Genomic DNA, 108,099 nt, shown 5'->3' with positions numbered 1-108,099 from the left:
GCGTCGAATTGTACAACTAAATACTGAATTGTTATTCAGATAACTAGAAAGCATAGTAATTTTTACTGCCAAGTTTGTCTTTGAAGCCATAGTAAAATTAACGCATTTTGTGTTCGTTATAAACACGGTTTGTAGTCTGCACAAATTTAGTGGCGTGTTTTCAATTTAACCCTACAATATAGTAATTTTAACTGTAAAGCTACTCTCAGTGTTGAATGAAATCCTGTCGGACAAGCCGATGGATGAGCGGATAGAGAACATTCACACACAGTTGGAAAAAGTTAAAACGAGACAAAATTGTATTGAAAGTGTGACCATCTCCAACACCGGCTTGCACAATGAAAAATATATTTTATAGGGTTACAGCGGTGCGGATTTAGGGATGAATATAAAATTAATGACCAGTTAATTCCGTCTAAATATATAATAAATCGTTATAGTTGTTCACTAGTCTGCAAGATAGATATAAAGATAAATGCGATACTGACTGATATGATGTAATAAATAGGGAACTGCACCTGGATTTAACTCATGGCTCCGATGTTCATCTCATCAAAAACAAACAAATTAATGGTTGAATGGTTGGTTGCTTGAGTGGTTGACTGGTTGGTTTACTGGTTGATTGATTGGTTGTGGTTATTTAGTTGATTGGTTGATTAGTTGGTCGGCTGGTTAGGTAGTTGATAAGTTGTTTTGCTGATTGCTTGGTTAATTAGTTGGTTGGTTGCTTGATTGGTTGATTAGTTGGTTGGTTGCTTGATTGCTTGGTAGATTGGTAGCTTGTTTGACTGGTTGGTTACTTGATTGGTTGGTTGATTATTTGGTTGGCTGCTGCTTGATTTGTTAGTTGGTAGTATGGTATGATTGATTGGTTGGCTGCTTGACAGGTTAATTGATTGGTTAGTCGGCTGGTTAGTTGATTATTTGTTTTGTTGGTTGCTTGGTTGATTAGTTAATAAGTTGATTGGTAGCTTGCTTGGTTGGTTGGTTGCAGCTTGATTTGTTAATTGGAAGAATGGTTGATTGGTTGGTTGCTTAATTGTTGGTTGGTTGCCAATCCAACAAACCAATCAGGTTATATGATTGATTGGTTGCTTGACTGGTTGATTGATTGGTTGGTCGGCTGGTTAGTTGATACTGTTTTGTTCAACCGTCTAAGACGAGTTTAGGACTCTCCATTTAATTCCACCAATTATTTTGATATCTTTTCAGATACGTATTTCGACCACAACTGTGTGGTCGTATTCAGTGTCTCGCACTCGACTGTTTTGTTGCTTGCTTAATTAGTTCGTTGGTTGAATAATTGATTGGTTGATTGGTAGATTGCTTGATTGGATGGTTGATTGATTAGTTGGTTGTTTGGTTGATCGGTTGATTGATTGCTGCTTGATTTGTTAGGTGGTAGAATGGTTGGTTGGTTGGTTGCTTGATTGTTGATTGGTTCTCAATCATACCAACTAATAAGGTTATTTGGTTGATTGGTTACTTGACTGGTTGATTGATTAGTTGCTTGATTGGTTGGTCGGCTGGTTAGTTCATATGTTGTTTTGTTGGTTGCTTGGTTGATTATTAGTTGGTTGGTTGCTTGATTGTTTGGTTGTTTGGTAGCTTGCCTGAATGGCTGATTGCTGGATTAGTTGATTGTTTGCTTTACTGGTTGATTGAATGGTTGGTCGGCTGGCTAGTTGAGTAGTTGTTTTGTTGGTTGCTTGAATGGTTGATTGGTTGGTTGCTTATTTGGTTGATTATCTTGTTGGTTGATTGGTTGATTAGTTAGTTGTTTGATTGGTAGCTTGCTTGATTGGTTGGTTGCTGGATTAGTTGATTGATTGATGGTTGGTTACTTATTTGGTTGATTGGTTTGCTTTACTTGATTGCTTGGTTGTGGTTATTTAGTTGATTGGTTGCTTGATTGGTTGGTCGTCTCGTTAATTGACAAGTTGATTAGTTGATTGGTTGCTTGATTGGTTGGTTGGTTGCTTGATTGTTTGGTTGGTTGCTTGATTAGTTGGTTGGTTGCTTGATTGCTTGGTTGATTATTTGGTTGATTGCTGCTTGCTTGATTTGTTAGTTGGTAGTATGGTTGATTGGTTGGTTGCTTGACAGGTTGATTGATTAGTTAGTAGGCTGGTTAGTTGATTAGTTGTTTTGTTGGCTGCTTGGTTGATTGGTTAATAAGTTGATTGCTGGATTGGTTGGTTATTTAGTTGATTGGTTGTTTGATTGGTTATTGGTTGGTTGCTTGATTGGATGATTAGCTGGTTGGTTGTTTGATTGCTTGGTTGATTGGTAGCTTGCTTGAATTGTTGGTTGCTTGAATGTTGGTTGGTTGCTTGACTGGTTAATTGATTGGTTGCTTGATTGGTTAGTCGGCTAGTTAGTTGTTTAGTTGTTTTGTTGGTTGCTTGGTTAATTGGTTAATAAGTTGATTGGTAGCTTGCTTGAATGGTTGGTTGTTTGATTGGTTAGTTGATTGATTCGTTGGTTATTTGGTTAGTTGGTTGCTGCATGATTTGTTAGTTGGAAGAATGGTTGATTGGTTGGTTGCTTTTTTTTATTGATTCCTTGATTGGTTGGTAATTTGTTTGATTGGTTGCTTGACTGGTTGATTGATTGGTTGGTCGGCTCGTTAGTTCATATGTTGTTTTGTTGGTTGCTTGACTGGTTGATTAGTTGGTTGGTTGAATGATTGCTTGGTTGATTGGTAGCTTGCTTTAAATGTTGGTTATTTGATTGATTGATGCTTGATTTGTTAGTTGGTAGAATGGTTGATTGGTTGGTTGATTGCTTGATTGGTTGGTAATTTGGTTGATTGGTTGCTTTACTGGTTGATTGGCTGGTCGGCTGGTTAGTTGACTATGAATCACGAGTTAAAGCAAAATTTGCACAATAAACATCCGGTGCCTGCCGACTTGCATGTTGATTACGGAGGCGGATGAATTGGGTTTGCACAAGTACCCTCAGCAGTCAGAGCACAATTGTTATTAATAAAGGTGGAGTTTGGAAGCATTTGATCGGTATGGTCACAGTGGAAACGGAAGACCCCATTCGAGAAGCAAGCAAACAACCGCGTCCTGAAAAATAAAAGAAAACAAGCGATACGTTCTGGTGAACAAAACCGATAACAATATGAGCACTCCCTTGCCAAATAAACAGAAGGATGATTCACAATTAAAGCCAGAGGAATCAAAACGCCATTAACTCAGAAAATAAGAAAATGGTAAATAATTTGAAATTAATGATTTATTGGTTTATTATTAATAAAAACTGTTTTCAGGTCAAGGAAGGAATTGTGGCCGTACGTGAAAACAGCTGGACAGGCGGTCTCCAGGCGCGCACGTTCCTTATCCACATGAGTTGCGCGTGGCCCATTTCCTCCGGAACTTGAACTTTCTTGTGCCTCAACACGGAACCAAAACCAAAGTCACTACCGAAAAGTTGTTGCACTCAGGATGTTGCACTCACTCATAACCTGCCAATCCAGCTAGTTGACGTAGATGTGGATCAGTAATCCCAGTTGAGTAACCGCGAATCGAATCCGAAATCTGCTGCGTGATCTGGTCAAGCTTCTCAAGATCATCGGGTCCGATCCAAGATACTACCAACAAGGACGACTATCACCGTAATTCAAGCCCAATCAGGAATCGCAGCACTCGAGAACCCGGTTGGAGATCAAGAGATGCGATTAATGCTATGGAGCAGCTACATTAACGTCCGCTGGCAATGCTGTCTTTAGGGCAAACGCCAGCGTTGAAGCCTCGTCATCACCAGCAATTATTGACCTGGAATATAGGATATCGTCAGTAGAAGATTATTACCCAGAATAATATTTAATTCTCGATTTAATTAATAATAAACATGACAGTTTAGTATAGCGTACTTCACTTGGTTCGAATATGTAATGCATTTAACACACATTTAAATATGAAAGAAAACCATCATTTTGAGAAATTCAGTACACATTTAGTTCTGAGAGTAAAATGTTATTTTGAAAGGGTAAATACACATTTAGTTTTTAGAGGAAATCGTTATTTTGAAAAGTCGGCTCTTGTCAAAGTTCATTTTGAAGTGACATATTTAGAATTGTAAATTCAACAATCTTATACTTTCTACTGAAAATCACTAACTGATTTTCTTAATTTTACCAACGTTTCTTTCAATTTCACCAACGATTTTTTATTTGTGTGAAGTTAAAGTAATTTTTCATTTGACTTTTGATATTATCCCAAATGAATTAAAATAACAAAAACCTCATTTTTATTTTAAATGCGTCGAATTGTACAACTAAATACTGAATTGTTATTCAGATAACTAGAAAGCATAGTAATTTTTACTGCCAAGTTTGTCTTTGAAGCCATAGTAAAATTAACGCATTTTGTGTTCGTTATAAACACGGTTTGTAGTCTGCACAAATTTAGTGGCGTGTTTTCAATTTAACCCTACAATATAGTAATTTTAACTGTAAAGCTACTCTCAGTGTTGAATGAAATCCTGTCGGACAAGCCGATGGATGAGCGGATAGAGAACATTCACACACAGTTGGAAAAAGTTAAAAACGAGACAAAATTGTATTGAAAGTGTGACCATCTCCAACACCGGCTTGCACAATGAAAAATATATTTTATAGGGTTACAGCGGTGCGGATTTAGGGATGAATATAAAATTAATGACCAGTTAATTCCGTCTAAATATATAATAAATCGTTATAGTTGTTCACTAGTCTGCAAGATAGATATAAAGATAAATGCGATACTGACTGATATGATGTAATAAATAGGGGAACTGCACCTGGATTTAACTCATGGCTCCGATGTTCATCTCATCAAAAACAAACAAATTAATGGTTGAATGGTTGGTTGCTTGAGTGGTTGACTGGTTGGTTTACTGGTTGATTGATTGGTTGTGGTTATTTAGTTGATTGGTTGATTAGTTGGTCGGCTGGTTAGGTAGTTGATAAGTTGTTTTGCTGATTGCTTGGTTAATTAGTTGGTTGGTTGCTTGATTGGTTGATTAGTTGGTTGGTTGCTTGATTGCTTGGTAGATTGGTAGCTTGTTTGACTGGTTGGTTACTTGATTGGTTGGTTGATTATTTGGTTGGCTGCTGCTTGATTTGTTAGTTGGTAGTATGGTATGATTGATTGGTTGGCTGCTTGACAGGTTAATTGATTGGTTAGTCGGCTGGTTAGTTGATTATTTGTTTTGTTGGTTGCTTGGTTGATTAGTTAATAAGTTGATTGGTAGCTTGCTTGGTTGGTTGGTTGCAGCTTGATTTGTTAATTGGAAGAATGGTTGATTGGTTGGTTGCTTAATTGTTGGTTGGTTGCCAATCCAACAAACCAATCAGGTTATATGATTGATTGGTTGCTTGACTGGTTGATTGATTGGTTGGTCGGCTGGTTAGTTGATACTGTTTTGTTCAACCGTCTAAGACGAGTTTAGGACTCTCCATTTAATTCCACCAATTATTTTGATATCTTTTCAGATACGTATTTCGACCACAACTGTGTGGTCGTATTCAGTGTCTCGCACTCGACTGTTTTGTTGCTTGCTTAATTAGTTCGTTGGTTGAATAATTGATTGGTTGATTGGTAGATTGCTTGATTGGATGGTTGATTGATTAGTTGGTTGTTTGGTTGATCGGTTGATTGATTGCTGCTTGATTTGTTAGGTGGTAGAATGGTTGGTTGGTTGGTTGCTTGATTGTTGATTGGTTCTCAATCATACCAACTAATAAGGTTATTTGGTTGATTGGTTACTTGACTGGTTGATTGATTAGTTGCTTGATTGGTTGGTCGGCTGGTTAGTTCATATGTTGTTTTGTTGGTTGCTTGGTTGATTATTAGTTGGTTGGTTGCTTGATTGTTTGGTTGTTTGGTAGCTTGCCTGAATGGCTGATTGCTGGATTAGTTGATTGTTTGCTTTACTGGTTGATTGAATGGTTGGTCGGCTGGCTAGTTGAGTAGTTGTTTTGTTGGTTGCTTGAATGGTTGATTGGTTGGTTGCTTATTTGGTTGATTATCTTGTTGGTTGATTGGTTGATTAGTTAGTTGTTTGATTGGTAGCTTGCTTGATTGGTTGGTTGCTGGATTAGTTGATTGATTGATGGTTGGTTACTTATTTGGTTGATTGGTTGCTTTACTTGATTGCTTGGTTGTGGTTATTTAGTTGATTGGTTGCTTGATTGGTTGGTCGTCTCGTTAATTGACAAGTTGATTAGTTGATTGGTTGCTTGATTGGTTGGTTGGTTGCTTGATTGTTTGGTTGGTTGCTTGATTAGTTGGTTGGTTGCTTGATTGCTTGGTTGATTATTTGGTTGATTGCTGCTTGATTTGTTAGTTGGTAGTATGGTTGATTGGTTGGTTGCTTGACAGGTTGATTGATTAGTTAGTAGGCTGGTTAGTTGATTAGTTGTTTTGTTGGCTGCTTGGTTGATTGGTTAATAAGTTGATTGCTGGATTGGTTGGTTATTTAGTTGATTGGTTGTTTGATTGGTTATTGGTTGGTTGCTTGATTGGATGATTAGCTGGTTGGTTGTTTGATTGCTTGGTTGATTGGTAGCTTGCTTGAATTGTTGGTTGCTTGAATGTTGGTTGGTTGCTTGACTGGTTAATTGATTGGTTGCTTGATTGGTTAGTCGGCTAGTTAGTTGTTTAGTTGTTTTGTTGGTTGCTTGGTTAATTGGTTAATAAGTTGATTGGTAGCTTGCTTGAATGGTTGGTTGTTTGATTGGTTAGTTGATTGATTCGTTGGTTATTTGGTTAGTTGGTTTGCTGCATGATTTGTTAGTTGGAAGAATGGTTGATTGGTTGGTTGCTTTTTTATTGATTCCTTGATTGGTTGGTAATTTGTTTGATTGGTTGCTTGACTGGTTGATTGATTGGTTGGTCGGCTCGTTAGTTCATATGTTGTTTTGTTGGTTGCTTGACTGGTTGATTAGTTGGTTGGTTGAATGATTGCTTGGTTGATTGGTAGCTTGCTTTAAATGTTGGTTATTTGATTGATTGATGCTTGATTTGTTAGTTGGTAGAATGGTTGATTGGTTGGTTGATTGCTTGATTGGTTGGTAATTTGGTTGATTGGTTGCTTTACTGGTTGATTGGCTGGTCGGCTGGTTAGTTGATATGTTGTTTTGTTGGTTGCTTCAATGGTTGCTTGGTTGGTTAATTAGTTGATTTGTTGCCTGATTGATTGGTAGCTTGCTTGAATGGCTGATAGCTGGATTAGTTGGTTGGTAGCTTAATTGGTTGGTTATTTGGTTGATGGGTTGCTTTCAGAGCATACAATATTCACTTTCATGAAGCACATTCACTCCGACTTTTGACATTCGTGTTTTTATTATTCAAAACATAGAATGACTTACTCAGTTTACTTCTTCATAAATTCATTCAATTGATTACCACTGAGTATGGTAATTGCGCGCGAAAAAACAAAATTAGCCTTGATTTTATTGACATTTGACGCTAAAAATGCCCTCAATTGAACGTCGGGATTAGATCTATGCGTGTAGTTAAATATTTAAATCATCAAAAATGTGTTCAGTTTTACGATTATTTAATAATTTGTGATATTCAAATAAATACTCACTGACCCATATTCATCATGAAAATTGACGGTGCAGAGCCGAATATGAATATGTTTAGAAGTGAAGTGACAAAGAAGGCCGATGGGCTTCATAAAAATAATCGAATATTTAAAGCTCTGGTTGCTTTACCGTTTGATTGAATTGTTGGTCGGCTGATTGGTTGATTAGTTGGTTTTTGGTTTCTTGATTGGTTGATTAGTTGATTGATTGATTGATTGGTTGGTTGCTGCTTGATTTGTTAGTTGGAATAATGGTTGATTGATTGGTTTCTTTTTGTTTATTGATTACTTGATTGGTTCATAATTTGGTTGATTGGTTGCTTGAATGGTTGATTAGTTGGTTGGTTGAATGATTGCTTGGTTGATTGGTAGCTTGCTTGAATGGTGGGTTGCTTGATTGATTGGTAGTTTGCTTGAATGGTTGGTTATTTGATTGATTGCTGCTTGATTTGTTAGATAGTAGAATAATTGATTGGTTGGTTGATTGCTTGCTTGATTGGTTGGTCGGCTGGTTAGTTGACATGTTGTTTTGTTGGTTGCTTGGTTGGTTGATTAGTTGATTCGTTGCTTGATTGATTGGTGGCTTACTTGAATGGCTGATTGCTGGATTAGTTGGTTGGTTATTTGGTTGATGGGTTGCTTTACCGTTTGATTGAATGGTTGGTCGGCTGGTTGGTTGATTAGTTGTTTTGTTGGTTTCTTGATTGGTTGATTAGTCGATTGATTGGTTTGTTATGCTTGATTAGTTAGTTGGTAGAACTGTTGATTAGTTGATTCCTTGATAGTTGGCTGGTTGCTTAATTGGTTGGTTGGTTTGCTTCATTGTTTATTGGTTGCTTGGTTGGTTATTTAATTGATTGGTTTGCTTGATTGGCTAATCCAGCAATCAGCCATTCAAGCAAACTACCAATCAATCAAGCATCGAATCAACTAATCAACCAACCAAGCAACCATTGAAGCAACGAACAAATCAACTAATCAACTAACCAGCCGACCAGCCAATCAAGCAACCAAACAATCAACCAGTCAAACAACCAATCAACCAAATTACCAACCAATAAATCAATCAACGAACAATGAAGCAACCATCCAATCAACCATTCTACCAACTAACAAATCAAGCAGCAATCAACCAACCCATCAACCAAACAACTAACCAATCAAGAAACCTAGCAATCAACATATTAACCAATCAACCAAGAAACCAACAAAACAACTAATCAACTAACCAGCCGACCAACAATCAATCAACCAGTTAAGCAACCAACCAACAATGAAGCAACCAATTAAGCAACCAACCAACTATAAACCATTCAACAGTTCTACCAACTAACAAATCAAGCAGCAACCAACCAATCAATCATTCTACCAACTAACAAATCAAGCAACCAACCAATAATCAGGCAACCAACCAACTAATCTACCAATCAAGTAATCAACAAAACAACTAATCAACCCATCAAGCAACCGACCAACAATCAACCAACCAACTAATCAATCAACCAATCAGGCAACCAATCAACTGAATAATTAACTAGTCAACGATTCCAGCAACCAACCAATCAAGCAATCAACTAATCAGCCATTCAAGCAACCAACAAAACAACTAATCAACTAACCAGCCGACCAACCAACCAATCAACCAGTCAAACAACCAATCAACCAAATAACCAACCAATCAAGCAACCAACCATTCAACAGTTCTACCAACTAACAAACCAAGCAGCAACCAACCAATTAATCATTCTACCAACCAACAATCAACCAACCAACCAATCATGCAACCAATGAACTAAATAACCAATCAATCAACCAACAAACAATGAAGCAACCAACCAACTATCAAGGAACTAACTAACCAACAATTCTACCTACTAACAAATCAAGCAACAACCAACCAATTAACTAATCAATCAATCAATCAACTAATCAACCAATCAAGAAACCAACAAAACAACTAATCAACCAACCAGCCGACCAATCATTCAATCAAACGGTAAAGCAACCCATCAAGCAAATAACCAACCAACTAATCCAACAATCAGCCGTTTAAGTAAGCAACCAATCAATCAAGCAACGAATCAACTAATCAACCAACCAAGCAACCAACAAAACAACATGTCAACTAACCAGCCGACCAACCAATCAAGCAAGCAAGCAACCAACCAATCAATTATTCTATCATCTAACAAATCAAGCAGCAATCAATCAAATAACCAACCATTCAAGCAAACTACCAATCAACCAAGCAATCAAGCAACCCACCATTCAAGCAAGCTACCAATCAACCAAGCAATCATTCAACCAACCAACTAATCAACCATTCATGCAACCAATCAACCAAATTACCAACCAATCAAGTAATCAATAAACAAAAAAGAAACCAACCAATCAACCATTATTCCAACTAACAAATCAAGCAACAACCAACTAAACAAATAACCAACGAATCAATCAACTAACTAATCAAACAACCAACCATTCAAGCAAGCTACCAATCAACTTATTAACCAATCAGCCAAGCAACCAACAAAACAATTAATCAACTAACCAGCTGACTAAACAATCAAGCAACCAACCAATCAACCAGTTAAGCAACCAACCAACAATTACCATTCTACAAACTAACAAATCAAGCAGCAACCCATAAACCAAATTACTAATCAATCAAACGACTATCCATTCAAGCATGCTACCAATCAACCAACCTACCAACTAATCGATCAATCAAGCAACCAACCAATTAGCCATCCAAGCAACCAACAAAACAACTAATCAACTAACCAGCCGACCAACTAATCAAGTAACCAATTAACCAACCAGTCAAGCAACCTATCAATCAAATAACCAACCAATCAACCAAATAACAAAACAACTAATCAACTAACCAGCCGACAAGCAACCAATCAACTATTAACCATTCAACAGTTCTACCAACTAACAAATCAAGCAGCAACCAACCAATCAATCAATCATTCTACCAACTAACAAATCAAGCAATCAACTAATCTACCTATCAAGCAATCAACAAATCAACTAATCAACCCATCAAGCAACCGACCAACAATCAACCAACCAACTAATCAAGCAATCAACCAACCAATCAAGCAATCAATCAACTGAATAATTAACTAATTAACCATTCCAGCAACCAATCAAGCAACCAAACAATCAGCCATTCGAGCAACCAACAAAACAACTAATCAACTAACCAGCCGACCAACCAATCAATCAAATTACCAACCAATCAAGTAATCAATAAACAAAAAAGAAACCAACCAATCAATCATTATTCCAACTAACAAATCAAGCAGCAACCAACTAAACAAATAACCAACTAATCAATCAACTAACTAATCAAACAACCAACCATTCAAGCAAGCTACCAATCAACTTATTAACCAATCAATCAACCAACAAACAATTAAACAGCCAACAAACAATGAGCAAACAACCAACCAACTATTAAACTGATCCAAAATTATTTATCAGATCGCTCACTGCAGGTAAACTATCAGAATTCTAAATCTGATAGATTACCTGTTAGAGCTGGTGTTCCCCAAGGTAGCATACTGGGGCCCATATTGTATAACATTTTTACTTCTGACTAACCTGATTTACCACCAGGGTGTCAAAAATCTTTGTTTGCAGATGACACAGGTCTCTCAGCCAAAGGGCGAAGCCTTCGTGTCATTTGTAGTATGTAGATTGAAAAAAGTTTGGATATTTTCTCCACTTACTTGCAAAATGGAAAATTTTCCTGAATGCTTCAAAAACTCAGTTTATAATTTTCCCACATAAGCCGAGAGTTTCTTATTTGAAACCTTCTAGCAGACATATTGTCACTATGAATGGGGTTCCAATTAATTGGTCTAGCGAAGCTAAATATTTAGAACTTCTGCAATCTTCTATTGCAACGATTAGCTCCTTGTACCCTTAGTAAAAATTAGGTTAAGTTTAGTTTAAGTAGAAAACTTTGTAATTCCTACATGGTTTAATTCAACCAGAGGAAATATCCTAACTGCCAGAGGCAATTGAAATGTATTAATAATAACTAAAAGCGTAACATAGCAAATAAAGGATGATAGTGTTAAGAAAACACGGAACACCTAGTCCAAGAGATAAATGCATGTATTAGATAATTAGCAAATAAAATTAGTAAAAAAAACTAATTTGCAGCTGCCAAAGAAACCTTATTTTCTTTTTTTTTTGCTGTTTATACAAAAATATGTATTTACTTTTTCCGATGCCTATGATCTTGGAACCCGGGAGGACAACTTTCTTCTGACGATTATCATGAGGCTAAACGATGATACTTTTATGCCCAGGGAAGTCGAGGCAATTTCCAATCCGAAAATTGTCTAGACCGGCACCGGGAATCGAACCCAGCCACCCTCAGCATGGTCTTGCTTTGTAGCCGCGCGTCTTACCGCACGGCTAAGGAGGGCCCCGATATGCCTATTCGTTGTAAATAAAAGCATCTTATATCAAATGACAAAACAATAAACTGCCGTAGATAAACGCTGCAGCAACGAAAAAAGTATTTGATAACAAAAATTAAAATTAACCTTTTTTCTAATTATTCTACAGTTCGTTATTCATCATCTTACCTTATGTGTTATCTGCGCCCTCATCCGCAACTCAGGCGGTTCCTCCTCGGACTACCACGATTACCAGATGGTCTTCCTTCAGTCCCTCCTCGGTGAGGTTGTGACATGTTCGTTTCAACAATTCTGTCGAAAAATCGCATGGCGGGAATGAGTAGAGCACACCGGTTGCTTCCGTTTCCTTATTGAGTAAGGATATAACGCCGGCCGCTTCTTTCTGCTTCAGGTAGGACACGAGATTACGCAGTGGACGCGTCTGAGCGCTGGCATCATCCGACGATGCTACCGATGACGTCGATCCCGGCAGGCCGAGGAAGATTGCGTGCGACGATGACGTCGATATGCGCTTCTGCACATCTTCCAACTGATGATGATTTGTTGAGCTTTTCAGCGCTTTTCGGAACGATTTCCTTAGGTGGCCCATATTGCCCCGATCACTCCTATATCAAATGGCAAAACAATAAACTACCGTAGATAGACGCTGCAGCAACGAAAAAGTCTTTGATAACAAAAATAAAAATTAAACCTTTAAAGAAAAATTTTTAATAACGAAGTATATAACAAAAGTAAAAAAAACGAGGTTTATAATACAACGTGACAAACACACGCGGATTAATATAATTCGCATCGATTTTACTGATTTCAGATCTTATAATTCTTTAATTCGATCTTTTTTCGAATCGACGTATGTAAAGATTTCTATTTTTGAAGTCTCACTGTTACATACGTCGCTTTAACATATGGGAACTGAGAGCGACCTATGTAACAAAAAAGCAAAACAAAACAAAACTGCAGTTGCGTCAATCGTGCAACTATGGAAAACCGACCAATGTACATCGACGTACGTGTAGCATACCGGTGTATGAATAATTTTATCGTTTTTCACAGTGAATTTGAATGAACTGAGCTTTGCTGTGAAGCACGCTTATTACGTGTCATGTAATGATGCATGCCAGCGGAAATAGGATTGAAAAAAGATTTAGTTTTAAAATAGTTTTAGAAAAAGTTTTGCCAACTTTCTGCAAAGGAATTCTCGAATCCTCATAATTGTTACATACGTCGTTATGAAAAATTATGCTTGCTATTTTCTAATTATTCTACAGTTCGTTAATCATCATCTTACCTTATGTGTTATCTGCGCCCTCATCCGCAACTCAGGCGATTCCTCCTCGGACCACCACGATTATCAGATGGTCTTCCTTCAGTCCCTCCTCGGTGAGGTTTTGACATGTTCGTTTCAACAATTCTGTCGAAACATCGCTTGGCGGGAATGAGTAGAGCACACCGGTTGCTTCCGTTTCCTTATTGAGTAAGGATATAACGCCGGCCGCTTCTTTCTGCTTCAAGTAGGACACGAGATTACGCAGTGGACGCGTCTGAACGCTGGCATCATCCGACGATGCTACCGATGACGTCGATCCCGGCAGGCCGAGGAAGATTGCGTGCGACGATGACGTCGATATGCGCTACTGCACATCTTCCAACTTGGGTTGATCGAGGCGTAGTCGCTGAGTAATACGAAGGTGGTGTTTACCTTCCTCGTCCTTCATCAGGCTGTCCACTATTTCGTTGTTTCCGTCCGTTAGGTGCAACTTGGTGGGGAATAGTGAACTCTTCAAAATCAGCGCCCCTTGCCAGAATGTGGTAGATTTCCGTGCGACTTCTGGTAACGTTCTTGCATTCGATAACATGCCATTCCTATGAGAAGACGAATCAGAATCCGAATCAGCCGGACTGCGTTGCCTCGGTGAACGGGAGCGAGATCTATCGATTCCTGGTTCACGTGATCCAGAACGACGGCGTGAATCATATTCGCCATCGGCTCCTGATCGACGCCATTCATCATTGTCCCCGTGGTGCGGTGGGCCATCACTATGAAAACTGCCACGGAAACCACCACGCCCGCGGAATCCTCCTCTGCCGCGGAACGGTCTTCCACCATAGCCGTACAATGAATTTTCCTCGTATGATGCACCACCTTCCGGATATTCGTAGTCGGGGGCGCGACGATACTCACCGCCTTCCTCAAAACATCCACTGCGCTTTGAGAACGATGGTGTTGTTCCGTTGTCAGCAAAATCGATACGAATACGACGATCCGGTGCCCCTAACAGGAATCCACGCATTTCCTTCACAGCAGCCGTAGCAGCATCAATAGAATCGTACAGAATGTAGGCCTGGGTGTCCCCTTTGTTATATTCGATCTTTTTGATGGCACCAAAACGGTCGAACTCACGCTTCAACTGAGTAACGAAACGAACAAACAACAAACGAACCGAAACGACGTCACAAGGTGAGGGAGAAAAACAAACAAACTGTCAAAACGTCAAGAGGGGTAAGTCAGCGCTCGTAAAATATTTATGTAATTCGTCACCCACGAGGGGTATTTTCTTCAAAATGAAGAAGAAGACATGGTGCCCGATTTTCTGATGGCTTTGTACCGGACATTTAGGTCTATGTATTCGTCAATGATTAAAGGTTGCATGAAGAAGAAGAAGTCGAAGGATGATATTACAAAAATATTGCACGGGGAAGCATACGGAAATTTTTTTAAAACTCTTCCAAAAATTCTAGAAACGATTTAATTAAAAACGGAAAGCGGTACGGGGTTGGACTTTTCTTATACTGTGTATCAAGTATGATATCATAAAATAAAATTTGAAATCGAAAAATTGCGTTTATTATGCAGTAGAAGGAAAGTCCAACCCCTTACTGCTAACCGTTTTTAATTAAATTGCTCCTAGAATTTTTGAGAAGAGTTTTAAAAAACTTCCCGTATGCTTCCCCGTGCAATATTTTTCAAATATCATCCTTCGACTTCTTCTTCTTCATGCAACCTTTAATCGTCAATCGCTCCAACAGCAGCACCAGCACCATTTATCGGGAAGTGAGGTTGCCGGTACACGCACCGGCGGTGCTAGTGCTCCTATCACAACGATCACCACGACCAGCGCCACCAGCTCCACCGCCGCAGTTCTACTTGCCGACCTGAGTTCAATTCGCATAAAAGGCGACGAATTGTCGCGGTCTGCTTCATCTCCTTTGGTAAGTGTTAACATTTCCTGAATCAAAATTTACCTTTGTTTTGTACTTAAATGCCAGTATTTACAGTGAATTGATCTATCTTCTCATACAGATGAGCAGCCGATCGAAGGAAATACCCGGCCTGGACAGCCAACGGTCTAGCCACTGTTCGGTGGTACGGGAGGGTCCCGCGCTGGGTTGCAATTTCTGCTGGAACACAAGGAGGATACTGCGACGGAAAACCAAGTACCACTGTCCCGAGTGCCAGACGAACTTGTGCATTGCGCCCTGCTTCCAGGAGTATCACGAACGCCAATCGGCGGAGAACCCTGCCCCCACCAGCAACGACAGCGGAAGCGGCTGTGTGTATGGTGTAGGTGGATTGTACGCAAAAGTGGATCTCCGATTTGTTGAGAATCTTTACTTTTGCGGAATTGTGTCATTTTTTTTTTTATGGGTAAGAATAGAACACTCATTCAGACTATTGCTAGGAAGAAACACGTTTTGTAACGCTGCCTCCGGCTTGGATCGCTCCCCCGATCACGCTCGTCTACTCAGATTTACCTGAACCGTTTTATTGTATTCGGATTTTCTTTGAAATAATCAACCAAGAGGCGGAACAAGTATACAATTATTAACGAAGATGTTTTACAAATCAAATTCGGTAGAAAACACACAAATCTGATAGAAGGCGACGATGATCGTAATCCCTTTGTCGGCGGAGTGACCGCTTGGGGGTTCAGGTCATATTTGTGAAAGTTTTCCCGTACAATATAAAATATTTGGACCGGCACCGGAAGTCGAACCCAGCCACCCTCAGCATGGTCTTGCTTTGTAGCCGCGAGTCTTACCGCACGGCTAAGGAGGGCCCTTAATTATTACGAATACATATCTTAGGATCACTTAAAAATGAACTTTTAATAGGATATCCGGAAATCCACATAATACATCAATTGACTCAGCTCGATAAATTAATTGATTGGTTTGTTGCCTAATTGATTACTAAGTTGCTTGATTGCTTTATTAGTTGGTTGGTTGCTTGATTGATCGTAGCTTGCTTGAATGGTAGAATGGTGAGTTCCTTGATTGGTTGACTGGTTGGTTGCTTGATTTGTTAGTTAATTAATGGGTTGGCTGCTTGATTAATTGGTTGCTTAATTGGTGGGTTATTTGGTTGGTCGGCTTGTTAGTTGATTAGTTGTTTTGTTGGTTGCTTGAATGGTTGATTGGTTAATTGGTTGGTTGATTGATTGATTTGTTAGTTGGTGAAATGATTATTTGCTTGATAAGTTAGTTGGTTGATTGATAGCTTGTTTGATTCGTTAGTTGCTTGATTGGTTAATGGTTGCTTGATTGATTGGAAGTGGTCTTGAATGATTGTTTGCTTGATTGGTTAGTTGTTTGATTGGTTGGTTGCCTAATTGGTTGGTTAGTTGCTTGATTGGTTAGTTGTTTGATTGGTTGGTTGCCTAATTGGTTGATTAGTTGCTTGATAGGTTAATTGGTTGCTTGATTAATTTTTAATTGATTGGTAGCTTGCTTGAATGGTTGAATGATTGGTTGCTTGGTTGATTCGTAAGATGCTTGATAGGATGGTTGTTTAATAGGATGGTTGCCTAATTTAGTTTATTGGTAGCTTGCTTGAATGGTTGATTGATTGTTTTGTTGGTTGCTTGAATGGTTTTTATGTTGGTTGCTTGAAAAGTTGATTGGGTTACTTGATTGATTAGTTTGTTGTTTCATTGGTTGGTTGACAGGCTGGTGGATTGGTAGGTTGTTTGAATGGTTGGTTGGTTGATTGGTAGCTTGCTTGAATGGTTGAATAATTGGGTGGTTGGTTGGTTGATTTGTTAGTTGGTTGAATGGTTGGTTGGTAGCTCGCTTCAATGCCTAATTGTTTTATTGGTTGGTTAGTTAATTGGTAGCTTGCTTAAATAGTTGATTTATTGGTTGCTTGATTTTTTGGTCTGATGGTTAGTTGATTATTTGTTTTTTTGGTTGCTTGATTGGTTGATTAGTTGGTTGGTTGATTGATTGATTAGTTGATTTGTTAGTTGGTTAAATGTTTAATTGCTTGATTGGTTGGAAGTTGATTGGTAGCTTGCTTGAATGGTTGATTGGTTGATTGGTAGATTGGTTAATGGTTGCATGATTAATTGGAAGTGGGTTAGAATGATTGTTTGTTTGATTGATTAGTTGGTTACTTGATTCGTTTGTTGTTTGGTTGAACGGTTTGTTACTTGATTGATTTGTTGGTTGCTTAGTTGGGGGGTTGGTAGATTGATTAGTTGCTTGATTGGTTAATTGTTTGCTTGATTGATTGGAAGTGGGCTTGAATGATTGGTTGCTCGATTGTTTAGTTGATAACTTCATTCTTTACTTATAAAGTTGATTGGTTAATTGGTTGCTCGATTGATTGGTTGCTTGATTTGTTCTTCTTTTTATTAGCATTACATCCCCACACTGGGGCAGAGCCGCCTCGCAGCTTAGTGTTCATTAAGCACATCCACAGTTATTAACTGTGAGGTTTCTAAGCCAGGTTACCATTTTCACATTCGTATATAATGAGGCTAACACGATAATACTTTTATGCCCAGGGAAGTCGAGACAATTCCCAATCCGAAAATTGCCTAGACTGGCACTGAATTGAACCCAGCCACCCTCAGCATGGTCTTGCTTTGTAGCCGCGCCTCCTACCGCACGGCTAAGGAGGGCCCCTGCTTGATTTGTTAGTTGGCTGAATGGTTGGTTACTTGATTGGTAGTTGCTTGGTAGGTTGGTTGCCTAATTGGTTTATTGGTTGGTTAGTTCTTTGGTAGCTTGCCTAAATGATTGATTGGTTGGTTGATTGGTTTGTTGCTTGATTGATTGGATGGTTGCTTAATTGATGGGTTGGTTGATTGATTTGTTGCTTCATTGGTTAATTGGTTGCTTGAGTGATTGGAAGTGGTCTTGAATGGTTGGTTGCTCGATAGGTTAGTTGCTTATTTGGTTGCTTGTGTAGTTGATTAGTAGTTTTATTGATTGCTTGAATGGTGAATTGATTGATTCTTTGATTGGTTGATTAGTTGGTTGGTTCATTGATTGCTTGGTTGATTGGTAGCTAGCTCACTAATAACTGTGGAAGTGCTTAATGAACACTAAGCTGCGAGGCGGCTCTGTCCTAGTGTGGGGTGTAATGCCAATAAGAAGAAGAAGGTATTGATTACCAAAGTTTCATGGTTTGCTAAGAACGGAATTTCAGTTCAATGTCTGAAAGCAGTTACGGTTTTACCTAGTCATTCGATAATAAATAGAAACCGGAAGCAGCTGTTGATCGTCGCAAACCTAAAAATATGGTGGCATACTCCGACGGCCTTGTGTTGGAACCAATAAAGGGGTTCAGGAATACAACATTTGCTTTACTACGACTACCGATGCAGAAGATTATGAGAACGCCGGCGCTCAGATCCTCCAAAGAAGCAAAATGGGAATATTATCTCGCCAAATTCGGAAACTCGTCGAGAGCAGAAAATTAGTGAAACAGCTAATGGAAACAATATTCGCCAGATGCGCTCAATTTTTCATTTTTCATTGATTATATTTACGGAGATACATTTGCATGACTTGGTGACTCGCATTGCTGCCCACACTACCGTAATATGTAATAAATTACCGTAATGATTACGAATACATACCTATTTTAAGATCACTTCAAAACGAACTTTTGTTGAGAGGCCCGAAGATCCATATTGTTACACATCAATCGACTCAGCTAAGTTGCTTGGTTGATTGATTGGTATGGTAGCTTGCTTGATTGGTTGGTTGCTGGATTAGTTGATTGATTGATGGTTGGTTACTTATTTGGTTGATTGGTTGTGGTTATTTAGTTGATTGGTTGCTTGATTGGTTGGTCGTCTCGTTAATTGATAAGTTGTTTAGTCGATTGGTTAATTAGTTGGTTAGTTGCTTGATTGGTTGGTTGCTTGCTTGATTGGTTGGTTGGTTGCTTGATTGCTTGGTTGATTGCAGCTTGATTTGTTATTTGGTAGTATGGTTGATTGGTTGGTTGCTTGGCAGGTTGATTGATTGGTTAGTAGGCTGGTTAGTTGATTAGTTGTTTTGTTGGCTGCTTGGTTGATTGGTTAATAAGTTGATTGCTGGATTGGTTGGTTATTTAGTTGATTGGTTGTTTGATTGGTTATTGGTTGGTTGCTTGATTGGTTGATTGGCTGGTTGGTTGCTTGATTGCTTGGTTGATTGGTAGCTTGCTTGAATTGTTGGTTGCTTAATTGTTGGTTGGTTGCTTGACTGGTTGATTGGTTGGTTGCTTGTTGGTTAGTAGGCTGGTTAGTTGATTAGTTGTTTTGTTGATTGTTTGATTGGTTAGTTGATTGATTGGTTAGTTATTTGGTTGATGGGTTGGTTGGTTGCTGCTTGATTTGTTAGTTGGTAGAATGGTTGATTGGTTGGTTGCTTCATTGTTGGTTGATTTATTAATTGGTTGGTAATTTGGTTGATTAATTGCTTGACTGGTTGATTTGCTGGTTGGCTGGTTAGTTGATATGTTGTTTTGTTGGTTGCTTGGTTGGTTGATTAGTTGATTCGTTGCTTGATTGATTGGTAGCTTGCTTGAATGGCTGATTGCTGGATTAGTTGGTTGGTAGCTTAATTGGTTGGTTATTTAGTCGATGGGTAGCTTTACCGGTTGGTTGAATGGTTGGTCGGCTGATTGGTTGATTAGTTGTTTTTTTGGTTTCTTGATTGGTTGATTGGTTGTTTGTTGCTTGATTTGTTAGTTGGTAGAACTGTTGATTAGTTGGTTCCTTGATAGTTGGCTGGTTGCTTAATTGGTTGCTTCATTGTTTGTTGGTTGCTTGGTTGGTTATTTAGTTGATTGGTTGCTTGATTGGCTAATCCAGCAATCAGCCATTCAAGCAAGCTACCAATCAATCAAGCAACGAATCAACTAATCAACCAACCAAGCAACCAATAAAACAACATATCAACTAACCAGCCGTTCAGCCAATCAAGCAACCAAACAATCAACCAGTCAAGCAACCAATTAACCAAATTACCAATCAATTAATCAATCAACCAACAATGAAGCAACCAACCAATCAACCATTCTACCAACTAACAAATCAAGCAGCAACCAACCAACCCATCAACCAAATAACTAACCAATCAAGCAACAGACCAGATGGGCAGACCAGGTGCAGAACGACTTGGCGAGCGTGGGGCGTATTCGAGGATGGAGAGATGCGGCCTCGAACCGTGTATTGTGGCGTCAAATTGTTGATTCAGTGTTATCTGTATAGATGTAGACTAAATAAATGAAAAAAATCAAGCAACCTAGCAATCAACTTATTAACCAATCAACCAAGCAATCAACAAAACAACTAATCAACTAACCAGCCTACTAACCAACAAGCAACCAACCAATCAACCAGTCAACCAACCAACCAACAATGAAGTAACCAACCAACAATCAAGCAACCAATCAATCAACCATACTTCCAACTGACAAATCAAGCAGCAACCAACCAATCAAGTAAGCTACCAATCAAGCAACCAACCAACTAATTAACCAATTAACTAAACAACTTACCAATTAACGAAACGACCAACCAATCAACTAAATAACCACAACCAATCAATCAAGTAAAGCAACCAATCAACCAAATAAGTAACCAACCACCAATCAATCAACTAATCCAGCAACCAACCAATTAAGCAAGCTACCAATCAACCAACTAACTAATCAACCAACAAGCTAATCAACCAAATAAGCAACCAACCAATCAACCATTCAAGCAACCAACAAAACAACTAATCAACTAACCAGCCGACCAACCATTCAATCAACCAGTAAAGCAAACAATCAACCAAATAACCAACCAATTAAGCAACCAACCAACTAATCCAGCAATCAGCCATTCAGGCAAGCTACCAATCAACCAAGCAATCAAGCAACCAACCAACTAATCATCAACCAAGCAACCATTGAAGCAACCAACAAAACAACATATGAACTAACCAGCCGACCAACCAATCAAGCAACTAATCAATCAACCAGTCAATCAATCAACCAAATAACCTGATTAGTTGGTAAGATTAAGAACCAATCAACAATCAAGCAACCAACCAACCAATCAACCATTCTACCAACTAACAAATCAAGCAGCAACCAATCAACCGATCAACCAAATAACCAACCAATCAATCAACCAACCAATCAAGCAATTTACCAATCAATTAAACAATTATCCAACCTACGAACTAATCAAGCAAGCAACAAAACAGTCGAGTCGAGTACGAGACACTGAATACGACCACACAGTTGTGGTCGAAATACGTATCTGCAAAGATGTCAAAATAATTGGTGGAATTAAATGGAGAGTCCTAAACTCGACCAACCAATCAATCAACCAGGCAAGCAACCAATCAATCAAATAACCTGATTGGTTGGTTGTATTGGCAACCAACCAACAACAATTGGTTGATTAGTTGTTTTTTTTTTGGTTTTCTGATTGGTTGATTGATTGATTGGATACACACCAAAATCATAAAAAGTTTTTCAGCAAAATGCTTTACTGAAAAATTATCAGCAATTTTGAAACTTACTGAAAATCAGTATACCGATTTTTCTAGAGTACTGATCGTGCAGGGTTTTTTTCGGCGGGCACTGCTGTCGAGCTTTGGGAAGAGTTAGCCGTTTTAGCTTGGTGGTTTCTTTTCACAATTATTGTTTTTGTAATATTTGTCATTTTAATCCATGATGAAAACGGTAAGTAGAAATGATTTGAGGTTTTGTTCTATTATTGGCAGGGGGTTTTGTGGACCAAATTTATGAAATTTGGCCACAATATTTTTTGATATGCAAAAAATGTTTAGGCCAAATTTGAACCTAGTCAGTCATAAAAAAACCCCTGCCAATAATAGAACAAAACCTGTCAAAGCCGTCATTCCCCCTATTTAAAGCTTCATAATTAAAAAAAATGTTTTTTTCATTCTGCAACGATGTCCATAACGAATCCCTGGATCTTGATCAAAATAGTTGAACAAAGTGACTTTTTACAAGAAAAAGTGACTTTAGTGACTTAAGCTCTAAAAAAGAGACTTTTAGTGACTGACCCGAAAAAAGTAACCAAGTCACTAAAAAGTGACCCGCTACCAGGCCTGCCAAGGGGTGCGGTCAAATCATCCAGAGTGGACTATATTGGTAATAGAGTATATTTGATAATTTGCTGATTGAAGTAGAATCACATTTTATTTCCAAAAACATGTCAATGATATACGAATTAGACCTGTGCGCCGATCTACTTTGAACCGGCGGCGGCGTGAATGCATTTTATAACGGCGGCGGCGGCTTAGCCGGCGCCACGCCGCGGTTGTTTTCGGCGGCGGCGGCGCCGGCTCGATCGGCGTGGTTCAAATTTTTTCTTCAAACAGTTCAAGCAATTTAAATGTCTGCATTTCTCGTGCAATAAAAGCATAAAATATATAAAGTACGCTGCTAATTTTAACACTGTATACTAGCGAGAAAGTGTACAAAAACTTTTGCTGTTCGTTCTAATTAATATAGAGGTGACATGGTGTTCGGAATAAGCCTCTTTTGTAAATCCCATAAAATTCCACAGATATCCTACATGAGAAAAATCTTTGAAACTTCCAAAGAATTCTTCTGAAACTTCCAGAATATTCAAGTAAAGCATTTTTTCGTAAGTCACCCAAGAATCCCTCCAGGAACTTCTTCAAGAATTCCTTATAATCTTCTCCAGGATTTCCTTCAGAAATACCATCAGCAGATTTTCCTAAGATTCCTTTGAAAAATAACACTATCCAACAAAATTGAACTTTTTTTCGCTCCCTTCAACCATTTTTAATGTACTCAATAGATTTTTTTACGCTGAATTCAGGTACGTATTCAGATTTTCTGTAACACGTCCAGTTTTTTAGAAAAACGCATTTTAATTCACGAAAGTACGAATTTTCATAGAAATTTGGTTTCTCTCCCCTGCAAAGCTAAATTTTGGCTCCTCACTTTTAGAATAAAGTTTGTATTTTGTAGAATGGGCCTTGTAGAATGCATGTGGCTTGTGGGATTTCATTTGGCACGTTCATTTGTTGTGAAAAACGGAATTTAATTCACAAAAGTACGTCTTATCATAGAAATTTGGTTTCTCTCCTCTGCAAAGCTGAATTTCGACTCCTCACTTTTAGAATAAAGTTTGAATTTTGTAGAATGGGCCTTGTAGAATGCATGTGGGTTATTGGATTTCATTTGGCACGTACATTTATTGTGAAAAATGGAAATTTATTCACAAAAGTACGCCTTTTCATAGAAATTTGGTTTCTCTCCTCTGCAAAGCTGAATTTCGACTCCTCACTTTTAGAATAAAGTTTGAATTTTGTAGATTGGGCCTTGAATAATGCATGTGGGTTGTTGGATTTCATTTGGCACGTACATTAGTTGTGAAAAACGGAATTCCATTCACAAAAGTACGTCTTTTCATAGAAATTTGGTTTCTCTCCTCTGCAAAGCTGAATTTCGACTCCTCACTTTTAGAATAAAGTTTGAATTTTGTAGAATGGGCCTTGTAGAATGCATGTGGGTTATTGGATTTCATTTGGCACGTACATTTATTGTGAAAAACGGAAATTCATTCACAAAAGTACGTCTTTTCATAGAAATTTGCTTTCTCTCCTCTGCAAAGCTGAATTTCGACTCCTCACTTTTAGAATAAAGTTTGAATTTTGTAGATTGGGCCTTGAATAATGCATGTGGGTTGTTGGATTTCATTTGGCACGTACATTAGTTGTGAAAAACGGAATTTAATTCACAAATGTACGTCTTATCATAGAAATTTGGTTTCTCTCCTCTGCAAAGCTGAATTTCGACTCCTCACTTTTAGAATAAAGTTTGAATTTTGTAGAATGGGCCTTGAAGAATGTATGTGGGTTGTTGGATTTCATTTGGCACGTACATTTATTGTGAAAAATGGAAATTTATTCACAAAAGTACGTCTTTTCATAGAAATTTGGTTTCTCTCCTCCGCAAAGCTGAATTTCGACTCCTCACTTTTAGAATAAAGTTTGAATTTTGTAGATTGGGCCTTGAATAATGCATGTGGGTTGTTGGATTTCATTTGGCACGTACATTTATTGTGAAAAATGGAAATTTATTCACAAAAGTACGTCTTTTCATAGAAATTTGGTTTCTCTCCTCCGCAAAGCTGAATTTCGACTCCTCACTTTTAGAATAAAGTTTGAATTTTGTAGAATGGGCCTTGAAGAATGTATGTGGCTGGTTGGATTTCATTTGGCACGTACATTTGTTGTGAAAAACGGAAATTCATTCACAAAAGTACGTCTTTTCATAGAAATTTGGATTCTGGGCTCTGCAAAGCTGAATTAGTACGTTTTTCACTACACATGATCGTGCCAAATGAAATCCAACAACCCACATGCATTTTTCAAGGTCCTTTCGACAAAATTCAAACTTTATTCTAAAAGTGAGGAGCCGAAATTATGCTTTGCAGAGGAGAGAAATCAAATTTCTATGAAAAGACGTACTTTTGTGAATGAAATTCCGTTTTTCACAACAAATGAACGTGCCAAATGAAATCCAACAACCCACATGCATTCTACAAGGCCTATTCTACAAAATTCAAACTTTATTCTCAAGTGAGGAACCGAAATTCAGCTTTGCAGAGGAGAGAAACCAAATTTCTATGAAAATACGTACTTTTGTGAATGAAATTCCGTTTTTCACAACAAATGTACGTGCCAAATGAAATCCAACAACCCACATGCATTCTTCCAGGCCCATTCTACAAAATTCAAACTTTATTCTGAAAGCGAGGAGTCGAAATTCAGCTTTGCAGAGGAGAGAAACCAATTTCTATGAAAATACGTACTTTTGAGAATTAAATTTCGTTTTTCACAACAAATGAACGTGCCAAATGAAATCCAACAATCCACATGCATTATACAAGGCCCATTCTACAAAATTCAAACTTTATTCTAAAAGTGAGGAGCCGAAATTCAGCGTTGCAGAGGAGATAAACAAATTTCCATGAAAAGACGTACTTTTGTGAATTCAATTCCGTTTTTCACAATTGAACGTGCCAAATGAAATCCAACAACCCACATGCATTCTACAAGGCCTATTCTACAAAATTCAAACTTTTTTCTCAAGTGAGGAACCGAAATTCAGCTTTGCAGAGGAGAGAAACCAAATTTCTATGAAAATACGTACTTTTGTGAATGAAATTCCGTTTTTCACAACAAATGTACGTGCCAAATGAAATCCAACAACCCACATGCATTCTTCCAGGCCCATTCTACAAAATTCAAACTTTATTCTGAAAGCGAGGAGTCGATATTCAGCTTTGCAGAGGAGAGAAACCAATTTCTATGAAAATACGTACTTTTGTGAATTAAATTTCGTTTTTCACAACAAATGAACGTGCCAAATGAAATCCAACAAGCCACATGCATTATACAAGGCCTATTCTACAAAATTCAAACTTTATTCTAAAAGTGAGGAGCCGAAATTATGCTTTGCAGAGGAGAGAAATCAAATTTCTATGAAAAGACGTACTTTTGTGAATGAAATTCCGTTTTTCACAACAAATGAACGTGCCAAATGAAATCCAACAAGCCACATGCATTATACAAGGCCTATTCTACAAAATTCAAACTTTATTCTAAAAGTGAGGAGCCGAAATTATGCTTTGCAGAGGAGAGAAATCAAATTTCTATGAAAAGACGTACTTTTGTGAATGAAATTCCGTTTTTCACAACAAATGAACGTGCCAAATGAAATCCAACAAGCCACATGCATTATACAAGGCCTATTCTACAAAATTCAAACTTTATTCTAAAAGTGAGGAGCCGAAATTATGCTTTGCAGAGGAGAGAAATCAAATTTCTATGAAAAGACGTACTTTTGTGAATGAAATTCCGTTTTTCACAACAAATGAACGTGCCAAATGAAATCCAACAACCCACATGCATTCTACAAGACCTATTCTACAAAATTCAAACTTTTTTCTCAAGTGAGGAACCGAAATTCAGCTTTGCAGAGGAGAGAAACCAAATTTCTATGAAAATACGTACTTTTGTGAATGAAATTCCGTTTTTCACAACAAATGTACGTGCCAAATGAAATCCAACAACCCACATGCATTTTTCTAGGCCCATTCTACAAAATTCAAACTTTATTCTAAAAGTGGGGAGCCGAAGATCAGCTTTGCAGAGGAGAGAACCTAATTTCTATGAAAATACGTACTTTTGTGAATTAAATTTCGTTTTTCACAACAAATGAACGTGCCAAATGAAATCCAACAAGCCACATGCATTCTACAAGGCCCATTCTACAAAATTCAAACTTTATTCTAAAAGTGCGGAGCCGAAATTCAGCTTTGCAGAGGTGAAAAACAAATTTCTATGAAAATACGTACTTTTGTGAATTCAATTCCGTTTTTCACAATTGAACGTGCCAAATGAAATCCAACAACCCACATGCATTCTACAAGACCCATTTCACCAAATTCAAACTTTATTCTAAAAGTAAGGAGCCGAAATTCAGCTTTGCAGAGGAGAGAAACCAAATTTCTTTGAAAATACGTACTTTTGTGAAATAAATTCCGTTTTTCACAACAAATGAACATGTCAAATAAGATTCAACAACTTACTTAGATCTTGTACGATTTCTTCTATATAATTCAAACCTCTTTCTCAAAGTTATAAACCGAAAACCAGCTTTACAGAACAGATAAACCAAATTCCCATAAGAATACGTAGTTTTGTGAATTTAAACCCTTTTTTCTCAAAAACTGGACGTGTTACAAAAAATCTGAATACATGACTGAATTCAGCGAAGAAAAATCTTTCAAGTACATTGAGAATGGTTGAAGGGAGTAAAACACTGTTGACTAGTGTAATTCAGGAATTTCTTTACAATTTTCTCCAGTGATTTCTCCAGAAATTCTTTATGAATTTCTTCAATAGTTCTTCCGGGAGGGAGTGTTGTTCGTAGTTAAAAATACTAGCAAAAATTCTGAATTGTGCCTTTCTTAGCCTGGTGGCTACAAAGCAAGGCCATGCTGAAAGTGACTGGATTCATTTCATGGTACGATGTATGTTTTATGATACTTCCCTCTGCTTTTGAGCATTATCATATTAGTTTTATTACACAGGAGTGCAGAAATGATGAAGCGGCTCAAAAACCTCGTAGTTAATAACTGTGGAAGTGCTTAATGAACACTAAGCTGCAATATAGCAATTTTCAAATTAGGATGTAATGCCAACAAAGAAGAGGAGAAGAAATTCACAGGAGTTCCCCAATCAAAAATTCTAGGAAATGTATTATCAAATATTCAGAACTTCTGGACAAAGGAATCCCTAAAACTCTTAGAAATGGATTTCTTCGAGTGAATGTGAAATCTGGGAGAAAACCCAATTACATAACGCTTTAGGGGGTGGGTGGGTTTCTGTCTGAGCGTTGCGGTCTACACATTTTCAAACCTTTCCTTACCAAAAGCATTACAAAGAGATGGGGGGTTGAAAGTGATCAATTTTGGCGTTATGTAATTTGTGGATGAACCCTTACATTAGTTCCTAAGCATGTAGATGACAAAACCCTAGATTATGTTTCTTTCAAGATCATTCTGAGTGATAAGTGGAAAATGTTGGCACTTAGTAGTTCCACTTGGCCAAACGGTATTTGATCTCGCGAGTTTATTAGCCGTTCAAATAACGTATGGAAGCCAAGTCCAATTAACTGTAATCATCGTTAGTTTTCGCTTTGCGCAGTAAATTAACGCACTCTATTTCACTATGTGTGGCTGTATAAATTGTACTGTATTATTTATTACATTAAATCTTATATTATTGTTAGTGAAACCCTTGATGAAACCTGTTATTGTGATCTGTGTGATCTATTTAGAATTTATAAGTTCATTAAGACCACAGTTAGGTCAATTAGATATCAAAAACCAAATAAATGAGTATAAGTTACTGTGATATCTGTGTAACATATGAGCTGCTCAGGTATAATTCACGGGAGTAGATTTCCTCAAAAATTGTGCGGGAAAAAATCTCCAGAGTTGTCAGAGAGAGGAATTATCTATAGCATATCTGAGCTGATGTGAGTAATTCCCCAGAATCCTCAGATGAGGGATTCCTCCAAATTACTGAAGAAGGAACTGGAAAGTCTGGAAAAAGGATTCTCAAAAATTCGTGCGAGATGATTTGGCCTGAGCTTTTGTAGGGCCAATTCCCAAGAATATCTGAGAATTTATGCAAAATTTCTGTGGGAGGAATTCTTGAAGGAGGAATTTCCCAGCGTCTCAGAAGGAGAAATTCGCCAAAAAATACTTAAGCAAGATTATACTACAATTCTTGCGTAACGACAGCCCAGAATTTGTAACGACGAATTTCCACAGAATATCTGGAAATTTCCTGAAAATTCTAGAAAAAGGAAAACCTGTGTTGAGGGGAGAGGGTATGCTGAAGTTCTTTAGATTTTTTTTTTGTTCGTTATTCCTGCAGTGGTAAGTCCTCATAACAGGGGCCCTCCTTAGCCGTGCGGTAAGACGCGCGGCTACAAAGCAACACCATGCTGAGGGTGGTTGGGTTCGATTCCCGGTGCCGGTCTAGGCAATTTTCGGATTGTCTCAACTTCCCTGGGCATAAAAATATCATCGTGCTAGCCTCATGATATACGAATTCAAAAATGGTAACCTGGCTTAGAAACCTCGCAGTTAATAACTGTGAAAGTGCTTAATGAACACTAAGCTGCGATGCCAATAAGAAGAAGAAGAAGTCCTCATAACTCCTGGGAAACAATTTCCCAGTATTCCTAGTGATGGAAGAACCCAGAATACTTGGAAAATCAGTTTCCCAGAATTCAGGAGCAGATATTTCCAAAAATTCCCAAGGAAGAGTTTTCTCAAAATTCGAAAAAGTTAAGGTTTTTTAAAATTCTTGGAGGAAGACATACCCATAATTCCTTAGAATTCCTAGAGAAGGAATAACTCTGTATTTTTAAAATATGAGTTTCCTAGAATTTCTGAAGAAAGAATTTTGCCGACTTCCTTGAGGCGAGCATCTCGGAATCCAAAACAAAATTCACTTGCGTTTTTAAGGGCACACCACTCAATATGAAAGCATCGCACAACTGTCATTCTCATTATTCTAGAATTTTCCCAGAATTAATGAAGAAGGAAGTCTATAGGATTCTTGATGAAGCAAATTTTCACAATACCTGGAGTGAGGTTAGCATTTTGCTACAGAAAGACAATTCTCCAGAATTTTGGAAGAAAGTATTTCTCTTCCTTCCTAAAAATGGCACCAGTTATGTAAAATGTGTTCGCTATTATTTTTAGCTCTTTTGTGTATGAAATGATTCAATTGTGGTTTTACTATTGCCTGAAATTCTATGCTGATCACCTCATCGCATCCTCTGATGGCATCTTACTTCAAAATATCAGTGATATAATCAGATGCCTTTAAAAAAATAACATAACCCGAAAATTGTATTGTAGGAGGGGTTTGTGTTTGATTGTGTCCTGCGTTTTTTTAATATAATAATACAGAATCTTTTCGTTTTTTGAGTTTCAATCTAGCAAGTGAAATAATGAGCACAACGGATCGTTTTCCAATTTTTACGAATATTTAGAAAAGACTCTTACATAACGGAAGTTTTTTTTTTCAAGATACTTGAGAGAACATATCACTCATCAACATAAAAAAAAGTTGTTTATTTCTTCTACTTCTGCTGGATGCAAATAATACATTGAACGCGAATGTTTTTGTGATTATAAATTACAACCAGAAAAAGTAAATTCAATAAATCAGACAGAATAACAAAAATTATGGATCACTTTTTATTGGCTTTTCCTATATCTAGGCCATGATACAAAATATGCAAAATCTTATTTTTACTTGAAAGCATGAACATGATTTTGATTTTCTTAATCGTTTGGGTTGTCATGAGTATGATCCGCAACCTCCAGCACATGTCTTGCTTGTATTTTCACCAATTTGCAAGGGGAATAATGACAGAGAAATGCAAATGTCTGTATTTGCTCACTATGAATCGTCTGCAATTTCTTGAAACGCTTAAACGAGTTCTGGATTAGAAGACATTACTCGTTAGTTCCTTGAATTTCGAGTTAGAAAAGGCTATGCATTTACTACATATTCTTTTCAGCGGCGCAGCCGAAATTTTTCAAATTTATTTAGGTTTGAACGGAAATTTTCTTTTGCCAATCTGGGAGTCGGATTAACCTTAAAAAACGAAATTTCGTCACTAAAAATATTTCAACGGCGCGCCAAAAACATACCGGCGGCGCGGTCAAAAAATTTCAGCGGCGCGCCGGTCAAAAATGGTGGCGGCGGCGGCTCTTAAAAATCGTCGGCGGCCGCGGCGCGGCGCGGCGGCGCACAGCTCTAATACGAATATGGTTAAACAACAGCAAATTTAAAATAATTGAAATATTATATTAAATCTCAGCTTAAACAAAAATTGCGCCGTTTACATGCATTATCGGCAACACGTCTGGCTAATCAATCAACCAATCAAGCAACCAATCAACTGAATAATTAACTAGTCATCGATTCCAGCAACCAACCAATCAAGCAAGCCACCAATCAACCAATCAAGCAACCAACTAATCAGCCATTTAAGCAACCAACAAAACAACTAATCAACTAACCAGCCGACCAACCAATCAATCAACCAGTCAAACAACCAATCAAGCAACCAACCAACCATTCTACAGTTCTACCAACTAACAAATCAAGCAGCAACCAACCAATTAATCATTCTACCAACCAACAATCAATCAACCAACCAATCATGCAACCATTCAACTAAATAACCAATCAATCAACCAACAAACAATGAAGCAACCAGACAACCAACTATCAAGGAACTAACTAATCAACAATTCTACCTACTAACAAATCAAGCAGCATTCAACCAATCAACTGATCAATCAATCAATCAACTAATCAACCAATCAAGAAACCAACAACACAACTAATCAACCAACCAGCCGACCAACCATTCAATCAAACGGTAAAGCAACCCATCAACCAAATAACCAACCAACTAATCCAGCAATCAGCCATTCAAGTAAGCTATCAATCAATCAAGCAACGAATCGACTAATCAACCAAACAAGCAACTAACAAAACAACATGTCAACTAACCAGCTGATCAACCAATCAAGCAAGCAATCAACCAACCAATCAATTATTCTACCATCTAACAAATCAAGCAGCAATCAATCAAATAACCAACCATTCAAGCAAACTACAAATCAACCAAGCAATCAAGCAACCCACCATTCAAGCAAGCTACCAATCAACCAAGCAATCATTCAACCAACCAACTAATCAACCATTCAAGCAACCAACAAAACAACATATAAACTAACGAGCCGACCAACCAATCAATCAATCAGTCAAGCAACCAATCAACCAAATTACCAACCAATCAAGTAATCAATAAACAAAAAGAAACCAACCAATCAACCATTCTTCCAACTAACAAATCAAGCAGCAACCAACTAACCAAATAACCAACGAATCAATCAACTAACTAATCAAACAACCAACCATTCAAGCAAGCTACCAATCAACTTATTAACCAATCAACCAAGCAACCAACAAAACAATTAATCAACTAACCAGCCGACTAACCAATCAAGCAACCAACCAATCAACCAGTTAAGCAACCAACCAACAATCAAGCAACCAACAATTAATGCAAGCTACCAATCAACCAAGCAATCAAGCAACCAACCAGCGAATCAACCAATTAAGCAACCAACCATTCTACAAACTAACAAATCGAGCAGCAACCCATAAACCAAATTACTAATCAATCAAACGACCATCCATTCAAGCATGCTACCAAACAACCAACCAACCAATAATCAAGCAACCAGCCAACTAATCAATCAATCAAGCAACCAATTAATTAGCCATCCAAGCAACCAACAAAACAACTAATCAACTAACCAGCCGACCAACTAATCAAGTAACCAATCAACCAACCAGTCAAGCAACCTATCAATCAAATAACCAACCAATCAACCAAATAACAAAACAACTAATCAACTAACCAGCCGACCAACAATCAATCAACCAGTCAGGCAACCAACCAACTATCAACCATTCAACAGTTCTACCAACTAACAAATCAAGCAGCAACCAACCAAACAATCAATCATTCTACCAACCAAGAATGTTAACGATCATTCAGTAATTTGCGTTCGATCATTTAGTAGTTTGTCAATAACTCATTCCAGAAGCAGAATTTCAAAATATGTTGTATGGTGGACTTCTAGTGCGAAGGTTTTTCTACAACTCTGCCCAATGGTTCGTTGTTTGAATTCCACTAGTAACGGAGTTAGAGCGCTAGTTTCAGTAACTTAGACTAAATGATAACAAAATTCCAATCATTTAGTTTAAGTTACTGCAACTAGCGCTCTAACTCCGTTATTAGTTGAATTCTAATAACGAACCATTAGGCAAAGTTGTAGAAAAACCTTTGCACCAGAAGTCCACCATACAACATGATTTGAAATTCAGCTTCTGGAATGTGTTATTGACATACTACTAAATGATCGAACGCAAATTACTGAATGATCGTTAACATCCTTGCTACCAACTAACAAATCAAGCAACCAACCAACTAATTTACCAATCAAGCAATCAACAAAACAACTAATCAACCCATCAAACAACCGACCAACAATCAACCAACTAACTAATTAAGCAATCAACTAATCAACCAACCAATCAAGCAATCAATCAACTGAATGATTAACTAATCAACCATTCCAGCAAGCTACCAATCAACCAATCAAGCAACCCAACAATCAGCCATTCAAGCAACCAACAAAACAACTAATCAACTAACCAGCCGACCAACCAATCAATCAACCAGTCAAACAACCAATCAACCAAATAACCAACCAATCAAGCAACCAACCAACTGTGAAGCAACCAACCATTCAACAGTTCTACCAACTAACAAATCAAGCAGCAACCAACCAATTAATCATTCTACCAACCAACCAACCAATCAAGCAACCAATCAATCAACCAACAAACAATGAAGCAATCCACAAACAATGAGCAAACAACCAACCAGCGATAAAACTGATCCAAAATTATTTATCAGATCGCTCACTGCAGGTAAACTATCAGAATTCTAAATATTTAGGACTTCTGCTAGATCAAAAATTAACTTTTAAAAATCACATTGAAGGCCTTCAAGCCAAATGTAACAAATATATTAAGTGGCCACTTATAAACAGAAAATTTAAAACTTTGTCATAAGAACAAACTTTTGATTTACAAATAAATTTTTAGACCAGCCATGTTGTATGCTGTGCCAATATGGACTAGGGTATAACGTCCTATCGTTGTAGTATGCCCTAATGTTGCGATAGTGTTAAAGAAGTCCATTCTGGATATAATACCATTGCAAACAATTGTGGGTACGCTAAAACTCTTCGGATTAACGACTAGAACAGCTTTTGTTTGACAAAATTCCGTTCAAAACGATGAAAAATCATCATTTTTCGTTAAAAATTTGAATCCTTTGAACCTATTATTGCGGTAATGCTAAGGTCCTATTGTTGCGGTATCGCTCTCCATAAGAATTACATGCAATACCGCAACAATAGGACTGACCTTCAAAAAATATCGCAACGATAGGCAACTGCGTCCTATTATTGCGGTAGTTTGTTTTATTGTGATAAAAACAAAACAACATAATTTTAGCACAATTGACGTAATATATACGAAACTATAGTTAACGAGCATCCTATTCAACAACTACAATGTGGAAGTCGACCAACAGGTAATTTTCGAAGAATTTTTGTAATCAATTTTGTTTCGACACGGTGCTTAACCCCTCCATAATAGGTCGTTTTACCCTAGTTGCTGCAATACCAGAAAGAAGGCACTCCAGAGGATTGTTCCTCCTCGGACCACCACGATTACCAGATGGTCTTCCTTCAGTGAGGTTGTGACATGTTCGTTTCAACAATTCTGTCGAAAAATCGCATGACGGGAATGAGTAGAGCACACCAGTTGCTTCCGTTTCTTTATTGAGTAAGGATATAACGCCGGCCGCTTCTTTCTGCTTCAGGTAGGACACGAGATAACGCAGTGGACGCGTCTGAACGCTGACATCATCCGACGATGCTACCGATGACGTCGATCCCGGCAGGCCGAGGAAGATTGCGTGCGACGATGACGTCGATATGCGCTTCTGCACATCTTCCAACTTGGGTTGATCGAGGCGTAGTCGCTGAGTAATACGAAGGTGGTGTTTACCTTCCTCGTCCTTCATCAGGCTGTCCACTATTCCGTTGTCTCCGTCCGTTAGGTGCAACTTGGCGGGGAATAGAGAAATCTTCAAAATCAGCGCCCCTTGTCAGACTGTGGTAGATTTCCGTGCCACTTCTGGTAACGTTCTTGCATTCAATAACATGCCATTCCTACAAGACTGCGTCGCCTCGGTGAACGGGAACGAGATCTATCGATTCCTGGTTCACGTGATCCAGAACGACGGCGTGAATCATATTCACCATCGGCTCCTGATCGACGCCATTCATCATTGTCCCCGTGGTGCGGTGGGCCATCACGATGAAAACCGCCACGGAAACCACCACATCCGCGGAATCCTCCACGGCCGCGGAACGGTTTTCCACCATAGCCGTACGATGAATTTTCCTCGTATGGTGCACCGCCTTCCGGATATTCGTAGTCAGGGCCGCGACGATACTCACCGCCTTCCTCAAAACCTCCACTGTTCTTCGAGAACGATGGTGTTGTTCCGTTATCAGCAAAATCGATACGAATACGACGATCCGGTGCCCCTAACGGGAATCCACGCATTTCCTTCACAGCAGCCGTAGCAGCATCAATAGAATCGTACAGAATGTAGGCCTGGGTGTCCCCTTTGTTATATTCAATCTTTTTGATGGCACCAAAACGGTCGAACTCACGCTCCAACTGAGTAACGAAACGAACAAACGAACCGAAACGACGTCACAAGGTGAGGGAGAAAAACAAACAAACTGTCAAAACGTCAAGAGGGGGTAAGTCAGCGCTCGTAAAATATTTATGTTATTCGTCACCCACGAGGGGTATTTTCTTCAAAATGAAGAAGAAGACATGGTGCCCGATTTTCTGATGGCTTTGTACCGGACATTTCGGTCTATGTATTCGTCAATGGTGTGGTGATGTAAAAATTGACTATTTTTTCTAAAGATTCCTTAATAACTTTGACAGGTTTCAAGATAGATCAAAGTAGTCTTCTAGACAAACATGTTTTTTGTCATTATGCACAACTTTCTAGAATAAACCATAGTGCTAAAATCATTTCCAAAAAAGTTATACTCAAAATATGATTTTTGGGGGTCTTTCATACAAAACGTGCTCTAATTCCTTACAAAACCGTTTGTCCAATATTGTGTCTTCAGAAAAGATGTTCCAAATCACATTCTTTACAACATTGCAAAGAACAACCACTGCTTTTGTACATCTGCGTAAATTTTTTATTTCATACCGCCCTTCAAGGTGGATAGATCATTGATATTTTCTTATCAAAAGAAAGCCCAAGAAACATCCTTCAACTCTTCTGAAGACATCATGACTCTAAAATGTAGTTTTCAGGTCGAAAACTAAAAAACGCACGTTTTGGGGGCTCCTGAACCAGTGTGCAGCGGTTTTCCTGGTTTCGGCAGTAACACCAGTTTCTGAATCTTCCACTTATTCGGAAAGTAACCATCTGCTAGGCATTTCTGCAGCACCATTCTGAACAAATCTGGAAACGCCAGTATCGCAGTTTTTAAAGCCACGTTTGGAATTCCATCCGGACCCGGAGCTTTCTTCTTCTTCAGACCTTTCGCCACTGATGACAGCTCGTCGTTGGAGACTTGCATACCTGCAATGGTGACACGGTCTTCATCTTCGTACGGTGCAGGCGGCCACATCGTAGAATCATGTTGCGGGAAAAGACCGTCCACGATGATCTTCAGCTTGTCCGGACACATCTCCGCTGGCGTCGCTGGACCCTTGATTTTCGTTATTGCCACCCGATAAGCATTGCCCCAAGGATCAGCGTCAGCTTCTTGGCACAACTGCTTAAAGCAGTTGGACTTGCTGACTTTGATCTCCCGTTTGAAAGTCGCTCTAGCTTCCCGGAAAACTATCTTACGTTCTTCTCTTACCGTTTCAGACCTTGCCCTCTGAAAACGTCTCCTGGCCCTGAGACAGGCAGCACGAAGATTGGCAAGAGATTCGTTCCACCAGTAATTTGGGTGTCGGCTGTCTAATGGCTCCAGTTTTCTTGGCATCGACGCATCGCAAGCCCTCGCTAACGTTTCCGTCAGTTCATCTGCTTCCAGATTTATTGCGCCGCTGTCAACTCGAAGTGCTTCGATGAAAAGCTCCTTGTCAAAGTCCTTCGTTTTCCATCTTCGCCCGGTAGTCCTTATCCCTCTCCGCGTCGTCGGTAGCCGTGTTCCAACACTATACCGGATAGCTTGGTGATCACTATGAGTGTAGTCCTCACAAACTCTCCAGTTCATGTTTCTCACCAGCGACGGGCTGCAAAACGTCACGTCAATGATGGACTCCTGCTGTCTCTGCGAAATGTACTAACGGTACCTTCGTTGCACAGTCTGACTTCCAGCTTTGCAAGCGCCTCCAGCAAACTGTAACCTCTGGCGTTGGTCAGCCTGCTCCCCCAATCCACTGCCCAAGCATTGAAGTCGCCTCCGATGATTGCGGGTTTAAGGCCGATCAGCTTCTCCGTGAGTGCATCCAGCATCCTGTTATACTGCTCTAAAGTCCACCGTGGGGGTGCGTAGCAGCTACACACGAAGATCCCGTTGATTTTGGCGACAACAAAACCTTCGTTAGAGCTGTCTACCACCTCTTGGATAGGGAATCTGCCCATGTGTGTGTGTGTGTGTGTATGTGTGTGTGTGTGTATGTGTGTGTATGTGCACAAAAAATCTAGCCCACTTTGCAGGCACTTAGCCCTAACCGATTTGCTCGCAACAAGTTGCATTCGACGCAGAATCCTGTCCCATTGTTTCCTATTGACAATTGGCCGGATCGGACTATGGGCTCAGAAGTTATGGTCAAAATACTTTTTCTTTAGGCAACAACGAGTGGAAAAGTCTAGCCAACTTTTCAGACACTTAGCCCTAACCGATTTGCTCGCAATAAGTTGCATTTGACGCAGAATCCTGTCCCATTGTTTCCTATTGACAATTGGCCGGATCGGACTATGGGCTCAGAAGTTATGGTCAAAATACTTTTTTTTAGGCAACAACGAGTGGAAAAGTCTAGCCAACTTTTCAGACACTTAGCCCGAACCGATTTGCTCGCAATAAGTTGCATTTGACGCAGAATCCTGTCCCATTGTTTCCTATTGACAATTGGCCGGATCGGACTATGGGCTCAGAAGTTATGGTCAAAATACTTTTTTTTAGGCAACAACGAGTGGAAAAGTCTAGCCAACTTTTCAGACACTTAGCCCGAACCGATTTGCTCGCAATAAGTTGCATTTGACGCAGAATCCTGTCCCATTGTTTCCTATTGACAATTGGCCGGATCGGACTATGGGCTCAGAAGTTATGGTCAAAATACTTTTTCTTTAGGCAACAACGAGTGGAAAAGTCTAGCCAACTTTTCAGGCACTTAGCCCTAACCGATTTGCTCGCAACAAGTTGCATTCGACGCAGAATCCTGTCCCATTGTTTCCTATTGACAATTGGCCGGATCGGACTATGGGCTCAGAAGTTATGGTCAAAATACTTTTTTTTTTGCAACAACGAGTTTAAAAGTCTAGCCCACTTTTCAGCCACTTAGCCCTAACCGATTTGCTCGCAACAAGTTGCATTCGACGCAGAATCCTGTCCCATTGTTTCCTATTGACAATTGGCCGGATCGGACTATGGGCTCAGAAGTTATGGTCAAAATACTTTTTTTTAGGCAACAACGAGTGGAAAAGTCTAGCCAACTTTTCAGACACTTAGCCCGAACCGATTTGCTCGCAATAAGTTGCATTTGACGCAGAATCCTGTCCCATTGTTTCCTATTGACAATTGGCCGGATCGGACTATGGGCTCAGAAGTTATGGTCAAAATACTTTTTTTTTTGCAACAACGAGTGGAAAAGTCTAGCCCACTTTTCAGGCACTTAACCCTAACCGATTTGCTCGCAACAAGTTGCATTCGACGCAGAATCCTGTCCCATTGTTTCCTATTGACAATTGGCCGAATCGGACTATGGGCTCAGAAGTAATGGTCAAAATACTTTTTTCTAGGCAACAACGAGTGGAAAAGTCTAGCCCACTTTTCATGCACTTAACCATAACCGATTTGCTCGCAACAAGTTGCATTCGACGCTGAATCCTGTCCCATTATTTCCTATTGACAATTGGCCGGATCGGACTATGGGCTCAGAAGTAATGGTCAAAATACTTATTTCTAGGCAACAACGAGTGGAAAAGTCTAGCCCACTTTTCAGGCACTTAGCCCTAACAGATTTGCTCGCAACAAGTTCCATTCGACGCAGAATCCTGTCTCATTATTTCATATTGACAATTGGCCGGATCGGACTATGATCTCAGAAGTTATGGTCAAAATACTTATTTCTAGGCAACAACGAGTGGAAAAGTCTAGCCCACTTTTCAGGCACTTAGCCCTAACCGATTTGCTCGCAACAAGTTGCATTCGACGCAGAATCCTGTCCCATTGTTTCCTATTGACAATTGGCCGGATCGGACTATGGGCTCAGAAGTTATGGTCAAAATACTTTTTCTCATGAAAAAGCGCGTAAAAATTTATAGATCACTTTTTTAGTACTTACCCTCAACCAATTTCCTCGCAACAGGTTGCATTCGACGCAAAAACATGTCCCATTGTTTCCTATTCAAAATTGGCCAGATCGGACTATGGGCTCGATAGATATGCCCAAAATATGTTTTTCTTCATTCCAAAAGTGCGTAGAAATTACTCACTCGAAAAAAAAAACGAGAAAGGCACCATCACCGCTAGGTGGATCAATCTGGGTTTTTAATTTCAAATCAAACAATGATCTTTTCGATTTTTGGGTCGGAAGAAAAACTAACGCGTTCAGGATGATTAGCTTCGTCGTTCCCTGAAAGAAAATCGAATATATATTCTTCATTTTAGGACCCAATTGGTTGAGGTACAGTAGACGTTCGATAACTGCAAGTCATTTAACTGCAATGCTTTTTAACTGCAATTCGATAGTTGCAACCTGGGTGGTGCGAATAGAATCGATTTGGTTGTCAAACTGAAGCCAAACTTTTCTATTGTGCCGGAGCCAAACATTGAAGATTGTGGTTATGTTCGTTTCAGATCCTATATTGAGAAGTATTGTTATTATTTGGGAAAAAAATAAAAATAAACTTAGATTGAGTTTTGTATTATTTGTAACAAATATTTCCACATTATATTTCGAGTTGAGTATTAGTAGGAATGCAATTAAAAAGCACTCGTTACGAAATTTCACGAGATTCACCAGCTGATTGGAGCAGGAATGTATGTAAACCATCGTAAAGTCATGTAGAGTCTCGCGCATTTGTGCGCCTTCATGCAGCATGGAAAGAGAAATTCGAAGAGCGGGAAATGTTTGACAGCCAAGTAACTGCAAAATAATTTTGCTTATGGGATTGATTTCAAAATATCCCTCTACTCGCTTGAGAGCAGAAAAGCGGCTCTATCCGCAGCACCCAGGTTGCAACAGTTTTGCAGTTATCGGACCGCCAAACTTCAAACTGATGTCAAACTCAATGACAGCTGCATTGCGCTGCACATTTGGATGCACTTTTATTGCATCTGACGTCGATTGACAACCGTTTGACGTCTAGAATGCGTTGCAGTTATCGAACGGCATTCGTTAACTGAAAAGTAAACATTTTGCAGTTATCGAACGGCTACTGTATATCGAGCCTTTTGTGTTAGTATTGAGTTCTCCAAGCGCAATTTTTCGCACACCAACGTCACTGTATAGGATATATAAAATAAAAGTGGGTGGTAATCTTGTTGCGGCAAAAATATCACGAATACTTTTGGAGGAAGACAGCACACATTGACAGGAATACTGCGAAGTCACGCACACTTTCATTTATTTGGAAAAGTCAATGGCTTTTTATGTCGAAAAGAAGCCCGTCGATACTTTTGACGCTTTGTTATCATGAAATAAACGAAATTAAAACGAAAACATTGTACGAATGATGGGTAGGCGTATAAATAAGTCTTCTCTTCAGCCCCCTGCTAAAATAAGTCATCTCTTCATTCTCTTTATTTTCAGTTCACAAAATACGTCCAATTCTCGCGTAACATATGATTACGGCTTATAAACCAAAACCATGATTTTTGTTTTTCTGGCATGAACGATTGCTTTGTAAATTATTCTTCATGCTAGTTAAAACACCGTACTTGATATCTCTTAAGAAACACATTAATTGCTATTTTGAGTGAACGTCTCATGAACCATTTGCACCGTTGTGGTTTTTAAGTCCTTTGTTGGCGCCCTTAACTACCATGCGGAATGGTTGCTTTGGTTTTTAGGCCGTTCACTTTATATTGTTAATTTAGAAAAACTAGCTTCAAGTTTTTTTTAATGTATATTCTTACTAGGTTTTCGATATATCGCATAGCAAAACTGCTTTGGCTAACAAATCTAAACAAATCCGATGGTGTTAGTAGCTTTGAGCAAACGGCTTAAAAACTAGACGTGTTGCCGAGTAAACGGCGCGATTTTTGTTTTAGCTAAAATTTTGTAGATTTCGAATGGTTTTTCAATTAATCTTGATCTGCTGTTATAATATAACCATTTACGTATAGTATTGACACGGTTTTGGCAATGAAATGAGTTTCTACTTCAATAAATGAATTGAATTAGTCATAGAAAATTTGAACCTCATTTTTCTCGGTTCAGCTTGTTGGTTTTTCGGCCCTAATCATATGTTGCTCGAGAATTGAAAAGATAGCCAAGACACATACCCGGTACTGAAAATTCATAAAAGATGGATGGTCGGAAGAAAACGGAGAAAGCGAAACAAACAGGTGAAAGGGAACCGAAGAAACATCAAACTGTCGGTGTCGGCAGCGTTGTCATTAAACGCCATTTGGAATATTTTTTTATTTTCTGGTGCGAAAATATATTTTCAATCAACGATTTCATTATTTATCGGACCCTGAATGATGTCGCGACGTAAGTTCCCTACATTAACCATTGTTCTATGCAGTATTGTTTGCATTTGAATATTTTTTTTAAATTTCAGACATCACCGAGACGGATATCTCGCTGGACTACTCTTCCGAGCCCGATGAGTACGAATCGGAGTACGTCCAGGATCTGCTCTTGCTGGCAGATCAGTTCGAGGTGTACGTGGGTAACACCGGGAAGGTAAATTACGAGAAGTACTACTGCTTGTTCAAGCAGCACGGCTTCATGAAGGATATGACCTTTTGGCGTACCCACAACCACTTGTACCATGCGCGGGTTGTTTACCGGTCCAAGGGGGAGGCGGACAAAGCGGTCGAGCAGATGAACAATCGGAAGTTCTTCGGCAAGCGCATTCGGGTGTGGCATGCGCTGGAAAAAGTGGAGTTGGATTATGCGGCAGCTATCCGGGTCGATGATCTGGCGGCGGGTAGGTTTCGAATGTTTTCCCGTAATGTGGCAAAGTGACGTATGCGCCATTTTATTGGGATTAGTGTTGGTATTGGAGTAGTTTTCAGATTGGCCAGATTACGACAGAACTAGGTAGTTGACTTTTACTTTTTCGTAGATGTATCTGAGGAGGATATATTCGACCATTTTCTATCCTGTGGTGACATAAAATTTGTCGTAAAGACTGGCTTCGCGGCTTATGTGCAGTTTGCATCTTCGTCGGCTGCTTCCCAATCGCTAGGATTGGAAATGATTCTGAACGGGGATCCGTACACTTTGAGCAGGATCGCGGCGGATGATCGGATTGATCACGCACAGGTCATAGAGAACATGAAGGACATCAAGTATCGGAAGCCGTTCGTGATTGTGGAGAATTATCCGGAGCTTCCGTTTGAAGATCTCAACCGATATAAGAGCAATTTTGAATCGATTGCCCCTGTGAGGCATTTCAAGATTGCACCGACCGGCGACAAAACAGTCACATTGGCACTGTGTATGGACAAGGCTGCCGATCGAGATGCAGTGATAAACCGTTTCAAAGGGGCAATTATCATGGATAAAAAACTGAAGGTGTATCTGGTGCCGGGTAAAGCACGTATGACGGCCGCCCATGTAGCAAAATATGCAATTTGCAAGAATTCTATTACGGTGGATAACGTCCGTCCATGTGAGTTGTGTGATAAAGCGTGACTTATGACCAATCTGATTAGCTTTTCTTTCCAAAAATGATAGATCTTAAAGACTACGATGTGAGTTCGATGTTCAAGAAATGCGGCACCATCAGTTTCTTAGAAAAGCTTGAAACCAGGTGGATTATTTGTTTCGATAGTCCATCGGCGGTGTCATTGGCGCGCAGTTATCATCAATTTAGTTTGTATCGCAAGGTTCTGAAAGTTTGTGATTTGACACAGGAAACTTTGCCGGTTTCAAAGAAAATTCAGCTGCGAGATCGTGGTAAGTAAGCACACGAATGACTATCTTTGTCTTTTTATGCACTGACGATCATTTTATAATTTTAGATGGTCACATCAAGCTACATGAAGAAGGTTTGAAACAGAAACAGAAACATACCAAATAAGGAATTCGCATAATGTTGGACGGCTGAAATCCTTATCATTTTCTACAGACTGCAACTGCCCTTAACCGCAAGTCGAGCACATGTGTATATGGGCCTCCATATACAGATGTGGTCGACTTGCGGTTAGCGGCAGGCAAGGGATGTTCAACAATTGGCAGGAATTTTAACCCTTCTACATTATGCGATTTCTTTAATCACGCAAAAAGTAGTAATCGCCGTTATTTTTTCAAATTTCAGAAAAGAAGCCTAATACTGTAACAAAATATGGACGAGGCGCAGATGATTTTCTCAGAGATCTTTTGAAAACTATGGACAAAAATATTAAAAATGACAAAAACATAGAACCATTGGCAGATGCTGCCGGCAAACAGCAGCCTGTGCCACAGAAGCCAAAGCAGTTTGGACCTTCTCTGAAAACCAAGGGGACCGCTGCGGACGTAAAAGTCACTGCATCGAAGCCAAGCTCATCAGACGGCTCTGATAAACCAAGTACATCTGCAGCAACCCAAAACAAGGATAATAATCCGCTTGTAGAAGGTAAAAAGTTGAATGTTTTACTTTATTGGCATTGCTCTATATTTGACTAACATTTTCCTTCAGATGCAGACAATATTTACACAACAAGCTGCCTAACCGTAGCAAATCTTCCCAAAGGAATCGAGGAAAATGATTTACGTGAGCTGTTCCAACCCTCGCGGATCAAACATGTTCATCTGTATTGCAGCAAAGATCCGTATTATCCTTCTTCGGCGGCGATTCTCAATGCCCTTTCGAAGGCGGATGCGAAACAAATTTTAACCCACCACCACGACACTTATCGAGGGAAAAGGGTCCTCATCAAGCATTCATTTCTACCCGGAATGGACTTTTTGCCGGCAAATAGCCTCATACTGAAACAATTGCCTCCAAGTAATCCGGACTATAGCTACAACGTGGTTGAGATTATATTAACACCGTATTGTGCATTGTTCCAGATGTTAACGAGGAGGGCATTCTCACCGAGGTGCAGAAAATTCTCGGCCCCGATACGGTGGAAGACGTCATCAAGCCTGCGAATCACTATGCGTACTTCGATCTCAAGGAGGATATTTCGGCGCACACGGTACTCAATCGGTTGCGCGGCGCGATGACGCGTTTCAAGATCGATGTATTCCCACTGTACTGCAGATTGCCGAAGACGTTTTTAAACTTACGATCGCACTCGCGGAAGACGATCGAAGAAATGCGTACGCTTTGCGGAGCCCAGAAGCCAGACGTACCGTCGAGGGATGATAAGGAATTTGGAGTACACAATGCGCATAAATGTAAGTACCATTTTGACGTAGGATTACGTTCTTCGGGAAGATAGGAGGGTCATTCTGCAGATTCGAATTTAAGACCGTCACGGAAAGTGGTCAGGAAGTATGGGCTAATAACACTGCCGTCTTTCAGCCGACTTTGGAGATTTCGGTACCAATCGAACGACAGACTCATTCACTCACGAACTTTTTAAGATTTTGGCCAACTATTAAAAATAATAGATTAAAGGCATTTAATTATTGAAAAAATGAATTTCGATCTTGGTGGCTGTTAGTGGCGCATCGTGAAAAGAAAATTTGTTTTTTTCAGGACTAAAAATTTTATGAGAAGAAGTGGGTCGTTAAAAATTATTTCCACAGTTTAAGGGGGCCCAAGATTTTATGACGCTGCATACACTCAATATAAGCGAAAACGTGGATGGCGGATGGTCGGTGTGGCCGTTGAGACTCACCCCGCGGGTCACCAAAGAGATGGAGCGATGCTTCAAATGCATGGCATTTGGACACCTGGCGTGAAACTGTAAATGTCCGGACAGACCCGGTATATGTAGAAAATGTGGCAAAGAAGGACACGTTGCTAGGGACTGTACGAAGCAACCGAGATGCCTGCTCTTGAAAACGGGAGGACGGAGACAACCATACGACGGGTGGCTTATTCCAATGCCCTGCATACAAGAAGGCGATGGCGGGCCGGGATTAATGGCAACACCGCACATCAACTGTAGTGGCAGTCGACAACAGAAGCAATGTGCAACGTGGCAATTATTGCTGAGCCGTATCGAATCCCTTCAAATAACGGCAACTGAGTGACGGATTCATCAGGGATTGCGGCTATCCAAGTGATAGGCTAATTCCCTATTCAAGAAGTGGTAGACAGCTCTAGTGAAGATTTTGTTATCGCCAACATTAATGGGATCTTCGTGTGTAGCTGCTACGCACCTTCAAGCTAAACTTTGGAGCAGAATAACGTAATGCTGGATGCATTCACGGAGAAGCTAATCAGCCGAAAACCGGTAATCATTGGAGGCCACTTCAACGCTTGAGCAGTAGAATGGGGAATCAGACTGACCAACGCCAGAGGTTAGTTTGCTGAAGGCACTTGCAAAGATGGAAATGAAACTGGGCAACGAAGGTACCGTTTTGCAGTCCGTCGCTGGTGAGAAACATGGTGTGGAGAGAGTGTGAAGACTACATTCATAGCGATCACTAAGCGATCCGGGAGAAGATAGAGGACGAAGGACTTTGACAAGGAGAAGCACTTTGAGTTGGCTGCGGCGCATCAAATCTTGAAGCAGGAAACGCTAGCGAGGGCTTGTGATGCGTCGACGCCGGGGAAACTGGAGCCATTGTAGCCGACGCCCAAATTACTGGTGCCAGAGGACAAGGTCTGAAAAGGTCAGAGAATAGCGTAGGATAGTTTTCCGTGAAGCTTTCAAACGGGAGATCAAAATCAGTAAATTCAACTGTTTCAAGGAGTTGTGCTGGGAATCAGACGCTGATCCTTGAGGCAATGCTTATCGTGTCGGTGTCGCAATAGCAAAAATGAGGGATTCTACGACGTGGCAGTCTACACCGTACGAAGATGGAGACCGAGTCACCATTGCAGTATCCAACGACGAGCTGTCATCAGTGGCGAAAGGTCCCGGTCCGGATGGAATTCCAAACGTGGCTCTGAAAACTGCGATACTGGCGTTTCCAGATTTGTGCTGCAGAAATGCCTAGCAGATGGTAACTTTCCGGATAGGTGGAAGATCCAGAAACTAGTGCTACTGCCGAAATCAGGGAAACCGCCGGGGAATCCAGCATCATACAGGCCAGCGGTTCTCAACCTGGGGTACATGTGCTTCTGGGGTCACAGGAGGCACCTCGGAAAATGCGTAATGGCGAATGTATTACAACTCCAATGAAAACTTATTGATACAGTTTACATAATTGTGTAGTTTTTTATTCCAAAACTTTGTATTGTACATAATATGCAGGGCGGTCAGTATAATATATTGTTATTATGAAAACCTAAAGAATCCTGCCCACCGCAACCAGCACAGTATATGAAGGGTTGTGAGCAGTACTGCAATTTCACATTTTCAATGAGAGATGTCACGCGATGTTTATATATCTGCCACATTCAATATCTATAGAAACGCGAATGAATGACATGCAAAAAAAATCTAAAAAAATATTTGTTCAGTGACAGGGCATGAAAGTGTGCAATATCTGCTTTATTTTTGTGTTTATTACCACTTTCAACCCGGTGAATTAAAGGAATATGATTAATGTATCGACTAGTCACTATTCTTCGCATATATCATATAACGCATATATCGCATAACAACTTTTCATGACTGCCTTTCATGCAAAATTGATCAAAGAACCCACGATTCTTTCATTTTTATTGACTGTTTTATGACGATTACGTCAAGTGAACAAAGGTAGTATTGAACAAAGTAGCAAAGGCTTTTGAGAGGAATGAAGGATTTTTTCAAAAACCTCAGTAGATTTGTTACAAGAGGCTTGAAAGTATTCTTCTAAGCCTCTCAGAAGCCTTCTTCCAAGCAGCTCGTAAGTCTTCTTTCAGGTTTGGAAGCATCGTTTCGAAAGTCTCCATCATAAGGCTCGAAAGTTTCCTTTCAAGAGGCTCGGAAGCCTCCTTTCAAGAGGCTCGGAAGCCTCCTTTCAAGAGGCTCGGAAGCCTCCTTTCAAGAGGCTCGGAAGCCTCCTTTCAAGAGGCTCGGAAGCCTCCTTTCAAGAGGCTCGGAAGCCTCCTTTCAAGAGGCTCGAAGCCTCCTTTCAAGAGGCTCGGAAGCCTCCTTTCAAGAGGCTCGGAAGCCTCCTTTCAAGAGGCTCGGAAGCCTCCTTTTAAGAGGCTCAGGAGCCTCCTTTCAAGAGGCTCGGAAGCCTCCTTTCAAGAGGCTCGGAAGCCTCCTTTCAAGAGGCTTGAAAGTATTCTTCTAAGCGTCTCAGGAGCCTTCTTCAAAGCAGCTCGTAAGCCTTCTTTCAGGTTTGGAAGCATCGTTTCGAAAGGCTCGAAAGTCTCCATCAAGAGGCTCGAAAGTTTCCTTTCAAGAGGCTCGGAAGCTTCCTTTGAAGAGGTTCGGAAGCCTCATTCCAAGAAGCTCGGAAGCCTCCGTCCAAGAGGCTCGGAAGCCTCCTTTAAAGAGGCTCGGAAGCCTCCTTCCAAGAGGCTAGGAAGCCTCCTTCCAAGAGGCTCGGAAGCCTCCTTCCAAGAGGCTCGGAAGCCTCCTTCCAAGAGGCTCGGAAGCCTCCTTTAAAGAGGCTCGGAAGCCTCCTTCCAAGAGGCTAGGAAGCCTCCTTCCAAGAGGCTCGGAAGCCTCCTTCCAAGAGGCTCGGAAGCCTCCTTCCAAGAGGCTCGGAAGCCTCCTTCCAAGAGGCTCGGAAGCCTCCTTCCAAGAGGCTCAGAAGCCTCCTTCCAAGAGGCTCAGAAGCCTCCTTCCAAGAGGCTCGGAAGCCTCCTTCCAAGAGGCTCGGAAGCCTCCTTCCAAGAGGCTCAGGAAGCCTCCTTCCAAGAGGCCTGGAAGCCTCCTTCCAAGAGGCTCAGAAGCCTCCTTCCAAGAGGCTCGGAAGCCTCCTTCCAAGAGGCCTCAGGCCTCCTTCCAAGAGGCTCGGAAGCATCCTTCCAAGAGGCTCAAGCCTCCTTCCAAGAGGCTCAGGAAGCCTCCTTCCAAGAGGCTCGGAAGCCTCCTTCCAAGAGGCTCAGGAAGCCTCCTTCCTAGAGGCTGGAAGCCTCCTTCCAAGAGGCTGGAAGCCTCCTTCCAAGAGGCCTCGGAAGCCTCCTTCCAATAGGCTCAAACCTCCTTCCAAGAGGCTCCAGAGCCTCCTTCCAAGAAACTCAGGAGCCTCCTTCCAAGAAACTCAGGAGCCTCCTTTCAAGAGGCTCAGGCCTCCCTTTCAAGAGGCTCAGGAAGCCTCCTTTCAAGAGGCTCAGGCCTCCTTTCAAGAGGCTCAGAAGCCTCCTTTCAAGAGGCTCCTTTCAAGAGGCTCAGAAGCCTCCTTTCAAGAGGCTCAGGAAGCCTCCTTTCAAGAGGCTCCAAGCCTCCTTTCAAGAGGCTCAGGAAGCCTCCTTTCAAGAGGCTCAGAAGCCTCCTTTCAAGAGGCTTGAAGCCTCCTTTCAAGAGGCTCAGGCCTCCTTTCAAGAGGCCTCAGAAGCCTCCTTTCAAGAGGCTCAGAAGCCTCCTTTCAAGAGGCTCAGGAAGCCTCCTTTCAAGAGGCTCAGAAGCCTCCTTTCAAGAGGCTCAGAAGCCTCCTTTCAAGAGGCTCAGAAGCCTCCTTTCAAGAGGCTCAGAAGCCTCCTTTCAAGAGGCTCAGAGCCTCCTTTCAAGAGGCTCAGAAGCCTCCTTTCAAGAGGCTCAAGCCTCCTTTCAAGAGGCTCAGAAGCCTTCTTTCAAGAGGCTCAGAAGCCTCCTTTCAAGAGGCTCAGGAAGCCTCCTTTCAAGAGGCTCAGAAGCCTCCTTTCAAGAGGCTCAAGCCTCCTTTCAAGAGGCTCAGAAGCCTCTTTTCAAGAGGCTCAGGAAGCCTCCTTTCCAAGAGGCTCAGAAGCCTCCTTTCAAGAGGCTCAGGAAGCCTCCTTTCAAGAGGCTCAGAAGCCTCCTTTCAAGAGGCTCAGAAGCCTCCTTTCAAGAGGCTCAGAAGCCTCCTTTCAAGAGGCCCGGAAGCCTCCTTTCAAGAGGCTCAGAGCCTCCTTTCAAGAGGCTCAAGCCTCCTTTCAAGAGGCTCAGGAAGCCTCCTTTCAAGAGGCTCAGAAGCCTCCTTTCAAGAGGCTCAGAAGCCTCCTTTCAAGAGGCTCAGAGCCTCCTTTCAAGAGGCTCAGAAGCCTCCTTTCAAGAGCTGGAAGCCTCCTTTCAAGAGGCTCAGGAAGCCTCCTTTCAAGAGGCTCAGAAGCCTCCTTTCAAGAGGCTCAGAAGCCTCCTTTCAAGAGGCTCGGAAGCCTCCTTTCAAGAGGCTCGGAAGCCTCCTTTCAAGAGGCTCGGAAGCCTCCTTTCAAGAGGCTCGGAAGCCTCCTTTCAAGAGGCTCGGAAGCCTCCTTTCAAGAGGCTCGGAAGCCTTCTTTCAAGAGGCTCGGAAGCCTCCTTGCAAGAGGCCCCCCCATTCAGAATCCCCTCGTCACCGAGTCTTTGTTGTTGTTTTTTTACGGATAACTGCTTTTTAACTGGGCTTTGGCCCAGTTAGCGAACGCCCAGTTAAAAAAAAGTCCAGTTAAAGAGCGCCCAGCTTTGGCCCAGTTAGCGAACGCTAAGTTAAAACCCAAATGTATCCACCAGTGGTGATTATGCCTTTCTCGATTCAATGTGTTGAATTCGAATTAGTATGGTAAATGCAACGTAAATTGCCTACATTTTGGCGGTTAAAAGCTTTGATGCGATTATATCACGCTACTTAAGAATTACTCAACTATGAGAGTAATGGATTGCGTCACGGCTAAATTGATTAATGACTTAAAGTGTGCATGTAAACAGCGTATTTGTTACAAGAAAAATAGAAATATTATTCAAACCGAATGAGTTATTAGTAAACGAAAACAATAGTGTCCAACTAGGAAAGTTTCTCCGTCGAATAAAACTAGTTTCACTCGAACCGGTCAAGTCCTATATGAAACGTGTTTAACAAAAAAAATTCCCGGGGCTACACACATCCACACACACACACACACAGACGGACATTTACTCAGTTTTTCGAGCTGAGTCGATTGGTATATAACACTATGGGTCTCCGAGCCTCCTGTCAAAATTTGGCTTTTGGAGTGAAATTATAGCCTTCTGGTACAACTTTGTTGTACGAGAAAGGCAAAAACAGTCCAGTTAAAAAGCGCTCAGTTAGCGAATTGTTACTTATTTTTATTTATAGCCTAAAAAATAGGGGGTATCTTAATGAATATAAAAGTTAGAAGGGGTACCTCTCAAGTAAAGGGTTGAGAACCGCTGACGCAGAGGAATGCCTGCCATATGGGCGGACAACATCGCAGAGAAAATGTGCCATGATGAAGGTACGTGGAATGCGGTAAGTAGAGTCGTGACGCCAATACTATCAGAGCTGCAGCGTAGATGGAGAAGAGACCAGCAAATAAGCATCGGACGGAAATCCAGTGCAATGAACAGTGTTTGGCCTCGGGTCATCGGGGCACCGGTGAACCGGAGGTCTTCTATCAACCCGTATCGTCGGGCCGACCTCGGCACTCGATCAGCCAACCTGCTAAAGAACGAAGAATGAAGTGCTTCGGGTATGTAGGGCATCACCAGTGCGGAAGTGATCCACCACCGTAACTTTCGGGCTACCTCTGCAACCCGAAGACGAAGTTGGCACAATGCGCGAAAGCGTTCCCTGCGCCGGTAGTCGGGGCACTATCAGTGCGGAAGTTGCCTTCCCCGGAGCTGGTGGAACACTCTCGACGCCGGGGAGAGTCAGAAGGGTTCTGGTAAGGAAGTGTGTGGCATGTCCGCCGAGGAGAGGGCGAGACAACGTTGCACTTGATCAGCCGACCAGTCGGCGAACTAGCCTTATCAGGGGCCGAAATTTTAGAAGTAGTGCATGAGCACAGACCTATGTATGTATATTAGACCTCTTCATGTTTTTAAAAAGTATCAAAAATTCAATTGGTCAGCCCAGAATCACAATTCTTATGCTAAAATAGATCTCCTGTCAAATTTTCAGCTAATTCGGATAAAATTTCGAGGTGGCTCAAGTCGATTTTATGTTTTTGGGGTATTTTCAATTTTGGAAAAAATCTAACAAGAGATATAAACGTCGAAAACTATCGCAACAACCTCTATACGGAAGCTTTTGGTGTGCTCTACAAGTCTTGTGAACATTGCGATTCGTTCCGTTCACGTTTTGTCCATGTTAAAGTGATTTGAGTTCATAAGTGCATAAAAATACTGTTTCCCCCAAAGGTCGTTGTTCTTATAAATTCTCGAATTTATGTCAAATGATTGCTAATTTATTATATTATTATTCCTCTTTTTTCCCTGGAAATTTGAGTAATATAATTGCCTATGTGTGATTTACCGTTAAATTCTTAAAAATCAGAAGCTGAACATTTGTCATAAATTTACACGCTGAGATTTCTTCAAACAAGTTGTTCAAACAAAGAAGCTTCGATTTCACTTGTTACTACGATGCACTCGATGTTATAAGCATGCGGACATATGGTGAAATTAACTAAATTTGGAAGTCGTTTGTTGTAAGCATCAAATATCATATGATTTGATTTATGTTTTGTTCGAACAACTTGATTGAAGAAAACCTAACGTGCAAATTTACGACAAATGTTCAGCTTCTGATTTTTAAGAATTAAACGGTAAATCGCACATTGGCAATTATATTACTTAAATTTCCAGGGAAAAAAGAGGAATAATAATAAATTAGCAATCATTTGTTATAAATTCAAGAATTTTGTAGAACAACGACGTTTGGGGGAAACAGTATTTTTATGCACTTATGCACTCAAATCACTTTAACATGGACAAAACGTGAACGGAACGAATCGCAATGTTCACAAGACTTGTAGAGCACACCAAAAGCTTCCGTATAGAGGTTGTTGTGATAGTTTTCGACGTTTATATCTCTTGTTAGATTTTTTCCAAAATTGAAAATAGGCCAGAAACACTAAATCGACTTAAGCCACCTCAAAATTTTATCCGATTTAGCTGAAAATTTGACAGGAGACTTATTTTAGCATAAGAATTGTGATTCTGTGCTGACCGATTGAACGTTTGATACTTTTTGAAAACATGAAGAGGTCTAATGTATATGTATAATATATGTAGATACATGTATTTCTACGTTGTTGGTTGACGAAATAAAATTTATCTCACTAATTAGCATTCGACTCCCGTCAGCATTTTTTCTGTCAGTCACTCGTTGGTACTTTTTATGAAACCTATTATTTCGTCGGTATCGTAAAATATGTTTAATTATGAAGATTCGAATTTTGAATAATAAATGTGATTTAATGAACATGTTAGATTCTCAAAAATAGATTAGGTAATCGGCATTTTTATTCCTATTATGTCCTAATGCCTTCTTCATTAATTGCAGTATTTGTCGGTAACATTCCACGGGACACTCTCGCGGAGGACGTCATCGCTTATTTCAACAACTATGGTAGCGTCATTGATTACTCAGCTGTGGAAAAAAAGAGCTGCTATCTACGCAAATCTGCCATCATCAGCTTCATGAACCTGAAGCACGCAGAGAATGCGTTCTGCCAGCAGCCTCACTATCTGGAGGGCAGCAAGCTGGGGGTTCACCTGATGGACAGTCCGCCGTTCAATTTCGCAAAAGACGAACGGGTTCTCACCGTTAAGTTCCATAGTCCATGTGCGTCAAGTTGGAGAAACTTTTGGTAAAGCACGTTTAATAATTTTTCTATTTATTTTTTAGTCATAACAGATGATGAAATACGATTTGAGTTACTAAGTGTGTTAAATATCGTCTATGATATGCGCTTCGATGCGTTCGACGATCGGGCCAATTATGTGGCAAAGTATAAAATTACTAAAAACAAATATCCAGCCTTTGAAGCCCTGCTCAACACGGAGTACATCAACAATGAAGCAGTAAAAATAGTCCGTAAGTATGATTAGTTTGAAAATGTCGATTCGAGCGATTGATTTTATTTTCCACTTTCACAATAGAGGGTTACGATCCTTCACCTCCGACAGATAAAGAAGCCCGCGAAAGTTCAAATATTGGAAACTCTCCTTTCCGACGTCAGAAGGAAAAATATTTAAGTTATACCAACTACAATGAAAATATCAAGGAAGACATGGAGCTGCGTTCCAAGCCTAGAAAAGAAACCGACATTCCTTTTAAGTCTTTCTTCAACGATAATTCAAGTGAGTTAACATGTGCACACTTTTTAGAAATTACTCATCAAAAAACGCTTTCAATTTCAGTACAAATCAACAACGTTTCATTGGATACGACGCTGGAGCACATCCGAGACCTATTCATTAAATGTGGTGACATTGTAGACTATCGCGCATTAATCCTAGAAGAAGACAACAGTAAGATTTGCTTTGTGAGATTTAAAATAGATTTAGCTGCCGATTTGGCTTGCACGTATAACCAAAAAATGGTCAATGGCAAACGTATTCTGGTGCACTTGGCAAGGGAAACCTTGGTGGCCGAGCGAGAGCAATCGGTTCTTCTAGAAAGGCTAAACCCTGTATCAACCACCGAAGATGTTCACGCTGCATTCTCGCAGATCGGAACAGTCAAGTACGTTCAGAAACAGTCTCCATTCACGGCAATCGTTTGCTTCAAAGATAAGGACAGCATGCTCGAAGCAGTCAACGTTTCCACCATACCTAAGTCTGGACAGTTCATTGTCAACCCGTGTTATGAAGGTAAGAAATCCAACAATTTGATTAGAATCATTAATCTTATTTCTTTGTCACATTTCAGAATATGATCCTCGCCTGTTTAATAATTTCTGTTGTCAGGAAGAGCATATTTCATTCGAGCACTTGAGAAACGTACTTAGGCCTCGTATTCTCCCTGAGTTTCATCAGCTTGAACTCGAGCGACAAGTGTTCGAAAGCTTACCCGATGATATCAAAACCCATCTTATCAATGAAGTATTCCTCGCCCGTGAAAAAATCCCAAGCTTCAACATGTTCCCGAAGCACCAGCAGATCAATATTTTGAAGAACAAATACCCCGAGTTTACTCAGCGGGAACACTTCGTGCGGTTGACACCGCGCGAACAAGAAAAGCTGTTGGATGTGACGAGTAAACTACAGCACGACTATCCGTACGAGGATGTCAAGGACACGGACGTGCTACCTCCGGCCCCAAAGCAGGTACGCTTGGAAGACGCAGCCCCGAGGAAACCAGACAAAGCTTTCGCAGCCAATTGGTACTCGGACGCTTCACAAGAACCCGTACCTATGCCGAGCCCATTTCCAGACGCAGATATGGGAATGCAGCAGATGAACGTACCCATGAATGCTAACCATGTGGCTCAGGCACTTCCATCGTCCGGTTTGCTCGGTTTCCCTGATGGCAATCCACCTCTAATGGAATTCCCTCCGCAAAGCAGCATGTTCCAACAGAGAGGAGTTGGTCCTGGCGGTTTCTTTAACGTATGTCCTCCACAGCATCAGCCGAACTTCAACAGGGGCAATGGTGGTCCCATGGGACCGTCACCTTCCTTTGGTCCCCCGCACACGGGTAGAATGCCGGGCCCAATGGGTGGCAACCCCAGTCCGTGGATGCAACAGCGGATGGCTGCGATGGCTTACAATGCAGGATCACCTTCAGCTGTTCCGATGGGTTTCCAGCGTCCGCCCTTCTTCAATTAAGGTAAAGAAGGGTTACGGTGTAGATTTTATATAAAATCTTATTCATTGGAAGTGTGCAACGATTTGTGTTTTGAAACTTAACGAATGTCCGAAAGTTCTTGTTTCATTGAGTTTTGAGCCATAGGATTTCTCTAGGTATCCTCGGCAGGCTATTGCAGTTTGGCACAACCGTCGTTTTTGTCCGCAATTATATCTTTAACCCTTAAATGGCCGGGACGACGCTCACCTCGTTAGAAGTGCCCGTTCTCAGTAATATCGAATCAGTTTGCGTTGCTCTCCGACGACGAAGTGGAAGATGCCATCAATGGGGGTGGTAATGAGCGGGATCAACGTCTCCACTCCTGCTCCCACTACCAATACTGTCCCTAGCTCTCATTCGAACCCTGGTTGCCGATCTGCTCAGTTAGCCGGAAGTGATATGAGTGCTGGCGGAACATCTTCTAGGCATTCCGCTGCTCAAGTAAGATCTGCATCTTCCATCAACAATGATGCGAATCGCGTGATGTTGAAAGTGGCGAACAGTGACGCTGCCACTGACGATATGGAGTCCTTCTACGTTACTCCCTTCAAACCTGACCAAAATGAAGAAGACGTGAAGAAGTACGTAATGGATATCTCCAACACCAGTTCATCCGTTGTAAAAGTGACAAAGCTCGTTCCTCGTGGAGAGCACATCAACGATTTGTCTTTCGTGTCCTTTAAAGTGACTGTACCTAAATCTGCAAATAGTGAAGTCAGCGACTCATGGTATTGGCCGGAAGGAGTTTCTGTCCGACCATTCAAACCCAACCCAAAAAACGGATCAGCAGTACGTCTTACGAACTCGGAATAAACTACGATTCTATATCTAGTCAGCCTCACTTGAAACTTATAAGTCGAACATCGGGATGCAATGTTGCCGCAAGCGCTGAAGAAGCCTCTATCCCTCTCAACGCTGTCGAGCCTCTCCTGCCAGCTACCAACAGCCGCTCTCTGATCCGTTTCTCGCCCTTAGTCATTCGTGCAGCCAACCTCATTTGGAAATTTCAAGTCGGACATCGGGACGTAATCTTGCCGCTAGCTCTGAGGAAGCCTCTATCCCTCTCAGCGCAATCGAGCCCTTCCTGCCAGCGTCCAACAGCCGTCCCGGTCCTGCGTCTGTGTTGGGAGATGAGGTCTTCCGAACTCCATCGTCAGGCAAGTACACAGCACCACGGAACAATCCGCTCTCTGATCCGTTTCTCGCCCTTAGTCATTCGTTCAGCCAACATCACTTGGAAATTTCAAGTCGGACATCGGGACGCAATCTTGCCGCAAGCTCTGAGGAAGCCTCTATCCCTCTCAGCGCAGTCGAGCCCTTCCTGCCAGCGTCCAACAGCCGTCCCGGTCCTGCGTCTGAGTTGGGAGATGAGGTCTTCCGAACTCCATCGTCAGGCAAGTACAAGGAGCGTGCAATCGTTACACTACCTGATAGTGTTTCGATTTCCAGTGCTCCATCAACCGGGTACCCGAATTCCGATCTCAACATATACTACCAAAATGTTGGAGGGATGAATAGTCGTATTGAAGACTATCATTTAGCCGCTCTGGACCAATGCTACGACATCATCGTGCTTGTTGAGACATGGCTAGATTATAGAACGCTTTCTGGTTACGTTTTCGGGGACGGGTACGAGGTATTCCGATGTGATCGCAACTCAAACAACAGCGCGAAAGCTATAGGAGGAGTGCTTGTCGCTGTTAGGACGAGACTAAAGGCGAAAGCCATCGTGGATGACGCTTGGCTTGGAATTCCGTCGAGTAGGTTTGGGTATCCATCGCACTCAAAAACCGTCACCTGTGCTGCCTACATTCCTCCAGACCGTACTCGAGATCTTCATCTCATCGATGCACATTGCCGGTCAGTTAGTACTGTGTCGAGCAACGCGGCCCCTTGTGACGAAATTGTGGTATTGGGGGACTTCAACCTTTCGGGCGTCGCTTGGATTCCGATTCATAGTGGTTTCCTCTGTCCAGATCATGCACTCTCCACTTTTCATCCTGGAGCCATCACGTTTATTGACAGCTATAGTTCTGCAGATATGTTCCAGATCAACAACGTGACTAATGACAACAATCGCATTTTGGATCTTTGCTTTGTTAACGGCTTCGACACTGCCCCTTTCATTTCAACTGCATCCGCACCATTAGTAAAGCTCGTTCCACATCATCTCGCATTAGTTATCGCAGTCAAGAATTATGGTTCTCTTGAATTCTCCATCACTTCATCGGCAGTTTCGTACGATTTTCGGAAGGCAGACCACCGTAGTATAGAAGCTGTGTTGTCTAATTTGGATTGGGAGCATATTCTGGATTCAGACGACGTTAATCTCGCTGCACAAACTTTCTCGCACGTCTTGGCTTATGTTATAGATCGGCATGTCCCGAAGAAGATTGTTCGCGATGGCTCCCGCGTTCTTTGGATGACAAATGAATTACGTTTGCTAAAAAGAATTAAGAAGGCCGCACTCAAAAGATTTACCAAATATCGTACACTACCGCTGAAGCAACACTATGTCAGGCTGAACTACGAATACAAACTCTTGAGTAAGACCTCTTATCACCGATACTAGCAGGGAATTCAATCTAGGCTCCGATCACATCCAAAATCCTTTTGGAATTACGTTAATAAGCAACGAAAGGAGATAGGATTGCCTTCATCTATGGTATTGGACGACGTATTGGCCTCGACGCAACAAGAGCATATTCTCTGCTAAGTTTGCCAGCGTTTTCTAAAATGAAGAGCTCCCTGCCGATCATATCTCACTTACCGCAGAGAATGTTCCGGTCACAAATCAGACGCTAAGCAGCGTGGATGTTTCAGACACGACGATTTCCAATGCCGCAACCAGACTGAAATCCTCATTCCATCCAGGCCCCGATGGGATTCCGTCCTCATTACTCAAGAAACACATCGTTTTCCTGCTTTCTCCACTTCGATGCATTTTCCAGCTTTCTCTGTCAAACGGTTTGTTCCCGTCATGCTGGAAAAAGGCGCAAATGTTTCCAGTCTACAAAAAAGGCAACAAGCGTGACGTCAATAACTACCGGGGCGTTACTTCATTGAGCGCTGTTTCAAAATTATTTGAGTTGGTTGTCATGGATCCAATATCCAATGCTATTCCTTTGTAAGCAGTACCTGAGCGATGATCAACATTGGTTCATTGTCGGTCGATCCACCACGACAAATCTACTGTGCCTAACTTCGTATGTTACCGACAGCTTACTAGAACGAACTCAAACGGATGTTATTTACACGGATCTATCTGCTGCTTTCGATAAGGTGAACCATGAGATTGCAATCGCTAAGCTCGAGAGAATTGGAATCAACGGCAATCTTCTTAGCTGGTTCCGTTCCTATCTTACGGATCGGAAACTAACGGTTACTTTAGAAGACTGTTATTCACCTATGCTTAGTGCCACCTCTGGCATTCCGCAGTCACCTTTCTGCTCTATTTCAACGATGTGAATTCTGTCATCGAAGGCCCACGGTTGTCCTATGCAGACGACCTCAAAATTTATCTGAAGATCCGCTCATATGCAGATTGCGTAGACCTGCAACGCCAACTCGACGCCGTCGCAAATTGGTGTTCATTGAATCGAATGGTGATCAACCCGGCAAAGTGCTCCGTTATTACTTTTTCTCGAAAGAAAGAGCCGATCATGTATAACTATGAATTGAGAGGAACGACAATCGAGCGCATGAATCACGTGAAGGATCTCGGGGTAATTCTGGATTCACAACTGACTTACAAGCAGCACATCGCATACGTCGTCGATAAGGCTTCAAGAGCTCTTGCAGTTGTGTTTCGAATCGCTAAAACTTTCTCTGACATATATTGCTTGGAATCGCTATATTGCTCTTTAGTGCGCCCCTCTCTAGAGTATTGTTCAGCCGTTTGGAGCCCATACTACAACAATGATGTGGAACGATTGGAATCCGTTCAGCGTCGTTTTCTTCGGTTCGCACTTCGAAGGCTGCCCTGGAGTGACCCTTTCCAGTTACCAAGCTACGAGAGCCGCTGTCGCCTGATCAACCTTGACACTTTGCAAGTTAGAAGGAACGTCACCAGAGCATTGACCATTGCTGACGTCATACAAGGCAGGGTTGATTCAAAGATTCTTCTTGAGCTTATCAACCTGAACGCCCGTCCGAGAGCTCTTCGTAACTATGTTATGTTGAGGCCAAGACACCATCGAACAAATTACGGTCAGGAAGGAGCTTTAGGCGGTTTGCAGCGGATATTCAATCAAGTTTCCCAAGTGTTTGATTTCCATTTGTCCCGAGAGGTTCTCCGGCGTAAATTTTATTGTTTTTTTAATGACCAAGCTTATTAGCTATATTAATGTGTGTTGCCATGACTTGACTATCTGTATGTTTTTATTATGAATATTGTATTATATTGCATTTCATCCATAACATCATTGGGGCAGCAACAAGCAACAATAATAAATAAATAAATGATACCACCCGTGGGGGAGGAGTGGCGATTCTGATGACGAACGGAATTCCTTACTCTTAACAGGAAACTTCTACGCGAGCAATTGAAACCATCAGGATCACGGTCAAGGCAGATCCAACACCAAACAACATGATGGCTGTGTACTACCCCGGCTCAAATAACAGGGCAACACTCTGCCAGTTTAGACGCCAACTTAGCAACATCGATGGACCCTACTTTCTGGTAGCAGATATGAACGCGCGAAACAGGATGTGGAACTCCACCAGATCCAACAAACCAGGACGAATTTTGCAGCAAGAGTACGAGTTCACGGACTTCTACATTCACGCTCCTGATACTCCCACCCGCTACCCTTCTGGGCGATGGAGGCCTTCAACCTTGGATCTGGTTACTTTAAATAACTTAGTACAGATGATTAATTATTTTAGAGCGTCTTAGGGGAAATGCTACAAGGTTAAAAGACTATTATTCTTCCATTTACTTCCACTATTCACTTTTTATGTATCAACAACCAGATACGTATTTCGTTTCCTACTTGGAAACTTCTTCAGTGTTTGTTATCGACGATAACAAACACTGAAGAAGTTTCCAAGTAGGAAACGAAATACGTATCTGGTTGTTGATACATAAAAAGTGAATAGTGGAAGTCTGGGAGCTGCGGACTCGATCGAATCGAATTTTCAAGATATTTTGCTTGAAACTCGCAAATTTCCTCCCAGTGTTAAATTATCATTATGTTTATCTTTACAAAATTAATTACAAAGATTTCGTCAATTTACCGCATCATATATATTAACGTGTCGAATGTTAAATGAATTCATACCCTCCAGTTATGTTGAATCCGTCGATATATTTAAAATGACGCCAGTAAATTGAAATTTGTTGAAAATGAGCTATATTTAGTATGAGTTGATTTATACGTGTACTCTCTCGTCTACGCTCAAAATGCACAAAACCTCTCTCGATACGATGGATACTTTTTGACAGCTTACTTTGGAGATTCTTTGACACTCGTTTCGACTCTATCCGCAGCTCCCAGGTGGAAGTAAATGGAAGAATAATAGTCTTTTAACCTTTTAGTACAGATGTCAAAACCGAAATCGCATGTCGAACTGTCGTCAGACCATCTGCCTGTAATTTTCACCATCGCTGACATTCCAGTAACACCGACTGGAAAGCTCATCAGCTGCTTCGACAAGGCGAACTGGAGTATCTTTGCTCGGAAAATTAATCAGGAAATTGATCTCACTGCAAGCTGGGTGGTCCACAGAAAATCGACGATGCAATCAACAAAATCACTGAGGTCATCATGCTGTTCCTACGCGTAGAATCTTTCCAAAGAAGAAGGACATCCCGGATGAGTTGAAGCTGCTGATTCGGCTGAGAAACGTGCGTCGAAGACAGTTCATTCGGAGTCGGGACCCACTAATTGGTGCGGTGGTCAACCATCTAAACAATGTCATCACAGCGATAAGTGCAGAACATCGATACAAGAACTTTGGGTCGATGCTGAAGAACCTAGATAACGGCAGCAACAAATCTTGGAAGTGGACCCGCCACCTCCGGAACACGGTGAAACACAATCCCTCGCTAAACGTCAACAATAATCCGGTAGTGAGCCCACCACAGAAAGCTGAAGCATTCGCAATGGCGTTTGCTGCTGCCCACAACAATGAAGAACCGGGCGATCCTGGAACTTCGGCTGCCGGGGATCAGGTTCGTACAGGCTGATCAGGTTCGTACAGCAAACCCTTTCGTTCCACATACTGCTCTGGTAAAACCGAAAGAGGTGAAGTCGATCATCCGCACGTTGAAAAATAGGAAATCTCCCGGGCAGGACGGGATCAGAATACCTGCCTCAAACACCTCCTAAGAAAAGGACTGATATTGGCTTCAAAACGGGACACTCAACGGTGAATCAACTGGCTCGCATAAAGTAGAAGGTGAAGCGCGCATTCTTAACGGGTAAATCGACTGGTATGGTTCTCCTCGATGTAGGCGTACGACTCCGTATGGAAGGACGCCGTGGTGTACAAGCTCTTCCCATCTAATCTACAGCTGAACTTGGTTAAGATTGTCCAATCATTCCTGTCAAACCGGACCTTCACGGTGGCAGTAAATGGGGAAAAGTCCAATGAGCACAACATTCCTTTTGGAGTACCCCGAGGATCAGCGTAGTCCAATTCTCTACAACGTTCTCACTTCTGACATAATCATGATTGACGGTATGTCTTATGCATTCTTTGCGGATGACACTGCGTTCCTGGCGTCGGATGACGATCCACAAATCGTTGTTACCCACCTTGAAGCGGCAATGAACAATCTCAAGGGATTCCAACGGAAGTGACGCATCAAGCTGAATGCTGGGAAAATGCAGTCCATATATTTCACCAAGAGGGGCGTCGTTTGATAGTTCCCCCGCTGATCGATCACAATCAATGGGATACACCTAAAAAATAAGTTAGTGGTGGTCAAGTGCATCATCCAACCCATACTGACCTATGCATCGGCGCGCGGTCTGGGTCTGCGCAAAATCTCACCGCAAACGACTCCAGGTGAAACAGAACAAGCTGCTACGTTGCTACGATTTCGGATCACTAGGTAGAACAGCGAGATGTGTGTAGCACGCTCAAACTAAAACTAAGCTTTAGTATGTTAATGTGTCGATAACATCTTTACTGCGAACGCACACATTTCAAGTGCTGATATAACAGTTCTCTCTCCTTGAGATGTTTCTTACATTATTTCAAAACTTTTCAACAATATTATTAATCTATGTACAATTACTAAAACTACAAATTCAGTAGTAAATTAGGGTTCTTTCTAAAATTACGTAACGCTGAATTTGGTGATTTTGGACCCCCCTCCTCGTAACACTTTTTGTATGGAAGGTTTAATATTTTTGTATGGATCGTAACTCTCGGCCTGACCCCCTCCCTCCCCCTTCACCGTTACGTAGTTTGTGAAAGGCCCCTTATTCGAAATTGCAATTCAATAGTAATAAAAATTATCATTTTTCTTTTGTCGTTTTATTCGTCGAGATCGTTTTGGCTGTGATTCCGGAAGATAACCAGATTATATCTGAAGATTCCCATGATTCCGTTGATCGATTGGCACACTTGAGCCCGATGGAACCTGAACTCTAGATGAATCTTCGAACGCTCCATCTCTACTCTAACCTCTTCGCATACAATTATTAGCGCTCATCGGCTGAGAATCGAGAATCGGCTGAGAATCGAAACTACCGTTACTTGACGCACATTTGATTACAGACAAACGATTGCCTGAAGCGTGGTTTGACAAACTATTACCACATATGGATGAATTCGACTAACTATTGCCGACCTATCGTTGACTGCTGTGGATCATAAATGAATGAGTATGAGGCAAAACCATAAAAATCGCTATCGCCAGAATTGTTGTCTTTTTTTTAATTTTTTTTTATTCTTTATTAAGGTGTTTTTTTTAATTCTAGATTAAGTTCAACACCGAAAAAGAATTGTTGTCGACATCATCATCTTCTCTCCTTCGTTTTCTAGTGAGAGGCTTCCACCCACACACCAATGTTCTAGGTGGTTTTGCTTTAAGTTTCAACTGGTCCCGATGAGCCGTATAAATCCGACCTCCAACCGAGACCTGGAATACATTTTTGGATATTTGTTTCAGGAACTTGGCATCCCACCATCTTTTAATATCAGTTGCTCTAAAGTTCTTAAAATAGACTGGTTCTCCTGGGCGCAAATGAGAAAAACTTCTTGAAACTACTCCTTGGGTTTACTAGATCAAGTATCGTTTTTGGTCGAAAGTTGAAAAGCTTTCCATGAGTCTCGTTTCGACCGTCTTCCAGTGCGGTTGGTTTTTGCGTTCTACTTTTGTGCGGTGATTCGCTTCAAAGTAGAACAATAGAACCAGTGCAGTGACCGCGGTCGAAACAAATGTGTAGTGTATAAAAAAGTGCTGCAGATCCTGAAGACGCGTGCAGGTTTGTGCATGCAAGGGTTGATCGATTGTTATCAAGGGCAATGCCCTTGCTAGTATTGCGATCAAGCCCTTGTAAATGCTTAAAAATTTGAAGCGTCAGAATTATTGAGGAGAATTATTGAGGAGGTAAGGTTTGTAAATTTATTTAAACACGCACGCACCCACGCAAAAGCACACACACACATTCACAACAAATATACACACATACAGATATACACACAAACACACTCACATTTTGGGCTCACACACACATTTTGGGCATGGTGAGTTGACATCTGGGAAGGAGCGACCTACACAGCTCTGGTCCTCACAAGTTTCAATCTCACGCTTCCACGGGTCGTCCGATGACATGACCGCCAGCTAATGGTTGCGTACTTAGCTGGTAGTGCAGCCTGGGCACTGTTGTCCTTCTGACATCAGCTAGAGTGAGTGGGTGCGACCAACGGGACCATCGTCCCAAACCTCTAATCCCATGGCCAATTGGTATCTCATGCTGACTTTGACTCTGATCACCTTCCTGTGACGTTTGAAATCTCACAAGAAGGCATTAATAATCCAATCAGCTCTACTTTTAATTATCATCGATAGGAATTTTGTTGTTGACATTCCTCTCGATACCAAAAGTGATATTGATAACGCTCTCGTATCTTTGACAAATTTAATTGTCGAAGCCAGAAATTTAATTGTCGCTATTCTGAGAAATACCAACTTTGAGAATAATGTCTCGAAGTTGGATCCCAGTTCGAAACCCTTTTGGAAATTAACGAAAATTCTTAAAAACTTAAATGAAGAGGAAAATAAAATTTTATTAACAAATGGCGAAAAGGCTCAAAAACTTGCTCAGCAGTTCGAGAGTGCCCATAATTTTAGTCTAGGTCTCACTAGTCCAATTGAGGATCAGGTTACACGGAGCTTCGAAGACATTCTCAATCAAGAGAATGGTTTTGACCCTTCGTTGGGAACCAATTTGGATGAAGTGAGATCTATTACTAGAAAATTTAAAAATATGAAAGCCCCGGGTGATGATGGTATTTTCTACATACTAATCAAAAAACTTCCAGAGAGCTCTTTATCCTTTTTGGTTAATTTATTTAACAAATGTTTTCAATTGGCATACTTTCCAGATAAATGGAAAAACGCCAAAGTTGTTCCAATTTTGAAGCCGGACAAAAATCCAGCTGCCCGAGCAAAAAAGAATAGCTAAATAATAACAAACTCTGCTATCCGGTTATCACTTGTTTCGATAACAGAGTTTGTTATCAATTTGCCTGAATTAACAGCCAACATAACAGAAATAATAACATAATTTTATTCCTCAAATATTATAACGATAACAAACTTAGTTATCATTGAGTTCATGATGATAACATATTCTGTAACGCATATTACTCTGCTTAATAATATATTTTGCTATCATTAAGTTATCATTTCTTAAGGACGACAGCTAGACCTTTTACCTAATTTGATAACAAATTTAGTTATCGATTTGATCCTTTGTTTTCTTACTGATAACAAATACATTTTTCGGTTATTTTGAAGTAATAAAAACATTGTTCATGTAACAGCTCTATTTTATCATTTTTGCACCTGCATACTGCGGTAATAGAGATTTAACAAATATAATTACGTATAATAAAAACAAATTAAAATATTGAACACGTTTCGGCTCAAACGGTAATGAAGGCGAATATAAAAATTAATGTTTACGCGAAGCATTCGCAATAACTCGTGTCATGAGCGATTTGCCGGCTTTGGCATGAACTTGGGCGGTCAAACTATCATCTCGCAAAAAAATGCGGCGTTGATACAGGCAAGCTGAAAAATGGAAATAAATATTCGTAACATACACACAAAAAAGCATATTTCTTTACAATACTTACAAAAAACAAACTCCACCTTTTCCTTCTCAAGAGGTTGCTTGGGAGCCTGCGTTGCATTTTCCATATTCTCTCCGCGACATGGAGCATTTTCGATGGAACTGCCAGCATCGCAAGTTGTTCCCTCGTTTACAGTTCCGTTTTGAGATGTTGTAGTTGGTTTTGACCGACCAGAAGGATTATTAGATGGACGACCTGTTACAGATCGCCCGAAGAATCCATCTGGCCACAATCTTAACATAACGAATTTAACAAAAAGATAATCCGTTTCGGCTTCGATTGAAAGCTGCCGCAGCAAATCCGGATCCAGGAAATTACCCGTGACGTTTTTAAAAGGAGCTTCTGGCTCTGGCAGAAGCTTCGACGTAAGTGCTTCTTGTAACTTGGCGTTTTGTGCTGCTAGTTTAGCATTTTCTGCCGTCAGTTTATGCTTCTCCTTTTTCTTAGCGTTTTCGGACGTATCTGAAAAAGTAGACCGTTGTTTCAAATTACCTGTTGATTACAATTTGACGGATTAAATTCAATTTACCGGATGACTCATGGTTGTCCCCGTCATTGGATACTTTCTCTTTCAGCAGCGATTCGTACAAAGCTTTGTACTTTTTTGCTTGTTCGGCCATTCCACAAGAGCATCCTAAAAAATAATCAATGAGTTATTATCTCTGAAGAATAAAACAAATAACTTACCATGGCGCTCGCTGCTGTCTGAAGTAGCTAATTCTTCCAAACTCTTTTCCATCACGATAGGTATATTCTGCGTTTCAATGTCCCAGTCGGCCATCAAATCGTCGATTGTTCTTCTGCGGCAGTACGTCCGAATAACCGGTTTATTCGGGGTTGGCATCTCTGGCAAATAGTCTTCGTCCGTGTCTGTACCAGTTCCTTCCAAGTATGAATCCAAGCCGATTTTCGGGTCTACCAGCAAATCGGTGGCAGATACGTTATCCTGAAGATCAATAAACTCTGGATCCAGTTTGGCAATTTTTTCCGCCGATGGTTTCGCTGGTTCCTAAAAGTTTGAAATCAATTAGGTTATGGTCACAATTGATCAAATTGTCTTACCTTCAATTCCGAAAGAGTTTCCACCACAAATGCAATGTTATTGTTTGTAGCACTTCGCAGCACACGTTTTTTTGCCGCCGTTGTTTTTTTACGGCCCATTTTTAATTCGTCGCGATTTACAAACGATTTTCAAAATTTTATCACGCAGTAGCCGACACGTTTTTCGTGGTTACAAGTTTATTTGTGACATGAAGTGAACTTAGGGATGTTCTATGTTTTCAGATAATCGATTATACGATTATGTTTATTCGATTATACAATTATGTTTAATCGATTATTTTGTTGTCAATTATGATAATTCTAATTTGCCGATTGTAGTTTACGTTCTATTGTGTGCTTTTATGTAAAGTTGCACGAAGTTGCAGCAAACATGCAAAAGATCTTGCATACAGTGTTGCTGGGTATTTTATCTTTCAAAAAGATTATGTTATAATCTAAGTTGTATTGATTTGTCATGCTATTTAAGCAAAATATAATGAGGTTTTACTCCACATTTGAGATATTGCGATAGAAAGTTATTCATTTGAAGGAAAGGATGATAAAACTAATAAATAAAATGCCAAGATTTGACATACTTCTACTGAATAGTAAGCAAAATATTTTAGCACCACTGCTCCGATGTGCACATCGACATTGTTGTTTCAAAAAAGCGAAAGTCGCAAACGTAAACATTGACTTCTTCTGCTGATTTCAGGAAGATTAGAGACTTCTGATGGTATTTTCCACTTCCGTTTGATAGAAGGCACGGAGCGCCACCAGTTTCAAATGGTTGTTAGCTGGGAGTGGTCCTAGTTGTTGAGGAATTTGCAGGAAAAGGCATTGATTACGTTTGCGACATTGGCCCTTATGAAACAACCGTGTCGACATCAAACTTAAAATAACGTGAATCCGATGAATAACATGCCTAAAACAGACACATCAGCACGAAATTTGACAGCTTGTTCCTTTGCAAGTTTCTTGCAGGTTGTCTGCAATGCTAATTTTATTTGCAAATCGCAATATTTTGCCAATCTAGCCGGAATGAAGAAGATTTTTATAAAATGGCTTTTTCAAATAAATATGTAAAAAATAGATTATTAATTATTAATTAGTGTGCGACCTTCTATCTGTATAAAATTTTGTATTTGTAGAGTAGAGTAGGGCAAGAGTGCGCGTGGGGCAAGAGTACGTTTTCGATTTTTTGAAGTAATAAAAAAAGATAAACTAGCAGCACTACATCAGTTTGACAGGTATTCTGGCCAACTATTATCATGTGTAATTCAAGACAAAATTTTCAAAACGACTTATCTGCTTTTGTAAACAAAGATTCAAACGACGATTTGACGAATCTGATAGCTCTCTCACGCAAATCAACATCATCAACAGGTAGCGGAAACCTTCACCTACCTATTGATGGTGTTGGTTTGCGTGGGAGAGCTATCAGATTCGTCAAATCGTCGTTTGAATCTTTGTTTACAAAAGCAGATAAGTCGTTTTGAAAATTTTGTCTTGAATTGTAAGCGATTTGAACAAACAACAAGGGAGATATGGAGTTAGATAACTTTTTGGTCATTTTGTTAAAAATAATTGGGTTTCCGCAACTAGTATTTCATTACCATATATACGTTCAATCAGGTGAACATTATACCGTTTCGATAACCTATTATATAGAGTACTTTATGGTACAGAACACCAATCCGGTTGGTTTTCCAAGAAGTCAAAACCATTACTTGAATATTTTTTGGGACTGTGAGGTAAAAGTACGCAGGAACCGATGGGGCAAGAGTACGCATATGAATCTTCAAATTCTGACGTCAAACCCGTATTTCCGGCCGAAATAAGACTTCTTCCAAAGCATAAAGATCCACAACTAAGAAAAAAGGGACAGAATTCGAAATTATCACAAGTTTTTAGGAAAAGTTGAAGTAATTCGGTGTTAGAAAGGACTTAGCGAACAAAGCACTGAAGCGAAATAATGAAATTGTATTAGAACTTGTTGTACACCTAAACATAGTACGAAAACACAATTTCATCTAAATGGTAATTTCATTTAATGAAAAGAAACATTAATAAATTACGCAACGTATAGCTGGGAGGGGTTGCGAGATGTATGACGATCCATATAATTTTTAGGGGATTCATACAAAAAGTGTAAGACAGGGGGGAGGGGTGATGAAATTGCCAAATTTTTCGTTACGTGATTGGTGGACTTTCTTTAAGGAAAATTCCTTTGTTTATGCTACGCGAAACCTGATACATTTTTACCTATAATATATATATAACAAAAAACAATGGTTTTTCGTAAGAAAGTGCACATATTTAGGACCCCTCCCCCTTCAAGAGTTACGTAATCTTTAAACATTCCCTAATATATGCTCATTAAACATCAATTAAATGTTATTAACTCTTATTTGTGTTATAATATACTTAAAGCACATGATTGGATAAATGCGTACTCTTACCCACCCGATGCGCACTTTTACCCCACCGGTGGGGTAAGAGTGCGTTTTTCACTTGTCTTGCAATAAAGGTTCTACTAAAACGAATCTCAATAATTTCAATATTTTTTCCATTGGGCAACATAAAGGAAGAGTATATGAATCATCGACACTGATTTGATATGCAGAAGCTTGCTTCATAAGGGAAAAAATAGACTCGTACCTATAGTTATGTGATAAGCAATCTTATTTTCTTGGTTAGTTCATATCATTTGTTTCAAAATTATGACTTATATTGGCGAAACATCAGATAATTCCACTAGCGGTGATGATGTCTTTCTCGAAACAATTGATGGACATCCTTTCAGCGTAAGAGGTTTCAACTATAATAGCCTACTTGAAGGCGTTAGCATACACTTTCTGTATAGATAAATGATTGATTGGCAAATTTAAAAATAAAAAAACTCTACAAAAAACATTCTTAAACCAAGTTTACAATTATCAAATAATCAAGAACAACAGCCTTATACGTTCTACATGTAGCAGTACTCGTTTTAAAAATATGAAAAAAGCTACCCAAGTAACCATGGAGCTATATATGTTTGCAAACAATACAGCCATTAAAGCTGACTTAAAGTGGAAAAAGGCCATTTTACGACCGAAATAATGCCTCATTACTTTGACATGTTGAAATAAAACATAAGTAATGCATCGCTGCATTCGTAACGCTGTATCGTTGTATCGTAGTGTATCGTTGCTTGACAGTTGATGAATAAATGCATCTTTACATCGTTGAAACTGATCTAATGCAATTAGCATTTAATATGCTGATCTGTGATCGATTACATGCATTAATTATTGCTTGGTGGTTACTTGGGTATGATTTCATTTACGGGGGAAATATTTACAAAACAATTTAAAAAATGATCAATGTTCCCCCGGATTACGGTACTTCCTATCTTCACAATGTCAAAATACAGTGATTTCACGCACATGTCCATCTCCACCAGATGGCAGAGCACGGCTTCGTCAAAGCGAGTTAAACATAAAATAAAACAAAGCAATTAATCGATTTTATTTCACTTGGATGGAAATCGATCATCACTAATGCTGCTTCAAACTGTCAAAATTCAAGACAAAATTTTCAAAACAACTTATCTGCTTTTGTAAACAAATATGCAAACGACGATTTGACGAATCTGATAGCCCTTCCACGCAAACTAACGCTATCAACAGGTAGCGGAATCCTCCACCTACCTATTGATGGTGTTGTTTTGAGTGGGAGAGCTATCAGATTCGTCAAATCGTCGTTTGAATATTTGTTTACAAAAGCAGATAAGTCGTTTTGAAAATTTTGTCTTGAATTTTAAATTTCACGCGCAACATTCGATAACACCTCGTATAATAAATATAAACACTTTGATGTTTTCTCATTTGGTCAGCTCAAACCACAAGAAAAACAAAACATTTTTTGTATCTGTATCCAGTATTCGTTTGATAGGGCGATTTCAATTGTTGGACATATTCACTCAAATCCATGTGACAAAAACCGCAATAGGCCCTCTGTTTTCATACTTTCAGTAAACAGGAGACCTTTGATAAAATTGAATGGGCTCATCTGATTTATAGCGCTAGATAAGAAAAACTGTCAAATCGTTGCTTTTTATGTTGTCATCGTGTTGATTATTTCAATTAGGCATAGTAATGGATGTCAAAAGAAATAAAAGACATTACTATGTTGCGAAAGAATTCTTCCATTCCAAGTATGGACATAAGGTAACTTTTATTTGTCTATCTCAATTGCTTGGTCTCATAATTTATATCTTATAGCGAAAAAAACAAACCGTAGCGTGCAGCTCACAATTTGATGATAATTCATCACGTTCCGTGCAACCAACTCAGCCGTTTCCAGAACATGCCTCAGAAGATGAAGGTTCACTATTTGACAATTCTAGATATTCAGAAGAACTATCATCTTCGCCTCGTAATGATGTACAGGATATTAGAGAAGACAGTTCGAATCGTAACACTTTCGAAGAATCTGACAGTTTCATCGATTCTACCGGAAACATCTCTACATCATCCGGTGGAAATGGGAACTGTGAGGAAGGAATCGACTATGATTCAGAGCTTGGAAAAAGTACCTGCTTTGAATTAAATGAGACGGTATGACGAAAATGTTCAATTTTTGGAAATATGTAATACCATCCCTGTTTATTTGTTTTTTAGATTGTTCCCGATAAAAACAAGAAAATTAAATTCGAATCATCAGTGACCGTAGGAGAGGCTCAATTGATGGTTCTTAATTATTTCATAAGACATCATCTTACTCAAAGTGCATTAGTAGATTTGCTCCGGATGTTGAATGTGATGGCAGGATTTAAACTGTTTGCCGAAAGTTTCGAAACGTTTTCTGCCGCGTTTCCCGATCCATATAATCATTACCGTATATATTTCTGCACTGAATGTCAATATTGCATCGGGAAATGTGCCCCAACTGGAAATGATGTTTGTCCCTTGCCTGATTGTGGAAGCAAAAGTTTCGACTTTTTCATGACTATTCCTATTGAACAACAGGTAAGAGAAACGATGCTCAAATATCAGAAAGAAATTTCCGATTATCAAACAGTAGTTCGTTCAGAAGCTGTCAGTGATATAAGTCAAGGCAAAATCATCAAACAAATATCAGCGAAAGTTCCTGAAAAGCTAATTACACTATCAGTTAACACTGATGGAGCTGCTGCTTATCGCTGGAGCATCAATAAACCCTGCTACCCAATATTTCTCACGATCAATAACCTCCCACCACGGATTCGATTTGACAAAAACAATTTGTTACTTGCTGCAATATGGCTAAGCAAAGGTGAGCCGAACATACCTTTATTCTTTAAGGAATTTTGTAAAGAAATCATAGAGTTGAGTAATGGAATTAACATAGGATCTGAAGTATATAAAGTTGTCGTTGTTCAAAACTGTTTGGATTCCGTGGCTAGACCAAAATTACAAAACTCGACTCAGTTTAATGGGAAATTTGGTTGCTCGCTCTGTTTTCACGAGGGGAAAATCGTTCTCGGAAATCAATTACGTTATCCTTACAAAAACTCTCGATGCAGAAATCACTCTGAGACCAGACGTCAAATGATAGAAGCTCACAAGACAGGAAAGCCAATAAATGGAATCAAAGGTCTCTCAGTATTTCTATCGATTCCTTATTTTGACATAGTTGCAGGTAATATGATACATCAACTTCTTAAAACCTATTATGTGACAATTAATTATGCCTAACTTTTCATTCTAGGTTTCCCACCCGACTACATGCATAGTGTTCTGCTCGGTGTGGTGAGACAAATTTGGGAGCTCTGCACAGCTTCAGCCAATCATGCCAAGCCGTATTACGTTGGCCAAAAGCTGAAAGAAGTAGAATATCGGATGATAAACATTAAAGTGCCTAGTTCTTTTTCTCGTTACCCGGGTAAAATCGAAGATATGAAGAAAAACAAAGCAAGTGACTGGGAAAACATGTTATTCCATTATTTTTATCCATGCATGATAGGGCTTCTCCCGCAAGCATATTTGAATAACTTCATGTTGCTTTCAAGCTGCATTTACCAATTATTAGACGTTTACTTGGCAGAAAAAACTATCGATAAGGTCGAAAATCAATTAAAGCGATTTGTTCGTGATTTTGGGAAGTTGTATGGAGAAGAAAACATGGTTTTTAATGTTCATATATTGACACATTTGGCGGAATGTGTTAGAAATTTTGGAGCGTTATGGAATTCATCGCTCTATCCATACGAAAATGGAAACGGGATGATTCTAGGATTTCGAACAGGCAATAATCATCCTGTAATACAAATTACAAATAAATACGTTTACAACAGAATTTGTCATGACAAATCATTGTTCATCAACCCAAAAATCAGTTCCTGGCATGCTGCTTTATGGCAAACAAAATCTATTTTGCATTTGAAATTTGACCAAAGACTACTTTTTGAATTGCCTAATGAATTGATTATTGACGACAATATTTATGAGAGAGAGTTCAGCTATCATTCTAAATTTACATTTGATAACGTTCAGTATTGTACCAGAGAAGCGTGTAAAAACTTAGCATACGACGACTCTTATGTAAATCTTGATGGAAACTTTTTTCGCATAGAAAACGTTTTGACGGATAAAAATAACAAAATCTACATAATTGGATTCAAACTCTTAACAGCTAAGATAAGTGTAAATATGTATTCATATAAAGAAACCAACCAATGTTATCTTAAGCAAGTTACCAAAAACATTCGAATTTGTGTCAACACAGAAGTCCAAAATGAGTCTTGTAAAACAAATTATGTTTCGTCGTGTAAACCGAACACACAAGTAAACTAGGGACAATATTGTAATTGAGTCACTTGTTTGTTCCTTTGTAAGTAATAAATACTAAAAAAACATGTGCAGTTAACTTTTTTTCATTATATTATATGTACCGGTTAGAATACGAGCCTATTCAAATAAATAACTAAATTTAAACCATTCTCTTTTTTGTCAATTACAGTGATTACTAACATTGTTATTAGTCAGTTATCAGTCATTTTTGAATTTGATAACAAAATAACAAAATGATAACAATGATAACACAAAGTGTTATCAGTTTGAAATCATGTTGTTATCAGCCTTTGCTCGGGTGAGGCTTCTAGTTATCGCCCAATCAGTTTGCTATCTTCAATAAGCAAACTGTTTGAAAAGATTATTTTAAATAGAATGATGGTTCATATTAATGACAATTCTATTTTTGCTGATGAGCAATTTGGTTTTCGCCATGGGCATTCAACCACTCATCAGTTATTAAGAGTTACGAACTTAATTTGGCTCAACAAATCTGAAGGATATTCGACTGGAGTTGCTCTTCTTGATATAGAGAAAGCATTTGACAGTGTTTGGCATGAAGGTTTGATTGTAAAATTGATGAATTTTAATTTTCCTCTGTACATCATTAAACTGATCCAAAATTATTTATCAGATCGCTCGCTGCAGGTAAACTATCAGAATACTAAATCTGATAGATTACCTGTAAGGGCTGGTGTCCCCCAAGGCAGCATACTGGGGCCCATATTGTATAACATTTTTACTTCTGACTTACCTGATTTACCACCAGGGTGTCAAAAATCTTTGTTTGCAGATGACACGGGCCTTTCAGCCAAAGGGCTTACTCCACTTACTTGCAAAAATGGAAAATTTCCCCGAATGCTTCCAAAACTCAGCTTATAATTTTCCCACATAAGCCGAGAGCTTCTTATTTGAAACCTTCTAGCAGACATATTGTCACTATGAATGGGGTTCCAATTAATTGGTCTAGCGAAGCTAAATATTTAGGACTTGTGCTAGATCAAAAATTAACTTTTAAAAATCACATTGAAGGCCTTCAAGCCAAATGTAACAAATATATTAAGTGCCTATATCCACTTATAAACAGAAAATCAAAACTTTGTCTTAAGAACAAACTTTTGATTTACAAACAAATTTTTAGACCTGCCATGTTGTATGCTGTGCCAATATGGGCTAGTTGCTGCAATACCAGAAAGAAGGCACTCCAGAGGATTCAAAATAAAATTTTGAAAATGATTCTGAAGTTGCCTCCGTGGTATAGTACCAAAGAACTTCATAGAATTTCTAATATTGAGACATTGCAACAAATGTCCAACAAAATAATTTCCAATTTTAGACAAAAATCGTTGCAATCTTCTTTTGCAACGATTAACTCCTTGTACCCTTAGTATAAAATAGGTTAAGTTTAGTTTAAGTTGAAAACATTGTAATTCCTACATGGTTCAATTCAACCAGAGGAAAAATTCTAACTGCCAGAGGCAATTGAAATGTATTAATAATAACTAAAAGCGTAACATAGCAAATAAGGATGATAGTGTTAAGAAAACACGGAACACCTAGTCTTAGAGATGAATGCATGTATTAGATAATTATCAAATAAAATTAGTTAAAAAAAAAACCTGCGTTTCACCTGAAATGAAACTTTTGACTTTTTGTCACTTGTAATAAGGCACCCGTAAGTTTAGTACTTCCCATTTAATTCCACTACGTTTTGTTATGTGAAAATAAGTGAAAGGTACTAAACTCGTCTTAGACGGTTGAATAAATTGCACTAAAAAGAGCTTAAACTATTTTTTCTGAAGTGTCCCATACTTTTTCACTTCATTGAAAGTAAATTTTTTAACCCTGGCCGGACAACGAGCTCGCACTATTTCACAATTCACATTACTTAATTTCGAAGAAAAAAAAACACTGTCAGTACAAATTATGTTTTCATTTATTTTTATCTTTTTAATCGTTATCTTTATTAAATTTTTCATACTTTCTAAATTACAGTTCCGTAGCAGCTCGGCATACTTTTCACCGTTGCGCAGAAGTCTTTGTGAAGAAACCGAAGTGAAAACTAAATGAACGAACCAACATTATTTAAATACATTTTATTATTTAAATATAGAAGATGCCACGCTGCTTTTATCTCTAGCGCAATAAATCCTGTCCATGTTAAATATTGGTCCACATTTATTTCAGGGTGGTATTTTTAGATAAAACTTTCAACTTGTTTTTGTAGTACACATTCTTGTTCAATTTGATGAATTTTCTGATTCAATGAGATATAACTTTAGTGATACAAATTCAACATGGACAGTCTTTATGTATGTACAGTAGCTTTTCGATAATTGCAACATACTCCATTTTTAGTTAGCAAATTGCAACGCATTGTATATGACAAACGATTGACAGATGGCATCAAATGCTATTATTTATAGTGCATCCGGTTGTGCTGACACTGAGTTTGGCATTGTTATGACGTTAAACGCTTCGAGTAGTTCAAAGTTGTTGTAACTATCGATCGTCTACTGTACTGTTAAAACAAACTTTTCAATATCTCATATTGTTTCAAATATCCATTATTTTACAATCCTAAAAACAGACTACACTCTCTTCACACCTGTTGCTGGGTCTCTAGATTCGATCCGAGTTTGGACCTGCTGCCTCCTCTCCTCCTCCCACTCTTATACGCGTGGATAAAACTAAAGCTACTCGAGACTATACATGATTAAAAAAAACAGCAAAATTATACAAAATAACAACGATTCGACGATGACCAAACATGGTCAAGCGGCCCCTTGTAGGGGCGAATTAGGTTTCGTTACCCTTTTTAATCACCGCAATCGGGTTCAGCAGCACTTTCGGACTGTGGTTTCTGACGCCGTTCAAGCCAACCGGTGTTTGATTTTCTGGAAAATTCAATCATTCTATTAGTGAGACAACAACAACAAAATGGGGTCTGAAGGCCATTAATATTTGAACCCGACACTGAATAGTTTGCGGAGTTAGAGCAGTATTAGCACTCAGCATACCATGAGGATGGGATCGTCAGTATATTGTTAATGCGAAAAATATATATACAAAAAAATGCGGTGCAACCAAAAACCATAGAAAATGTGCCAAAACTTTCAAGATTTACCTCACTTCATAGACTTGAGCAATTATGCAAACAGCAACAAAAATAGAAACGGTTCTAACGAAACAATATCAATTTAAAGATCATTAACTAAATCACGATGGCAGCCATGCTGGGGGCAGTCTTTTTAGTGATGAATATTCAGATGGGTCCAATCACTTATAGGAACGCCTTTTATTACTATCGTAGGAGTAGTTGGCAAACAGGAAATCATCATCGAAGCTGTCGAGTTCGATCACTTTGGTAGAGGAACCTGCGAGCGATGGGGAATGATAGATTATGGTTGGATGAAAACGACTAAATACGAACGGATGAGTTGAACATTGTGGACTTGGTTTGGGTTCAATTTAAATTTAAACTAATAATTAATATAATGCAACTTTATTTAGCCCAGCGGTTCTCAACGTTTAGTGGTATGCCATGTTTTTTTTTAATATGGAAATTTCCTTAGCTCTCATAAATAAAATCTTAGCTAGGGATTGCAGCATCCGATTAGGAAATGTCCGTATATATACTACCTGAGCAATTTTTCGGTTGGAGGTCTTGATACTAAAATTATCACATTAGAAGATTTTGTTAGAAAATCATCTTTTATTTCTGATTATATATAGCATGACAAAGGGCCAAATAAATTATTCAAGTTTCTTATATCTGAAATGGATGAGATTAGAATTAACAAAAAAATCTTCCAACAGTTAATGCTTGAGATATTTTCAGAATAAAAAATATGCAGAAGTTGCAACAAAAAATTTCCCACAAATATTTCTTGAAGTATCTCAGACACAATTTCCACTATTAATACAAGATATGATTCACTGCAATGATTAGCTGCAAATGCATCAGGAAATTCAGGTGAAACTTACGTGTCCGGTGAATTCTATCCAAAACTCAGGTAGAACTTACCTGATTTTCAAGTAGAATGAAAATTCTATCGACAAATCAGGTAAAAGTTACGTGAATTTCAGGTGGAAAAAATCTACGTACTTTTTCAGGTGGAAACAACGTGTAGATTTTTTTTGGGTGTACGATAATTATTGAAAATATCATTTGATGACTTCTCAGGTGTGAAAAGTAGGCGAGTTGTCATCGGCGATAACTTTTTAATTTTTGAATCGATTATCATTCAAATGTAAACCTAACAAATACCAATTTAATGTCAACAATGAAGCTCAATCGGATGTTTGGCATTGTGTTTTGATGTTATTTAAGAAAATAAGTTAAAAATTAGCATTTACCTATGCTTCGAATCGAGATACGAACTCTCGCAATACATTTTCAGAACCAACTCTCTCACATGTATTTTTGTGATTTTTGTACACATGCCAACCAAGTAGGATAAGTATTTAATTGTTCGGCTCCTACACACTTGCTTCATCAGCAACGGCGCTCAATGTAGTAGGGTTGTTCTGAGTTTGGCTGATTGCCCGGGTGCTGGGGATTTGGTTTCATCAGTACCCGCTAAGCTGCGGAGGACGACGGAGGTCCTTCGTAGCTTAATAGGGAAAGCACCTGTCTAGCGTACTGGGGTCGTGTGATCAAAGCCCACCGAAGGGGCGGTTACCCTCCAATACCTTTTCCGAACTAAATCTATCACATGTTGATGTATATGCATAATCGAGTTTCAGAAATTGAATGTACTGACGCGTTTTTAGGTTGAAGGAGAATATTTTTTTCGTAATTTGTAGCGGAAAACATCTTTCACTCACCGCTCTTTTCTTTTAGAACGACCTCAGAAGAGAAACGAAAATCGCACACGAAAATCGCAGTGACTAAGTAAAATTGTATTGCTCTCTCTTTTAATCCCGTAGAAATTTTACTCAATATCACTCAAAAGCAGGACTACTAAAAACTATGAGTAGTCTTGTGAGAAAAACAAATTTTTACGCCACTGGAAGTGAGCGAAACATGGTTATCACTAATAAGATTTCTGGGCGAAAATCTGCGTGAATGAGTATTTTCTTCTCGTGAGAATGAGTGAAAACTACGAGCACTGGATCAGCTGAGCACCTACTTAAGGAAGATGCAAAGAATTCTACAATTTGTCATATGTGCGATGGAAGTTTTTGGAATTTTTAGTGCGAAAGGAACAACAGTACAGATTATTTTGGTAGAAAACGAAACAAAAATCTAAATGACACCCAGTATAGTAAAGAAAGACGTAAGTCCTACGTCAAAATTATAAAGATTCATGTACAATGAGTCTGGGATTGAGCGCTCGACCTCCTGCTTATAATGCAAGAATATGCTCTCTGAACTTTTAAATATTTTTCCTCCAAAATACGCAGATTTTCCGACTTGATGTGCGTATTCATGAACGATTTTTGCTATGGAATTCGACAGCGCATGCAATCTTTAAAATGAATCGCCTGCTTTGAGCGTAATTACAGCGGCACACTAGGAGTTAACTTTCTGAAATCAATATGGCGAAAGGCATCTAAGGTTTGATTTCTCAAAATTAAGCACCTTAGCATTAGCATTAGCATTAGCATTTAGCAGTTCGCACAAATTCGTAGGTGGTACAAGCCAAGACTATTGTATGAGAGTAGCATCACTTTTATCCGATACCACAGATATTAATTTGGGACTAATCACTAACTCTTAGATGGAAGCAATGTACTCTCCAATAGTCGAGATCTGTCCTGGCCACGTCCTTGCGAATGCTGAGGAAGGGGAAGGATGGTTTGTTGGACATCTACTTAAGAAAGATGCAGAGAACTCTACGACCTCTCATAGGTGCCACGGGAGGTTTTTTGGAATTGTGTGGAAGGTTATAACAGTAGGAATCGTTTTGGTAGAACGTGAAACACAGAAAGAACTAAGGTAGAGATACAAAGTAGGAAAGGGAAGAGCCTGGAATTGAACCCACGACCTCCTGCTTATAAGGCAGAAGCGGTAGCCACTAGACCACTGAGCTCGTCTGATTTGTCAAAATTAAGCACCTTAATCGAAAAAATATTTCTAGACCAACATTTGAAAAGGGCGGAATTCCATTAACATGAAACCGAGCATGTGACGTAACAATGCCCAGGAGAACTATGCCAAGCGACAATCGCAAACCGGTGCACTGGTGGACGAGCACGATAGCCGATCTTCGCAGAACCTGTCTTAGAGCTTGTGATAAAGGTTGGGACGTGCTAGAACCGAAGCGGACAGGCTAAAAAAACTAAACTACGAAACCATGTAGTAAGAGAGCCTGCTTTGAAGAGCTGTGTAAGATAGCCAATAATACTCCATTGGATGATGCATACAGGATAGTAATGGCTAGGACCAATGTTAGCTTGGATCGTTGAAGATTTGTTCCCGAAGCATGACTAATCGGACTGACCCGCCACACCGTACGCGTCAGTGAAGGTGGTACCGCTAGAGTGACTACCGATGAGCTTATCGACAAGATAAATAAGGCACTCAATATAAATAAGGCACCAGGTCCGGATTGTATTCCTAACCTGGCCCTTAAGCACACAATTATTGATATGTGCAGGAGCTGCCTCCAACGTTGCCTGGATGAAAGAAACTTCCCAGGTCGTTGGAAACGGCAGAAGTTGGTGCTATTGGCTAAGCCTGGGAAATCCCCGGGAGAGCCTTCGGCATACAGACCAATTTGCCTACTCGACACAACTGGTAAGTTGTTAGAGAGGGTGATCCTGAATAGATTGACGGAATATACGAAGTGTGCTGGTGGCTTATCAAGCAACCAATATGGGTTCCGTAAAGGCCGTTCTACCATCGAAGCAATTCGGTCGGTAACGGAAACGGCTAAGATAGCGCGTGGTTTGAATAGGAGAGGTATTAGGTACTGTTTACTGTTTTACTGTATTAGGTATTGATTACACTAGATGTAAAGAATGCATTTAATAACGCTAGCTGGGCAGCTAGAGCTGATTCCCTGCATCGGTTGAAAGTCCTGGATTATCTGTACAGGATTTTGAAAAGCTATTTTCAGAACAGGATATTGTTAGTCGATACCGACGATGGTCAGCAGTCGATTGAAGTGTCAGCAGGTGTTCCACAGGGATCGATCCTCGGGCCAATTATGTGGAATATCATGTATGACGGAGTATTACGCTTAAATCTCCCGGCTGGTGTAAAAATAGAAAGCTTTACGGATGCTTACACATCACAAGCCTGAGGTTGTTGTGGTGGATAACCACCATGGGTTGCAGCAAGCTAGGATACGAGTAGGGACTTGCACAGTTAACTCGGTGAGGTCATTAAAGCATCTGGGTGTGATGATCGACGATAAGCTCAATTTTACGAGCCACATCGATTATGTATGCCAAAGGGCTTTTATTGGCGACAAAATCGTTATCGCGAATGATGTCCCACGGATCGGCGGTGCAAAGTCAGGTGCGTAGGCTTATAGCGAATGTAATATTGTCTATTATCCGATACGGTGTACCAGCATGGTCCAAATCACTAGAGGCCGGGTGCAATGTCAAGAAATTAATCAGGGTATACCGGCTGATGTGTCTATGGGTTGCGTTATAGTTGGGATGATGCCGATAGACAGACTTCTGGAGGAAGATGTGGAGTGCTTCAACGATAGGGACTCGGTGTAAGTGCGACGTGTCAAGAGAGCAGCTTGGTGGCTAAAATGGCAAAGAGCATGGCACACTGTAGTCAAAGGTCATTGGATTCACACACTGATTCCGGAGGTGTAAAATATGATTAGTAGAAAGCATGGTCAGGTCAACTTCCATCTATCACAGGTGTTGTCTGAAAATGGCTGCTTTAAAAAGTCCCTGCATAGGTTAGGATTCGCAGATTCTGCGGAGTGCCCGGAATGTGTAGGTGAGTAGAATCGTCAGAGCATGTGATGTTTGGATGCCCGAATTCGATGTTGAACGCAATGCCATACTGCTTGTCAGCAACCCCGGACAACCTCGTTGAGAGGATGTGCCGGGAAGAGGTTATATGGAATGCGGTGAACACAGCGTCTCAACAGATTATGTCGAAACTACAGCGCTGGTGTTGTCTTCAACAAAACCAGCAGCTGCAGTAGAGACTACTGTGATGCAGTGAACACCATGCAACAACAAAAACGTCGCGGGTGGGCTGCGGGGACCTCCGTATGTAGATACAGAGGTCATTGCGGTTCACGCGCGGTGTTTGTTGTCGAGTTTATGATACAGACCGATAGGTTACTATCATAGCTTGCGATCGACGGGATGTGAGGTTACCACCCTTGAAGTCGATGTTGTATTATAACTTCGAGTGCGTTAGCATAGGCGTGAGCGTTCTCAATAGTCCTCCCCTGATGTATTGCCTAATTGCGGGCTGGAGGATACGAACTGGCGAAAGGGTTTTGGTTTTAGTGGGTCGGGTGAGCCCATCCCCACAATGCCTGAGGTAACCTCCTCAGGTGTCTGTTTGCTGATTTCCGTTTACCCTTTGCAAAAAAACATAATTCGCCTAGCCTGTTGCTTGGGGTCTTATGTGTGTGAAGTTCTTGATAATAAGCAATGTGTGCTCGCTTGCCCGTTCGAAGTAGATTGGGTATATCAAGAATCCAAAAGATATTCAATTTGCAAAAAAAGAGCTGACCGCTGTGTAGGTTGGTACTCGAATTCTGATGGCTTTTCGACAAAGGTGACTTTCAGTCTTGTTGTGTAAGGGTTTTCATACCTATCTAGAGAGAAGGGGGTTGAAGGTTCGAGTTCCTCCAAGATACGTGGATTGTTTTTCGCAAAATAATATCAATTTGTCCATTTTGAAAACATGTGCTGAAAAAGTTCGATTCGCTATAATGTACCTTCACATTTGAATGAATAGAATCTGCAATCCGACGGCTCGAAAATCGCAAGATTTTGTTTCATCGAATGCGAAACCACAGTCCCTAGTGAAGAAACTATTGAATGTGACATGCAGGACACATTTTAAGAAATAAAATCAACAGAAAATAAAAATGCGTAACATACAGAATGCAAAAGTAATAGCGGCTTTGAATAATCAGCTTAGGAAACCCAATTGAATTCACATGAAATAATCACATGCAATACAACAGCAAAATAGGCACAACTAAGCAATAAAACTAAAAGCTACTACAACTAGGTACTGCCAAATTGTTTCGAGCATAAACATCGGGTAGTATTATGAAATATACGACGATATCGAAACTGTAAAAAGTACCGATTGCATGTAGTAAATGGTGGTGCGGGTGTCGGTTTTCTGTTGAATGTCACATTTGGTGGCACGGCAGTGTTGCTGGTGCTGGTCACGAATGTGGTTGCATCCTTGACCTGGCTACTTCTACGACCGAGGCAGAAACTGCGCCAGTTGTGGGATTTGAACTGTGACGATTAAAATTACGATTTCATTGTAAGGTAAATATGGTTTTAGTTATAAGCCATAGTAATCTAAACCCAATGATCGATACTCACTGTGATGAGCTTGCTGTTGTTTTTGCTGCTGGAGAGCAGCCGGCGTTGGCGTCTTCGGCGATTGATGATGCCCAGGTGACCCACTAACAATCGTTCCGTCTTGCTTTGGCTTGACGACTCCGAATGAATGTGACGGTTTTGGACTATTGCTGCTGCTATTGCGGCTACTTTGCGATGAACTGGATTGCATGGCCTAAAATTGCATAACCAAAGCATTAGAATCACAATCAACTGCAGACAAGAAACGGGGCGACAACGTACGTGTAGCTCTTTCATTATCCGGAGTACATCCAGCTCGCCAGGAGAGGAAGTAATCCGCGAGGACACTCCTTGGGCATTAGAGTTAAAATCATTAATTAAACTGGCCACAGAGCTTGGAATTGCAAAACTTTCCGCTGCTTTCGATTTAATGGTCGATGTCGGCGCCGAAGAAACGGAAGTGGTCGATGTTTTCGCACTATATTTGTTTGGCTTATCGTAGTTGTTATTGTTGTAGGTGTTGACCATATTTCCTGACGATCCTTTGATCCCAGAGGTGCTTGATCCGCTTTCGCTGGCCGATCGGCTCAGGACAGCTTTTCCGGCATTACTCGACTTTTTGTACTTGTCCTTGTTTATTGAAGGGAGGGCAAGGTTCAAAACGTGATCGATTTTCTTTTCACCCATGTTGTACTCCCCAACGATTTCAATACTGCTGTCGCTGTCATCATCCAAGCTCTTCCGGTACACACGGTTTGTGTTCGTATTCATTCCGGGAGTTGAGCTCAGGTGTGCCATCGGAGGTTGCTCCTGATAGGATGAAGTTCGGCGGGAGGATGAGGCCGACGAAGCCGACGACAGAGCCGGGGAGTTGATTCGGAAATCCATCGGAAGTGGAGATGTTTTTGAGGAACTGTGCGCCGGTTCCAAATTGATGACGTGGGTCTGAATGAGGTCTTCGTCGAAATTCGACGACTGACGAGGCGGTTGAGATTGAGGTCGTGGTGGTTGTGGCGATGAATTAGATGGATACTGACTGGAATGTTGTGAGGAACTAGTTTTGCTCGGCGGCGAGCTAATGATGTTGATTATGCTGTGATCTGAAGTTCTCTTAGTGGCAGCTGGAGAAGTGCTGGGAGGAGGTTGTGCTGGACTAGATGCTGCTGTTGCTGACGCAGCGACGGGCGATGATTGTGGAGGACGAACTGATTTTTTCTCTTCAAACTTGGACCCGGAAGATTTGACTGCTGGGGATAATACTGGTTCCGTTTTACCTTCGGGGTCAATGGCTAGAGTTGGTGTTGGAAGATTTGATGTTGCGGTAGACAAATGAACACTCTTTTTAATCTCCTTGCTACCAGATTTGCTGTCGTTCTTTTTCCGTCGATCCAGCTCTTTTTGAAGATCTTCGATCTTCATCCATCCAGTGGGCCATAAAGGTACGACATTTTTCTGCAGGTAACTTTGGATGAACTCTGTCTCTGATACTTTCCTGGGTCGGAGTATGAGCAAAGACTGTTTCCTGATATTTGCTATGTCGAACAGCATTCCACGTAGCTGGTCATTCCAAGGAAACTTCTTTTTGGGAAGTTTAACTTCCGGTTTCTGTCCATTTTCACCCGGTGGCAGTGAATTGCGAAGCTCAATAGCCTTCTGCTTTTCCGTTTCGTAGTTCGTTATAACCTTGGGCATAATGCCTGATACCGCATCTTCAAGTTTATCCAGTGCTTTCTTAACCTTATTATCCTCCTTTCTAATCCGAATTTTCTTAATTTTAATCATTAACGTTTGTCGACTAACGCGCAAGTGTTCCTCCAAGTGCTTATAAATTGTATTCCTTGCACTTCCACCGCACATTCTTGAACTAACGTCGATTTGCAGCAGCAGGTCCGCCACCGTGCTTTCGAAGAAGTTGAACCTTCCAGTTGATTTGTCCGCATGTTCCTTCAAATCGTTCAAATCTTGTAGCAAATGGTCTGGAAGATTATCCGGCAGCCGGACACTGTTCTGCTTCTTAGGTGCCTCGTCGCCGTTAATTTTCGGTGCCTGTTCCTGTTCACTACCAGAAGCACTATCACTCTCTGACTCGTCCGAATCACTGTCACTCGAATCACTATCGCTCTCATCACTTCCGTCATCTTCGTCCTCATCAGCATCGCCATCATCATCTTCTTCCGCTTCGGAGCTGGACATTGTAGCGCTACTCCTACCCTTTTTCTCCTGTTCCATTTTTCTCATACTATCCCGCTTCGCTCTCAACATGTCCTTCACCGTAATTGTCTTAACTACCTTGACTTCTTTGCCACTTTCCTTCGATTCCTTGTCCTCTTTGTCTTTCTTCAAAACTAATTTTCCCTCAGTCTTCTCGCTACCCATTTTTGGCTTCTTTCCCACGTGCCCGTTCAATCGTTTCCTATCAGTCTTGCCACTCTTTCCGCTTTCGGCACCACTTGTGGCTGCACTTCCCACTTTTTCTTTCTTCTTTTTCCTCTTCACGGTCTCGTCTTCACTGTCGCTTTCACTCGACGTCGAGAGAAGTCGCTTCTTTGGCTTTGGCATCCGTTCCGCATCCTCCGGCCGTTCAAAGTTCGACAACGTCTTGAACTCCAACTGACCCGAGTTGATGTAGAACCCTCCGCCCACGGTTTCCACCTCTTGCGGAATCAATTCGTCGTACGCTTCGGTGTTGTCGATAAAGGAATCCTCTTCGTCGTATCCCGCTCCCCGGTCGAACACATCCAGCTGCGAGGAACGGGCAGACTTGCCGGTACTGCTGTAGGCTGTTCCGGAACCGTACTTTTTCTCCAACTCTCGTGCAATTCTGGCGACATCGTCATCGTTGTCCGCATCCGATAGGAACCCATTCGGGATGGTTTTCTTCTCTGCTTTGCGTAGACGTTTCTGAAATGGAACGATACAAAATTTATGTTAGATTGAATGAAAAATGCTGCTGAATGTTGAAACCAAGGATGTTAACGATCATTCAATAATTTGCGTTCGATCATTTAGTAGTTTGTCAATAACACAGTCCAGCAGCTGAATTTCAAAATATGTTATATGGTGAACTTCTAGTGCAAAGGTTTTTTTTTACAACTTTGCCTAATGGTTCGTTATTAGAATTCAACTAATAACGGAGTTAGAGCGCTAGTTGCAGTAACTTAAACTAAATGATTGGAACTTTGTTATCATTTAGTCTAATTTAGTGTAACTATAGCTATAACTCCGTTACTAGTGGAATTCAAACAACAAACCATTAAGCAAAGTTGTAGAAAAACCTTCGCACTAGACGTCCACCATACAACGTATTTTGAAATTCAGCATCTGAAATGTGTTATTGACAAACTACTAAATGATCGAACGCAAATTATTGAATGATCGTTAACATCCTTGGTTGAAACTAATTTTCTTCGAAGGAGGGCAAAGTAAGTATCATCTGTATCTAAATGAAACAACAGAACAAAACCATAATGCGATAAAAACATAAGACAGATCAGAGATCCATTACGTAAGAATACATTTTGTATTTTTGTTTTATTTGATGCACTTTTCTTCCTCGTAAAAAACGAAACACATGTAGACCACCTTATAGGGGACAAAAACAAATCCCTGTATTACTAATCATTATTATATACGATACAAGATGGATTTTATAATGCATCAAAAGTCGCTCGGTAAACCACTTCCTCGGAGGAACTAGGTTCCCAGAAAACCATGAAACCTGGCCAACATCACTCAGGTATCTCTAAGTAAACTCTATTGAGCATGTTTCCCAAAATGGGTTTCAGAACACATCCAAAAGTGGCCACTTCCTCGGAGCAACCAAGTTCCCTGAATGCCCCGGAACCTGGCCAACACCACTCAGGTACCTCCAAAAACAAACTCTATTAAGCATGTTTCGCGAGATCATAAAGTTTGAGACGTCGCAAGATAGGTTTCAGATCACATAAAAAATGGCCACTTCCTCAGGGGAACCAGGCTCCCGGAATGCCACGGAACCTGGCAAACACCACTCAGGTATCTTCAAATAGACCACCACTCAGGTATCTACAAATAGACTCTATTGAGCATGCGAAATCATGAGGTTTGAGACGTCGCAAGATGGGCTTCACATCACATAAAAAGGTGGCCACTTCCTCGGGGCAAGCAGGGTCTAGAAATTCAGCGGACCCCGTCAAACCCACCAAGAAACCTTGGAATAGGCTCTATTGAACGGGTCCGCGACGTTAGGCATAAAGACGCTAGGCATAAGTTCGTTTGGCATAATGAACGTTAGGTATCGTCAAAATCGGTAAAGAATCGAAGGGGTTTTTTTTAAAGTAATTTTTAGTGCCTAAAAAGTATCAAGAGAGGTTGCGGGTTAAGCTAAAACGAAAATTAAATTGTAGTTCAAGAAAAGGAATAACATTGATTGGTTGCTATAGTAACAAGGAGAACCGATTCTCCTCGTCACAAGTCCTCTTCTGTAAAGCGAAAGTTTGCCAGCTGAACGCGAACTCTGCGGCGAGGGCGTGAAGAGATGCCGGCAAATAAAGATCACCATCAATCCATCGTGGAGTTCCTCGACACGGAGCCGCTGAACGCTATGCTGCGAGAACTCCACGATATGAAGGAGGAGCTCCAAGCTGAACTCGAAAGTGCACAAGATCGCTCGTCACGACAAGGCGAGGAGATACCACGACCAACTTCACCTGGTCGATAAATAGATGATGTGTGGGTACGTTGTATTCGCGGCATTTCTGCAATACCTGACGTATGGCGAACACCTGGTCTGTGGTAGAGCGTTCACCCATAAATCCCGCCTGGTACTGCCCCACGAACTCTCTTGCATCTCATCTATTTATCGACTTCAAAGCCGCATATGATACAATCGATCGGGACCAGCTATGGCAGCTAATGCACGAAAACGGATTTCCGGATAAACTGATACGGTTGATCAAGGCGACGATGGATCGGATGATGTGCGTAGTTCGAGTTTCAGGAGCATTCTCGAGTCCCTTCGAAACCCGTAGAGGGTTACGGCAAGGTGATGGTCTTTCGTGTCTGCTATTCAACATCGCTTTGGAGGGAGTAATACGAAGGGCAGGGATTGACACGAGTGGTACGATTTTCACGAAGTCCGTCCAGTTATTTGGTTTCGCCGACGACATTGATATCATGGCACGTAACTTTGAGAGGATGGAGGAAGCCTACATCAGCGAAGCTAAACGGATTGGACTAGTCATCAACACGTCGAAGATGAAGTACATGATAGGAAGAGGCTCAAGAGAGGTCAATGTAAGCCACCCACCACGAGTTTCTATCGGTGGTGACAAAATCGAGGTGGTAGAAGAAATTGTGTACTTGGGCTCACTGGTGACCGCCGATAACGATACCAGCAGAGAAATTCGGAGGCGCATAGTGGCTGGAAATCGTACGTACTTTGGACTCCGTAAGACGCTCCGATCGAATAGAGTTCGCCGCCGTACCAAACTGACTATCTACAAAATGCTTATAAGACCGGTAGTTCTCTACGGACACGAGACCTGGACGATGCTCGTGGAGGACCAACGCGCACTGGGAGTTTTTGAAAGGAAAGTGTTGCGTACCATCTGTGGTGGGGTGCAGATGGCGGACGGTACGTGGAGGAGGCGAATGAACCACGAGTTGCATCAGCTGTTGGGAGAACCATCCATCGTTCACGGGTTAGGGACAAAAGGTCGAAAGACAAAAGGTCGAAAGGACACAAGGCCGAAAGACAAAACGTCGAAAGACAAAAGGTCGAAAAGGACAAAAGGTCGAAAAGGACAAAAGGTCGAAAGGGACAAAAGGTCGAAAGGACAAAACGTCGAACGGGACAAAAGGTCGAAAGGACAAAACGTCGAAAGGGACAAAAGGTCGAAATAGACAAGAAACTGAAACGGAAAGAATCAATCTCGCAACAGAGTTGGCCTACACAGTTGGCAAAAAATCTGCTCTTTTATTTTTCACTATTTTTAACAATTAGATAAAATTCATTCAGTGAGTACAACTAATAGATGGATGTTTGAGTTTTCTAAATGTCACTTCGATTTTTCAAAATGGCGCACACCGCACATCAAATACACTGGCGTGTATTACACGCAGGTGTATTTTTAATGCACGCGTCTGCATGGCTGAGGCGTGCACTATTTTGACCGATCAAAGTAACATTTAGAAAACCTAGACATCAATCTATTGTTTGCACTCATTGAATGAATTATATTTAATTATTAAAAATGGTGAAAAATAAAAGAGCAATATTTTTGCAGACTGTATAGGACAACTCTGTCTTGTGCAATACAGGTTTTATTTCAACGATCTTTTTTTATCTCTAACAGAACTATCTAGATATTCTTAATATTGTTTCATTGTCATTACTCCTTCTTTGAAAATGGCTCATTCTTCAACTTTGATTAATGTGATGAGTGTGTAATTTCTGCTTGAATTTAAATGCATTTCACAAATTCCTTTGGAATACACAAAACTTGTTATCAGCTTGTTCTTGATCGGCCTTTTGTCCTTTTCGACCTTTTGTCCCTTTCGACCTTTTGTCCTTTTGACCTTTTGTCCTTTCGACCTTCTGTCCCTTTCGACGTTTTGTCCTTTCGACCTTTTGTCTTTCGACCTTTTGTCTTTCGACGTTTTGTCCTTTCGACCTTTTGTCTTTCGACCTTTTGTCATAGATTCATCGTTCACACCGCGAAAATCGGAAGACTGCAGTGAGCCGGGCACGTAGCCAGAATGTCGGACAGTAATCCGGTGAAAATGGTTCTCGACAACGATCCGACGGGAACAAGAAGTCGAGGTGCACAGCGGCAAGGTGGATCGATCAGGTGGAGGACGATTTGCGGACCCTCCGCAGACTGCGTGGTTGGCGAAGTGCAGCCATGGACCGAGCTGAATGGAGAAGACTTTTATGTGCAGCACAGGCCACTCCGGCCTTAGTCTGATAATAAATAAATAAAGTAAATTCCAAAAAAAAATCCGTTAAAGTACGACATAATTTCCATAGTTTGCAAAGAAGTTCCTGCCGAAAATCAAACGAAATTCTAGTAGGAATCTGCAGTAAAATCCAAGTGAGAATTTAAAAAAAAAAAGAACGTTTTTATAGCATACTTTGGAGAATTTTCCTGCTCAACACAGAAGAATTTCCTGGTGAAATCCATGATAGTTTTAAGCCGTAGCTCAGAATTTTACTTTAGAGAAATTCATTAAATTTTTAAGGAGAAATGCAAGAGATTATATCGGCAAAGTCTTGCAAAAAAGAAAACCGGAACATCATAGAAAAATGAAACAAGTGAACTTCGCACGAAGCTGATGTATATAATTCGCTTTAAAAAAAACATAAAATCAAAAAGTCCACGTAGACTTTTGGTATACCCCCCCGTCCCCCTTCGTTGACCCCTCCCTCCCCCTCAAGAGTCTACGTGGTTTATGGACAGCCCCTAAATGGAAGCTGCGGCTTTTTCCAGCTGCTGGCAAAGCCATCAATTTCTTCCTCAAAACCATGCTCGAGTTCCGAAGAGCTGTATCCTGCGTACACGTTTTTAATATTATTCAGAACCTGCTGATTGAAATATTAATTAGAAAATTGTTAATGTCAATAAGCAGAGTAACTTACCGTGACGTAATCCGAAAGATCGGGATTCTAGTGAACTCTATGCAATTTGTTGATGCCTCATCTGTACTTGGTTCACCCACAAATTTACTCAATATGGCGCTTCTCGATCAACTTGAAAATCGTATCAACAACTCCGAACGTGTAGTGGCGGAGATAAGCAAAGGTTCATTTTATTTCTTTATTAAAGTATTTTTTAAAGTTCAAAAATTCAATATTTTCTCTTCGTGGTAACCGAAAACCAAAAGAATATTAATATATATATATATATATATATATATATATATATATATATATATATATATATATATATATATATATATATATATATATATATAATAATATTAATAATATAATATAGAATAAAATATAAAAGAATATGCACTCAGCTTGTAAAATTCTTTCTCTCTCTCTTGTGCATTTTCCCTGTTTTCTTTGGTTCTCGAGATGTCATTCTATATGCCGAGCTAACTCTCAAAAATCGTAGGGGAGGAGGTTCGGTTATGGGCACCCCTACGTATCTTTTGACAGATAACAGATACTGTCATTCTGGTAACCGGTATTAGTTTGCTTTTGTATCATGATGTTTTGTGCGCAATATCTAACCGGGTGGGGATCTCTCATCAGAGACTCAACCCGCAGGCAAGCTGACGGCCATTACTGCTCGTAAAAAACTGAATTGGTTCGGTTATGGGCACCTTTATTTTATTGACAAATCATTCAATATCGTTTTAGTTGTCCCCTAATTTATTTAAACGTTTTTATGCAGTTTTTTATTTAGACATAATTGATTGAAATAATGAGTTTAATTCATATTTTTGTTCTTTGGGTATGTCTAGTTATTATATCCACACTTTCTGGAACAAATCATTGATTGATTTGCTTGCAACAAGTTGCATTCGACGGGGAATCCTGTCCCATTGTTTCCTATTGAAAATTGGTCAGATCGGACTATGGGATCATAATTTATAGCCAAAATATTAATTTTTGTAATGAACTAGAAAGGAACTATTACCGTTAGGGTGATTAATCAGGATTTTTTTTTTGACTGTAAGGTATATCAATAAAACGTAAATCAATGGAATTTAGATTTTTTTTTTCAATATCCTCTCTAATGCACCGATGGAGGCATCATCACTGCTAGGTGGATTGATCTGATTTTTTAGTGCCTCTGGGTGGTTTTTATTCATGCTTCCTTATTTTTAGCTGAGTTTGCAAAGGTGCCCACAACCGAACCACAAAATTGAAATGTCCAAAAATGTCAAATTTGCAAAATTGTCAATATTTTTTTTTCAAACTGATGAATCAATTAGGTTATTAGTCTAGCTTTCCATTGGTATACGAATGTCGGCATCAGATCAACTAGGGCCAAAGTTATGGGTCAAAGACAAAAGTGTGCCCACAACCGAACCTCTTCCCCTACTATTCTGCGGGGTTTTGTGGAAGTGCAATGATAAAGAGCTTTTCCTTACCGCCATCCTTGGAGTCATTACCAGCCCGATGATCCTTTTGCGGGGAAATCTCAGAATTTGATAAAGCTCCGTCAGTTAAATTGTTACAGCATCTGACGAAGATCTAACCTATTATATAATGCTAAACAACTACACTACTACCAGATTCCACGTGACGATGCGCCTACCACTAGTATTGAACTCCAGTCCTCCTCTTATAATCCGGGATGCGTACCACTGATCCATACGACCGGCATGTAAAGTGGCAAAATTTACTTTATGAGTTGATTTCATATATGACACTTGTGTCAAAGTTCACCATAAGTTCAATTAGGATAAAATGTGAACTAAAAAGTTGGTGAACTTTATGTCACAACAAGTTCATACCGAACTGATTCTGAATTTGAATGTTCACAAAAAGTTCGTGTGGTGCTTGATTCTGAACTTTAAAGTATATAAAAAGTTCATGTGGACCTGATTAGCGGCTTTAAACAGTTTGACTTTGTTTTGTTTGTTTAGTAGTATGCCTATGCTCAAGTTCGTACAAGGTATTATTCAGAACTTTTTTGTACTTGTGAAGTGAAAAAAATATTTTGTGAACTTTTGTGCTGACAACAAGTTCGGTTTGTGCTATCGTGGAACTTAATATTAGAAGTTCGGAGCAAGAGATTTTTCAAGCTGATTGGAAGTTTAGTTAGTACTTGTACCGAACTTCTTGTAAGAAGTTCGGAACAATAATTTAAGTAGCATGACGTGAACTTTAAAGTTCAGATGAAGATGAATAAGCAACTTTTTTTTAACTTTCAAGTTCATTAATAGTATTAATTGAGAGCTAAATTCGGTTTATGAACAATGGAGCTATATTCGAACTAAATGTGAACTTCTAAATTCAATCCTCAAGTCTAATCTGAACTTTAGTTGCTTGGGCAAGTCGAATCTGAACTTTTGGTTGCTTGGGATATATCCTGAAGGAACTCTCAAATTTATTTCCGAAAGAAATTCTGGAGTAAATTCCAAGTGAAGTCCGGAAAGAATTCCAAGACGATTCAGCGAAAAAAATCCTGGAGAAGTACCTGAAGGAATTCCCGGAAAAATACCTGGAAGAATTTCCGGGGCAATACTTGGACAAATTCTTGGAGAAATTCCTAAAGAAATTTTAGAGTAATTATTGAAGGATATTCTGAAATAATTGCGAAAAAAATCCTGAATGAAATCCTAGAGGATTTCGCTATATCCGCTATTTCCGCAAAAAAATCCTGGAAGTTATCCCGAAGGAATTAAAGGAAGAGTTCCTGGATGAATTTCCGAATGAATTTCTTATAGATTTATAAGTGAAATTATGGAACGAAATCGAAGGACTTCTGTCATAAATTTCTGAAGAAACTTCTGGAGCAATTATGTGAGGAAATTTCGTATGTATTCTTGAAGGAACTCTCGAATGCATTCCTGAAGGAAATGCCGAAGAAATGTCTAGAAGTAAAACTTGGAGAGAAGAAGAGAAAACTTCAAGGAATTTCCTCATGATTTTTCTAAAAAAAAAAGTGATGGGTTTCTGAATATTTTTTTGGAGGAATTACAATTACATGAGAAGGATTTTCGAACGATTTTCAGAGGAATTTGTGGATAACTTTTCGGAGGAATTTATAAAGCTCCCGGGGGAGCTTCTCGAAGGATTTGTGGTAGAAATATATTTTTTTTGTAAAAGGTAGAGAAAAGAAAAAATATTACATCAAGTTTAAGTATATGAAATCCGCAAAGAGAAAACGAGTAAACGACAAAGTAGATAAAATAAAATAAAGGCGATTTATGAATTTCTTAGTGAGCACCTAAAAAATCTTGAGAAAACGACTAGATAAGATTAAAAATTAGGTTGGATTATAAATTTTGTACAGATCTTCAGATCTGATGACCATTGATTCACTTCAAATTTCAAGCATAATTTTTCATAAGGATATAACAAAACAAAACAAAAGTAAACAAAACAAGGTTTTTAATACAACATGACAATCACACACGACTTTATATAATACGTATCGATTTTACTAATTTTAGATCTTAATTTTTTTTTAATATAATCTTTTTACGAATCGACGTATGTAGAATTTTCTTTTTTTGAAGTTTCACTGTTACATACGTCGCTTCAACATATGGGAACTAAGAGCGACCTATGTACTAAAAAATCAAAACAAAACAAAACTGCAGTTGCGTCAATCGTGTACTATGGAAAACCGACCAATGTACCAGCGACGTATGTACAGCATACCGGTGTATGTATAATTTTATCGTTTTTCACAGGGAATTTGAATTAACTAAGCTATGACGTGAAGCACGCTGCCATGTATTGATGCACACCAGCGGAAAAAAATATTGAAAAAAGATTTAGTTTTAAAACAGTTTAAAAAAAGTTTTGCCAACTTTCTGCAGAGGATTTCTCGAATCCTCATAATTGTTACATACGTCGTTATGAAAAAATATGCTTGGTTTGTTTTATTTTTTTTAATGAACCAATGTTAATAAATATTCAAAATCTTAACAGTAAAAATTTAGGTGTCGATATCTCGGTATGTATTTTTACTTGGTTGTTTGCTTGATTTTCGTCAGCGTTAACGCGCTAAATTTAAATATTTTCCAAACCGGTTGATTTAGAGCATTCAGAACAAAAATGCGTAACGCGCGACGCACTATTGTGCTACTATTGTACAATAGAAACGCGCTTTTGTAATCCAGCCTTGACCAACTGAGGACAGAAGAGACTATCCTGCAATCCTATGGTCGGCTAGCTATTGTGTTTTCCGCAACATAAAAAAACTCACAATCACTTCACGGACATATTGAATATGATTGGATCGTAAAGTGCACATGTTTAAAAGAATTCATGTCAGTACCCGTTCATACTTTTCCCCATTTAGGAGAGGGGGGGGGGGGGGTTGGCTTCCCCCTGGCCCCTTTTGGCTACGCCCTTGTTTCTATCGAATCACTTTTGATGTTTTCTCAATAATTAACAAACTAATGTTGTGAGGAATACATGGTGGTTTGGTGCAATTTGTTGTAATTTTTAAAACAGTGCAGGTCCCGGAAGGTTTAAAATCTATATAATCAACACTTCCCACCCATGCCCTGCTGATCGTAAGGACCTCGCCAGGTGTTGAACACAGAGATCGTTGAATGAAAAACATGTAGGATCATTGTTCATGAAACAAACAGAGTTTTAAATAACTTGTGAAAAAATATTATCAAATTAGTCCCATGAGCAAAAGGCCTTGTCGTGTTTTCTAGTGAGCGACGCCGAACTAATCAATTTATGTGACTAATTGCAATGATTTGTAAATCCACCACGCAAGGTAAAAACATATTTGTTTATCCAACCAATTATATTATTCACCCTCGCTCTCAAGCCGGAAAGCTAGGGAAATCAACAAGAATTTGATAATACGCAAGCTACCCACACTTCGCCGTGGTGTAACACAATAAACGATCGGCGGACATCGCCAGTCTACAAAACGTCACGTACTCACCAATTACATTTTATGAAAAATACGACCAAAGGTGCGAGACTACGCAATAATACGTACGAACGGAGCGAAGGAAGGGGAACCAAAATAGGAAAATCTGCAGTCGCATCAACGCATAAGATGCACTGCACAATGATGCCTGACCGACTGTCGATGATACATTTTTCGAACCACGCTTCTCAATTCCCCCTTTACTGCACACCTACATCAGATTTGGCTTTGGATTCAATCATGCATGGAATGGAAATACGCGGACGCGTGATTTGCGTTAGCCGTCAGGAATGGAAATTGAAGTACGTGTCAAATATGCTTTTGCAAAGCTGAGAAGCTGATAAACATAATGACTGGATGCGACATATTCAAATCTTGTCTCATTATTGTTCTAGCTTATCGTGAAAACACATTAATTCACATAAGGGTGACGATAGTTTTCCCGAGGACTCAAAACTCGTAGAAGGTTTGCTTTCACTGATCTTGGTTCTCTTGGGCCCTCCTTAGCCGTGCGGTAAGACGCGCGGCTACAAAGCAAGACCATGCTGAGGGTGGCTGGGTTCGATTCCCGGTGCCGGTCTAGGCAATTTTCGGATTGGAAATTGTCTCGACTTGCCTGGGCATAAAAGTATCATCGTGCTAGCCTCATGATATACGAATGCAAAAATGGTAACCTGGCTTAGAAACCTCGCAGTTAATAACGGTGGAAGTGCTGAATGAACACTAAGCTGCGAGGCGGCTTTGTCCCAGTGTGGGGATGTAATGCCAATAAGAAGAAGAAGAAGAGATCTTGGTTCTCGACATGAGGTGGTATAGCAGTTTTTAGTCATGTTATCTGGCTCTTAGGCGGGGGCAGCAGGGACCATGTCCAAGGGCTTGACGACCCCTCCCCAGCTGTCTGCGAGTCAGGGGGTTTATGCCTAGGAGGTGGTGGGGTTAACAGGGGGCTCTGTTAATTCCCTCCCAAAAACCACATATCCGCAAGCAAACCTTATCAAGCGACCGTGTGCCGCTTAAAGCATACAAGCCCCTAACCCCGAATCCCAAGGTGTCAGGCGACCCGTGCCGAAGGGATGAATGACCTGGGGGGTGAAACAATTAGCCAGGTCGTTAACGGAGCCTGTGGAGGTTCCACAGAGTGAGGGCTGCTTCGGTGGCAAGCGGGTGGCAGTGGGTGGTACCCACACACCCCCAAGTGGTGCACTTGTGGTGCAAGCGAATGAGAGTTGGGGGTATTACTCGTAATACCCCCACAGAGTGAGGGACATGGTCGGTAGTGTTAGAATGACTGAAGTCTGGTGAGGCCTGGCAGGAGTGTCGGGGGGCAGATACCTCTGCGGCACCTCAGAAGTAGGGGACACGAAAGTCTCGCTGCGTCTGGCAGGAGTGTCGGGGGGTTGAGGCTTCTGCGGCACCTCAGAAATCGGAGACATGTAAGGTAAGTGGTGCCACCCCGTTGCAGGATGGGGAGACCACCACACTGGCTGAGGACTACCTGGGCTTCGAAATGTCAATAGGTGGATGCTGCCTGCAAAGTACCTAATGGTGACCTATTGGCAGTATCAAAGCCTGGGCAGGTGAGTGTTAGGCACGCCTGACGTGCCGGGTGTTCCACGCCCAAACGATGCACAGGAGGTGCACAGAGTGGATAAAAATGGGAGATGGGGGTATCACAACCCCCACTGAGTGAGTGACTGAATGTCAGAAGAGTGCCCAAGTAACAATTTTCATGCTTGTTAGATTTATTTAATTTTTATAGCGGATTTATGACAGCAGTCACCATGGCTAGTTGCTCAGATTTATTAGCGATCTTATTGCTATCAATAAACCTCTAATAAATCTATTCGAAAAGCTTCAAACGTCAAATGCCGACTGGTCTTGTTAGCAGCTCTACGGTTGTAACGAAGAGCATAATAAGTCTAATTTTCAAAGCTCGATCAAAGCCATAATTTTGGGTCGTAATGTGGTGAAATGAATAACCCCAATAAGAATATTTACATTGCAAAAGGTTTATAACGGTGTTTAATAAGAGCAACATTTTTCTGATCGAAATCTATGATGGCCATATTGGAAATGGAGAACCATCCTCAAGTCAGTGAAATTTATCACTGGAATTTATGATTAGACGGTGTTTTCGCCGCAAAAAGACACGTTTTTGGTGAAGGATATAAAAAACAAACATATCTGGGTGATATATAAATTAGTTTAGCGAAGATTTACGTTATTGATATTATAATAATTTTTAATTCATTGCCCAAAACTATATTATTTTGCGAGCGCGTAGTGCTTAATCTTATTTTTGCACTAGCTTTCACCATGAAATCGAGCGCGCACCTCGTTTCCATGAAAGTACATTAGAGAAAAAACTTAAAAAGGTATTATTTTGTAGTCATCCTCATCATGATTTTCATCAACACTTTAGTTTGTTATTATTTGTTTGCAAGATTTTGTTTCTCTTTTTTCAAAGCAAATTTTTGACAGCTGCCGCAGCCAAATTCCCTTTTTTGCGGGCGGCTTGAAACGGATTTTTATATACTCTTATAAGAGGTTTATAGTGGTAATCCAGAGAGGGCCACTTGGACATATCTTACTCTTATAGTGGTCATCAGAAGGTAATCCTGTAGTAATGGGTTTTATTGTCAGTTCTTGTAATTCGATCTTGAAAACCATTTCTAGAGCGGAATAAAACTTGAAATGTTACTTGGGTGGTGCACAACAGAGTCTATTATATATAGAGTTACGCAAAGAGTGAAGCCAAATCTACCTATTGAACTGTCAAACCGTCTACCTATCGAGCAAAGTAAACAAATGCTTGTTGGTAAAGCGGAAGTATTGTTATCGCCTAATGATTATTATGGCGAATTAAAACGCAAGAATTGAAATGTATTGAATTTGTTCTAGAAACAGCCTCAAAACATTTCAATGCGCCCCCCAATAAAGGGGCAACAAGAAACTTACCGTGTTTGCACTCTGTGAGTGACTTAGTTAACGAATTAAAAGCACACTTCCGTTAAGTCACTTGAAGGGTTGAACAAAAATGAAAGTTGCCAACATATTAACAAGATCATCATTCAGAATAAGTGTAAGAAGATCCTCTTTGCGCAATTCTATATAATAGACTCTGGTGCACAAGTGGTGCAAGCGATTGGGACTGAATGTATGAGCGAGCACACAAGTCAGACTCGCACGGTTCGTATGGTCAGAGTGGCTGCTTAGGCAGTAGTGTGATCCGGCTCTAGGGACGGACTGAGTGAAGTCTCGCTAGGCCTGGCAGGAGTGTCGGGGGGCAGATACCTCTGCGGCACCTCCGAAGTAGGGGACACGAAAGTCTCGCTATGACTGGCAGGAGTGTCGGGGGGTTGATGCTTCTGCGGCACCTCAGAAATAGGAGACATGAAAGCGTCTGCCTCGTAGCTGAGGTAGGAGCGGCATAGGAGCCACCAATCTAGGGTCGCCTCCGGCTTGGTAGACAAGTGGTGCCACCCTGCTGCAGGACGGGGCGAACACCACACTGAGTGAGGACTGTCTATGTTGTGAGATGGCGGCATGGGGTACCCCCTGCAGGGTACCTGTTAATTGGTTCCTTGCAGTCATTCAAGCGGCATAGGCAGGTGAGTGTTGGGGCACATGTGGTGCCAGTGTGTCTTGTGCAAATGTGTTGCATGGGGAGTGTCGAAGAGTTTAGGCGCATACGTGCACTTGTGTACGTCATGGAGAATGACTGGAGAGGAAGGAGTTGGTTTTAGTGGGTCGGGAGTGGTGATCCCATCCCCACACTACCTGGGTTCGCCTCCCCAGGTGTCTGTTTGCAGATTTCCATTACCTTCGTTAAAAAAAAAAAAATTTGGCTCTTAGGCCGAATTACAACAACTTGGAATGGTGCACGCTACCTTAGTTAATCGCTTAGAAAACGAATATAGCGATCGTTACATTAATCCGTCATAATCTTTAGGTTCTAATTGTGTGAAACATCTGCCTAGCGTCGATACGGCTTGGTACGCGAGTACAGGAGATGGAACCGCCGCGGCTACAAGAAGGTAGACTAGCCCAAGACTACGCGCAGCAGCTGGAAGTGGCCCTTAAGTTGGAATTCCTACGGAAGAGCAGCTAGGCGCAGCATCTCTTGAAGATGGCTTGAGAGATATTCGTTCCGACATTGGAAGTACCGCAACCGCTGCATTACGGCACGGTTCCCATGGATCATAGAAACGATTGGCAGGACGGCCAATGTGAACAGTTAGTGGAAGAAAATAATGCAACACTGCACGAGGGCGAACGAGGACTGTTAAAAGTGACCAAACTATGCTGCAATATTCAAGTATCGATCTGACATAAGCAATATATAATGTTTTTATAGTGTATGGATCGTGGAAGTTGTAGCCAAACCTTTTTATGAATCCTAACATATTATTTATTTATTCAGACTAAGGCCGAAGTGGCCTGTGCGGTATATAAGAGTCTTCTCCATTCGGCTCGGTCCATGGCTACACGACGCCAACCATGCAGTCTACGGAGGGTCCGCAAGTCATCTTCCACCTGATCTATCCACCTTGCCGACTGCGCACCTCGCCTTCCTGTGCCCGTCGGATCGTTGTCGAGAACCATTTTCACCGGGTTACTGTTCGACATTCTGGCTACGTGCCCGCCCCACCGCAGTCGTCCGATTTTCGCGGTGTGAACGATGGATGGTTCTCCCAACAGCTAATGCAACTCGTGGTTCATTCGCCTCCTCCACGTACCGTCCGCCATCTGCACCCCACCATAGATGGTACGCAGCACTTTCCTTTCGAAAACTCCAAGTGCGCGTTGGTCCTCCACGAGCATCGTCCAGGTCTCGTGTAGAGGACTACCGGTCTAATGAGCGTTTTGTAGATTGCCAGTTTGGTACGACGACGAACTCTATTCGATCGGAGTGTCTTGCGGAGTCCAAAGTAGGTACGATTTCCAGCCACTATGCGTCTCCTAATTTCTCTGCTGGTATCATTTTGGGCAGTCACCAGTGAGCCCAAGTACACACATTCTTCTATCACCTTGATTTCGTCACCACTGATGCAAACTCGAGGTGGGTGGCTCACATTGTCTTCTCTTGAACCCCTTCCTATTATGTACTTCGACTTCGACGTGTTGGTGACTAGTCCGATCCGCTTAGCTTCCCTCTTCAGTCTGGTGTAGGCTTCCTCCATCTTCTCAAAGATACGTGCCATAATATATGTCAGCGACTGCAACCAGGGATGTTGCGACGTTATCGGCCGTACCTGCCGGAGAGAAGGGCCAAATGTCAGCGGCTGCAACCAGGGATGTTGCGACGTTATCGGCCGTACCTGTGCTTCTATATTCCGCTTTTGGAATCAAATAAAGTAGGCGATGATCAAGGGGAGTGATGGAAATTTTGGTAAAAGTTTGATAAAAACAGCAGGGTAAAAACTTGATAAATAGTATTTCTTTTATTTACGATTTGAAAAATAATAACAATTTGATTAGTTGCTTTTTCTGTTTCTTAGCTTCTCAGTTGGTTGATTTTTGCTTCTCAGTTGGTTGTTTCTCATTGGCGATCCAATCTTGAATAAACTCTTGCTCTGGATGTCACGGCTTTTATAGCCGCTCCGGTTGACAGGACATAAACAAGGGCCTACTTGATCATCTCGGCTACCCGTGACTACTTTGGTTGCATGTTATTTCCAACAATATCTATGTCGTCGGCGAAGCTAAATAGCTGGACGGACTTATCGAATATTTGGCATTTGGGAAAGTACCTTGTAGGCGGCGATCAGCAATGTGATTGCGTGCTAGTTGCTACAATCCAGCTTATCGCCCTTTTTTGTAGATGGGACACACAACACCTTCCATCCACTCCTGCGGCAGAACCTCATCCTCCCAAATCTTGGTAATGACCCAGTGCAGCGCTCTAGCCAGTGCCTCACCACCGTGTTTAAATAGCTCTCCTGGTAGTTGGTCAACTCCAGGGGCTTTGTTGTTCTTCAGCCGGCCGATCTCCTCCTGGATTTCCTGGAGATTCGGAGCCGGTAAGATTATGTCCTGCGCGCGTTCTCCCAGGTCCATCACCATACCTCCATCTTCGTCTGCTACATCACCATTCAGGTGTTTTTCGTAGTGCTGCCGCCACCTTTGGATCACCTCACGCTCGTTTGTAAGAAGGTTCCCGTTTATGTCCTTACACATATCGGGCTGTGACACGTGGCCCTTACGTGAACGGTTCAACTTCTCATAGAACTTTCGTGCGTTATTAGCGCGGTACAGTTCCTCCGTCTCTTCACGGTCTCGATCTTCCTGCTGGCGCTTTTTCTTCCGGAAAATCGAGTTTTGTCTGTTCCGCGCCCGTTTGTATCGTGCCTCGTTCACCCTCGTGCGGTGTTGCAGCAATCTCGCCCATGCTGCATTCTTCTCCTCAACTAACTGCTCACATTCGCCGTCATACCAGTAGTTTCTCTGATCCGGAGCCACCGTGCCTAGTGCAGCGGTTGCGGTGCTTCCAATGGCGGATCGAATATCTCTCCAGCCATCTTCAAGAGATGCTGCGCCTAGCTGCTCTTCCGTTGGGAGTGCCACTTCTAGCTGCTGCGCGTAGTCTTGGGCTAGTCTACCGTCTTGTAGCCGCCCAATGTTTAGCCGCGGCGGACGACTCCGACGCGTGTTGATCACCGTCGAGAGTTTTGACAGCAGACATACTGCAACTAGGTAGTGGTCGGATTCAATATTCAACTGCGGTAAGTGCGTACGTTCGTGATGTCGGAGAAGAATTTGCCGTCGATTAGAACGTGGTCGATTTGGTTTTCCGTTACTTGATTAGGTGATTTCCATGTGGCCTTGTGGATATTCTTGCGGGGGAAGAAAGTGCTTCGGACTACCATTCCGCGGGAGGCTGCAAAGTTTATGCATCGTTGGCCGTTGTCGTTCGATACGGTATGCAGACTATCCGGTCCGATGACCGGTCTATACATTTCCTCCCTTCCTACCTGAGCGTTCATGTCACCGATGACGATTTTGACGTCCTACAGTGGGCATCCATCGTATGTCTGCGCCAGCTGCGCATAGAACGCTTCTTTCTCGTCGCCGAATCTCCCTTCGTGTGGGCAGTGCACGTTGATGATGCTATAGTTGAAGAAACGGCCTTTTATCCTCAGCTTGCACATCTTTGCGTTGATTGGCTGCCACCCAATCACGCGTTGGCGCATCTTTCCCAGCACTATGAAGCCGGTTCCCAGCTCGTTTGTGGTGCCACAGCTTTGGTAGAAGGTAGCCGCTCGATGCCCGCTTTTCCACACTTTCTGTCCAGTCCAGCAGATTTCCTGCAGCGCTACGACATCGAAGTTGCGGAGATGTAATTCATCGTAGATTATCCTGTCGCAACCTGCGAAGCCTAGCGACTTACAGTTCCATGTTCCAAGCTTCCAATCGTGATCCTTTATTCGTCGCCTAGGTCGTTGCCGATTGTATCGAGTCGTATTATCTTCTATGTCGTTCGTAATAGTTGTTTTTAAAGGCGGCTTATTGGGCCTGCGCAAACCTCCTGTCTCGTCGGAGGGCCGTCGTGTCAGGGCTGTTTAGCGTCCCACCTAACACCAGGACTTGGGCTTGTGCCCAACTTGCGGATTCATGCAGCTTTTTATAGAGGTTTAACAGGGCCCACTGTCAAACCCCACCACCACATCCTAGACAGGCGCCACAACTCGCAGATGGCCTGGGGAGGGATCGTCAAGCCCTTGGATATAGTCCCTGCTGCCCCTAATGCCCCTTAATGCAAGTGTATTAGTGGATGATGAAAAATGTAAACAGCAAATGGTGACGTACATATTTGCACGGCTTCTTATGGGAGCTCGTTAGAATGTACTAGTGAAAGGTTTTTCGCCATACACGAAAGGCACGCACACAGTATAGGGATTTCCATACCTTAGTATTTATTTTCATTGCTGTGTAGGTAAACACAGCGAACGTACGAACGAAAAGAAAAATGCGCGCGCAAAAAGCACGTCAGTACGCGCTGCTGTCACAAATTGTAATGGCTCGCACACGGCACAACACAAAGAAAATCTTGCGGTGTACCCGAAGGCCCGTGACATACCGCATTCTGATGTCCGTGTTAGGAATGTACGGGTTTGGTTACATATGAAATTTTTGCTGGCTTTGACAAGAATTGAAATTTTCAATAGCTTATCGTTAATAATCTTAAGTTTAAATGAAATAGGCAAAATGGTGGAGAGTGTCCGAGTCGATTGATATATAAATCTTCAAAATCTATCGAAAGATAAAGCCGCTAGCAACGTTAGAAATCTTCCCTTCCAGCGCTCTCGATTTCTAAAAATCTCGCTTAACTTTTCAAAAGGATCATGAATTGATTTGAGTACTGCAATCGAAAGCTTTCATGTTTTTCTGTTGATTGCGCTATTCAAATTAATTCATGAAATAAATGTTACTTAGGTCCTTTTGAAAAGTTAAGCGGGAAATCTAAATGACACCCAGTATAGTAAAGAAAGACGTAACTCCTACGTCAAAAGTACTACACTTGGGTTAAGTGATGAACTCTATAATTCTGAAAAATCACTATAATAAAGCTTAAAAAAAAAAAAAGACTACGCTTGGAAGAATTTTGAACCAAACTAGCAAAATCGCTAAATCAAATCGTTCTGCTATATTTAGTCTAAAAATCAAATATAAGAAATGCGGTTACGTTCATCGAGTTTTGCGGCATTATTTATATTTGGAGGTCTATTTTGGCCCTCTCTATCCGTCCTTGTATTTTTTTCCAGATAGTTTCATCGGAATAAACTTTGTAAGTTTCAGGCAGATCATGAAACACCAATTTCGTCCAAACTTTCTTTTAAACAAACAGTGTTGCAGACAATTGTAATTTTTTAGACGATCCTGAGTTGGCGCTTCTGAATTATATATAAAATGAAAGCTCTTCAGTTCCTTTATTGCCCTATGGGTTTAGTTTTCTGTCCTAGACAGCTAATCTTAGATCTGTTGGTGAAAAATATTCCATTTTCTCCTAAAGTAAACTATTTTATAATCATATTAATCACTTGGTATAAAGAACTAATTGAGTACAAGAATCGTGCAATTTTTTTGGGTATCCAGCTGGAGCTACATGGTAGCTTAAATTGTCAAGACTGGACCCGGACAGAAGTTTTGGCTCTATTAGGACCAATACTTAGAAGAACTAGTCTATGTTGACCGCTTGAACACTTATTTGTTTGAGTATTGTAGAAGCTAGTAGAATCTCAAAATTTCTGTTTTTGTATAGATTTCCCTTCAGACTATTTATCGTCAACCTGTCAATAAATTACCAAACAAATAAGGGAAGCTATAAAGACACAAGAAATTTGTAGAGAATTTAAATATAAAATTGTATTTAGAGTTTTTTGGAGCCGACATTTAGTAGAGTACAAGAATCGTGCAAAATTTAAACAAAATCGGTCAGTTATCGCCGAAGTTATTGCATTTTTTTATTTTGGCGTTTTTTTACCATTATTTTTAAAGGACGGTTTTACTCAACGAATGCAAAATGTCTTCTTTTACATATATGAACAAATCCAGAAAATTTCATCCAAATCGGAGAACATCGTTGCAACGTCGTCCCTTAGAAAGGGTCGCGCTTCTTACAAACTGGCTCTTAAGATAAAGAACGTGTATTCAAAATTTGGTCAATAAATTCAGTTATGCTGGAACATACATACAAACGTACGAGTGTTGAGTTTTATATACATAGATAGTTTGAAGGATGAGGATTTGAATAGAGTCCAAATCACGTTTCCTTTGAACTATTCTTGTCTACGTTATTGTTCTCATGCTAAGGTAAATTTCTTTTTATTTGAACCAAAGAAAAACAAATCAGATATAAACGTACAATATTATAAAACAACATATCAAAAGAGTATAAGAAGTATAGAAGTAGAAGTATAAGAATGTTTTTGCATGTTGATTCATAAATATTGTCGGAGGCCGGTGGGTCGCATGTCCAAAAAGTTTGGGAAACCCTGGTATGTAGTAATTATGGTGTATGAGTATCCAAATGCAAATTCTGCAGGAAGGACTAATATTGTAGAATCTAGACATGATGACAAAATCCAAACAAGAACAAAATCGGAACGAGCTGGAATCGAATGCCGACTGTCAATCTTCAATCTACCTCATTAGGCATGCTCTTTGGGCGGGTCAGCAGTTTTTTAATTTATCTTACGGAACTGTTACTGTTACAAATTACACAAAATTATCAGAAAAATATGCGAGTATATCACGATTTACTGATTTTCTTTTAAAATAAATTTCCCATCAACCCCTCGGTTCATTATTTTCGAGCACCCAAGACGCCCGCTCTGCACTTCAGCGACCCCCTTCCGAACCCACTATCCCGCGCTTCGATTCGCACACAAACACACTCACCTGCTCCTCGTGCATCAGTTTGGAGAAGTTGAACTCCGGAAAGCTTTGAGTCGTCGGCTCGAACAGCTCCAGCTCCAGCCGGACGGTTTTCCGCGGTTTGCTGGCAGCATTTTTCCCGGCCGAACCACCACCCGTTCCGCTTCCCGATCCACCGAAGGCACCACCACCTCCGGAAAAGAAACTATCCGTGTTTTGATCCAACGCACCGCCGAAGGGGCTCTTTTTCACCACATCACTGATCGTCGTCAGTGTCACACGTTTAATTTCCGACATTATTTTCTTTCGTTTGCTTGTTCTCTGTAGCACCACTGACCGCTTTTCAGCAGCCGTCGTAGGCAAAGTTGGACGACGAAGGCATCGACATTCGCGTAGATTCTTGCGTTTTCACTGTCACTTTTTCCACTTTCTCGGAGCACTGATCAGGGCCACGGATGTTTTGGTGCGTTTGACGGCGGTATTCGTTCACGGCAACTGGAATCGTATCTACGATGACAACAGCACTTCGCGCATTTCACTTTTTCGCAGATAATCGACAAAATACTCGCGAATATTCAAGCTTTTGAGAAATTGAAAAAATTCACACTTTGAACAACGTTTCTGACGTATACGCGGCGAGCCCTGGCCTCTCCTTCTCCTTCGGTTGTTCTCGAGCATAAACCGTGCCGAAGGAGCGCATAAAACAACCCTCCCGCGGCTCCCGCCAGTTTGACAGCTGTCAGCTGTCATTGAATACGGAAGTTTTTCGGAAAGGGCGCAGTCGGAGACAGAGTTGCGCGATCTGTACGGGAAACCTTTCAAATGTTGTTTTCCTCTTTGACCTGCTGCAGGTGATGCACATGTGCGAAACATTTTAAATGCTATTTATTTATTAAATGCTATTTATTTATTATATTTATTTAAAGTGAACGTTTGCTAATTGGTTCCTAAAGCCCTACGATTTCACTTCAGCGTCTTCTAGTGACAATGTCTTACGAAACATTGTTTCATGTAACATGCTCGCATCAAGATATTGGTTGAGGAGTTGGGCTTGGAAGGGATTGGAACGTGCTGCATAGGAGATGCATGATGCACGAAAGAACGAAAGTTTACAATAGTTTAGCGTTGATACTCCAAAGTTTCAATACTACTGGCAAATGGAGAGTTTGCGAATCGGTGTACAACACGGGTCGAAGTCGTCCGCCACGGCTAAACATTGGGCGGCTACAAGGCGGTAGACTGGCCCAAGACTACGGGCAGCATGTGGAAGTGGCACTCCCAACGGAAGAGCAGCTAGGCGCAGCATCTCTTGAAGATGGCTGGAGAGATATTCGATCCGCCATTGGAAGCACCGCAACCGCTGCACTAGGCACGGTGGCTCCGGATCAGAGAAACGACTGGTATGACGGCGAATGTGAGCAGTTAGTTGAGGAGAAGAATGCAGCATGGGTGAGACTGCTGCAACATAGCACGAGGGCGAACGAGGCACGATATAAACGGGCGCGGAACAGACAAAACTGATTTTTCGGAGTCAAAAGTGCCAGCATGAAGCAACTGTACCGCGATAATAACGCAGGAAAGTTCTATGAGAAGTTAAACTGTTCACGTATGGGCCACGTGCCACAGCCCGATATGTGTAAGGACATAACGGGGAACCTTCTTGTAGGGATAACAATTTATATTTAAAACTAGCAGACCCGATGAACTTCGTTTCGACTAAAATTGATTTATTCTCTGATTAGATCTCGAATTATGAAGAAATTGATGTTTTAGTTGTATGGGAGCCCCCCCCCTGCAAAGGGGGGAGGGGTCTCGAACCATCTTAAAAACCTTCCCCATGGGGACTGCAATCCCAAAAACCTCTGCATACAAATTTTCACGCCGATCGGTTCTGTAGTTTCTGAGTCTATAAGGTTCAGACAGACAGAAATTTATTTTTATGTATATAGACTAGCTTTTTGTACCCGGCCTTGCTCGGAATAGCCAGTTTGGTTTGCAGTTTTCTTTTGCAATCGGACTGAATCAACAATTTGACGCCACAATGCACGGTTCGAGGCCTTATCTCTCACCTGGTCTGCGCATCTCGCACGCTGCGCTCCACGCCGTCTCGTATCTGCCGGATCGGAAGCGAACACCATCTTTTCAGGGTTGCTGTCCGGCATTCTTGCAACATGTCCTGCCCATCGTACCCTGCCGGCTTTAGCTACCTTCTGGATACTGGGTTCGCCGTAGAGTTGGGCGAGCTCATGGTTCATTCTTCGCCGTCACACACCGTCTTCTTGCACACCGCCAAAGATGGTCCTAAGCACCCGTCTCTCGAATACTCCGAGTGCTTGTAAGTCCTCCTCGAGCATTGTCCATGTTTCATGTCCGTAGAGGACAACCGGTCTTATAAGCGTCTTGTACATGACACATTTGGTGCGGTGGCGAATCTTTTTCGACCGCAGTTTCTTCTGGAGCCCGTAGTAGGCCCGACTTCCACAGATGATGCGCCTTCGTATTTCACGACTAACGTTGTTGTCAGCCGTTAGCAAGGATCCGAGGTAGACGAATTCCTCGACCACCTCGAAGGTATCCCCGTCTATCGTAACACTGCTTCCCAGGCGGGCCCTGTCGCGCTCTATTCCGCCCACAAGCATGTAATTTGTCTTTGACGCATTCACCACCAGTCCAATTTTTGTTGCTTCACGTTTCAAGCGGGTGTACAGTTCTGCCGCCTTTGCAAATGTTCGGCCGACAATGTCCATGTCATCCGCGAAGCAAATAAATTGACTGGATCTGTTTAAAATCGTACCCCGGCTGTTACACCCGGCTCTCCGC

At 40.8% G+C, this 108,099-nt stretch overlaps 5 protein-coding genes and 1 pseudogene across 9 annotated transcripts; 2 read left to right on the top strand and 4 right to left on the bottom strand.

Moving 5' to 3' along the window:
• Positions 1–3,225: 3,225 nt before the first annotated feature.
• Positions 3,226–14,497, bottom strand: LOC134206363 (RNA-binding protein spenito-like; the record flags this gene model as incomplete). The annotated part of the gene is made up of 3 exons (XM_062682063.1): positions 3,226–3,782; positions 12,192–12,628; positions 13,312–14,497. A coding segment is annotated over one exon (843 nt), but the record flags the coding sequence as incomplete, so codon positions are not given.
• A 19,553-nt stretch (positions 14,498–34,050) lies between these two features.
• Positions 34,051–35,255, bottom strand: LOC134206362 (RNA-binding protein spenito-like; annotated as a pseudogene).
• A 6,084-nt stretch (positions 35,256–41,339) lies between these two features.
• LOC134203267 (uncharacterized) lies at positions 41,340–54,711 on the top strand. Its single transcript, XM_062678144.1, has 13 exons — positions 41,340–41,495; positions 41,566–41,937; positions 42,076–42,624; positions 42,690–42,911; positions 42,977–43,003; positions 43,273–43,572; positions 43,636–43,944; positions 44,010–44,339; positions 52,383–52,664; positions 52,728–52,916; positions 52,982–53,182; positions 53,243–53,695; positions 53,754–54,711. Exons 1-13 carry the CDS (start codon positions 41,483–41,485, stop codon positions 54,650–54,652), a joined length of 4,146 nt encoding a protein of 1,381 aa, XP_062534128.1. The 5' UTR covers positions 41,340–41,482; the 3' UTR covers positions 54,653–54,711.
• Positions 54,712–64,664: 9,953 nt separating this feature from the next.
• Positions 64,665–66,239, bottom strand: LOC134226411 (uncharacterized). Its single transcript, XM_062707209.1, has 5 exons — positions 66,054–66,239; positions 65,679–66,000; positions 65,521–65,625; positions 64,995–65,453; positions 64,665–64,929 (listed from the first exon to the last, which is right to left on the bottom strand). The coding sequence occupies exons 1-5, from the start codon at positions 66,150–66,152 to the stop codon at positions 64,811–64,813; spliced, it is 1,104 nt and encodes a 367-aa protein (XP_062563193.1). The 5' UTR covers positions 66,153–66,239; the 3' UTR covers positions 64,665–64,810.
• A 3,528-nt stretch (positions 66,240–69,767) lies between these two features.
• LOC134226294 (uncharacterized) lies at positions 69,768–72,915 on the top strand. Of its 2 annotated transcripts, XM_062707094.1 has the most exons (5): positions 69,768–70,246; positions 70,301–70,636; positions 70,700–71,333; positions 71,584–71,699; positions 71,769–72,915. In XM_062707094.1, exons 1-4 carry the CDS (start codon positions 70,175–70,177, stop codon positions 71,610–71,612), a joined length of 1,071 nt encoding a protein of 356 aa, XP_062563078.1. In that variant the 5' UTR covers positions 69,768–70,174; the 3' UTR covers positions 71,613–71,699; positions 71,769–72,915. The 2 variants fall into 2 exon arrangements, with proteins under 2 accessions (XP_062563078.1, XP_062562997.1); XM_062707013.1 differs by having other exon boundaries at positions 70,700–71,699.
• A 1,853-nt stretch (positions 72,916–74,768) lies between these two features.
• LOC134203240 (yemanuclein) lies at positions 74,769–105,978 on the bottom strand. 4 transcript variants are annotated; one of them, XM_062678133.1, is made up of 6 exons: positions 105,304–105,978; positions 82,616–85,234; positions 82,355–82,547; positions 82,104–82,264; positions 75,978–76,227; positions 74,769–75,747 (listed from the first exon to the last, which is right to left on the bottom strand). In XM_062678133.1, the coding sequence occupies exons 1-4, from the start codon at positions 105,574–105,576 to the stop codon at positions 82,224–82,226; spliced, it is 3,126 nt and encodes a 1,041-aa protein (XP_062534117.1). In that variant the 5' UTR covers positions 105,577–105,978; the 3' UTR covers positions 74,769–75,747; positions 75,978–76,227; positions 82,104–82,223. The 4 variants fall into 4 exon arrangements, with proteins under 4 accessions (XP_062534117.1, XP_062534113.1, XP_062534111.1 ...); XM_062678129.1 differs by lacking the exon at positions 75,978–76,227; XM_062678127.1 differs by lacking the exon at positions 82,104–82,264.
• Positions 105,979–108,099: the final 2,121 nt, after the last annotated feature.

This window comes from Armigeres subalbatus, chromosome 1 (genome assembly GCF_024139115.2).
Source record: "Armigeres subalbatus isolate Guangzhou_Male chromosome 1, GZ_Asu_2, whole genome shotgun sequence".
NCBI lineage: Eukaryota > Metazoa > Arthropoda > Insecta > Diptera > Culicidae > Armigeres > Armigeres subalbatus.
The sequence above is the reverse complement of the archived record's forward strand: the minus strand, read 5'-3'. Positions and strand labels throughout refer to the sequence as shown.

What these genes read in the sequence shown, in the direction of transcription:
- LOC134203267 (XM_062678144.1), top strand. An exon ending in CATCAAGCTACATGAAGAAG is followed by an intron (nt 43,004 to 43,272) that starts GTTTGAAACAGA and finishes TTCAAATTTCAG; the next exon opens with AAAAGAAGCCTAATACTGTA. An exon ending in TTTCTTCAACGATAATTCAA is followed by an intron (nt 53,183 to 53,242) that starts GTGAGTTAACAT and finishes TTTCAATTTCAG; the next exon opens with TACAAATCAACAACGTTTCA.
- LOC134226411 (XM_062707209.1), bottom strand. Translation starts at nt 66,152, where the DNA reads ATGGGCCGTAAAAAAACAACGGCGGCAAAAAAACGTGTGCTGCGAAGT. An exon ending in AGACAGCAGCGAGCGCCATG is followed by an intron (nt 65,626 to 65,678) that starts GTAAGTTATTTG and finishes ATTATTTTTTAG; the next exon opens with GATGCTCTTGTGGAATGGCC. An exon ending in GGACAACCATGAGTCATCCG is followed by an intron (nt 65,454 to 65,520) that starts GTAAATTGAATT and finishes CTACTTTTTCAG; the next exon opens with ATACGTCCGAAAACGCTAAG.
- LOC134226294 (XM_062707013.1), top strand. Translation starts at nt 70,175, where the DNA reads ATGGATGTCAAAAGAAATAAAAGACATTACTATGTTGCGAAAGAATTC. An exon ending in ATTCCAAGTATGGACATAAG is followed by an intron (nt 70,247 to 70,300) that starts GTAACTTTTATT and finishes TATATCTTATAG; the next exon opens with CGAAAAAAACAAACCGTAGC. An exon ending in GCTTTGAATTAAATGAGACG is followed by an intron (nt 70,637 to 70,699) that starts GTATGACGAAAA and finishes TTTGTTTTTTAG; the next exon opens with ATTGTTCCCGATAAAAACAA.
- LOC134203240 (XM_062678127.1), bottom strand. Translation starts at nt 105,576, where the DNA reads ATGTCGGAAATTAAACGTGTGACACTGACGACGATCAGTGATGTGGTG. An exon ending in AACTGATGCACGAGGAGCAG is followed by an intron (nt 85,235 to 105,303) that starts GTGAGTGTGTTT and finishes GTTCCATTTCAG; the next exon opens with AAACGTCTACGCAAAGCAGA. An exon ending in GGATAATGAAAGAGCTACAC is followed by an intron (nt 82,548 to 82,615) that starts GTACGTTGTCGC and finishes ATGCAATTTTAG; the next exon opens with GCCATGCAATCCAGTTCATC.